At 41.1% G+C, this 122,707-nt stretch overlaps 2 protein-coding genes across 4 annotated transcripts; both read left to right on the top strand.

Annotated features, from left to right (window-relative positions):
* Positions 1 to 10,393: 10,393 nt before the first annotated feature.
* Positions 10,394 to 84,926, top strand: LOC137889175 (copine-9-like). Its single transcript, XM_068732865.1, has 20 exons — positions 10,394 to 10,840; positions 12,363 to 12,403; positions 30,588 to 30,634; positions 33,183 to 33,286; positions 35,314 to 35,353; positions 36,998 to 37,077; positions 59,069 to 59,132; positions 60,877 to 60,980; positions 61,900 to 62,004; positions 63,897 to 63,938; positions 64,174 to 64,249; positions 65,659 to 65,712; positions 65,994 to 66,055; positions 66,649 to 66,695; positions 68,883 to 69,064; positions 70,858 to 70,985; positions 75,431 to 75,533; positions 77,081 to 77,138; positions 82,436 to 82,509; positions 84,530 to 84,926. The coding sequence occupies exons 1-20, from the start codon at positions 10,761 to 10,763 to the stop codon at positions 84,710 to 84,712; spliced, it is 1,674 nt and encodes a 557-aa protein (XP_068588966.1). The 5' UTR covers positions 10,394 to 10,760; the 3' UTR covers positions 84,713 to 84,926.
* A 14,153-nt stretch (positions 84,927 to 99,079) lies between these two features.
* LOC137889211 (Krueppel-like factor 15) lies at positions 99,080 to 112,875 on the top strand. Of its 3 annotated transcripts, none has more exons than XM_068732943.1 (3): positions 99,080 to 99,388; positions 101,100 to 102,642; positions 109,811 to 112,875. In XM_068732943.1, the coding sequence occupies exons 2-3, from the start codon at positions 101,177 to 101,179 to the stop codon at positions 109,977 to 109,979; spliced, it is 1,635 nt and encodes a 544-aa protein (XP_068589044.1). In that variant the 5' UTR covers positions 99,080 to 99,388; positions 101,100 to 101,176; the 3' UTR covers positions 109,980 to 112,875. The 3 variants fall into 3 exon arrangements, with proteins under 3 accessions (XP_068589044.1, XP_068589046.1, XP_068589045.1); XM_068732945.1 differs by lacking the exon at positions 99,080 to 99,388 and adding an exon at positions 99,400 to 99,952; XM_068732944.1 differs by lacking the exon at positions 99,080 to 99,388 and adding an exon at positions 100,558 to 100,786.
* Positions 112,876 to 122,707: the final 9,832 nt, after the last annotated feature.

Below are 122,707 nucleotides of genomic sequence, written 5' to 3'. Positions count from 1 at the left end.
TCCACACGCATGCTTGACAATTCATACAGAAATCCGATTAATGATGCACAAGCTCAATTCTTCCTGTCGTACCTTCTGGCCGCGCTGTTCTCGCTCCGAACACACGTACATCTGGATGCTGTCCAAACAAACATGCATTTTTTTGCCCTCTTACTTTCACTGCACTCAGACTATCTTTCTTCAACCTCGGGGGCCTCCTGTCATCTGTTAGCAGCAGCAGCAGCAGCGGGGGAGTTGACAAGCTGCGTTAGTGTGTTCCTGTGTGCCTGTATTTTTCATGTGTGCATGTAGTAGCGCGTGGGGGATTCATGTGTGTGAGCCTGTGTGTATGTGTGTGTGTGTGTGTGGTAGTGTGTGCTAAAATTGGCAGAGGGAGGGCAAAAAGGTACAGCGTGGCCGCTGAAGTGAGGACGATGTCGGCGGAAGGAAATAGACTTGTACACAGCGAGGGGACGCCTCTCGGGGAATGAGAGGTGTTTTCAGAGAGAAAGAGAGAAAAAAAACAAGACTTGTGAATTGTGTGTGTGTGTGTGTGTGTGTGTGTGTGTGTGTGTGTGTGTGTGTGTGTGTGTGTGTGTGTGTGTGTGTGAACGTCTGCATGACTGACTGAATGCACTCGTGTGTGTAAAAAGTGTCAGAGGCAGGCCAGTCTTATATTATATCAAACGCTGTATATATTACACATATGTAGACAGTATGCAGTATGTATGTTTCACACAGTATTTCAGAGCATGTTTCCATCTCAGCACACAGTGCTGCATGGTCGTTCACATGAGCTTGTGTTAGGTTGCCACCTGTTGACATAGCAGTGAACTGCCAGTGTGTTATGGGGAAATAACAGTGCACAGTTGCTTCCCAGTAGTGATCCATCTTAAAGCATCTACAGTGCCGCTAAAGCTTTAAGCATCAGCTCATAAGATCCAGAAGATAAGGCTCACGATATCTTGTGCTTCCATTATTGTCAATAATTGGACAATAACAAATATTGTCCAATGAAAACACCTGAACCGACCACCTGAGTTGATGTGTCTCTCAATACTTCTACTCCCTGTCCTTTCATTCCTATTATAATAATAGATTCTATTATTTTTAAAGCCTCAGTAATTTCCTGAAACAGCTGAGCTCTCTAGTTTTTAGCAAACGTTACTCAAAGTGGGGGACTATGGGCACTATTTTCAGCGTGTATCCTTAAAATGTCATAAAAGGCATTGCATTCATGAATGTAAAAAGCCTTAAGTGCTATTAAAATGTCTTCAATTAATCTTTCAAAAGTCTTCAAAAATGCTAAGACGTGTTTTTCTGACAATGCAATATAAAAACTCAAAATAATTGCTGACATCTATTAGATTAATAATTTACCGAATGCCATTCGCATCAACGTGAGCAGATCAGGATAGTGGAAACAACAGCACTCATATTTAGTTTGCAGCTGGGATGCTCAGAGCAGATAGTCAGCTAGCTACTGCTACAGACGACATGGGGAAGTGTTTTACGTAACATAAACAAGTAACTGATCTCATTTATTTTTTTCTTCGACTTTGGTTATTGTAAAGTTGATCTGAAATATCAACGTGAGTAAAATGTAAAAAGGTCTTAAGTCTAACTTAAAAGTTACTACAGCAAACTATCATTTTGTGTTGATTTTGGCACCAGATTCTCTTGAGAAAACATCTCATTTTACTGCAGCAGGTGTTTGACAATCTGCTACGTGCGGTCCTGGTTTTGGTTCTCCCATGCCTCCCTTTCTTCCAGCGGGTCCAGTAATACCACCTGGTTCTCCAGCAGCGTGGTGTTGGTGTTATCTCCCAGTGGGTAGCCAGTCCAAGCTCTGCTCATGGCTGAAGGAGTAGACGTTGTTGTTGGGCACGGAGTTCTCCTCCTCCCACCAGAGCTTCCGACTGCATGTCGAAGGCAGCAGCGAAGCCCGATCTGGGTCAGTTCCCGGCAGGCTGGCTGTTTCCTGATCCAGGCAGCCCACTAAAAACTGACTGGATTGTCTTATTTCTCAGTTTGTGGGTTCGCAGGCAATCCAGAAACCCAAATGTATTTGCACAAGCACTGAAAAAGTGAGGTTTTTATGATACGTCCCCTTTAAGAGCACCCAACTGTCCACTGTCCGTGGCGCTGAAAAAGGATGATGAGTACACGTTTAAGGAACTTGGCAGATCTACTTGTCTATGTGTTGTAAAATCCCTGAGCTACACAGCAAAACCTCATTCTGTTGTTCATGTTTAAGAAAATCAACTTGGTGTAGTCTGATTGATTCAGATGCTCACAGCAGAAGATGTAGCCATGAAGAAAGAATATCCCTTGAATCAAACAGTGAGTTTTTATTTGCTTCCTTATTGTGTGCATCATCAACAGCTGTATGTGATGCCTTTCAGTCAGCCAATTAACTGTCTTTTATCAGGCGTCGGTCAGCAAGTGGAACATGCCACTGTTCGGGAAGCGGTGGGGCCCCCTCCCACTCTTTTTATTGTGTCACCTCAGGGTTCCCATTAAGTACAGTACACACAGCAGATTAAAGGCCGCCTGGCAGACTCATTAGCTGTGCTTCTAATCAATTGTCAAGAACATTTTAAGCGAACTCTTGAAATGTCACAAAAAAAAGAAGTGCAAATTAGGCGCCTTTTGGTTTTAAGCGAATAAACTCGGCTACAGTGAAGTTGACGCTATAAGATACGCATGGCTGTAATCCGCCAGTAAACAGAATAAAAAAGTAAAACAAGTCAGTATTGGTCATCTAACCCATGTTTGAGAGAAAATCGGAGAGAGGTCTTCACAGGAGTTTAAATTTCTGATGTGATACTCATTGTATATGTATGTATATATATATATATATATATATATATATATATATATATATATATATATATATATATTTGATACTTTGATATTAATAAATATATATACATACACGCAAACACACACACACACACACACACACACACACACACACACACACACACACACACACACATATATGGAAACAGCTACTGTTGAGAAGAAAAATAGTTTAAGTAGCAAAAATATACGTATACAGAAACAAAATATCAAAGTATCATGGGGGGGGACTCCCCATCAAAGTGTTGTCATTGATATAAGTGTAAATGTGTGTATCTATCTGGCATCAATCAACAATTTTATTTCCTTGAAGTGAAAACCACTCATTTCCAATAAAAGAGTAATGGCTTTGAATGAAACATGAAGTTTGCAGTGATTCCTGCAGGTAATTCCTTTCTTATGAAGCTTTTTTGAAAACTGCATGGACGTAAACACTTTTTAGCTGCCACAAACTACAACACAGCTTTACTTAAGTTTTCTTTCACGAATGAGAAATTTGATATACATTGTTCTGGTTAAAATGCTTGTATTGATATGCTCATGCTTACAGCCCATCATATAAAAAAAAATGCGTGTTCATTTCCCCCTCTATCTGGAAATGAAATGGATGTTGCATCCTGTGAGACGATGAAAACACTGGAACTGATCCAAAAATCAAGCGAATATCCTCGTGCATGAGAAGATGCACACAACAAAACATTCTAAATGCCAATAGCTGAGGTTGAACCAAATTCCATAGAAAATATCTGAGTTGCAGTGTGATGCACTGAACACTGGGAGGAAGCATTTCATCAAACCTGGCACAGTTAAAGCTCTGACTGCTCTTCATTTCAATGGACGTTTTTTTTCTTTTTATACAGTTCCAACCACTTTGTTATGGCTTTCTGCTCTTCATATTATGTCACACTCCTCTACAAAAACGGAATGCTAAAGGACTAAATTCAGCTCCAATGCTCATTTTCCATTAATCAATAAATAAATAACTCTTAGTCTTTCTGTTTGGGTGTTTTGACTCCTTTTTATTTTTCAATGGTGACATGTGGACACAATTGTGTACTAAGAGAACCATAAAACGCATGTCACACCCTGAAACAATAAGTTTCAGAGTATGGCAATGCTGTTGTTCCAGTTGTCTCTTGTGCTAAATGTCGGTCCAGCTGATCACAGGCATGGCACGTCGGCAGCGGTCATTCCAAGTTGGGGCCATTGGAACACACAAGCCTTGCGAATCAATTACTGTATGCTGTCACATGATCAAAGGGCGTTTCAAACTAGGATCTGAGGCGGAAATTTGCAAATGGCAATGTGTTGCAAGGCTAGACACACTCACTCAGTGAGCAACTTCAACTGAGACACAGCATAAGGGGCTAACGTTAACTACACAATACATAGACTATTTGGACCCCAAATTTGATGCTAATGCTAACTCTGGCTAACCCCGTTCCGTGACAAACATATAACCTAAGCAAATGTATATCAGCTACATTATCATCTTATCCCAGCTGCTGGGCGATCTCAAGCCATATAGTGTTCTTCATTTGGTTGTTGAGGTAATGGTCAGTGTATTATTTTTGTAAAATATTAGGTGTTGAGGGTCCAAATGGATAATACGCTCCGCAACTTATAATATAAGACTGGCAGCAAACTACCTGGAGCTATACATCAGATATGACATCACTTGGAAAAAATTATTTCATTGGTCAAACATATATTTAAGCAGCTCAAAATCTGCTGAAATTGTAGTCCGTTTGAATATTGTTTCCGACGCACAAATGTCCTGCAGGGGTGTGCAAGCTTAGAACCGCCAAAATCAGTTTTTATAAATATGCAAGACAAAATTTCAGCCGAAAATTTTTGCTTGAGAAACATATAAACTGTGGACCTAATCATAGAGATGTCATCCGTTGGTTTGTGGACTAAGGTTTTGAAACCTCGAGTTTGACATTCTGGCTGTCGCCATCTTATTTTTTTTGTAAGGTGGCGCTAAGTACAACCGAACGCTGAATAAGACATTTTAGGTGACAAAAATGTTACAATTATGAACTGAAAACACACTGTGAAAGGGTTAAAGTTGAAAGACAAAAACACAGACAACGCATTGGTAATGACCTGTCAATCCCAAGGTAGCCCCGCACTAAAGCATACTCTGCTTTATGGTCTATTTGACTCTAAATGGACCATAGTTTACTAAATGAACATCATGCTGTATTCAAGAAGACTTGAAACTAGAGATTGAGATCATAAACTCATGTTTACAATATTTACTGAGGTAATAAATCAAGAGAGAAGTAGACTCATTTTCTCATAGACTTCTATTCAATCAGACCTCTTTTTGCAACCAGAGGAGTCGCCCCCTGATGGACATTAGAGAGAATGCAAATTTTAAGGCACTTCAGCATTGGCTTTACAGCAGAGGCAAGTTTATTCACCTACCCTTTCAGAAAAGACATTTTTGAGGAGCACCACATGATTCTTACCCGGGCCTCTAGCACATTTCCTGAACATGTACTCATTTTATATTCAACAGCTACCTGCATCACCTCCTCAACTCCTTCTAGACTGAGTCACATAGTCAGACATTATGTGCTTGCCTAGCTATAATCAGCATGTGCTTGTGCTTATTTGTGGGTAGATATGTGCGTTTGAACCATGAGGCATCTCACTTGGCACACTCAGACTGGCTCATCATTTCCTAATCAGAGAGGATTGTGAATGTGGCAAAAAGGAGACGTCCTATATTCAGGTCTGTGCAGTCTGGAAAAAAATAATTGAAATTGCTTATTTAAAAGGCATCAAAATGTCGTTGCATTATTTATATACGTCTTAAGCAAGCTTGTGACAGATTGTTAAAAAAATTAAATAAAAAAATGCCTCTCTTTTCTTGTCATACTTATATTTCTTGCTTTTACTCGACCAATATATGGGAGCAAAACTCTTTTATTATTCTGACTGAGTATTGATCACGACATTTTCCCTGAGAAGGTTTAAAGCGCAGTGACCTGCAACGAGACGGCAGATGTAGTGAGGAATGGAACAAAGAAGTGAAAAAACCTCCTGAAGAACATCAACAAATTCATTTTTCCATATACTTTGTCTTTCTCTCCATTATTGCTGGAGGCCTTCTCTAATTGGATGGCTGCTGTTTTTCTGCTGTAAAATGGAAACTAAACAGGATTTCTTCCTCCTTGAATAATTAGCTGCCGCTCCACTCACACACACACACACACACACACACACAAAAAAACACACACACACACACACACACACACACACACACAAACACCAACACACTGACCGCTGCTCTCTCGTCCATCCGCTATATTTATAGATCGTCCAGAGACAGGAGAGAGGAAAATGTTTAAATAACTTGACTTTCTTCCCTTTTCTCTCTTTCATTCTCTCATTTCCTCTCTCTCTCTCTCTCTCTCTCTCTCTCTCTCTCTCTCTCAATCATTTTGCTGCTGTTTTTCCTCAGCCCATAAAACGAATTGATTTCTGTCTGATCAGCAGCAGGATTGAGTGGATCTGCACACACACACAAACACACGTGCGCACACACACACACACACACACACACACACACACACACACACACACACACACACACACACACACATTGAATGACATCTATTTGTCATTTTTGGTGTGTGACAAGGTCAAGGGTCAACTGTCACATTCACTGTCCATTATATCTGCACCAACACACAGATTTTAGTTATTTAAACTTTTATTTTATTTGTACTTTTTTGACAAACTGGAATAGTCCCTGACATAAGACCTCAAAAAACAAGGCGCATGATGAATAGTAATAGTAATAATAGTTTAGCAACTAGCAAATACATATCTAAACATATATACACCTACACAGACATCCTTACATATATATACATACGCTACAGCATACCTTCTACATGTACACAAAAAAATATATTTAATAATGTATGATATATAGAAATAAGTAAAATATAATTACTCCCTTCTCCCTGATGATTTCGCCAACTTCTTTGACAAGAAGGTAAACGATATCAGATCCTCCTTCTCTCAGCCCCCCTCTCCCTGTCCACCCTCTCCAGCTCTTCCCCCTCAGCTCTCCCTCCCATCTACATGCCCCATCTTACCCTATCTGGCTCCTCTCTCCCCTAACGAGGTCCTCAACCTTGTTACATCTAACCACCCCACCACGTGCTCCCTTGACCCGATCCCTTCCCCTCTTCTTCAGTCTATTGCGACTGAACTCCTTCCTTTCCTCACCCACCTCATCAACATTTCTTGTTTCAGGATGCTTTCCCACAGCCTTCAAGACTACCAGAGTCACCCCCCTTCTGAAGAAGTTGTCAAGAACTTCAGAAGGTTTTTCTTCTACCCTTTCTATCCAAAACACTTGAACGTGCTGTCTTTAACCAACTGTCTTCCTATCTCCACCAGAACACCCTCTTGGACCCCCACCAGTCTGGGTTCAAGGTGGGTCACTCGACAGAGACAGCCCTCCTTACGGTGACAGAGTCGCTTCACGCCGCAAGAGCGAACTGTCTGCTGCGTTTGACACGGTGAACCACCAGATCCTCCTCTCCACCCTTGAGGGGATGCACTCTCCCTGTTTGCATCCTACCTGACAATCCTACCATTACATTACAGTCATTTAGCAGACGCTTTTATTCAAAGCGACTTACAATTCAGTATCTATCTACACACCGTAGACACCAATTTTGGGGTAAAATGTCTTGCTCAAGGACACATTGACATGAGACTAGCAGAGCAGGAGCCAGGGATCAAACCGCGACCCTTTGATTGAAAGGCAGCCCTGCTCTCCACTTAGCCACGGTCACCCCACGGTAACATGGGGGGGCCGTGTCGGAACCACGCATGCTGACTATGGGGGTTCCACAAGGTTCAGTTCTGGGCCCCCTCACTCCATACAACATCTCTGGGTTCTGTTATTCGCTCGCATGACTTCTCCTACCATTGGTATGCCGACGACACCCAGCTGGTCTTGTCATTTCCCCCTGGTGACACCCAAGTGGAGGTACGCATCGCTGTGTGCTTGGCTGACATCTCAAAGTGGATGGCGACACACCACCTGAAGCTCAACCTGGACAAAACCGAGCTACTGTTCCTTCCGGGGAAGGGTTGCCCGCACCAAGACTTGTCCATCACCATTGATGATACCGTGGTGACGCCAACTCAAACTGCAAGGAATCTGGGTGTGACCCTGGATGACCAACTGTCACTCTCAGTAAACATTGCATCGGTTACATGCTCCTTGTCTCCTTGACGAGACGGCGCAGGTGCTCACCCAGGCTCTTGTCATCTCCCGCCTGGACTACTGCAACTCACTACTTGCCGGTGCCCCGGTGTCGGCCATCAGACTTCTGGAGCTTATCCAGAAAGCTGCAGCTCGCCTCGTGTTCAATCGCCCCAAGTTCTCCCACACAACTTCCCTTCTCCGTTCTCTACACTGTAAGAGCACGCATCCAGTTTAAGACTCTGGTGCTAGCCTTCCTATCTCCAGGCCATGGTCAAGCCCTACACCCCCGTCCGACCACTTCGCTCTGCTGCCTCGGGGCGATTGGTTGCCCCGTCGCTCAGAGGTCCCTGTGGCCGATCGACCCGGTCACGTTTTTTTTCTGTCCTGGCCCCACAGTGGTGGAATGAACTTCCCACTGACGTCAGGACAGCAGAGTCGCTGCCCATCTTTCGGCGGAGGCTGAAAACTCACGTTTTCAAGAAGTACTACTCTGAGCCTTCCACTTAGCACTTATTGTATTCGTATTCGTTTTTTGCACTCATTGTAATTGTATTGGTTTGTTTTTGCACTGTACTTTTGCACTGGTTTATGCTATGGTTTATGCTCTTAGATGCTAGTTTAAAAAAGGAGATGCACTTATGACTTCTGGTGAAATGATTTTGTAACTATGCACCATTTCCTCTAGAATCCCATCTGAAATTAGACAAATTGTTTCATGAATGTGATTTGAAGTTAGCTCATGCAATGCGATTTTGAAGGGCTTTAATTTTAAAATACTAAATCAGAATGTCCTGGATCTCTCTGAGTGACACCTTGAGATGGTCTGCTATCAACCTGAGGTGAAATGATTTTGTAACAATGCACCATAGTACATCACAATTTTGTTACAACAACCCATCTCAATTGTTTAAACCCCTAGGAAGTGTCCATCTTCAGTTGTTGATTTGCAGTCATTTTCTTCCACTGTATGAATCCGTTTCAGTCTCTGAAACCACTGACTGGTTTTTGGTTTTGCATCCTTCCAGTTCAAACTCATCATTTTCCTGTTAATCATTAATCTGCAGTATATACCTCAGAGCCAATACACAGATTGACTGATGAATCAATTTCTCATTAGAATATTACAGCTTTTGCTGCTTCTGTTAGGCTAATTGACCACGGGTGTGCGAGCCTCATTGTTTGATTACCTACTCCAGTGAATATATGCAGTACATGATGTAACCGATTGCTTTTACAACGTGAGCATGGAGTACAGCTCGGGTGTTAGAAGGGGAGAGGAGGGAAAGCGTGACGGTGTGTTCTGTTTGGGGTTCCCACAGGTGAATTTGTTGAACTTTTAGAGCTTTAGTTTCTACATGTGTGATACCCAGGTGGCAACGCTTTATTTGTTTTTAACTTATTCTAGAGAAAAGTGTTAACTAACGCATGTGACCATGAAACATCCCCAAGCTGATATTAACATTAAGACGATTATTTATTTGGTCACAAGTTTTCTGAAATTCTATGTTTAAATATGTAATGAGGCATTCTTATATTAAATATGTGCAAAGTTTAGATATTTCCAGAATGGAATTCTGAACATTGGATAAAGCCAGGTTCAAAACTCTTGTTTCAAAGGTTTTTACAAAGAGATTTTAGGATATCTCTTTGTATCACTCCAAACATTAGAAATACTATCTTTAAAATCCATTTTTAACCATGTTTTTAGTAATAAAATGTTGTATAAATATCTTCATAATATAGAGAGGAATGAAACTGGTAAGTTTGATGTATGTAAGAGTGAAGTGGAGAATTCTGGTTCAGTCTCATTTAGGGAAAACGGCCTTTGAAGACATAGCAGGTGAATAGAGTGAAACGTTGATTTCACCATGAAACTTCCGCAGTTCATTACTTACATTAGGACAATAATACAAGTTTTCTGAAATGTAATAATAATGTAATAATGCAAATTTGGCGTAGTTTAATAGTAACTTTTGGTGAATTTAGGAGAAATCTACAGACTCAAACAGACAACGTATTAAAATAATCACCTTTTGTATTTTTGTATGTTTTATTTTCACTACAGACTGGAAAAAATGTTATGTAAGATAAATAGCCAAAAATCATCATGGGGTGCCTCGACATGACGCATTATGATTGAATGCGTTTATTAAAATTGCAGAATGTATCATGGACTCCTGTTGCTCTAGCCATTGAAAAATGATCAATGGTCCTTCATTGGTGATCTCATTATCACCACCTGAGAGAGAGAGAGAGAGAGAGAGAGAGAGAGAGAGAGAGAGAGAGAGTGAGAGAGAGAGAGAGAGAGAGAGAGAGAGAGAGAGAGCACCGTGCCGTTGCCGTTGCCGGTGCCTCCGGTTGGCTGCGCTCCTCTTCCTCTTCCTCAGCGCCGGACAGAGACACCGGGGAGCGCACCGTAGACGCATGAATGATGAAGGAACTTTAAATCTGCCTCACAACTTTCACTGCCTCTCTCTCTCCCTTTCCTTTCTCTCTCTCTCTTCCTCCTCCGCTGCTCCACGAGCGAAACACCTCAGGAAGATTTCTTCGACAATGGATTTACCGCAATCACGATCCTATTGTGAATGATCATACCTTCATCCTCATCTTCTCCTTCTTCTTCTACTTCTTCTTCTCGCTCTGCGGATGCTCATTAGCGTCGCGAGCCGCGATGATGGCATCGATAGGGGAATTCGACCCTCTCAACACCAGAGTCCCTGCAACTAAGATAGAAGTTACCGTCTCGTGCCGGTAAGGTCAAACCCCCATGCAAATACACACACCTGTATGTAAACGTGTACAAGTGAGATTAAAAGTGGGCATTGCGTAAAAAAAATATATAAAAAATGTCCGATATGGAAATCAGATGAACGCGCGCGGCATCAAAGTGACAGAAGTTAATTACGTGTGTGTGGCAAATTTGATAGTGCTTTTCTTCTTCTCTAACTAATGTACACCCTTTAACATTATTTATTTTTTACATTCAAGATTAAAATTTTAAGACAAAAACATCTTATCCCATGCTGAGTAAGTCCCTGAAGCCCTTTGTTCTCAGGTAAAGGGTTAACTCTATCAGCTGCTCCCAGCATGCATCAAGGTCATTAAAAGCCTCTTGATTTCGGCACAATGTCCAGCCAATGGTGTTCACAGACACGCATGGTTGTGGATTGATGCTGAGCATCAGGTCACAGATTTAAGCATGATGCAATTTTATACATTTTCAAAACACTGTCAGTAAAATCATCATTTAAAAAAAAAATTGATTCCATCTCCCCTGTGACTAAACATCACACCTGGCTTCTCTGCTCGGGTGGCAGGCTGCCCTCCGCTGAACGCTCGCCGGCTGGCTGAACTGACCGGAGAAGTAGAAACTCAGTCATGGGTTTCCACAGACTGTCAACCTGCCCGCCTGGTCTTGGGTCCGCCTCTTGAATAATGAATGGCATGCTGGTCGTGTGTAGTCCCTCCTGAGATCCGCCAGACACCTGAGTCAGCCTCAACCTGGGAGAGGGAGTGGGCTTCCGGCTAATGGGGGTTCTTTGTGTTTTCATTACCCCCCTACCCCCCAAAACATAATCCAATAAAAGGCTAGAATTACATGTCAGACGTTTTACACTGTTGTGTAAAAACCAAGGTGGAGCCTAGTTGTTCAATTTATGGCATTTTTTCCACTTTGTTTGTCTTGAATTAATTTGTGAGATCGGTAACATGTCGTAGACTAGTGGACAGCAAACATCCAAAATACACATGTAGGTGTTTATTTTACTGCTTTTGTATTTTTGAGTCTGTAGATTTCTCCTAAATTCACCAAAAGCTACCATTAGAAAATGCCTCATTTGCATATCTAAAATACCTTTGACTCAAATATGTCAACAACATGAAATTTCTGTTCTGGTTCTGTCCAAAGGTATACAAAATCTGCCTACCAACACTAAATGAATTACTTCTTCATCGTTCTCTTCATCACACTTCGACTAGTGTACACTATGTTTCATGGCTTACTGTGGCTTGAATGTCAGAGAAAATGGTTTGGCAGCACAGTATTTTTAGATGTTAGTTCCACACAATTACTAAGGCAGCAATGTAAATCTGCCCATGACCTAACTATCGGGGGCTGAGCTGAGACTTTTAGAAACACTCGGGGGAGCGAAATACAAAAGGGATAAAAAAATGGAGTTTAGGAAATGTAAATGAATGAATACATTTTCTCAAAACTATTTTAAAAAAGGGCTGAACGGATCCATTGTTACCTGAACTTCTGCTGTCTCCACAGGAGTCTGCTGGATGTGGACACATTCTCCAAGTCAGATCCAGGTATGTATGAAGTCTTGCTGTCTGAGATGCTGGCATTAACAGAACACTGTTTGTTTTGTCAGTCAAGTTTGTTTTAGCAAATACATTATTTTATTTCCAATTTGGATATTGAACTGAATATCAACTCTATATTTACTGTCAAAAAACTGGGAGATGCATTTTTTTACACGTTATGTGTACACCAGTATTTTTTCTTACTGGAAGAATAGCAGTACGATAGAATGGATGGTGTTTTACTCTTGCACTGGTAAATAACCCAGAAGGCCAGAGCTATCGTTGGGCGACACGTCTGCGTGAGGAGGGAGAATAAAAAACGAGGACAGGACTAAGAAGGGATGGAAAAATCCAGGTTGAAGAAAGGTCAGGATGTCGTGAGGTTGGCTGAGTTTTGGTATGTTGGGTGAAAAAAAAAAAGATAGTAGAAGGAAAAAGAGTTGCCTCTGAAACTCTATATACCCATTCTATAACCCTTGGCTATTCACCCCTCGCATACTGTCTCAATACATACACAAGGCTGGTGGTTTTCTTTTGGTATTTAGTGTAAGGTTATTTCTCTTAAGCAGGACTCTGGAGCTGCAGATGTTAGCCAGGTATCAGGTATCTGAGCTATGTATGATCTAAAAATAATTACATTTGCATCATTCAACTTAAGACCCAGGAAACAAATGAAGACCAGAATGTCTTCATGGACACCAGTAACAAATCAAAATGTTTAAACCTTAATGGTTCTCTATACAACAATCAGAACATTCATATAGCAGCAAACAACTATTTGTAATGTAAAGATATAGAGTAGTGTGCAAAAAATGAAGTCACTCTCCCGCTGTGTGTATTGGTTACCGAGCTTCTCCTTGCTTTGTTAACATAGCTTTTAAACTTTTAGTGGATATTTGTGCAGGCTAGCTTACGGCCGTTGGTTCGGTTGCCTAAACCTTAAGTTGGTTTTGTTGCCTAAAGCGAATGTTGGTTACATGCCTCCACCACATAAATGTAATTTCTCTTATTTCTGTGAGATCACGTTCAAACACTGTCAGCACTGTTGCTGTTCTTTGCACTGTTCTTGGCTTTAATACTGTTAGTGTTGTGGAGGCAGAGTATTGAATTTACCACCTTTAACTAACACAATCAACAATTTCAGCAAAACGGGATAATCGTCAACATCATTACCCATTACAATCAAGGAACGTACCGATTGGACGGTATCAACCTGCTCACAAAATTACATAGATGGTCAAATATAAAATACCAATTGTTCATTTAGATTTGCTGTTATCAACACAACAAAATGTATTTTCTGGGCCTCAGAATTCCTGCTGCTTGTGTTGTGCTGTGTCTTTAAATCCTGACAAAGTTAAAAATAGGGAGAGAAAAAAACTATTTACTGAATGCTTTAAAGTCTTATATACACTTTAGAGCAGCATTCTCTCAGACACAATTTATATTAAAACTGTCTTTGCAGTGGATGTAAGGTTGTGTATATGACGCCTGCATGTCTACCTCCTATTAAGCAAAAGCCGAGGCTGGAAACAAATCCATTTTTTCTGGCATATCCAGATCGTATCCACATTTATTTTAGAAATCTGGAAAGGAAAAATATAAACAAATAAAATGCCATTTTTGCAAATAGGATCCAAACCACATTTTGAGGTGGTTTGAAATGTGATTATAACAGGATTTCAAAAGATGCGTCTCAGTGATGGCATTTTGGACAGACATGGATTGTAACATGACATGGAAGCGGAGGCATGCAACTGCTACACGGTTGCTCTATTCTTTTTTTTTAAATCCTTGATTCTGGGTTGTGAATTGCCGACTAATGCTATGGTGGCCAATGGACTCTCTGCAGGAAGCGGTCTGGTTGTCACTCTGCCAGCAACTCACGGAGAAGCTCTGAAATATTTATTTTATTTTCAAAGCACAACATCTTTTCAATCGAAGAAAATACGGGAATAAAACATGAAGAGAGAAAAAAGGGCTGAACGGCATTAAATAAACACAAAGAGCATGGCACATGCTGTGGAAGTGTTAGTTAGAGAGCGAAAGTAGGACGGAGGATCTAAGTGCGGTGCTTCACTTATTCGGTGCAACTGTAAAACACTACTAATCAAACTTGACTGTCTGTTACAAGGAATCAATTGATTCACTTTTCAAGAATCGTCGTGAGCAAGAACTGCCTTCATCTCCAGCTGTGTTTAAATCCATAATAAAATAATATTCATTTTTAGCTTCACAGATGTCTCGGAACAACAATGATTACAGCAAAACGTGTGGCAGACAAGGCTGTAGAAGAATGCCAAGAAAGTGCTTTGGTCAGAAAAGTAATGACAACAAGACTGAGTGCGTTTAGCCCTTGAAACGACCACAAAAAGCCGAAGAGCCGTTTCAAAGAAAATGACATCTTCTCTTCACCTGGCAATCCAAACTGCTCTTTTCCAAGTTCTAGGTGTTTATCCACTTTTGCCCTCCTGATCCTGAAGCTTTTTACCAATTGAAAGTCCGGCGGCAGCAGCAACAGAAAAGCAGTGCGTTACCTTTGAGAGCCCCTCGGGTTCAGCTTTCTCTGACAAATGTTACCCCAAATCAGCCAGACAGTCAGGCCTTTTTAATGAGTTACACAGGTCACAGCTGGAGAGCACAGCTGTCTTACTCCTCGCCCGATCTGGTCTCAAGGCTCAGGTCATATTGCCCCGTGACTGGCCGCACATGTGAGGGCAGCCTGAGGAGCTACTGGGCTCCAACCGGTACAGAACACATACATAAGCCAATGAGATGACCAGTTCTCAGAGCTGCCTGTATAGCTGCTACATTGATTGACAGGTCGCTCCCAAGGCTTTGGCCCGTCTGTGATTTTAATTTAACCCTTTCACAGTGTGTTGTCAGTTCATGAAAGTTAATTAGTAACAATTTCATAGCCTAGAAATGTCTTATTCAGCGTTCAGTTTTACTTAGCTCCAACCTCTCGTGTCACTTCTGGTTCCAAAAAACCAAGATGGCCACAGCTAAAAAACAAAATGCCAAACCCGAGACTTTCAAACGGCAGTCCATAAACCTGTTGGTGATGTCTTATATAGAGTCAATCATATGCATCTAGAACAAGTTGAATTATCAAATGAAAGGTCCCCTCCAATGAAAATTAAGTTTTTAACCTTGTGAACACGTACATATGGTGTTTTTTGTATATGCTTATACAATTATGACACCTGGCAGGATCATTAACGACTTGAAACAGCAGCGTACCAATGGCAGAAACACATGGTGAGACTGCCAGGTTTCATACATCACATACCTAAGGAACCAATCGTGAAAGTCAAGGTGACTTGACGTCTAACACATTCTAATGAATGCGATGTCTTAGAAACATCTGGAGGAAAATTACATTACACATTACTTTGCATATTCATAGATACACACATACTAAATGAAGCAAAGGTGAATTATGTTGAAGCCAATTCAAGGCATGGAGGGGGTCTTTTCATGATAAAAAAAAAAAATCAAAGTAATTCTAATGAACAGAGATGAGTTTTAAGGAGGTTAAATTAATGCCTGGAGAGGACCTTTAAATTCTCATGTTTTCTACCCTCTCTGGTTTAAATCCATTACAAAATAAAACTGCACATTTGCCGAGGTGTGCAACAGTATTACAATGTTTGTACAGTTAATTTACATGTGCTGAATTGATACAGTAAAAGCTGTGGAATAATAAGATAATCATGCACATAAGAGTGTAGAGGATAACGATCACGTCAGAATTATGTAAAGTCTATGTATTTTTTGCATTCATATTCACACTAATTAGGGTGATAATTGATTGTTTATTATTATTAGTATGGCAGTGGTTGCTAAAACAGCTCCACAAGGTGACCTGAGTAGCATAGATAATCTACAGTGAACAAACGACCAGTTTTCTGTACATAATGTCTGACTGTATATATTAGCAGTTGATGTAGTCATCGATACATCACCCATTGCTTTGTGGACTGCCGTTTTGAAGCCTCGAGTTTGGCAATTTTGCCATCGCCATCTTGGCTTTTTGCAATCAATGAACAAATTAAGTTCCCATATTTGGAATGCGAAGGAGTGACGTAGAGTGACAGCTTTGGTAGCGGTAGCGAGTTGTCAATCACAGTAAGCGCGCACTAAAGCATACTAAATGGACCATAATTTACTAAATGAACATCATGCTGTATTTAAGAAGACTTGAAACTAGAGATTGAGACCATAACTCATGTTTACAATGTTTACTGAGGAAATAAATCAAGTGAGAAGTAGAGTCATTTTCTCATAGGCTTCCATACAATCAGACTTCTTTATACAACCAGAGGAGTCGCCCCCTGCTGGTCAGTAGAGAGAATGCAAGTTTAAGACACTTGTCAGAACCGGAGGTTACCGCCTGGTCTTACTTAGCAATATGATATTGTAGCATGTCATGGACGATGACAATATGTTATTTGGCTTATCAATTCCTTAGGGAACAGTGTGGAACTGTAGCCCTGATCCTTGCCTCTTTTCTACAGCATGTTCACATAAGTGACAATGCAACAGCTACAAATCATTTTAATGGAAGCTGGTGACATGAAGCTACAAACTGATGCCCGACACTTGATGCTGCGTGACGGACGTGACTCACTACAAATCGTTAGTTTCAATACATTTTTCGGCGTTTCAATGACACGGTGAAGCATCAACCAATCAGATGTTTTTGTTACTTATTTTCCAGATCCCCTTCTCTCTCCCCACAATTCCTGTTTGCCTAAAATATGGAAGAAAAACATTCCTGCCGTTGGCCAGTTCATCAACAAGTGCTTCAGCAACACTTCAACGACAACTCAGTGACAATGTAACTGGCCACATTTGGCCATTTTGTAGCTTTGTCACTTGTAGTGTGAACTCACACATTAGCAATGTGTGAAAAAAAAAATGCACCCCAGCATAGGATGCTGTGGGGGCTCAGACACCCAAAGGTTAATGTGAACATAAACTGGGATGTTATACAAAGACCAATGGACAGCCCCCCCCCCGTAATGTGACCTAAAGTTACTTAACAATCTGCTATCTGATGACATGTTCACTTGTGTCCTGGAAATCGCAGGAGCTGCGCTGCAAAAGACTATTAATCCCTATCGGTTTAATCTGAACTAACTTTTCTGACGTGTCCATTACAATAGCACAGCATGCTGTTATTTTGACATTTTGACAGTGTTTCATGAGATGGACCACAAACTCTTAAACTCTTCAGTTACAGTGACAGCTGCTCCCTGCTGCTGGCGTCCAGCCTTTACGACCGTCGAGTCTCAGCTGTTGGTGATTTGGCAGCAAAGTATAACACGGGAGCAAAAATGCCATGGCAGTGCTGTGACTGCAGTTTATGACAGGAAGGAAGTAATTAACAGTGTGGGTGCCGTACAGGAGAGAGGAAATTGACCTACTCAATCAGTCACTCTTTTTCCACCTCTCATGTCAACGTTTTAATCAAATTGTACACGCTATTCAGAGCTTCTCGTATGGGAGGAACTACTGTAGACTGATGCTGATTGTGGAAATGCTAAATATAGTAACATCAAAGGACAGAGAGGACAAAAATACACAATATAAAATCAGGCTGAAAAAAGTTGCTTGACATCACACAGCTGAAGGTGAGTTAATCACTTCATTCTTATGTTAATAGTATTCAGCACTAATAGAGAGCACCCAGTAAATGGGTCAGCTGTCTATAACCACCCCAAGATGGCCTATGGGAAAGGGGGTGAGTCCATTTTATTTGAATCTTTTATTTCGAGGTATAGAAGCTTAAATGGAACCTCAGGGAGAGCCCTGACCGAAAAAACGAACCAACTCTGAACAGAAATAAAATCAGCGTACTAAAAAAAATCCCCCAAAAAGTAGGAGGAAAGTAATTAAAATGGCTGCTCTACTTTATGCGACTACTTGGCAAGGAGTCAAAGGTGGTAAGACACAACAGAAAGAAAAAGTATCTTCAGATAATGACCTGATAAACTGATATTGAAACTGCACACCTCAACACACACACCACATCCCGCTGTTTTCAATACCAAGGGACATTAAAGTGCCTTAATCAAGACACGATGGAGGACACATTCCCATTATTATCACTGTGACTCACTATTAGACATAGGTCACCTGAACGGACCTCAGATGTGGTTTTTTAGATATATAATTAGTGAAACATTCGATTGGATAAATCAGTCAGTCAAGTTTTACAGTTAGCCAAGTTTTTTCCAAATTTTAAAAAAAATTCTAGAATATTGGCAAAAAAGTTGGATGCCAAGGAACCATTGCAGACAATGAGTGTGCAACAAGATGGTGTAGTTTAAAGCTATTTTAATTTACTTATCTACTTGAAAATAATGACACAAACATACTTAACCAAACCATGATGCGTCGTTTTGTTGCGTTTTTATTTCGTTTCAATTCACAACATTAACCACGTGTTTAAAACTATGAATGTAATCTGGGAGAAAATATGTTTGTTCATGTTTTCAAATCATTTGAATCATCAGCGTTTGCTTGTACTTAGCTCCGCCTTCTCGTGTCACTTCTGGTTGCAAAAAAACAAGATGACAATGACCAAAAACTAAGATGTCAAAAATATGAACTCAAGGCTTCGAAAGCATAGTCCACAAACCAATGGGTGACTAACTCAACTTCTTATATATATATATATATATATATATATATATATCCTATAACACATAACAAATAACACACACGCACACACACACGCACACACAGGGTCACAATTGCAAAATAATAGAACCAAGCTCATCTTGGTAATTGTGAACAACGACTGTGGAGATATACAAAGAGGTGACTATACAACAGTGCATGGCAGAAAATTTGGCAAAGCAGAGCTTTAACTGTGAGCTAAACCTGTGTCCATTTCCAAATATTTCCGTTTCCAATATCACTGCATCAACTTTTCCACCTGAGAAAACACCCACTTGGTTTAAGTGACATCGTCACTTCAGTGACAGTCTAGGTTTTATTTCTGGAAAGAATTCATACTCAGTTTGTGTGAGGAAAAGTAAAGCTTCAGCAATATCTGAAAAAAAGGACAGGATAAATATTTACTCAAGGTCCACTTACTAACTTCTTTTTTTGGAGTGTTCAACCATTTGCCGTAGTCTTAATCTGACGAGTTCGGTTCCTAAACTCAATAATGAACTTTCGCACTCCAAAGACCAAATCACAGAGAAGTACGCTGCAAGCAAAGAGAGACAGAAATAGCCAGCGAGAGCCTCGGAGGCTACGCTGATGAGAGTGCAAATTACCAATGCGAGGCTCCGAGGGATCAAAGTTAGTGATCAATGACAGAATCCACAGTGCAGAGAGATAACAACACCGACATGAAAGACGGGAGCGCACGATTGCACATTTGGGACACGTTCAAAAACAGAAGGAGAGAGCAAATTGGAGACAGAACCAACCCTCCAAAAAAAGCTTCCACACTTTGATGGTACTCAGAAGATGCTCTGTGATACCCGGTTTGTGATATTCTCATTCCAGTGCAACGTCGAATCACTGTTTTGTGTCTTACACCTGAGGTAGTCAGAGCCTCGTTGGCCCTGATTTGATTTTCCTCAAGAATGCGATGGGGAAAATCATACAAGGTTGTTTTTTTCTCTGCGGCCTTGTGTTGCGGCTCGGTGCACGAATGCGCCGAGATACAAGAGCAAAGACTCTGAAGCACTTCTCCTTATCTAATTTATCGATGACTCAGTGTTTGCCCTTGGGGACGTTGTATCGCGTTGCCTGGTCATTGTGTAAATTAAATTTATTACTCTTACTTCGCCATCAAATTACCTGATGCCTCTCGGTATCTGCCCACACACTCCGGATGTATAACAATCAATGCGTGTCTGGAAGGAAGATCCAGGAGGCTGGCTGTCGTAATGGTGTTTCATGTTGGATGTTTGGCAAAGATGCTGAATAAGAGATGACATACTCTTCCTTCCTGCGAGCAAGAAAGCTTCCAGTTCTTTTCGCTTTTGTTATTTTTACTTAATTTGTTTTGTGTTGGGTCACACTGCAAGTGTTTTTACTTTTACTTTGATAGTTATTTAATCTAATATGCTTTACAAAGACCATGAACTCCAGGCATGCAGTGTTCAGGGTTGCAGTGCTGAAATTGCTTCTTGGTCTCGATTCTTTTTTTTCCCCTCTCATCTCAGACTGTCTCATTGTTTAGCCTTCGGTCTCGCCTACTTCGGTCTGTGATCTTGATCTTTGCCTCTCCTGCTCAACAATGTTGCTGGGGAATCTCTCATAGAAATGCAAATGTTTTTAATGCTGCAACAATCCATATTTTAGCATCAACATTGGCATGATTTACTTTGTGTAATGTAAAAGAGTTTTAGCTTCTTGTAGCTTTCGTTTTGTTTATTGGTTTTGGTTTGGCTTCACTATTTTTGGTTGAGTCTCACTGTTCTCACAACAAAAAAAGGGCTTAATATGTTACATAACATGCCACAACCATTTCAACAGTGTAACGTTAAGGCAACAAAACTATTTGGTTAGGTTTTGGAAAGAAAAAATGTTTTAGGTTTATATAAAGTTTGTTACGTAACTTCTTACAAATTCTACATACTTCCTTCCTTTTTTGTTAAAGAGATGGATATTTCCTTAAATTGAGACCAAAACAAAGCTAAAAGGAGGGGAAACAGAACTCATAACGAATGCTAAGAAAGGGGATGCTAACTCATTACACAGCTCAACTTAACAACATGACTAAACACATCTTGGCAACAGCCTCGATACCAACACGTGGCGTAATAATCAAATCAATCACTTGTTGATTTTTTTACACTGATATTTTGCTCACTGAGGATTAAAGTTATGTAAACCTTTTTTTTTGGAAAGCTTTCATGCATGCTGTGTACCAATTTACACTGTCAGTCAGAGTTTCAGAGTAGGTGTCACTTGTTTTTTAAATGATGGATGTTTTCATTTTGAAACAAAGCCCCTTTCATACACCATGCTCTGACTTGCCGTTAGTCAGCTGGATGTACTCACGCTGTCGTATTCCTTCCAGGCTCGGGTCGGGTTCTAACAGTGGTGGGCCGTCAGGGCCAACAAAGCCTTCTCTGCTGGCCTAAACAGAATCACAAAATTATAGCTATATTTCACAAATACACTACATGTGTTATAATTATTTTTCCCATTATGTTATTTTCTCATTGCACAGCTACTGTCTTCCTCAGTTGCTCTGCTTCCAGCCTGCAGCGCTGCTTCCAGTGCAGCTTGTTTTAATTAGAGCTTTTATCCAATCAGATTTCACCCCTATGTCTCTAGATAAGAAGAGAGGCCCGAGTCCTGCTGGATAGCCTTTGCAGTTTAAGTAAATGGAGACAATATTGTTGATTGTCATAGTCTTCAACCAATCAGATCTTTAGTTTGACATGTTGGGCGTATTCTTTGACGTGCCAGAGCTACCGAGGCTGTTGTAACGCTGAAGCAGCTAGCAGAAGTTAGTAGTAAGTTGAAAGATATGTAAGAAGTTATGACATTGACATGACATTTTTAGTGTTTTGCTTGGTGTAGATTCTTTTTTTCTTACCTAGCTTTGTTTTTTTAACACTCAATGGCTAAGCTAGTTTAGCGCGCCTCCCAGAACACACACGCCTCATCAGAGTACAATGTTTTGTTTCTGGGGTCAGAGTGTCTCTTACATGGTGGGTTGCCATGTTGAGCAAAGTCCACCGAAAAACATTATATTTCCCACAATTTAAGCTTCTGCATTTTCCAAATGCAATAGTATTATTCAAAGGTATTGTTTGGTTCGTAAGCCTCGTACCGAACGTTTAATATGAATACGTGTATTGTTACACCCCTAGAAACAAATAATAACCCGTAGCTGTGGCGTCATATTGAGGTTATTAGGAGGTGGTTCAACTGTAGAAGGACAGCACTGAAGGCCCAGGTATAAAATGCACGGCCCGCCACTGGGTTCTAACATATTCTAAGCATGCGTGACCTCAGAAACAATGATGTCGTCCTTGGAGAGACGCAAACGGCTCTGGTGCCAGTAAAAGTCCTCTCCATTTGAACTGAAGAATTGAGATTATGGGCTGGCAAGAGGGGGGCAAAAAGTTCTGTCATTCGGTCAGAGACAAACTCATCTGATTCATTCTTTGGGAGCCAGATTAAAATAATGGAATTCATGAGATATTTTCCTTCCCGTTTCCAACCCCTTATAGATGTACTTCTTCTTTTGTTTTCCTCTCACTGAATCCACCCTTTTGCACTTCAAAAGCGTCTTTTCCGGCTCCTATTACATCACATTGATGCCATTTCAGTTCTGAATTACTAATAAAAAAAAAAATAATATCACTGACATTGGCTCGTTAAAACTCGAAAGCGCAAGAGAGAACACTGAGGCGATCTTACAGCCGCTCCATGTGCAGCTCCCGGAGCTACGCACCACTTGTATTTCTATCCAACCACCATCTAAACCTCCATCAGGCTCCCATATGAAACATCCCACTTCTCTTATGTAACATCATTTGCCAGTGGAGTGCTGGCAGTTTTCATCCACATGCGTGAGCGTCTCACTCCATTAAAAATCTGTATCGGAGAAGACGGCCTCCCCGCTTCCACCGGTCTGGGAGTAGTTCAGATTAAATGCAATTAAAAGTGTATCAAATTATTAGTTAGGATTAGGATTATTAGTTTTCTCCCATTGCCGAGTCACGTTTGTTAAATTTACTATACTGCGTGACGCTTCCTGCACATTTCATTTCATCTGCTTTAGGATTGTGACTCACTAGCAGGTAGGAGTTATAGTATATTATTAGTTATAGCACAGCAGGTGTGGTTTTAGCTCTGAGTTTGTTCCCTGTCCTGCTGTGGTTTTACAATGACTCACCTTGGAAGACCACATTCTGATTCATGAACTACATGATTTATACTGCTTTTATGTGACACACGTCAACAAGTCTTTGTTATCACGTCTGCGGTTGTGCTTTTCTCTACGAGCTGTTAGGTATTTGAGTATGAAATTTATTAAAATTGCTTTTCAACAGTCGGTAAGGCAGAATTACTGTCACAGGCACCAGATGACAAACAGAAGAAATGATGAATATATTTTCCCTTCATAACACTTCCTCATGCATTGTATACACGTTATGTTGACAAGTTCCACTTCAACAAGCAAGGTCAATTGCAATTCGATAAAGGCTCAGTGGCGGAGGAGAATGAAGGCAAGGCTCGAGTCATACCGTCTCGATAAAGGTCACTGGTCTCTAATTACCCTCAAAGCCTCCTGATGAGATCTGAGGATAGAGTGAGCAGCCCCCCGTTGATTCAGACGTCCACGGTCGTCCGTCTCACACCCGAGGCATTTAGCAGCCATATTCATTTCAAAACATGTCCCTTATGGAATGTTTCCATATACACATGACAGTGATATGACAAAGCAACATTCAGCTGTTAAATGCATAGCTAGATTTGAATTTACTGTACCAGCCTGTTTCAGCTTGAACAAAGCCCCTTCACAAACAAATGATGATGAACAAGTGTGTGAAATAAAAGCGGGGGCTGCAGTTCGCTTTTTGCTGGTTGTTTCTTTCGATGCCCTTGTGTTAAACACTAAGATGGAACCAACTAGTTAAACGCTAGAAATAGTTACAAGAAACAGTTGCATTTTTGTGTTTTTACTGATTAAAACAGTAAAAAAAGGACAATGTGTTAATGAGCTTTAGAGGTAGATTCATGAACTTTGGAAAAAGATTAATGGTAAATGGACTTGTACTTGTAGTAGCACTTTTCTAGTCTTCAGACCACTCAAAGAGCTTTACCACTGCATGTCATCATTCACCCATTCACACCCAATCATATACTGATGACATGGTGCCTACCATGCAAGGTGCCACCTGCCCATCAGGACTCTAACTTCTAACTAACCGCTTACACAATTTGGTTCAGTGTCTTGTCCAAGTACACAACATCAACATGGAATAGCGGAGCCAGGGATTGGACCGCCGAACCTCTGATTGAAGGACGACCCTGCTTTACCAAGAGCCACAGTCACCACAGACAAAGAGCCAGGCTAGCTGTTTGCCCTGCTTCCAGTCTTTACGCTAAGCTAGACTAAGCGACTCCCAGTTCCAGCTCAGTACTTACTTCAAGGAACTTTTATTTTGTGTTGATTTTGGCGGTCCCTGTGGACGAAAGTGGTAGCGATTCCGAGCACCAGAGTCGCTTTTAGAAAACCTCTCATTTTAATGCAGCAGGCGTTCAACAGTCTGCGACCTCCCTTTCCTCCGGTGGGCCTGGCAGTAGGACCCGGGCCTCCAGCAGCAGTGGTGTCATGCGTCGACTCCCAGCAGAGCAGTGCGGTGAAGCTCCAGATCTGGGCTGGTCGCATGCAGGAGGCCTGAAGTCCTCCCTGAATCTGACCCGGTGGCACCAATGACAAGTATTAATGACAACAAATTATACAGTATAGAAATATACAGTCTCCTAGCTGATGGTCTTGTTTACTTGAGTTGGTCACATAGAGGCATCAGTATTCAATTGAGACTGTTTCATAACCAGTAACAAAGTTCCTCACAGTAACTTTAACAGAAACATAGAAGTGGTATGGCTCTCTTCTCTCGCTCTTGGAACAATAGCGAAAATGTTGCTCTCATCTTAGAGGTCGACTCCATCTGTGTTCTGTTCTGGGTTTTTCAAATGGAGAAGCCCAACTCAATCATTAGATTGCAAATAAGCTAAGCAATGTAGCCCACTGAAAAAAAATAAATTGAATTCTTCAGTTCAAGTGTACACTCTATTTAGAACATGTTCACCACTTTACCTGGCCATTTACGACGGGGAACTGAAGCGGTTATATCCCTCTCCTCTTCAAAGCCAGCAGACTCCTTACGACAAAAACAGTAATTTCACCTCGCAGGACAAGGGAGTTGCTGGTCTACCGCTGCCATTGTTTGACCGACTGATCCAAACTAACGTGGCGGCCACACAGCAGCACATTGCTAAGCTCCAATGCCAGTACTCCCGTCTGCTTCTCCAAATGGGGAAAGTGCCGTCACTGTATACACTGACTATGGATAATTAGGCTACCTGATGAGGGGGGCTAAGGGTTTCATGTGTAGAATATCCAGAAATGCTGTCAGGTCACGAAGGAAAAGGATTTGAGAAAGGGCTTGGGTAAAAAGAATTTTGATGCTAAAACATGCCAAAACCAAACCAAAATTGAAATGTATGAATTTCAAAACATAAGAAACTCTACTGGCTATACAATTATATAAAAACCTAAATACATACATACATTTTGGACCTGCCCTCTAACAATGGAACCACACAGAATAATGTTCCGACTGTAGTTCCTTTCGGCTCGACGGAGCTTTTACTGTTTTTTTTGTTTCGTTTTTTTCTGGCCTGAAACTGTACTATTTGAATTCATTATTTTTTTTTTATTATTTATTGATTTTATTATTCTTTTGGGTGATCCACAACAAGCATCAGAACTTTATTTTGAGAATCCGGATCTATGCACCATTGCTTGTTGATAAGAAGACTTGATTTTCACAGAAAGAAAAAAAAAACTAAACCCTTCTTGGTGCAGGTTCTCTCCATATATTTGCTTCCAGCTGAGCAGCTTTGCTATAGCTGCTCTACTGAGCTTTAAGAATTGGCCTCCACGGGGTTTGGGGCTGTCTGGCTTTATCCCTCTCTTGGCAGCAGATCAATAGATCAGTGGGGGTTTGTGTGCCCACTCCGCCTCACCTACAACTGCTGCGTGAGAGGTGTTTGTGTGAGGGATTTCTGACGGACGAGCCATTCTTCTCCATCTGAAATCTGCCACCGCCTGACAGTGGATTTCCCAAACATTTATCCATCTCATCGCATTACCTTCATGTCCTCTTCTTCTATGTACCACCCCCTCACCATTCTGTCCTCCTTTCAGTCCTCCCTTTCCATCCTGTCCCCTCTCTGTTTCACCTCACAGCGGGCAGCTTGTGCCCCCCTGCCTGTAAGTAAACCTGTGGTATCCTGTCTATGTCTGCCTACTCTCTGATTATATTATTCTCCTGCAGTGCAAATCCAAGAGGCAAGCTGCCAGAAATCCCCAGTCGAAAAAAAAAAAAAAAAACTCACACAGGTGACTATTGCGGTCAGCTCGTTCGGCATTAGCCCGATGAGTCCGGAAGTGCACTCTGCCATTTTCAGTCACCCTCAACACACTGATGACTGATTGAAATGCCTCTTGGTGTGCTTGCACATATGTGCATGCTGGAGATTACATTGTAGTCTGTTAATTAGATGTGAAAACTTGCACATTAGTAGTTAAAGTGGACCAAGTTCATTAATATAAATTATCAGATTATTGCCATTATAATCTCTGCCAGGAGAACTATGCGATTGCTCACGTGTGTGAGTGTGCATCTCCGTGTCTGTCCACGGCTAATCTGTCTAATCTGCTGCAGCAAAGTGCATAATGTTGGGCGCTCAGTTATAGGACAACTGTGGTTGTTGCAGAGTTCTGCGCTGTATTGAGTGTACCTTTTCTTATTATTAACAAAATGATTGTCGTTGTCTCTTCTGCAGCCCTTATTTCTGATTATTACCACACCGTTACACCAAATGCAATTCTGTTGTTCAGACGATAACGTCAGGTGACTGGGCATCCAACAGCTACATTAACAGAGGCAGTATCTTCTTGTGTGTTTGACAAGACAGGCCGAAGTAGGCAGAATAGAATCCTTGACATTTTCTTTTTCGATGCCTCCAAGCAACCACAAAAGTTGGTCGGACTCTTGTCACACCACAGTGAGAGGGAGACGGAACAGAACACAAACACACATCTGTCAGAAAGTATTTTCTTCTTTTGTGGTTTTATTTGTGGTTTTATGCAAAACTGTTGAATATTAGAATAGCATATGTTGCATTAAATTGCTGCCATTGCTGTCTTATATGAAAATGACAAATAGTCTCATAGTAATGCTTGCCTGGGAAATTCTTGCAAGCGCTAGCTTTAGGCAACCTGTCCTCACTCCCAACTCGTCAATGCCCAATTTGCTGCTTTGTCAGCAACCCTCATGTCGGCTACCCAGGCAACCTTTGGTATCTGTATGAGGCTTTCTACTACATCAAATACAAACCATCTGTATCTTTATTAGACAGCCAGAGCAACGGACGTAGTATAAAGAAAGGTCTACTAAGGGGTTGGTTGGAATTTTAGGTTGGACGGCTTGAATAAAAAAAGGACTTTCACCCAGTAGACTGCTATCCTTGTCCTGTGTGAAACCAAGTCAACATTGATTTATTCTAATTTTATAAACTTATATAAATTGCGTACTTTACTAACATGCAGTTACGTAACAAACATACTTTTCCGAAACCTAACCAAATACTTTTGTTGCCTAAACGTAACCAAGTAGTTGTTTTTCAAAAAGAGACCGTATTCATGTAGTGATTGGAAACTCTAGGTCTTTGATATTTGGATATTTACCTGGAAGCAAGTTAGCGTTTTTGCTAATCACATGTTTCCCATCACAGTGACAATGCCCCCTTTTAAAAGGTCACAGAGGTAGAAAGAGCCTCCATGTCTTTTATTCAAATTAGAAGTATGCAGTTATAGACAAGAGGTGCATTCAACAGGAGGCATAGGGACAATACAATGGATGTGGGGGAAAACCTTTTTTAAAACAAAATGCCCCAGTGCACCTCTTTTTGTGTTTTTGTCTTTTTTTCTGTGTCACCTCAGAACTTACTTATTTACTGTATGCTGTTACGCCGGTCCACGTGAGAACTTAATATAATTTGAGCTTACTTCCCATTCATTCGTGTTCAGAGTTGCCTGGGTGCCCGTCCGACTGCTGTCAGGAGTTGGAGTTGGAGTTGGAGTGGGAATCGGAGAGACAACGAATTGCCTTGTGATTCGGCCGCCCTGTGGCCGACCAGATGGGCTCTTTGCTTTCTCAGTCACTTCCCATGAAGCAGGCAATCAGTCAGGTTCTCAGGACACGGCAGACGCGGCAGATTAGTCTGAGCCGACTGTTGGGCTGTTACTCTGCAACCTTGGGGAAACATCAAGGTGCTGTGACTTTGATGTCTGATAAAGAGACATAGTCTCTGCATCAATTCAGCTGTTGGGCCAGAGAGAGCATTTGGGTGTGACTTTGAGGGAAGCAGATTTAATCCCTGGAGTGTGTTTGTCTTTATTGTTTCCTGTAGTTTAATCTAATTGAAAGGCTAACATGTTATTCACAAACTGATTAACTTGTAATACCCTTTTAAGCGGCACTGTAAGTCTTTCCCGTGTGGTTAACAATCTGACAAAGTGAAGATTGTTTTCCTCTAAAGATGCAATGCCCAAAAGGTTTGCTGCCCTTTCTCTGTTATCTCCCCCTCTGTTAATTGCTCATTAGGAGGGAAAATGCGCTTTTAATTGTCTGCTGGTCCACACAGTCTGAAGTTCGTTAGTGCTAATGTCCAAACTTCACAGAGGCGCACAGTGGCTGATGGTGCCTGTCTAGACACAAACGGCAACACTCGGCCAATTATTACCACATCCCATAAGAGCCTTTAGTGAGTGTTGTTTGCTTGCGTGTGCAAGAACTTATATATCCATACATGACAACATGATGAATTTGTGGGTTGTAATTGCACTACCTATTTATGTAGTTGTATTCAAATTTAAATTTGTCCTCAGAAGACAAATGTACGGTATGGTGAACAAACAACGGCAGGACTTTGTAAACAGTAAAGCACAATTAATGACTGGTCAGGGGACCCACACTTTAACTCTAACTTAGGCTTAGAGTGAGGTGATGTCCCATCCCCTTCTATTGTCCCCCTTGGAACTTTATTCCAGAAAAAAATATGTACTATAGTGAATGGCGAGAGACTTTTTTGATCACTTTTGAATTGTGCCATGAATTACACCAATGGTGTTTGTCAATTTAAAAAAAAATTGCAAGTCAAGAAAGTAGTATCATTTAGTTTTGTGGGAAACCGTTCAGTGAACTACATCAATCGTCTCGCACAATATCCGTCACCAACACTAGCTAGCTAGGTAACAAGAATCTGTATCTGTATCAAAATTTGGGGCCAGTCTATCTTGTAGATGTAGAGAAACGTTACTGGATATGTGAGAATTTAGACCTGTTGATGTCGCTAGATGAAAAGTCAGGGGGTCACCATTGTCATCATCTGCACACAAGGCAAAGAATCACCGAAGTCGGTAGAATTGATCCTCTGGGGACCATCAATGTCTGTAAAAACATTTTATGGCAGTCCAATGGTTGAGATATTTCCGTCAGACCGACATTGCCTCTGCAGAGCCACGCTATTCCAAAAGTCCATTTGTGACTGCCCTTAACAGCGAACTATGTGATTTATTTCGGATTGGACACCACCATCAACAGGATCATTTGTCCCTGTCTTCAAGAAATCTGTAAAACCGCAGTTGCAAAGTAAACCCGTTTTATTACGTGACAGCGCTGTGGTTACGGTCTGCTTAGGTTTAAGGAATGATCATGGTCTGGGTTAAGAGGCACCAAAGTTGACAGACGCTAGGAAACGGGCAATGAACAGTTCTCTCTTATGTTGACGGTGTTGTCCTCTGCCCCCAACAGACAGGAGTCATAATTACCTCGGTGGTTATGGGGCTTTGTCAGCTAATCGTGAACACGCCGTTTTGGGTCGTTTGCTGAAACGACTGATTCCGTCAATTGTCTTCGGAGGACAGTTAGCAGTGAGACACCCGGGATATCCTGAGAATAATGCCCTATAGTTCTGCCTATTTTTAATTATACATATTGATGGCCGGGGAGAGGCCCGGCAGAAGGTGGTGACAGCATATCTGCGAGGCAGGAAACGTAGAGATTGATTACTCCTGCATTGTTACGCAGGTATGGGAAGAAGAATGAGCCCAAGGACATATATTGTGTTCAATATTTTAAAATGTAACTGTACTTCTGTTTTGACATATTTAGGGTGACAGTGTTAATTATAGTAGCTATGCTTTTAGCTACGATAGATCTAATGAAAATAGATGTGGGTCTCATTGATTTTCTTCCCCAAGTGTTTGGATATCCGTCAGGTGCTGCAGGTGCTTAAAATGTACAAACCATCAGACCAATCACTAAAATTGAATGCCGTCATTTTTTTTCTTCCTATTTTCCTCAATATTCCCCTTCTTCCTTTTTCTTCCTTCCAGTGGTCGTGTTGTATTTGCAGGCCGTGGGAACCAAAGAATGGAGAGAGGTAAGTTGAATAACCTTTAGCAACCAATATATATATGTCAACCCGTCTGCCATATTTGTGTTGTTGTTTTTTTTCTATTAGGAATGCTAAATTATCAACTTTAAGAGTTTCCCTTGATGTTAGTTACCTTCAGTCAGGTATTAGAGAGGAGGGGGCGGGAGGTTATTAAGATAAAGTCCAGAGGCAACTCACTGCAAACTCCTGAGAACATTGTTGTAGAAAATTGAAAGTGTCAACCTCTTCGCTTGCCCACAGGAGTGTAACCACTGTCTGAAAAAAATGTAATATACCTGACCCAAACTGATTAATTAATAGTAAAGGTTAAGGAATAAATAAATAAAAAAGGATCTCATTAATTCATATTTCTGATGCTTGACAAAAGGAATTCATATCATTGAGATTTCTTTTTCGGTCTCATCAAATATGCACCGTCTGCACCTCACGACTTCTTTCCGTCTCGCTCCTCTGTCACTCTTTTCTCTTTTTTTTAAGATGGGGAAGGTGACTTTCCATTCAATGCTGCTTCTTTGAATTTCTTCCCTTTTTTTGTTACGTCTCCCCGGCACAGATTTCCACATCATCTCTTAGCCTCATTTCCCCTCTCATCTTATTTGCCTATGATATTCCGTCTTTAGCCGGTGTATTTACCCTTTTGCAAATTCAAAGTCAACACTGATGTGTCGGTGCGAGCTTTGTCGCCGCTGATCCCTTCACTTTGAGACACCTCACACCTTTTTGATTCCTCGTGGCGGGGCTTTGTCAAAAAGCATGGCATGAATTGAACAGCAATCAGCAGAGTAAACATGGCGCTGTCAGCCGTGCACGCCGTGAGCAGATAATTGTGCTTGAATGTTGTTGTTGTTTTTTAGCACCATGACAATACTCTGTATGTCATTTGTAAATTCAATTTTGTCCTTTGAGGGACAAATCGTGCATTTGCATTAAAAAAACGAATCAATCGGTGCAAGTAGCATTTGTTTTATCAAATTGCTCTGTCCCACCATGATGTCTCCAGCTAGTTCATCTTCCATCCTCCATTGTGGAGTGATTTTCTTTTGCGGGAGGTTTTTGTAATTTGTGTGCTTATGGCTGTCCCTGCTGCATCAGGTTGTGCACTAATTTGTTTCCTGATTACAGGATATTCTTTTCTTCCCAGCCAATGGATATGATCCTCCACTCACTGGCGCCCACAAACCATCCGTGGTGGCTCATGGGGGACTACAGACAACAACTTAGACATTTCAATTTGCGTTATCATTTGATAGCAAACCGATCGAACTCGATACTGCTGACCTTCGACCCCCTCTGTCAGAGTATGAAGTGCGCCAAGAAATCTAATGATTTGCGAACACTTCTGAGACAGGAGTCGATGGTTCAGACATGCTAACTGACTGTTAGCACCTTTTACTGAATCAAACAATTTACAATCCCCAGAACAAGATGCCATCAGTTACGTCGCAGTACGGAGAAAAAGTACTTTTAACTGTACAACCTCGTAAATAAGCTGTATGACACACCTAGTTGCCAGACCTGCAGATTTCCTCAGCAACTATTGTATTGTGGTCTGCATAAACTCCATTTTTTTTACCCGAACACAAAGAATGAAAGTCTTTTACCAGTCAACACACAACAACTGCGCACAAAAAACTTGAATCACAAATCCTCCTTTTGTGCACTGCTTCTGTTGTTATTTAAATGTTTCTCCTCAGAGGTTAGCTGAAGAACAGCAAATCAAAGGGGCAGATTAGAGATAGTTGAAAGAAATACAGGGTATTAACAGACTCATTTGATAGACCTATGTATATAGCCTTTGCTGAAACCAATGATTGCTTTTCCAGTTACAAAGTAATTCCCTAACCTTCACACACGCCCCAGAACCTATTAACCAATCAAGCCTGACTGGGATTATGACCCAAAGGTCCCCTGCCACGAAAATAGAAACACAAAGGGGAAATATCATGGGATTTTCCCGTCGGGTCGATACGCCTGGTTGGCTCGGCGGTCCCTTGCGCTCCCCTTGCGTGGCCTTGGTAATGGCTGGGGTCGCGGTTGATAGCCCGGATTATGTGCGCTGGGCACTAAAGATGTGAGTTGAGGTATTGGCAGCGCCAAGATCAATAGCTCATTACACAAGGCTGTCAAGGCCGGGCCGCGAAGGTGAGGCTGCCAGTCCACCGGGAGGGGGGGAGATTACCGGTGTGATTCTTTTGGGCGATGGAGAGACTGATCCAGAGGGAGGCTGGACCTGGGTCAAATGTAGCTATAATTTAGCTCTCTGACTTCTCTGGGGACAAAGGAGTTAGCACATAGCACAATGAAGCTCAGTGTGATACAGTGTGGTCGTGTTCTTACAAAAGGAAATTCATATTCATATTATTATAGATTCCAAATCCTGAAATGGTCTGATGGTAATATGGGTTGCTGCTGAATCTCATTAATTTTATTCACATCTTTCTCTTGTGTATTTTTCTTGATGGGAGCTTAATAACACGCATTGACTCGTGAATCAATGCTGCTATTACCACCAATTATCACTCTGCTTTTGTAGTTTGGCAGGACAGAGGTAATCGATAACACTAGGAATCCGGATTTCGTCAGAAAGTTTGTCCTGGATTTCTTCTTTGAAGAGAAACAAAATCTACGGTTTGATGTGTAAGTATTCTTGACAGCATTTCATTAACTCTTATCTGAATGAAGACTCATTTCATTTTAAATTTGGATACATTCTGCTGTGCTATGGATTCATAGTAACCACTCAAAAATAGCAACGCCTTTGATTGCATTTGAATGATTTCTCTCTCTGCAGGTCTTCCGTTTGGTGAAAAGCTAATTTTGCCCGATCAGGATAAGTGATCAGACCAATCACAGATTAGATTAAATGCTGGGATGTCCAATCATGAAAGGATATTTTAAAAAAAGGTCACATCCAAGGTTGCGTGATTGCCCCACTGATTAAATAAGTGTCTGCATACCCATTATCCTTAATCAATAACAGGGAGGTATCACTTAAATGCTCTGTAGCTGTAATCAAGGCTCTGAAATATGATTTTATTGATCAGGGGTCTGTGAGTCAGAAGCTTGTATAGAGTCTGTTCCAGGAACATTGTTTGTAGTGACACCATTATGCTGGTGTTGTATACATAATTTAGAACTGCTTTGCAGGGTAATTTCCTATATTTTGTTTATAAAACAGGCTCTATGAAATAACCCAGATACTACAGGAGAATTTCAAGATACTTTCAGATTTTCTTTTATTCTTGGGTCTTTTGAGATGAGACACACCAGGCCTCATCATTTATCATGCATTGGCCAATTTTTTTTTGATTTTGTGCCATATTTTCCTTCATAACTTGAAGAAAGAAAACATCAAAACTTCTTCCAAAGTCTGTAATGCCTACAGATTTTGCCTACATTTACCACAAGTTTGCATAAGATAATGCCTAATTTCCATATTTAAACATTGAAAACTTGTAATACAAAGGATAACTTTCTTAATGAATGAAATCGACAGGGGAAGTTTCATGGTGATATCGTTTAGTTAAAAGTGTTCACCCCACCTGTAGCGGAAAGTTGAAACAGAAATAAACTTTTGGAGAAACGCAACATCACGCTGCAGTGGCCAATCACGTGACAGGCGATCCAGATCTGTACAACACAGCTGTGAGGGAACTAAAGATGTTAATTAACGGGCCATAAGTGCCGCCCCCAATGCCGCCGCACAACCTTGCAATCAGAGGCCGAGTAGGGCAGGTTATAACTTAGCCATCATAGGAAAAATCACTAGCTAGATACATTTTATTTTTTGACTATGCACCAGTCTCTCCAACATAATGAGGGGTTATTTTTTTTCCCCTAGTCCCGCCCTACTGGGCTTTGATTGGCTAGTAGCCTACTCGTTAGCTCAGCAGACTGTTCCGCTCATTTTGCACATGGAAGAAATTTGATTTCAGGGCTTTTTGCCAGAAAAGGTTTATTTTAAACCGAACCATGATTTTTTTTTTCTTAAACTAACCAAGTGGCCTACCTCGGAGATTTCTGGAAGAAAGGGTTATGAAAGTGCAATTAGCAAATAGTAAGCTAACTAGCCAATTGATACAAAATCAAACAAATTAATGCTTTAGCCACCTCCTCTTCTCACAGTGTAGGAAAGCACTGTAACACCAGAACAACTATGTCTTGCTCATTTTCTGTGACCAATGTAGCATGAAAGCATGGTGGAGTAGCCAGCGGCATAAATGGATAAAATGTAATTTACTTCATCCACACATTATTGTCAATATGTATGTTTAAATACGCTCGTAGGAAAGCAAGTTGTTATTGCCAGATAATCCGTCAATCACAGCACAGTATTACCAGCCAGTACTAGCCAGTCACAGCACAGCAGGGCGGGACCAGGTGGAGCACTCCATACAGAGACGACATTAGCCCGCCCTTTAAACTAAGTCAGCAAATATACTGATCACCCATGTTGAGGTAATAGATACTTGAATTAGTAAGGGTAAAATAAATAAAACATTTTGACTATGTAATGTGTTGTTGCCCAACAAAAAAAATTAAGCAATGGAATTGTTGCTTTTGGAAAAGTTCAGTTTTTTTCAAGACTAATACCAGTGAATCTGTACTTTATAATGCAATGTCACAAGTTCTTCTAATCGTATCGTCCTATTTTCCCCCCCCAGATACAATGTGGACTCCAGAAGCTGCAACATATCCAAACACGTAAGGACAATTTGTCGAACTCAAATGACTCAGCGTTGAACTTCCATCAGCCCTCCAAATGTATCGCATTGTATTCAGCGTTACTCACACCGCTAAAGCTAATTTAAAGTGAATGAGGTCAGCGGCTGATGATGATTTGGCATGAATAAATCTATTTGGTGTTTAGAGGGCCTATAATGCAAATCCATCTTATGACTAAGCTGTTTTTTTTCCCCCTTCTCAACAAATCAACTCATGTGGGAGAGCAGAAGGTGAGTGGTGTATATGCAGAAAGCATTATCCTTATGAGTCCTGGTATTATAATTGCCTATCCTTCATTCATCTTCCTTTGTTATTTTCCAATACATTCCAGTGTCCCCAGAAGAGTCTTTTGTATCATTCACTTTAATTTCATCGTATTTTTTCTCCCATTCTTTCATTTCATCAAGGACAAAACACCAGCGGAAAGCTTCCCACGTAGTCTTGTTCTTCATTTTGTCTGTCTGCGTTTCATCGCTGGCTCAGGTACAGCAACTTTCAGAACTCAACTTCAAAGTGAAAGCAGCTGCTACCGTTGTTCGGGACCGCAGCAGATTGTGTACGTCGGGACATTAACAGCAGCCACAAACATATTCGGCTTTGTGGGACTCACGCCCACACCTGCTCTCTGCCCCCAAGCGAAATTGTGTTGTGTCATCTCTGCTTTTTTTTTTATGCTGCCATGTGTTTTTCCTCTGTAGCGTTGTGCGGTTGTCTTCAAACTCTGTTATTCAATGAAAAATGCTGGTTGAAGTTCTTTTTCGACCGTGAGGACTTGCCTTATGTGCAGTCTGGTGCTTTTTAAGAACAATCAGTCAACAAGCAACCTGAATAACAAACCCCACTAGGACTTCCTGGGCTTGACCTAGTTGGCTTAATGCATGCTTGTATAAAAGGCGGAATTAAACCCTAAATTGAAAGTGTAATTTAAAGTGACACTTAAGTAAAATGAAATTACACTTTGATGGAACTTTAATAACTCTAATATCTTTATTGCTATCCCCACAGATTGTATCTTCAGTTTATGAAAAGCACACCAGGCCCAGAAATGTGTAGAGTAATTAGTTTAATGTTCATGTATTTTAATGAGCTGGTTCCCCCATGCTAACAACTCATGAACTAATATGTTAAAAAGAAGTTTAAGAGCTCCAGAAATAGATAGGAATCTGTAACAAACTGAGCACATTGTGGTGTCTTAGAGATGTGAGGGATTAAGCATTGCACCATTGCTGCACCAAGATGTTATTAAAGGATAGGTTCACATTTTTTCAAGTTCATCGTAAAACAATAGTCAGGTGTGCATATGAAGATTGAGACAGGTTTTACTTGCTGCAATTGTTCGTTCTGTCCATACAGGCCATCAAGAAATTCCTTCTAAAAGGGATTTCAATGTAAGTGATGAGGGGACAAAATCCTTGTTCTTGAGCATAAACACATTCTAAAGTTTAGCTGAAGACTACGTTTGAGAAGTCTGAATTTAACAAGTTAAGTGGATATATTTTCCAAAGTTATGGTCTTTTTTGTACTAATTTTCTGTACTGTTAATGGCTGGACCACATCTTGGTCCTGTCATGCAATTAATTCTCTCTCTTCTCTCTTTCACCCCCCCACACCACCCCCACCTCCAAGGACTTTCTGGGCCAGACCTTCTGTACCCTCGGAGAGATCATCGGCTCCACAGGAGGGCGGATGGAGAGGACCCTCTCGTAAGTCCTCCCACAGCATCCTGTCTTTTGTGTCAGTGAGACATTTCTGCCCTCCTTCTTTTTTGGATCAGGTTGTTGAATCGTATTCATGAAAGAAATTATGCACATAAATAATTTCTCGAGACGGGCAAAGTGAGAATAATATGAATCCCCCTATCCGTCTTTCGTTCCACGTTTATTGATGGCTGCGGTGGAAAGCAACGCTGCATGAGTCATCCACTAATGCAGTGTGTGTAGACTCACCACGTTTAAATGGCCTCATCTATTATGTTGTTACACCAGAGTTTGAGAGGTCAGATCAGCATCACTGCACACTGAGCTCTCGTCACTTAAGTAGTAATGAGTTATCCATATGTCACACAAAGCCGACTAAAGCGCGCAATAGTATTTTGTTGTGCGGGAAGTCAACATAGCTTTGCTTGGTTACATGTAGATGGAAGAAAGCTCTTTTTTTTTCCATAATAAAAGGGGAGACTGCATTGTATTTTTTGTTGTATCTCTCTCTGCAGTGTTGGATAACACTGTATTCTGAGGAGTGAAAGGAATGCTGGGAGGCAGAGAGATGGGAGGTCAGAGAAGTCACGAGCAAAGTTTGAACCTGTTTAATTGCAAGGAGAGCATCACTAGTGGAGCTCACCAGACAGGCTGCAGGGAAGCGGTTCTTCACAGTAACGCATGCATCAGAAGCTGTAGCTGATACACAGCAGCACGTTTGTCTGCACGAGTAAACGGAACAACGAAGTGATTGGTTGTCGGTTTCTGTTTAGTTCGTAGCTTTAGAGCCGCGGCAGATAGCAGCTGATCTAAATCACTTCTGATCCCCCTTCTGTCGGAAGGAGGGATTTTTAAAGGTTCTGAGTATGGGATTCAGCCTTAATTTAGCAGCAAACACCTATTATCTATGTAAAGATATAGTGGAGTGAGATCTACCTGAGCAGAAAATGAAGTCTTCCTGTACGTTGTTGAGATAGCTTTTAGTGCTTTTAGTGCATTTTAGTGCATGTGAGTCTCTTTGTCACGCCCCACTGGCTAGCTAACAGCCGCTGCTTTGCACTGCGCTCAGTCTGCGGTTACCGCTGATAATGCCGTCCCATCGGCTTTTTTTTTAACACTTAACCAAACAACGGCTAATTGTAAGTTTATATTTGAGATAAAATGTGTGATTTTAGACGCCGGCATCACAGAAGCAGGAGAGGAGCGACGTTTTAAAGGACAGCGTTTAGAGGCATGTTGGGTACCGAGGATAAGGTTAATTGGGTTGAATAGTTTCATATGATAGCAGTATTTTCTCTCTAGCTTTAAGACTGATCTCCATGACAACTGACCAAACCACATCCACTAAGTAAGCTAAAAGCTCTGGAAAATGAAGTCTCATAAATTAAGAAAGAGTTTTTCAAACTCTAAATCATTTTCATTTTGTTTTCTATTAAAGTTTTTTTCTAGCTGCCGTCCAAGTTTGCCAGTCAGCTAATTTGCGAGGCCGAAAAGCTTCTTTGGCGTTTATTCACGGAGGTTCAGCTCAACAAACAGCAACAGCTCTGCTTGTAAACACATACTTGTAAAAAACTCCAATCTGTCAAAGTCAGTCTAAGTTTATAGAGTTTTCTAAGTTTTCTTTTTTGGGAATGGTAGCACAGCAAATGAATCACTGCCACTGACTTCAGCTGGACTCGGTGATGAGTCCGGTCGGCTAGGGGCCAGTTTGCGGTCCCCTGCAGCTGTCCCCTGCCAGCAGCACTATTGACACGTTTTAGAGAGCTTATCGTTCTCGGACAGACCAAACAACCGGCCGAGGTTATGGTCCGACGGCCCAAATGCCACAGAGCTGGGCGAGCAAAGGGGCGGAGAGAGACTAACAGAAGGGGGAGGGTAATAAAGTATTTTACATTTTGGCATCACTGGAATGCCAAAGTGAATGTGATGCCAGTGCCTGTAGACACATACACAACAGATGCAAAAAATATCCAAGCAGTCATTTCTGCAACTTTATGTCTCTTTATGTTGGCGTCATAGATTCATAGATTTACCCTCCTCCACCTCTTTTTGTCAAAAATTGAATGGAATTTTAATGACTGGGACAATTACTCACAATCATCACAAACCTGACAAAAGTTCCAGGCGATTAATCATCTTTGCACCGTATGCAGTAATGGCATTCACCTTGAGGGGAGAAATGAGAAAAGGGACAGGTTACATACAATGAGACCTCTGTCTGAAGGATTCTTATAATGACTCACTCTTTGATTAATGGGGGACAATGGAGCTTAAAGACACTGACAAGGGGGGATTCTCCAGCAGCAGCACAGACAACAGCCCGATCAATCTGTCCAAGTCAACGAATGCGTGCCGTTGGGAAAAAATACTTTTTTCTATGAAATTAAAAAGTATGTGCTTCTAAAATCAGCAGTTTCACACACACACTGTCTTCTACGAAGTCTGCTGCTCTCGTTGTTGGCATTGCAGGAAATAATTTGCAGATCTTATTGCACGACCATTAAACTAAATCTCAACTTCATAAATCTTTATGTTTCCCAACAATGGACTTGTTAAGCTCCTCCAAGTATTTGCCATCAGATATGTCGGTGGGATTTGCAAAGCTTACAAGTAGACATTTTATACTCAATGAGAAAACAAACACACCGACTCCTGCTTTTTAAAAACACAGCTCATTAGCTGCTGAATGCTCCGCCATGTCCCCCCCAGCTAACCAGATGACATTTGGTGCTGTGCAGGTAGCGTGCAGCGGGGTCTATCCGAGCTCTTTCACTGAAAAGCAGCTGCTGGAAGCAACTCCAACGACAGCAGTGAGAGGGTTCGTCTCCACCATTGACCCTCTTTAACATCGCATTCATTTGATCCCTAAAGTCATGTAGAAATATGAATAAAATTAAACCTGCACTCAAACAGTGAGACATAAGTCTTAACACACTGTGGTCTATTCTGAAAGTGTTGTACAATGTTGAAAGTGAGAAATATCAAACTGAAGCACTGATAATTAATTTCCCATAATAACCAACAAAATGCGTCTTTTTCTTTTTTTTTTTGTTGTTGTCTCAAGTGTTCTCTGCCATGCATATAAAAATAACCAAGACTAAAATACCTGGTGGCCTCAATTCTCTATAAAAGACAACATTCTGACTTTAATAAAACATCCAAAACAGTACAGCTGAGATGTGCAACCGTCCCTAATGATCCCTCAATACACACCTTGTGTCTGCTCCCCCCCCCCCCTTCCTACCACAAGCAGAGCAGCTTGTCTATCGCTGGCCTGTAACATTCATTGAGCAAAAATGAATGCAACCAAAAGGAACGGCTATACAAGAAGTGTTTCAGGGAAAATGTCCTAAAAAATGAAAAGGGGATACAAGACTGAGCACAATCGCTATTCCCCCCAACATACACTATATGGTCACCATCCCTGATGGCCCGCCTGCAGGGAATAGACAGCTGTCTGGAGCTTCTGATAGATCAGACGCAGCAAAGCCCCGGGGGGGAAGAAACAAGAGAGGATGAAGGGAGAATGGGGAGGTAAAGGGGTGACACACAGCTGCAGAGGGTGGGGTGGAGTGGGGGGGAGGGTGTACGTGAAGGGTGAGTGACATCTCAGCAGACAAAAGGAGAGAGGGAGGATGGAGACGGAGAACGAGAATGTAATTCAGCAAAGAAGGCAACGGAACATGTGAAGATGGAGGAGGAGACGGGAGGAGGGGGTGGGGAGAGGGAGTGATGAAGTTGGGAAAAGGGAGTTAGTGCGATAGACGGAGGAAGATAGATGCAGGGTAGGAGACATTTCCTGAGAGACAGAAGTAGACTTTGTGTTTACTTACCAAACTGCAGAGTCCGCGCTACGCAGTATGTGCTGTCATTTAAAAGATTCTGCACTTGTGGAGCAAACTGTGAGACACACACACACACACACACACAAAAGCTTGGACAAAGACAACACAACCTATATATATATAAACAGAAAGAAACGTGGATTATTGATTTCTTTTTCTGCTTTTGCTGTCTTCAAACACACACATAAGGAGTCAAAAACACATATGGCTGTGGTAGCCTCCTCGTGTTGGTGGGTGTATGCTTTTATAGGTCAACAGTTTTAGAAATGGGCTTCATGCTGCGTGGCGAACTGAGCACTCCTTTCCACTTACCTGCGTGTTGCCATGGCAACCGAGGGGGGTCTATTAGCCGAGGCGGTAAAAGTATAACAATGATCCAAAATACACTTTTGAAAAAAAATAAATGGGGAGCTCGGCGGGATGCATTATATGGACGCCTATACGACCACACAGCGAAGGTATTTATGAACATGAATTGATTTCTTCCTTAGAGAAGCATAACCGGTTAACAGACAGACACACACACACACACACACACACATATATATATATATAAAATATATGAATTAATATATACGCATGAGCGAAAACTATTTACCTTGGTCACCACTCGCAGTTGACAAGTGAGAAAAGAAAAGAAAAAAAACAACAGACAAATCACCCATTTGTAAATGCAATCTGAAAAAAAAAATGAGGCCGATCTACAGTATTAACAATCCCACATGCTGCCAGTCGCCCAGATATAGATTGATGAGGCGAATGGAGGGACGGTGGTGTTGCTGGGCGTATGATGGCAAACCAGCATGTGTCGTGAAATTACACCTGGATTTTCACTGTGAGACGTCGGTCAGTGTGTCAGAGGGCAGGGTGTGTAATTGGGGGCAGTTGCTAGGATGCCTTCTGCTCTGTGGCTTCATCACACACATATAGTCTCAAAAAACTTTTGGCAAAAAAAAAGAAGAAAAAATACAAAAAAGGAATTTTCAGCCCCACACAAAATAACAGATTTTCTGCTCTGTGAGTGGTAGCAAAACAGAGGCAGATTGCAGGCCAGTGTTGTGCTACTGAGCCGGAGGAGGCATCTGCAGATGTCATCTCATCATGTTGCAACACACTGTGATACAAACAGACAGGTAGGGACACATTATTAGAAAAGTGGCCCCTGCTGTATTTAGCTGTGCACGAAGTCCCAGATATTCTTTGGTCACCTCAGTGATTGAAGGGAGGTGTCCACTCGGTTGTATTTTAGAAATAACTGTGGTTGGGCGATATGGCGATGTGTACTATTGTCAGAAATGTTGTCATATCCCTTGGCTGAATGAGGCTATTGTTGGCAGTGTTGCAAATCAAGGACAGCATTGGATTTTTAGCCATGGCATGGTTCTAGGGATGTCTATCTGTCAGGAGGTCATCCACCACTATGGCCCAGACTATTGGTTGAATATCATTAAAATGTGGTACAGTTATTTGTGGTGGAGAGACGATGACTTTGGTGATCCCGACTTCCTTTAGTATCACTCGCAGGTCAAAGTTATCCAGCAAAAAATCTCAAAATCTGCTTAATTTATACCACTATTCAGACTCCCGAGAGGATGAATCCTCGTGACTTTCCCTCTCAGCGTCGCCACGAGGTCGACATTTGTCGATGTCAGTGAAATGTCTGGACAGCTGTTTGATGGATCTCCGTGGATTTTGGTGTGCACATTCATGTTCTCCTCAGGATGAATTGTAATAACTTTAGTAATACCGTAACCTCTTCCCCAGCACCATCATCAGGTCAAATTTATAATTCAGCCAATACTTTTGTTTGTGACCAAATACCTACGAATCTAATGACATCTCAATCATTCATAATTAATTAGCATATGGTAGCATACCAACACACTGAACTAAGATGTGTTAGCATTTACTTCAAAGCACTGCTGCGCCAGTCTTGTTCCATGAGTTTTGCATCAAGGCAGTACCTTGATTTTTCAGGTATTTAAGTTGCTGATGTAATGAAAAACAGACTTAGAGTTATTTAATCCATGAACAGTTTCTCAATTGTTTTACAGAAACTTTGCAAAGATGAACAGCAGTACAGTTGAAGAGTGTTTACAGATCTGTCCAGAAGTAAAGAAGTTCGTCAAAGTCTTCTCATCAAAAAAACTGTTGAGACAATTACTAAATCTTGGTGACAAATCACAAGTACTGGATCCATCCAAATCTGGAGTTCTAGTTAGTGTGGGGCAGCCCAAAATATCTTATCCCCAAGTGTTCCATTACAGCCGCCACTGCATAGCACCCTAATGTGTATAAGCCTTAGTAGTTCTTTTCTTTGCACACGTAGCATGTGTGGTTCCCTGTCTGCGATTGGTTCCAGGCAGGCACTGCATGTCCCATTTTCCCACTAGGATGTCTGGAGGTCCTGATTGGAGCAACACCCAGTTCAGCCTTCCAGTCCAGGAAAAGTAATCACGAACAAATGTGATAATTAGCTGGCCAGCTTGTTAGTCATGGCAGCTGTGATTGCCATTGCAGCGTTCACCCCAGTATCTCTCGTTTGTGTGTTAATCCTACTAGATATATTGAGGCTTTGTGCTGATCCAGAATCCAGGCTTGAGACTTATTAAATGGCTCGGGCCGGTATTTAAAAATCATCTCACAGGCTTATATTGGTTGGATTTGATTAAAATTCTGATCTGATCCAAAATTTGGTATTTCAAAGCAGATTCAAAGATTACTGATCCTGACAATGTTTTTTATTCTGGTCAGATCTAGAGGGGTCAAGATTTGGAAATCTAATAAGGTCACTAAGGTACCTTTTGGTTTTATTTGTTTATTTGATTTGAACAGCATTCACCTTTTTTCCTTTTGTAGAGTTCCTTGACAATAAATAACTTTAATTTAACCAATTCCAACTGGTTTTATATTACTTCCCCTTAACCAAGGGAGCTGGTTGGTAAAAGGCCATTTAAAAGACGCTGGCCTAGTATACCATCCTTTGGGCCAAGAGACATCCCTATAGGTGACAAAAAACCTCATTTGTCTTCTCACAAGGTGTGGCTGTATTGGATAGCCACACTGCTGAGAAACCTCATCTCAGCAGCTTCTATCCACGGTATTGTTCCTTTGGTCACTAGCCAATGTTTTGAACGAATATAATAAATACAGGCCGACAGGCATGCTCAAGATTATCCAAATGTGTGAGCAGTTATCCTCATTTGAATGATCATGTCTCGCCCGTCTCAACAGCTGGCTTTTTCGCCCTTTTTTCAAGTTTGCAACTCTAAACACTTACACATGGTAGGACAACACTTTGTACAAACTGGACGCATGTCAGGCCTTCAACAACAAACATCAGAGGTCATGGTTGAATTAGTCCAAAATCCCTGAATAACATCTCAGGGAACACGGTAGCAGATTCTCCAGATATCTCAAACACACATATAATTAAGATTTCCAGGACCCCTTGATTTATATATAAATATTGTGAGGCATGGTTATTACAAACTGACATAACACAATCTGGTCAAAATAAACCTATTAGGTCAGGGGTACTTAAATACAAGTCCTAGAGGTCCACTTTCCAGTGTCACAGGTCCAAAAATGATGGATTCATTGACTGATATCTATTTCTTAAAAGCCCCAGAACTATGTTCACAAAACCAAGACATTATCACTCCCAATCCGTCAAATACTTCGCTTATTCAGTAGTGTTACATCAAAACATAACACTTCAAAATAAGGTTTACTTAATTTATAAGTTTTACAAATAAATATACTTTGTGAGGTTTAGCAACAAAGGCACTTGGTTAGGCTTGGGAAAAGATATGTAACTGGCGTTACTTAAATGTGGAAGTTATTTAACAAGACTTGGTAAGTCCACGTTGACCCTGTTTTGCAAGGGACACAAACAGCGGTCTCCTGGGTGATCGACCATCCAACCTCCCCTACTACGAAGACTTTGCTGCTCTTTATACTACATCAGTTACTGTCTAATAATTACATGGATGGGTTTACATTGGGTTTACACCTATGTTCATGAACTTTGTGACCGAAAGAACGAGGTCGCGGCTACAAGCGGCCAAAATGAGTTTCCTACGTCGGGTGGCCGGGCTCAGCCTTAGAGATAGGGTAGGGAGCTCAGACATCAGGAGGAAACTTGGAGTTGATGTGCTACTCCTTCACATCGAAAGGAGTCTGCTGAGGTGGTTCGGGCATCTAATCAGGATGCCTCCTGGGCGCCTCACACTGAAGGTTTCCCGGGCACGCCCAACTGGTAGAAGACCCCGGGGAAGATCCAGAACACACTGGAGGGATTACATCTACCAGCTGGCCTGGGAACGCCTCGGGATCCCCCAGAATGAGTTGGAGGGGAGAGGGAAGTCTGGGTCAGCCTGCTTGGCCTGCAGCCACCACGATCCGACCCCGGATAAGCAGAAGACAATGGATGGATGGTTTACTTTGGAGTTAGTTGAAAGCCTGGTCTGTCTCATACAGGTGCTAAAGGTTGCCACGGTGTGTCGGTGCCAGATGCCGACTGACCAACTGATGGTATTGGAAGAGTTGGGAGTGAAAACGGGTGGACAATACACATTTCTTTATTATTGAGACAAGGGACACCTAAATTGCGTAACCAAGTCTTTACACATTGGCAAAAAAGCTGTAACGGCCAAGCAGAGATGCTGATCAAAGGGTTCATTAATGAGTTCCCTGCGGAAACGTTTTCACTGTATTTTTACAGTATATTTCTATTTCTTTGCCAGCTGCTGTTGTGTTGATTGTACAATTATGTGAAGTTGTCAAAGGTTATTGAGTTAGCTGAGCTGGAAGTCAAGCTTAAAAAAACTTGCCTATAGCTATCTACTATAGAAGCTATTTGGCCGACCTACTGATTTCATGGTCACCAATTAACATTTACCGTATATTTGATTTGGAATGAAGTTGTTTTCAGTTGCCAGTAGGTTTGCCAGATACCTAGCAAAAGACTGAATGGGGTTTATTTTGTGACATTGGTGGAGTTTGAAGTTTATATTTTGGACCAAAATTCAAATCTCTACAAGAAAAGTCATGTTAAATCTCTTTCTATTCCTCTCTAACTTTATCTGTCTCTCTGCATCACACAGACACACACACAAACCAGTGATGTCATTGTCTGTCCCCTGTGGTCTGCGTCCCACAGAAGCGTCACCTGCCATCTGGTATGGCGGTTCAGGTCTCATCTGGATTATTCTGCTGTGACAGGCACGATAGCGAAACACTTCTGCCGCTGCTGCTGTTCTTCTTCTGTAGGGAACGTTAAACTTTATCAGGCTGAAAGTCAAATACATGACATTTAATCTTGCCACTCCTGCGAATGTGATTAAAATATAGGTATCCTTGGCACCTGTCGGAGTTGAGTCTCAGCAAATACCACCAATAACCAGTTCTTGCAGTGTATTAAAATGTGTAAAGAATATGTCTGCAAAAGTAAACTATTCTTCTTTTTTTTTTATTAGTTCCAATGTCCCCATTGAAAAAGAAATCAACCTCCACTACACAGCAGATGAATCAGCACAGAGATTTACAGCCGTGTCTCTTCCAACTGGCAATAATTAGCTGTTACTTTATCTTGCAAACCAAAGATATGTTTGCAATTGGCTCTGTTTGAGCATGCAGAAATAAGCTCAGAGCTAGTTTCATGCTTGCCAGCTTCGAGCATCTTGGCAAATCACCCCACAATGTTGTTCTGCAACAGTCACGAATACATCAATCTGTTAGCAACACCACTTGTTGCGACAACAAAGGATATGGACTAGAAAGACAGAGTTTTTGATAAGATCATTAGGAAGGATTGGGGAGAGAGCTTTTGCAAAGAGAGCGTAATACATTTGGCCGTTGGGTTTTAATTATTTGTTCATGTGCTGTTGTTTTATTTATTTGGTAATGCCATTATTTGCCCAGGTATGTGTCGAACTACAATATTACTTTGTATTGTTGTATTTTTCCTTATCTGCAACTAACGGTGTCAAATCAAAATACAAATCAAGTCAAAGCCAGAAATAAAATAAATATCAAAATAATGGTGACGATACAAAGCTCTTGAAGCGCTTCTCTCTGGCTCCCACAATGTCCACTGCATATATTTCAGAAGCTGGGCTGTTTTTCAGCAGCCACTTTTATACATTTCTTTTGAGTTTTACATGCTTAAACACACACTTGCAGCTCATTTAAATGTTGTATCCAATGCCTTCTTGCCTTAATTAATTGACAACCTTTTGTTTCTTCTAACCTTCTCGGTTATTATGAAATGTAATGAAAGCCGTTCCCAGCTGCAGTCATTGACTTTTATTTGTCCGTATTTTGCCTGACGGTGTCGTGACAGTTAAATAACGACTTTATCATCAGCTCAGCAGCTTGATAATGACTACTGGTAAGCATGGTATTTAAATGCCACAATCAAATTCCATACTTGTTCTGTTGTCTGACAACAGACACAGAAAAATATGTCAACGTGTTTCCATTGGTGCACATTTACAGCAAGGACCCCACGAGTTGTCTCTGGCATGGGGCAGCTCAGCACCACTACCCTTTATCTAGTAAAATGAAACATTGAATTCCACATGGTCTCACTCTTGGAAGAGGTGAGAATAATTTTCTCTGGAGATTAGCAATCTTCATTTCGAGGTCGGCATCATCTCTGACTGCTGTGATTCTTGGCAGCTTGACAGATGTTTCAGTTTTCCATCTGTTGCCGAAAGACAAGGGGAGACAGACACACTTTTAGTGCTGACTCATTCCAACAGATACACTTTAGACAGACTTTTAAAAACTTGGTAGCCTTGCAACATATACAATATAATGAGACTCTCTGCGGGAGTTGCTGTTACACAGTCTAGAAGGTAATCCACTAGTTGAGGTGAGGTATTGAACTCAAATGGTTAAGATTAGGCATTGACCTGGAATGCTCAAGGTTATGCATTGACCTGGAATATGTAAGGTGGCGTATTGAACTGGAATGGTTAAGGTTAAGCATTGACCTCAAATGGTTATGGTTGGGAATTGAACTGGTATGGTTAAGGTTAGACATTGTTCTGAAATTGCTTAGGTTAGGCATTGGTTTTGAAAAGTTAAGGTTGGGCATTGATATTGAATAGTTAAGGTTAAGATTGGTTAAGCATCATGAAATGCATGGCATTGTTTGCAGTTCAACTTGACCACTCGGGAAAGGGAGCAAAGCATCCCTGTTAGCTTGCATTTCGGATTTTGTGTATTCCAAGGCTTGTGTCAGAAGTGCTGTGCACAGCTGTGTGTCTGTCTGTGCCAGCTGCACACACAGAAAAGGAGAACAAGGGCCAGCGAAACCACATAGTCAATCCCATTGTGTCAATCCAAAGTATCCCTCAGTCCTGCATTGAGATTTACGGACCCTTTGCGTGTGCTATGCAAGTCCCATTCAAAAAGCCTCTCTCGGGATGTAAAACACATCTCAAACATGTCTCTGTTTGTCCATGCAGATGTCCAGCATGACATGCACAAGGTAACAAGGTCCTGCGTACCGATGTCAGATTCTGGTTACGGTGATGTTTTGGTCACGTCAAGGGATGTAGCGCTACACTGCTTATTGAACAGAGCTCCATGTGTGGTGACTGGTGTGAGTTGCACACTGGCTGTCTCGGTGGACACACCTGATCTCATTTAATTCACATGTGTGGAACACATTTTGGCTTTTGCTGTAGGTAATAGTATTAGTGGCCTAATAGTGGTAGCTATAGTTGCAGGGCTGTCATTTTCATGAAGGTCACAGAATTTGTTTCATGACCATTTGAATTATGGCTGTGAAGAAAAAGACACTAGCTTAACACAATCTCATCCATATTTGTTGCTACAATGATGTAGGGGGCAGTCTTTTGTGTTGTATCTTGACAGAGAAGGTTTGCCCATGGTTAACATTTTGAAACTGTAGCAGTTAACATTGTAAGAAATGGTCAATGTTGCGAAACAGTGGCGATCAATGTTATAACACAGGGTTAACTGTCAAACTGTGGTGATTCACGTTGTAACACAGGGTTAAAATTGTGAAACAGGTGGCGGTCAACGTTGTCATACATGGTAAACGTTTTGAACCAGTAGCTATAAACATTATCACATATGGTCAAAGTGGCCAAACTGTGGTGGTTAATGTTGTAACACATGATTAACGTTGTGACACGGTGGTGGCTAATGTTGTAACACATGATTAACGTTGTGAATCAGTGGTGGTTAATGTTGTAACACATGATTAACGTTGTGAACCGGTGGTGGTTAATGTTGTAACACATGGTTAACGTTGTAAATCAGTAGTGGTTAATGTTATAACACATGATTAACGTTGTGAAACGGTGGTGGTTAATGTTGTAACATGATTAACGTTGTGAAACGGTGGTGGTTAATGTTGTAACATGATTACCGTTGTGAAACGGTGGTGGTTAATGTTGTAACACATGGTTAACGTTGTGAATCAGTGGCGGTTAGGTTTCGTCAACAAAACGACTAAGTTAAGGTTATAAAAAACATTACAGTTTGGCTTAAAATAAGTACACTTGTCACGTAACTTAAGATACAGACAACTCAGTGGCGTAGCATCACATGACATTACGGTGTCAGTAAAAATCCCTCAATATTAGGACATGGACGCCAGTCCCCTAAGTAAAAGTCCTGTGTTTATTTGTCCCATCCATCAGGTCTCACCAGCCCTTAGCGGACATTCTCGCTTTATATACTACATCAGTTGCTCTGAGCGCCTAATAATAACACAGATGTGTTAACATTGGAGATAGTTGAAAGCCCAGTGTGTCTCAAAGGATGCCTCGTGCATTGTATTTGATGCCCCAGGAGTGGGACCAGGCTGACTTGCTGGTAAACAATGCAGGATTCAAAATATATCAACAATCGTCTTTGCAAATATTTATTGAGGAAGGTCATATAGGAAACCTAATCAGTGAGTAACACTTAATGAAGACATGCTTGTTTACAAGAAAACTCCATAGGGAACTTTAAAGGTTTCAGTGGTGGTGTGGTGGAGGGGGAGCATTGCAGCACATTTAAAGATCTGATAATGAGGGTATAGTGCTTATACTTGTTGGCAAGGAGTTCATAATTGGTTCAAGAGGGGCCTTGGAAAAAGAGCTACAAACAGATAACTGATTTGGGAGTAACAGAGATAAGAGGGGAGTTGCACTTAGTGGTTAGGGGCTAAGCACAGGGAGAATGTGGAATAAGCAGTTTTAAAGACGAAATCCAAGGTGAGCTGACCTTCCCGGTTGATCTTTTGCTATAGATTCATTAGTGAGACTGGTAGTAGCAGTAAAGTCATCCAACCATACATTTTTGCAACTTGATGCCAGAGATGATCACTGAATATAGAGGGGAAGAAATTAGCTTTCTTTTAGCTTCTAGAGCAGGGGTGCCCATACTTTTCCGGCTTGCGAGTTACTTTTAAAAATAACCAAGTCAAAATGATCTAAAAAATCCTACTTCTCTAATCCCTATAAGTATTTTTTGAAATGTTTATCGTAGTATTTTTTTCCCATCCTTGAAATTTGAGAAATCATTCTGGTATTCTTTTCCCCGTAACGTGCTTTGTAACTTTGTCAAAAATGTGTTATTTTAACTGTATGTAGTTATTGTAAGTACAACCATAATGTTTCTCCAAAACCTAACTAAGTGGTTTTGTAGCCTAAACCTAACTTTCGTTTTTAATGTTATGTCGTCCTGAAGAAAAACAGTTGTTCCGAGCGACACGAAAAATAAGGACAATTCGTGTCCTCTGTACACAAAACAAATAGATTGCATTTCGTGACTATTTCATGTATAATATCATTTAATTTTTTGTGTATTCTCCTACACAAGCGATCAGTGCATTAAGCGAGGTTCTTCAGGGCGGAACCTGTTCATGCAACAGAAATACTTGGTTGGGTTTAGGAAATGATTGTAGTTTGGAGGAAGTCTGATTCTTACGTAAAATAACTATGTTTGGTACTTAACTGATGTAGGTGGCGTTAGTTAAGTACTTACGATTTGTAACAAAAGTGAGGTATAACAACAGGAACAGGCTGTTTTTAACTCCAGGTCAGGAGATTTTTATTGCTGCCATACCTGCATCCACAAACAAGCCGAGGAAATAATCTCTCACTGCACCGAGCTAATCAGTGAAATCACATTCTGCATTGTTTGGTCAGAATGAAATATTTACACACTGAGCCTTCCATGTTTGATCACGCCTGAGTCACAGATCCTGGCCTGAGAAATTACTGTTGGGTAGCTTCCCAGAAAGAAAAGAAAAAAGAGGCCAATACGCCCATGCATGGCACTCCGTGAACCTTTCAAATGGTAGCTGGGACCCCGAGGTTAACCAGTGCTATGTCAAGAGACTACACTTCATTTCACTTCATTAATAGCAGATGGCGACTCAGCCTGTTGTGTTTCCCGTGTGCTGTACAGCTCATGAAATAGCTCACAGCTGCTCCACTTTGATGGTATTTTGCATATGTAGCCCATGGTAGCTAAATTAGCAGTAAAAACTAAAATCTATTCATATAGACAGAATAATATAATACACATATTTATGTTCTAGATAGTTTAACGAATGCAAAGATGATGTTTTGTTAACAAGCTTAACAAATAAGTCCACGTTTACTTTTACTTCAGCCAATAAAATGCCCACCTCCCGACTGTCCACTGACTGGTCACATCAGTAAAGGTCAAAGGGCACAGTGTCAGTCGTAGCTGAATCTTTGATGAGAGCAGAGTGTTGGACAATGGAGAACCTCATTTTAAGTTAATGTTGTGTTAATTCATACTTAATGTTGGTCATTATAAAACCACAGGGTGGAGTTGGTGCACAGCAGCCTGACGCCATTTTCCAAGCTAATTTACCACGTCATGATAGCTAGCTAAAGAATAAGTCCGCTAGCGGTGATGCTAATTTTCGCTATGGTCAACTCCATTGACTTATGCTAGAAACATTAGCTATCAAAAAGTCCGCTAGCTGCAGCGCTATTAAGTGTCATGTAAAATCACATTTGATAATGCTAAAAGTGTTAGCAACATAAATACAAGATGAAAGGGTTTACGTTTTTTTTAAAACTTCTGATAAGCAGACCTCCGTCAAGTGCGGTAGGATTGAACTGCACACACACATACAGCTCTGGAGACAGATATGTATGCCTTTGTTCAAACCGGTCCAACACCAGGGTTGGAGTAAGAACTGTGACCCTTAGCAAGTCTTTAAAAAATATACCTGGGTCTTTATTGTTAGTTATTTTAGTTTGTTATTTTCTAATTGAGTCTGTGTAGAATCCTACATTGTTACTTGAACTTACCTTGGGTCCCACCTGCTTATTATCGGTAAACTGTGCGGTCAAAAATCTACAGTCGTGTCTACTGTGTTCTGTTTCATTATAGTCACCCATCTCTTTGGCTCCAGCCGTTCCTAAATTCTTCTGAGTCTGGTCCAATTTATACAGTTACCTTTATTATAATATTTCACACTGTATGTAGTGGTAACGCATACTAGTTACACATACGTAGGTATTGTGGAAGATTTTGCAAAAAGTATTCAAAAGCAATACCCAAAGACTGGGTGTTCGTGATCGTAAAATTCCAGTTCACAGCGATGTAAGAACCTCTTGAAAATCGAGCTCTAACAAGTCTCCGTGGCCCCTGTACACATTTCATGATGAGAAACAGAACACTCTAAATACTTTCAATATTTATCAGAGTAGCGTTATGTCATTATTATTCTGTAGTCAGTGTCCAGGCATGATATGTGGGGAGGCTGGCGGGCCTGCGGTTGGACACACTGTGCAGATAAAGTCAAAAATAATTCTCCCACTGTAGCGGCTCTGCCACAGCTGGCAGGAAGCGTGAGCGAGAGGATCCATTGATTTTTAAAAACTATGTCATGGAAGATGAGGTGAGAGCGTCTGACAGACGTTCTTGTCACCCCTCTCTCTCTCTCTGAGTCCTTGAATCAATTTTACATACATGGTGGCTTCGTTTTTGCTTTTTTTCTCTCACCCTCTGTCACTGGTCTTGCTCCTTCTGCTCTTTCTCTTGTGTCAAAGCTAAATAAGTTGGTGTCAATAGTCCCTCGGTGGGGCTGTGATTCTGCATTCTATTTCATTGTGACTGAGACGCGGCTGAAATATTCTGGGTTAGTGGACGGAGGCTCTGCCTCCTGGTTTTGCCTCTGCCCCCCCCCCCCCCCCCCCCCCCCCACCACCACCACCTTTTCCAAAAACTTGAATTTGGATACCGCTGCGACACAAGGCAGCAGATGAAAATGAGACAAAATTACTTCTCAAAAAGCACAAAGAGGGCCGCTATGAAAGAGAATAATTACTTATAATGACAATTGCAAAAGCGGAGGACATTTATTCAGTCTTGCTCTCATACTCTTGAGCTTATTGAAATCAAGCTGAACTGAATTACAAATCAGCATTGAGATGGTGATGGTGTTGTTTAATGCCGTAACGTGTGCTGTGTCCATGAATTCAAAGCAAATATTACTATTTTACAAAAATGTGCACATGTGCATTCATGTGTGATGTGTTTATGTGTGTTTTAGAAGGAAGAGGAGTCTGGATATCAAGGACGAGACATATTGTGACTGTGCATAGCAATTTGACCATTTGACTGTCAATGGAGCTGTCAGCTGTGGAAACGAATGGATGTCTCACAATTTCCTTTTGAAAAGCACACATGGTTGTAGTTTTTCTCTGTTCTTTGAGCTTAGGTTTTGATGGCAGATGTTGTGCCCGCTGAGTAACAAGCAATGGTGATGGAAAGCACAACAGTTCAGGGACACAAACGACTCGTTTATGATGACAAGACGCTGTTGTCGTGCCGTTACATGAAACTGCTTTAGATCAGTGCCAACTGAAAGACCTCATCCACACTGTCGAAATCATCCAACTATTCAGCGATGACATTGAGAATCCTTTAGATAACACTGAGCTACACTTTCTCGACTATTAACACAACAAACTCTGCCCGGCTGGCAGTTGCATTTCCACTGTTGTCTCAGCTAGGCTCTATCCATAATGTTGTCAGACACTAAGCCTATAATAAAAATCTGAGCCTGTCAGTGGCAAAAACAAGCACTTCACATGGACATACATTGACGGTGCTAAATTCTGATTACCGATATGATTACATTCTGTTGCTGTCTACAGCTCTGGTGAGCTTTAGATTAGGGTGCATATATTACAGTGTGCTTATTTACTGGGTATCAATAAAAAAATAAAAAAAATAAAAACAATGTAAATCCCAGAAAATGGAAGCATCAGATGGTAACATTACCGCAAAGTTAGGATTCAATGAAAGAATAGCCACTGAAATGAATATGTACAGCTGTTAGTGCTGTATTTATTGCTGCACTGTCCAGTTTGAACTATAATCTTACAATAATACTGCAGTTAGCACAGAGAGAGTGGAACGTAATAGTACAAGAATCTGCACAGTGTAATACGATCCAATTGGAACTGCATAAAAACTAGTGCTGGGCAACGATTACAATTTTTAATCGCGATTTATCGCATGATTTTTTTGAGCAAAATTCAATAATGAATTCAAAGTAGTGTATTGCACACTTTTATTTTAAAAGTACTGCTGTATGAACAAAAGTGCAATAACATTTGGTTTGCAAACACTTTAAACAAATAAGGTGCTTTTTAACAGCAGTATTCCCTTTAAACAGTAGTTAAAATACAGTTATAATGATTCTGATAATAGATATTTAGCCGGTGTTCATAACTTTATTTTCATGTGTAATAGATGCAATTTGAAATGTACACCTTGAAAACTGCAAACCTCTCTACTTCATGTTTTTATGTTTGTTAAATTCTCAGTAGCGATAACTAAATGATATGCTTATTATACATATTCTAAAAAAAACTTTTAAATCTGTAATATGTGTGGTATTTGTTATAAATGTACATTGGTACATAGAGGGTGATAAGAAGCTGTACGAGGAGGGATTTAGGACCCAGGGGAATGTAGGTGAAGGATTGGAACCTGGAGGGAGTCTGTACCGTGGTAGTAACGTGCATGTGGAAGTTATGCTAATAAAGACTTGCAGTTAAGAGCAGTTTGTTCTCACGTGCTTCTATGTTTATTTCAAAACACGACAATATGTGTTTTGATATTGTTACGTTTGATCCTGTAACAAGACGATCGCGTGTGTGTGTGTGTGAGACAGGAGGGTCGGACCGACAGTGACGGAGTGAAGGGGGGGTTCACCGCTCGCTGCCTGGTTCTTGTGTTAAAAATGTCCGCTTAATAATAAAAAATAAAAAAAATTAGTTAATACGCGATAAAATAATTGTCGGCATTAATTAGTTAATGCGATATTAACGCATTAACTTGCCCAGCCCTAATAAAAACATTACATTACTCATTAAAATTCAGTTAAATTTGATTTCAAAATTATGTTTTCAGTTGTTAGACTTTTGCTCAGGTAGATGGTGGTCCGGAGCTTTGATAGGAATTTATAACTCACAAATCTTTATTGACCACTAACAATTATAAAGGTGTCATTTGTCCCACCCTATTAGGTTCAACAAAGCAAACTGGAGACTTAAGAGGCTGTCAGTCAATTGGCCCTGTGGCTAAACCCCGCCCACCACTGCTACTCCGTCAAGCTGGTCAGAGCTACGTTACCATGTAGCCCACACTATCACTAACTGCACTTCCTGAAGAATGATTTTGACATTTTTGGAAATAAATAAAAAGCGATTCCTAGAGACAAGCAGATAGAAAGGTCTACAATATTTGTATTAAGGATATATCCAGGATGTCAAACTGATTCAGCAGTGAAAACAGGCTAAAAAGATGAAAGCTAAAGCTACAGATCACAATGTAAAAGTGAACCACCACATCACCTGGAGATCAAGACGGACGACAATGAAATTAAGGAACAACACTGTTCCTGTAAATGTGTAGGTCTTTAGTGACTGTTACAATCATAAAAATACATTCAGTCAACCTTCAGTAGCTAGCGTAGCATAGAAGTGCTACCGCTAGTTAATGATGTGCTAACTTACTCTGCTAATGTTAGCTCATCAGGTTTTTTACGTGACACTTTAGAAACCTAGTATCACTATCACACAACGTTTCAACATGACAATGGCTCCAAATCCAAAAAACAAAGCTGGTCAATGCTACGCTATGATTGACCAGTCTGCGTTTGAGTCTAAGCACGCCCACGCAGTCCTGACAAGTTGTCTGATCAGTCAGATTAACTGAAAACACCTTTGTGGGTGTTCAGAGGCTTGAAGATAAGCTAATGCGTGGGGCCGTGAGTCTGTCAATCACTAGTCTTAGAGGCATCAAAGATATCTTGTCTTAGATACTCAGTGCTCAGATGTCGGAGCCTGGCACCAGCACATGAAAGCACCACGTGACAACAAGCGTTCTTGTGCTAAGTTTCTATTTTCGTTCCAGCCCATCTTATGGAAACCCACCTAATATGTATGTTACTGTGACGTAGCAAACGTTTAAGTAACCTGTGTTTTGTTTGAGTGTGCAACTGTTGCTAAGATGTCAAAGGCTGCATTTCCCATTACTCATCTGTCTGTCAAGCCTCTTTTTCATTATTGTGTTATTTATTTTTCTTCCTCCCTCTCACCCCCCTTCTCCTCCTCCTAGTCCTTCATCTCTTTAACCTCATCTTTCATTTTAGGAAAGTATGATGAGGCAGCAGCGAAGCTCGACCCTTTTGTGCCCCAACTGTCACAAAGTCGCCCCCCGTTTCTCTTCTCTCGCTCCCAATCTGTTCCTCCTTTCCTTTTCCGCTCAGTCTACTCTTTAAGACATCCATTCCATATTTTCTGTTCAATTCCTCCCACTTTTCACGGTTCAGTGAATTCTTCTTTCACCGCAGTGAGTTTCCGACTCAGGACTTGAAATTAATTTGAGTTTAAATGGGAGGGAAACAAAAGAAAAGGGGGGGGGGAAACACAACCTCTACAAGCTTTAACCTTGAACTCATCATAGAAAAAAAGACTGAGGGTGTGATGGAAGGGATGCAGACATTTTTATTATTGTGTGTGAGTCATTCCTCTGATTTGCAACATTAGAAATATTGAATATTGCATACCAAAACAATATGGTCTAATAAGATTAAATGCAGTTCTACATATACAATTTCAAATCACACCAACTGCTACTTTTGAAAGGATTCCAGCTTTAACATGTCCCTCTATTACATCACTCATTTTATTAGATTGCATCCTGCTCAATAAAGCCACTTGATTTGATTAAAACCAAATCCTTTCCTTTGTTTTTCATTAAACCTCCAATAGAGGTGAAACTCTGAATCACTTCAGAGACCTTATTTGTTTCCTTTATTTATCATTAAAACTACCTGGAGTGTTTGTATGTCGTACACAAGCACGTCCATGAGCATGCAGGCCACACATTCCTGCTTCCCTAATGCAATAGGCCCTTTTACAGCAGACATTTGACCTTGTTCTAGTGCTGTGTTCACACCAAATGCACAGCCTCCAGCGAGTGACGCAAATAAATGCAAACGACACCGCGGTCGTCGAAACTCACTCCAGAGAGAAGGAGGGGCTTACCTCCATGTAGATATGGACAACAGACGGTTCAGAGCATCTTTGATACTTCCGGCCATTTCCTTCCATTATGTATCATGGCTGAAATAACCACTATTGCTGCTTTGCACATGTTGTGGAAGTCGGAAAAAACAAAACAACGAACGCCGTCGTGCAACTGGCCAAATTGATCGACACATGAACTGGTTATGATTGGAGACTTTGTCAAATGAAATGATATTCGCTCTGATTGCTTTATTGTTTGGAAAGTCTCATACATGTCATTGACTAAAAAAAGAAATCAACGAGTTAACATTAACTAGTAGCTCACATATTAAGTGAACCATTCAGACCGTTTCAATAGAATTGCAACAGCTTGGGTCCATGTTTACTTCCTGTCAACTGAAGTCAACAGGAAACAAACTGGGACACATTTAGAATGTGTAGGTTTACAACTGTGAATGGTCTAGACTCTACAGCAATGAAGTGTGCCACATTCTAAGTTAAGAATTTAAGCCAATTCAGTTAGCACCTTTGGCGATTTAACAGGCTAACACTAAGGCTAGTTAATGTTACATTATATTCCGATGGGACCTAAGATAAAATGTTTACTGCACAGACGACTGCTTTCAGCCGGTGGCACCTCTGCCCTCTTAATTGCTGCAAACAATTTCTGACGTCCGTTTACTTATTTAGGTAGTCTACAATGAAATATGAAATATTTGGCTCTCCTTTTTTGTTGTCACATCCCACTGCACAGCATAAAAAAGGCATGTTCAATTCTGACAGTGGGCTTTGACCCAGAACCCAATATGGCGGTGGCAAACAGTAAACAAACGCCAGCTGCACAGCTATCTAATCTACATTACATAGGGTTGCTTTAAAATGCATTACTTTAGGTCGGAAATATCCTATTTCTAACACCACTCAGCACACCGTCTGTCTCAGCTGTTGGTTTGATATGCTGGACTGGAAGGATTCAAATCTGTACGCGGGGTACCCCTCCATTGTTACCACCTCCGAGGTGCCCTTAAGCAAGGCACTATACCTCCATCTGCTCCAGTGGAGCTCCTCAGTGGCCAAATTCGACTGTTGTCATGGGTAGCTGCCAGCATTTGTGTACAGAGCAAGTGCCCTGGTAGAAAGTGAGTCATTTTATGAGGTAACTACTGCTCTACGGGCTGTTTTGAGGAGATGTTTAGTTTTTGCTAACATGGTAGCCGTTTAAACACGTTGTGAGAGGCAACAGGCCTGCTATGTGTTTGGAAGGGTGTGTCCAAAATATGCTTAAGATCGACAGGATTAATGCGAGTTGAGTTGGGCTTTTACTTTTTTTAGTTAAATGTGAATGTTAAAAACAAGTTAGGAAATGAATGCTTCGAAATTGAACAGGCCTCAATTTCGCCATTTTCAGAAAAGTAAGTGCAGGGCTGCAAATTGAAAATATGACAATCTGCATGCTGGGCTGTCAGCTATCTCAATAACAGCTTGTAGCAATGAATCTGCTTGGCAATTGTATTATTCATGACATGCCACAATTACCTGCTTTCTCAGTCTTTCTCTCTGTCTTTCTCTCGCTACTCTCGCCCTCAGTGGGATTCCAGGGAAGAAGTGTGGAGTCATTATCTTTGCTGCAGAGGAGCTCAGTAACTGCAGGGTCAGTACACACACACACACACACACATACACAAACTCACTGTCTCGAACATGCACACAACACAAGTGTTGTAGGAGCATTTTCATGTAGTCTGCAAGTTTGATTTGCCCTGATACTGTTGTTACATGGCTTGCAATCCTCTCCCCCCCACACACACAAACACACCCACGCACCAATACATGATGGGCCAATCTTTCAACAGATCATGAAATGTAACAAAAAAAGTCCCTTCATTGGGACTCCCACCTTCAAGTTAAGCTTGTCAGGCTTGTTCAGCGCTGATAAATGCTGTATATTGAGTTTCCCAGACTCTCTAAATATGATTAAAATGAACTGTCAAGATGGTTTCTAGCTATAAACAAAGTGATTTTTCTCTTCCAATTTTTCCATATCCCCTGCCGCAATAATATATTACTACAAATCAGGCAGTCAGATACAGACAGATTTTTTAATATTGATAACTGGTAAATTATGGAGGTCCTCTTTTTGATAGGTAGACAAGGATTTTAGTCACTTTCTTTAAAGCAAATTAAAAAGCACATTTGCAAGTAGCTTCTTGTTAAAGGTTTTTTATAAAATGACCAAAAACAGTGGTCCCTACATGGATGGAGTAGCACCTGTCCACCGATGTGGATGTTGGAAAGTATGTTAGAGTGTGTGTGTGTGTGTGTGTGTGTGTGTGTGTGTGTGTGTGTGTGTGTGTGTGTGAAAGAGAGGGTACCAATTGGAGGCTTAGACAATGAGAACATTTTTGGGAAGTGAGGACATCTTGGCTGGAGACAGACCCCTCAAAACCATGTTTGAGGGTTCAGACCTTGTTTTAAAGTTCAGGTTACAATTAGGCTGAAGGGTGTGGTTAGGGTAAGGGTTGGGGTCAGGCATTTAGTTGTGGTGGTTGATGTTAGGGTAATGTGCTACGAAATGCATTGTGTAAATGATTGTCCTCATAAAGTTAGAAGTACAAGGTTGTGTGTGTGTGTGTGTGTGTGTGTGTGTGTGTGTGTGTGTGTGTGTGTGTGTGTGTGTGCTCCAGAGACCATTATGTGAACAGGCTTATCGTGGTTGTGTTCATCATCATTTCTCTGGGAGGTTTTGCTCTTGACAAGATCCAAATGCTCTTCAGAAATTTTGATAAGTGTGCTGTGTATGTGTGTGTGTGTGTGAGTGCGTGTGCGTGTGCATGCCTAGGCTGACAAACCCTATCTGTCAATGACGAGCATCGGTTTCCCAGGATGCCTTCTTACTGGAGGCAATGACTAAAGTGCCTCATTAAGAGCAATCAATCAATCCATCCACCCATCCATCCGTCCATATACCCTTCAATCCTTAGTTCCTTGCTTTCTTATCCCAGGCATTTTAATACAGAAGCAGGAATAAAATAGTTTCTCATTAACTGCTGTGACCATGCATCCATATGTATGAAGCCATTCCCTTTGACTATATTACAGACAGCCCATAATAAAATCTGATTCTCCCACTCGTAAAATGTGTGATTTAAAAGAAACTTATTGAAATCACTGCAGTCTATGTATGCATCGGTTATTAAGCCTATCCGAACGCTGGTGCATTGTCATTAAGCGTGAGCTTTCACCAATCACTTTGCATTCTGAAGGGGTCTCAGTTCCACTAATGACCTGTGCTTTTAACGGCAGGAATTTCTTTGGCAAAGACAACAAACTGCAGACTTAGACATGATTTTTTTTTTCTTGATGTTTCACTAAAAACGGCTTGTCTTTTCTCTCAGGATATTGCTACCATGCAGTTGTGTGCCAACAAGCTGGACAAAAAAGACTTTTTTGGCAAGTCGGACCCCTTCCTTGTTTTCTACCGGAGTAATGAGGACGGAACGTGAGTCTGAGCACTATTCAGATATGACCAGATAAGGCACTCTGAACAGACGGGAACAGATTTGATGTTTAAATAAATATGACATTGAAGCCTGATTTAAGGGCCGTCTAAAAGGTGCATGCAACATTAGAGAGCTTTTCCCATTTTTGTCAAGAGAGCCTCCTTCAATTGCATACACACCCTCCAGTTTTAAGAAGAAAAATGCGAAATGGCCAAATGTGATTCTGATTTATAATTCTTAAATGCCAAGACTGCTTGTTCTGTAACTTACTTTAAATTTGACTATATTTACTTTTTCATCTTTTAAAGGTGGGTTTCAGATACAAAGCATGCTTCAGATAGACAGATAGTACTTTATTGATCCCAAAAGGGAACTACAGGAAGCTGAAACCTTTTAAAAAATATGCAGTCTCCTTATCTTCAAAGCAACCTGGCAGTCCAACAATGTCATTTATCCATGACATTTTTATGCAAGCCGTGTTGATGTTGCTGAACATCAAGAACAACTTACAAACAATGTATTGTACAATGAATGAAAAGTGTTTTCTCAGCATTTCGGAGGTGATAAATACATATGTTCATGCCAGTAATATCAAATGTCTTACCTGGTTTCCTATACAAATCATTTTGTGTGTGATTTGAGTCATACGACCCCATTGAGGCTTATCTCAACCCTGAAGATTATTACCTCCTTCTGCCGCTCTGCCTTGGAGAGTTTTTATTTTTGTAGTAGTAATAAATCTGCACTTCTGTCATGTCCGCCAGATATACTTAAACAGAGTATAGAGAAAAAAAGAGAAAGAAAAATTACAACAAACTGCAAAGGAAGCTGCAGATAAGTAATGTGGGATTAGCTTCACAGGCAATGTGAATGTGCTTTCACTTTAGTGGCCTTGTGTGTGTGTTATTTTGCTGGCAGGTTCACCATCTGCCACAAGACGGAGGTGATCAAGAACACACTGAACCCGGTGTGGCAGCCCTTCACCATCCCCGTTAGAGCTCTCTGCAATGGTGACTACGACAGGTCAGAGATTTTATTGCACAACTCTATTATATATATATACAAATGGATAGTGAATGAAATGTCATCATGAGATATTCAATTTCTATTTTGAAAATGAAGAAACTTGACTGTACTGACTTGAGGGTTGTTTTCACATGTCTTTACTGACAGCCTGGTCTCATAAACATGACATCCCCATGCAACAAAACTGCATCAATTACGTTTCAAGGGAATGTATTTTCCCCCTAATTAGGTCTGTATCTGCGTACAACAAAAATGTTAATGAAAACTTGCATATGTCCGCATAGGGACAAAGTTCGAGTGGATGGATGGGTCAAACATGGGACTTTCACCCAGGAGACCGGTGTTTGTGTCTCGTGTACAACCAAAAGTAACATGTTTTAACTCAACACATGATGTTTTACTGAACCTAAACAAGTACTTTTGTTGGCTAAACTATTCATAATACAGTTTCTAAGCAGCCAAAACACCACAAGCGGTATAACACGTATGTAAAAATATTGATATGAAGCATATTTTGGGTTCAGAAACATGTATCTAGAGATGATATTATAAAGTGTTTTTGTTTCGGAAACATGTATGTAGAAACGTTGATTTAAAACTTATTTTTGGTTCAGAAACGTCAAGATTAAACGTGTCTGTGTTTTGCAGAAACATATAATTGCAACATTTAATTCTGGCGACTGGGTTGAAGGGGAGATGTCTGTGAACTTCTCGAAAAGCAAAGATTCAAACGTAGCCTTGCAAGCTGGATCTGGTACTAGATTCATTTGAAAGGCAATCGCTGTTTAACACGCAAAACCCACGACATATAACTGTATGTTTCACAACCACTAACCCTGTGTCAGCCAGTTATAAGCTAACAAACAGCATGAACAGATAAAGTATGCTAACTTCATTTATCAGTTACAAGCTAACAAGCTGACACACCAGTTACACCCTACAACAAACAGTTAGACGGTAACTTCACTTACCAGGTACAAGCTAACAAACAACATAAACAAAAAAAAGACGCTAACTACACTTACAATTCTGATACGTCTGCTAGTCGCTGATTTTGATGCTCATTCGAGTCAAACATGTATTATTGAATACCTCCGATATTGCCTCTAACTGAAAAAACAGACCCGAGGCCAAAAGCATCACTGCAGAGTGTGAGCCGGTCGTGCAGCTCTGTCTGCATCTTGATGCGCGCTGCTCAACCTAGCATGAACAGTCGTGGTGGGCGGGGCGAGGCCAGATCCAGAATTTCTCAATAAGGGAGAAAGAGTAGAGGTCTCTTTTTTTTTTTTTTACATTTTCTGTGTGAAAAACCATCATCTTAATAAAAGCAGAATATTTTAACATACAAAAACATGTCTGGAGGGGAACTTTAAGGCACAAGCAGACTCTTATGTGGATGACATCACCTTTTGCTGGGGCGGTCAGAATAATGCCAGCAGTCGGTCATGGTGTCCCAGGGACCAGCACTGGTGTTATTGAGACTGACTCAGTTTTCACACAGCACTCTGTTATCTAAGTCAGGTTAGACTGTGCTGAGCGGCTGTGCCAGTCATTCTCTGCCAGATACACACTCCATACAGAAGTGCAGATAGTGCCACTTTTGTAAAAACTAGGGAGTTATTATCCTCTACTTCTCCTTGATTTTTGTTAATTATCGTAGGGACTCGCTATTCAAAATGGCATCCATGACCAGTGAGGCGTTAGCAGGATGTTCCATCTAAAAGGTTGGAAAGTTTGAGTTAGAATGGTTTGCAAGAGCTTCAGTATAAACACAAACATACACACATTTTTTTTTAATAGAATATAATTACAGGTTCTCGTTTTATTGACAGGATGTGATCTGATATAGAGCAGACCTTCGTAATTAAAATATTCTCTGTCTATTTCAGGACTGTAAAGATAGATGTCTATGACTGGGATCGAGATGGAAGGTAAAATCATCTATGGGTAACCACTCACTGTGGCCCCGTGATTCATATTGATGTTTTTCAAATGTTCGAGAACAATGAAAACGCTGTGTGTAAATATATTAGAATGTACTGAGAAATTGACCGAAACAAAGAATCCAGAAAAGACACGTGGATAGAGACAAAGACGTGATAATTTCTCTCCAATTATGAAATCTGCGTTCATGCTCGCCTGTCTTTGTGGGTGTTTTGTCTGCAGCCATGACTTCATTGGCGAGTTCACCACCAGCTACAGAGAGCTGTCTCGGGGGCAGAACCAGTTCAATGTCTATGAGGTGAGACGTGACATGGGGGTGGTTTGTTGTTTCTCACTGCTTTTGTTACTTCTTTTTTTTAGGACACAAGGTGAGACATTTAAATGTTGAATTACTGAATATAATGGAAGTCTACAATTACGGCCAAACACTCAGTCAAACATTTTCAGTTGAAACCAAAAATTCATCACAGAAATGAAAACAGTTTTGACCAAATATGCACATAAGTCAATACAAACACCAAGAAAATATAAATGGTCAGGCTGCTCTCACTGTTTGTGGCTAAAACCTATGGAAGGTAATACAGTATAATTGTTATATGACCCACATAATCAATTTGTAGGAAATACACATAATCGTGAGGCAGGACAGTTGACGTAATATAAAAAGCGACAGAGTCGGAGAAGTGTGGAGGTCGTGGTGGAAGGTACGGGCACAAAAACACAGGACTTTCACTCAGGACACCGATGTGTGAAAGTAGCTGCCACTACCAGGGCCGAATACGGCGTCTCTACATCACTCATCCGCATTTCAAATATGGTAACTTCCCCTCATCTGTTGCAAAAAAGCCCAGATGGCGAAGACAAACTTGCTGAACTCAAGGATTCAAAACAGCAGTCCACAAACCAATAGGTGACGTTATGATAACTACGTCCACTCCTTATATACAGTCTATGATTATAACCCAAAACCCCAATCTTTTCCGAAACCTAACCTGATAGTTTTGTTGCCTAAACAGGTTCTGCACTGTAAAGGGCTTGTGCGGGCGCACTGATGGCTCGCGGTGCTGGACATAACACCAGAAGAAAATACAGCAAAACTTTTCTTAAGATATCGAAACGATATACGAAACGTTGTATGAGGATATTCAAATGCAATGTATCCTTTCACACTGTAAAATACACTTAGTACTTACCAGAAATTTTATTTGACTTCAATGAGGCGAGGCAATTAGGACCAAGAACTTTTCTGAAGCTTAATGTTGAGTTTTGAATATGTGGTAATTTTGAATAAAACTGTCCAAACAAAACCATTACTTGACAAGAACTATTTATTAGTTGTGCTGGGAATAAAAGCCCATCAATGCCCACAGCTTATTAAAACCGGCTCAAACAAAGAATACTTAAATTTGCTCCAAGCTAACCAATTAATAATAGTACTGCAGCATAATGAATGAAGAAACATTATTGAATTCTCTATTCTGAAGGAGAAGAGAAAGTTAAGTCGGATTTGTAAAGGATGGATGGTTTAATCTTTTCACCTCTCCCTTTTTACCGTCTCTACTCTCTATATAAACACAGTTAAACATAACATCAGTCTCATTCGTGGCCTCTCAGTATCAGGAATCTGTTGAATTATTCATGTGAACATCGTTCCAGGGTATGAAGTACCCGCTCAGTCACTAACTCGCTTTCCATCATCGCCGGCAGGTTTTGAATCCCAAGAAGAAAGGCAAAAAGAAGAAATACGTCAATTCTGGAACTGTGAGTACGCCCACATCTCTAATGTCCCATTTCATGTTTTGCATATTTATATAGGTACCATCACCTCTTACATCTGCTTCTCTCTTGCTGACTCCGCTGCTGTCTGGCCACCTGTTTGTCTTATTCCTCCCCGTCTACCTGGCCCCGGTCCCTTCTCCGCCCCTCCTTCTCTGTTCATCACTTGGTATGTGTGTGTGTGTGTGTGTGTGTGTGTGTGTGTGTGTGTGTGTGTGTGTGTGTGTGTGTGTGTGTGTGTGTGTGTGTGTGTGTTCGCTCGCCAGGTTACTCTGCTGTCCTTCAAAGTGGAGTCCGAGTATACCTTTGTGGATTTCATCCGAGGAGGGTGAGTGGAATAGTAATAAGTCTGCTCTCACGGTGAGTGTTTGTTGCGGGGACATGAATCTGTTTACAACATCACATTGTGGGGACTCGGAGTGCTTATGGGGGCAAAATGCAGGTATGCATAACGTAAATCATTACATTAAAGGGCGAGGACTTGGTTTAAGGTTAGGGTTAGGGTTAGGGTTAGGCTAATAGCGGTTAGGGGTGGTGTAAGTCATCAGGCAATGAATGTAAGTAATGTCCTCTAAAGTGATTTGTGTTTGTGTTGTGTGTGGAGATACTTGATTGAATTTCCCAATATACTCTCTGTAAGCATCACTCTGAATTCATATTGGCTATGAGTTTTGGGGGAAATTTGCATTTGTTGATACCTGATTTATTCAGTTCAATCCCATTTGACTACTGGTTACATTTTTTAGGCCTTCGAGATGGTGGAGGGAATATTGTCCTGTGTTACTAATTAGCCAGGAAACCAATTACTGTGCTGTTATTTGCATCAATGTGTATGCATTGGAGATAAAGTGTGTATTAAGTGTAATGAAGTGTGTGATCTTTGTTGTTTTTTCTCTTTGATTCCCATTGTCTATACAACAGAACACAACTCAACTTCACAGTGGCTATAGACTTCACAGCATCCAATGGTACGTCCCGTACTGTTGTGTTATAGATAAATGCCTTTGTCTTGCATGTATTTTCATTCATTATGGTTTTATAATGCTGCATTCACACTTAGCGTGACACAGCAACAGGCTCAGGCTCAGAACAATTCATTTTCAGTGGAAGCCGGTGTTGTGAAGTTACAAGCTGACAGTTGTCGAGCTCATTCTGGCCAATCAAAGTGTAGCACTAGCCCGATCTGACCAGGGTCTGACGAGTATCCTGCTCTGCTTTTATGCAATTGTTTCATATTATTATGGTTAAACGTTGTGTAATGGTGATACCTGTTACCCGGAGAGGTTAGAAGGAGATATATGTTTCTAAAACGTTAACGTTAACACTGAGTACGTAGCACATCATTAACTAGCATTTGCACCCTGTGCCACGCTAGCTACTGCTTTTTAATGATTGTAACTGAATAAAAACCTACCTGGCTTTATAGCAACAGTGATCCTTAATTGTATTGTCTGTCTCAATCGGCAGGTAATGCGGTGGTTCATTTCTACACTGTGATCTGTAGGCTTTAGTTATCTTTATTGATTTCTCTGCCAGGAGAATCATTCAATCGCCCGTTTGTGCGTGTTGCCGTGATTGAGTGTGCACCTTGGTGTCCGTCCATGGCTAATCTTGCATTCTACATTCTGCTAGCAAACTGCGTAATATCTTGGTTGCCCATTTATGGCTGTCGCTCAAGGACCTCTCGTGTTCGCCATGGATCACACTTTTCTGTGCACCTTTTCTAGTCTTTTGAATCGGTTTTCTCTGCTGAATCAGTTTGACATCCTAGATATACTGTATCTTTAAAACGCATATTGTAGACCCTTCTGTCTGCTTATCTCTGACTTCTTCAGGAAGTGCCGTTAGTGACAGTGTGGGCTCCAAGGATCTCTGACAGCTTGACGTAGTAGTAGCAGAGGGCGGGGCTTAGCATGGGGTCAATTGTCGTTTTTTACATTTCTGTTTGTGGACAGGTTAAACAAACAAGATGCAACGCCCTAATTTGTAAGCTTTAGAGGTTTTTAGGAGTGTATTTGTTAACTTTGGGCACCACTAGGTTAGAGATTTCCCCTGCTTTCAGTCTATATAATGCTAAGCTACTCATCTAGCTAGAGTCATGCATTAAGAAAAACAACCAGTTATTTTAGATCAAGAGATAGGGACCTCCAACATGACTGCCAGGCAGTGTGTAATGCACCTTCACTCAACTTTGAACCGTGTGCCCTCCATATACATCACTGGCTGTATAAAAGTACAAAGTTTCTCTGAAACTACAGTGACACAACTTAAGTTTTGTGTTTTTAGTTGTTACAGAGAGCGTTAACTTTTAAAATATAACACATCAGTGTGAAAAGCACTTCGTCCCTTTTCCCCTCTGTAATGTAACATGGCCTTTCTTAATTTTTAATGGCAGACACTCCTGCGTTTCGTGATGGTGGGCACTCCGCTGTTTTGGAATAGATTGTTACATTTAGGCTCCTACTTTCACATGATGGAAAGTGCAGTCGACCGTGCAACGTGCACGGCGCGTGGCGAATGTGTTTGGTATTTTCGTGACCAGAGGTGCGCGGTACACCTGCGGAGCACTTTGGAAGCTAGATGGGAGGAATACATCACCGGTAGGTGTGTTAGGATCTGGCAGCGATCGTGGCTAATCAAATCATCCCCCCTCCTTTCATTCCCTTAATAGCAGGGAGATTGTTTCATCTTGGAGGATGCACTCGAGACAAGGGGAGAAGTTAGAGTTGGTATTTGGTCTGATTCGGCTATGCTTCCCTGCGTGTAATACAGTATTTACACTGCTTAAAATGTTATGTTAATGCAAGACGTTTACATGATGAGGTAAATCGATAACTCCCTACAATAATCCTGTTAACATGACTCTTTGATTAATTTTTTTCTATCCTGAAAGTATCACGTTATTCATGCCAAGATTCTGCATGCAGTTCATCGCACACACAACCTGTCTCTTATTCAAAAATACAAACGCTAGGCGCTACTTTTGTGGAAACCAGTTATATAAGTAGGAGATGAAACACTCGGTTAGCATGAATCATCTCCTGGGTGACATTTTGTAATTTGTAGGTGAAAACCACACACAGAGAAGAGGGAAGACATATTATCATTCACTTCATTGTGTTGTGTGTGTGTGTGTGTGTGTGTCTTCCTCCAAGGTAACCCCTCCCAGCCCACTTCCCTCCATTATATGAGTCCCTACCAGATGAATGCCTATGCCATGGCCCTGAAAGCGGTAGGTGAGATTATCCAGGACTACGACAGTGACAAGCTCTTTCCTGCCTATGGTTTCGGAGCTAAGCTGCCCCCCGACGGCAAAATCTCCCACGGCTTCCCGCTGGTAAGACACGCATGTGACCGCACGCACAAACACATGAATTGACACATACAAGGCACACACGCGGTCCGCCCATATAGCAGGGCGTGGCTTGGACCAGCAGTTGTCGCTGCGACGACAGCTGGTCACAGAAGTTGAGGAGTCGGCTCATCTGGCTGCCAGCAGGAATCTCCCAGCATTCCCCCTCGACTTCCTCCTCGCATCCTCCTGAGGGATCAGGGCAACCATTTAGGAACCGCTGGATGCTAAGCTGAAGGGAAGCCAAGTCTGGTTCTTAAGATGCTAGCATGGCCTCTGCCTCTTTGCTCTTGATTTTCTTTTTCTTATTTCCTTTTTATGAAACTCTTGTGAGTCCCTGTACTTTATGGAGAGGCAATACTACATCACAGAAGTGTCTCTTAAAACTTTATGACTGTAACATTATGGATTCACTGAGTCTTAAATCCCTGTCAGCATGCCTGGACGCAGGGTTTTAGAAATACCAAGGTCAAAACATATCTCTGTGTTAATTTCATTGTGTGAATTGGATCAGTTTTTGTTTGTGCTGAACAGCACCGGGACAAGACGCTGTCCTGGGCTCGGTGGATAGTACGTGCCCTTCCTCTCTCACCTCCATCACCTTCTCTCTTTCTTTTTCTCTCAGCCTCCTCGTTTTGTCCCGGTATCTCTTCCCTTTCCCAAAGCTGAGTTTTGATTGACAGAATCTTTTAATTTCTTTCTCTCTCAGTGAAAAAAAGTGAACGGAGAATCAATTGATATCTTTATATAACTAGAGTTGTTCCGATACCAATTCTGGAAATGTGTAACGCCACCGATACAGCCTAAAATGTAGGATTGGGTATTGGCAAGTACACTCAAAATGTCAACTTTCATCGAAACTTTGCAGTCTTCCATTGGATGTATGTAATTATTGATTGCTGGCTAGCAAGCTAGCTAGTTAATTCCCCTCAAGTGAAACTAACAAGGCGGGATCATGATGGGTGGTCCCTCTAACAAGCCGGCATGGGAGCTATGCGTCGGATGATGTCGGTCCGGGGATGAATGGCATTGAACTATAGAAGCAGTCTACTCGTAAAATGAATTATCTGAATCACGCCCAGCAGGGATTTAGCTGCCCATCCGGTTTCCTCGAGTTGTTGGCATAATCAAAGAACCACTGTGTTGAGTAAACACACACACACACACACACACACGCAATGGCGGCAATCAGATGAGCAAGTCAGTAATCTTGGCATTGTATCTTTACCGCACCAAAGTATTTGTAGTCAATTATTTCACAATTTTGAATATATACACCTAATAACAAATAGTGGATCCCAGTGATCTCACTGTTTGGGCACAGCCATGTCTGTACTTGTGTGAACTTGACAGTTAAAGTGAGAAATTTACCAGTATTGCCCTCCGCCGAATTGCAAGTTCACAGACTTTTTCATTAGATGCGGGTCCTACTGTTTGATGAAGACAGACACATTTATTTGTAGCTAGCCTCTTGTGTTTTCTGGATGTGTTCTCTTTAATGGTGTGGGCCACCTGTTTTCCCCTATTTCCTTGTATACGGTGTATCAGTTAAATGTAGATAGATTGCGTATCATTACGGCTAATAGCAGCTTATATAAGATATGTTTGATTATCTTTAATTGGAAGAACTATGTAAATAAGCCTATGAGAGTTATGTACTCTGGAGGGATTGATGCCCATTGCTTATTGCACCGCCCTGTTAATTATACTGTCTGTACACTGAATGTGTGAATGTACACTGTGCGCTTCATTAGTGTCCTTTATGCTGTCTGTTGCAGAGCGGTGATGCTGAGAATCCAAACTGTGTGGGAATAGAGGGGGTTCTGGAGGCTTATTTCCAGAGCCTGAGGACGGTGCAGCTGTACGGACCCACAAACTTTGCACCTGTTGTCAACAAAGTGGCAAAGTAGGTTTGAAAGTGTGTGTGTGTGTGTGTGTGTGTGTGTGTGTGTGTGTGTGTGTGTGTGTGTGTGTGTGTGTGTGTGTATTGGGTGCAATTACACTTTTTTAGATTAAGGGGATAATTATGGTATTTTATTTTCTGTCAGCCAGAACTGAGGGATTTTTTAATTAAATTTTTTGTATTTAGAAACCTTGATCAAAGCTTATTAGTGACATGACTTATAAGAAGCTTTTACGCCAGATTAGAGATTTTTTTATTTTATTCGTGAACAGTGGGGGAACGTCAACATGTTCAAGGTTAAGCAGGTTACAGCATCCCGTCAGCCAATAATCCGTTTTTTATGCCTCAAAGTGGGGCATTAGGGAAAAAAAATTATTTTAGGGAAAAGGGGCTTGATTATGGACTGGTTTTAATATCACATGTAGAATCCAGAAGCTTGTTTAACATAGCAGAGAAACTGTCCAAATACATCTGACTCTCAATTCAGTATTGTTTGGAAATTCTTAAAACACAGAACAATTTCTGAGAGACTTGTTGCAAAAAACAGTTGAGGTTGTGGGGCTTACACATATATCTCACATATATCTCATTTATGTCTTTGGACCTTAAAATACATTTTTCTAAAACATATTTTAAAACTTTGAATTATATATCCAGTATTTACAGTGGCACACATAAACTTTCAATGGAAAAGCCCCCAAATGGGTGGCGGAATCCCTTTACGTCTAAATAGAAAGCATTTTGTTTCCCCTTAAATTGTTTTCAACAGAGTTTCATAGGTACCTGTGGCATTTTTCTTGCATTTTAGGTTTCCAAGAGCTTTATACTTTGTTAAATTGGCAAAATGATATATCAGACTTATAGTTTTAAGACACTTAAGCCTGGGCTTAACATGTAACTCCCATCCTGCAAACCAGTCTTTGATTAGCACCACGGACAGCAGCCAAAGTGCCAAACGTATCAACGCTAATTTAACATCCTGCCCTGGACACTGCTCAAGAACCGCCGCGTCCTCTTCTATCAGAAATACCTGGCTGCTAGCAACGCGGCCCGTTTGAGCGGAACTTTTATCAGTCGCCCTGTTTCTATTTAGCACTGTCCTTTGCATATAAAGCATTGCAATGGAAAAGGAACAGCTGATTTGTCAAGTTTTTGAGGAGTTAGCTATAGCAGTTATCTTTAGAACCCGTAAATAAGGTGGCGTCTGGCTGAAGGGAGATCGCCAGGAGGCTGAAAGTTTCCTAATTGCTTTTGGCTGTATTGTATGTAATTTTCAGTAAATATTATAATATGATTAATATGACACCCTTGCTTGCAGTTAGGACACAGTGTAGGAAGGCAATTTATGGGTCTCTCACAGCTCCTGAGCACCTGTGCAGTTGTACTATCAATACTTAAGCCATTAGTCGCCGATCCAAGTCGCTTCACACACACATACACCAAACCCGTAGCTGCCTTAAACTCCCCACAGGATGCTGATTGGGTCTGGACACTGGCTGGGCACACACAAACGCATTGAATCCCGGGACCTTTAGCATTCACCATACTGCTGGTATTGTAGGCAACTGTATCCTGAATTAAAACTATAGTGTGCATCATTGAGAGCGTTGTTTTCTTTCAGAAAGTGTTGCATTTCTGATTTCTGATTCAAATACTTTGGTCAGAACTGATCATTTTGAAATAGTGTGATGGTTCCTGACTTTTGTTGGTGATTGGCCTCCATGGAAACAAAATAGACCTGCTGAGTTATGGTTGAAAACGAGATTAGAAAAAAAGCTAGTCCTCCTCATCCTCCTCTGTTATTCTATGGGTATTAAGCATAGGGGCAAATTGCCAGTTAAAGGAATAAGCTTGATGTCTTTGTCTATTTTTGCACCTTAAAACTAAGACCTACAATAAATAAAAGGTCTAGAGATCTGACTCAAAGGGCAATTCCATGTTTTTGCTGTGAAAACAAACACACCTGGGTCTCTACACACACACACACACACACACACACACACACACACACACACACAGAAATATGGAGTCACAGATCAATGTCATGTTCAGCCAGGTGGAACAGCTAAGTCGCTTTTATAAGATACCGTCTCCTTGCAATAAAGACACAAACAGCAGGTGAAGGACACACACACACACACACACACACACACACACACACACACACACACACACACACACACACACCTACGTGTTGAAACACTCAACCAACACTCAGCTGCCAAATTTCAGCTCAAGCTTGAAATGATGCCAGATGAGTTTGGAGATGTGGATATTTCCGTTTGTTTTTCTCATCGAGCCCCATGTTGGAAAGGGAATGAAGAGCGGTGGGAAAACAAGAAGCAGGGTCACACGGTTTCCTTCATGCCGTGTTTTTCGGTGCTTGTTATTTTTTGAAGGGTCTCTCTTGTTGCTGAAGGTTGTGGTTTATAGGCAGTAAACAACTCTGTGAACAAAGGGGTTGCTATGGTGTTTGGAAGGAGATCAAATCCATTTGAATTGAAATCAAAATGTACTTAAACCCAGAGATCCTAAAGTTAAATGCAAATTTTTTGGGGTATAATAATAATAATGGTTTTCATGTAATTCTTTTTAACCAATTGTTGTGGATTATTTTTTGACTCTCTGTTCTTGTACAGTTTTGTGTTTTTGGTTTAGTTTAGAAAAGACACAAACCTCCAGTTCACTCTTGCTTGAGCCCCGTGCTTAACTTCATTCAGCCCGTGAGGAAATCCTAAGCTTGATAGATCTGCCTAGATTAGACTAGGCTGTGAATGGACAAGCACACATGGCTATAATTGCTCTTTAGGGCAGGAGTCACTAACAGTCGGATTGCGGTCCAAACGCCATTGCATCCGGACCTGGACCTATAACTGATTGATAATTGATAATTATTACATTTTGAAGGAGCGCTTCTATTTTAACTGGCGCAGCTTTTCTAGCCTTAGCAGCACTCGTTCAGCGGTCCAGGAAACACAGCGACCAACTGCATGCTTTGTAAACCATCTCACGTGACGCTACTCGGCCAATCAAATATGTGTATTATATATATAATCAGCGCTACTCAAGTGAGATACACACACATAGGAGAGAAAACCAACATGAGTCAGAGAAGCTATTTCACATGACGTGGTCGAAAAAGGGAAATGTGGAGAGCTTGTACAGAGTCCTTAACCAAGAATGGACAGACTCTTAAATGTTCATTCTTCCCACCTGCAGTTCAGAACCAGTATGTCTCAAATCTTTTGAGCAAACGTTCCCACTCAAATCTGAAATGAATGCACAGAAAATAAACAATCTAAGGGACTAATGTAATAAGAATTCACAAGAAAGAACCCTGCACACAATTCTCTCTTTTTAGAAGATGAGAATAATATGGATATTGTGACTTTTTGGATTAACATCACTTCACCCTGAATTAAATTAATTTAAAGCTGCAGGGCATGGACAATTTGGTTAAATACATTTTTCTAAAATTGAGTACTTTATTTTCAAAGCTTTCTATTGTGTATTTTATTTTTATATTGTGCAAAAAAGAGAGAGATTTATTTAGTATTCGAGTATGCATTATTTATGATTCACCCAGTTCAATTTGAGAACTGATAATAAATATTGTAGAGATATTATTAAATTGAACTTTCTCTATTTAATTTGACACTCAGTTGTTGACTACGTACAGAAGTTAATACAACTGCTAGACTATTTCAATATGGCACAAGATCATATTGGAAGTTAGACGTTATTGTGATGTACCGGAGGAAATTCTCTCTAACTGGACCTTAATGTTAATTGAATACCCCTGCTCTAGGGTTCTTTCCCCTTCCCCTCCAGTGGAGAAAACATGACAAAAAGCCATTCTGGATGCCCTTCCAGTGAAAAAAAACATGATTAAGTGTCCTCTATTGGGCCATTCCAGTGGAGAAAACTTAAGATTGTCTCTGCGCTGGTGCCCCCCTGTCCCTCAGACAGCCTGAGTCTGCCACTGTAGTTGCTCAGCGCAGACAGTTATTTTGGTGACATATAGTTTGGTAAAATAAAAAAAATAAAAAAACGAAGACAGTGATGTCATCATGGGACCAGAGTATTCTCCTTAAGTCATTTATAATTCAACATCTAGAGCAGAATGGAGAATAATAAAAGACTATTGATTCGGTATGGCAAACATAACTTCAGGAAGGTCAAAGGATCGGACAAATAACTCGAACGTTGCTGTATGTTGTGAGCTTGATTCAACTCTGCGCATGTCTTGAGCCACCGCGGACTGTGGAATGATGTTTGAGATCATCAGGCAGGTGTCCTTTTGGTTTTCACTAGTAGTCTACAAGTGCTCAGGCAGAATGTTAGCTCTAACCTGGGTTCATGTGTGTGTGTGTGTGTGTGTGTGTGTGTGTGTGTGTGTGTGTGTGTGTGTGTGTGTGTGTGTGTGTGTGTGTGTGCACGTTCCCCAGCTGCGCAGCAGAGATTACAGATGGCTCTCAGTACTTTGTTCTACTGATGATCACAGATGGAGTGATATCCGACATGGTCCAGACCAAAGAGGCTGTGGTCAATGTGAGTAAACGAAACACACACATACAGCGCTCCCACACACACACACACACACACACACACACACACACACACACACACACTGATGGATGTTTTTCCCTCAGTTCTCTTGTATTTAGTGTGGAGGGAAAAAGCTCCATTACATTTCTAAAGAATAATTCTTTGTATAATGTTTGGATTAAAGCAGCTTCTTAGTATTCCGTGATAAGTAAAATACCAAACTCCAATTCAGGGAGAGGAAAATATAGCTTTGCTCTAATTGTGACTGATCTCACTTCCGTGGAGAGATCAATAGTTGTTTCAATAGCATAGTTTGAGAGGTGCCTGATCCAATTAGTGGGGTTTTAAGTGTTTTCTTTCATGGCAGGCGATGTAGAATATTAAAAGCAAGTTATTTGTTATTTTTTCCCTCCTAATTAAAAAGCTGAAGTGTCTGATATTTGCTTTAAATCCCACTAATGCTACAACTCTTCTTCCCTGGGGTTTTCTCCAGGCGCTCGACTTTTGATTTTGTGACAAACAGAGTTACGGTTTGGAAAATCGAGGTAATTTCTGTAAGTTTAGGATATTGGGTCAGGTAAACAACCTCACCTTTCAGATTCTAAAAAATAATGAATCAACACTTCAAGACCATACTCACGACACCAAAACGATTTAAAGGTGCAATGCGTATTATATACTTTCAGAGGTGATAGAGAGTCTCTTTAGTATCCAGTCTGCCCTCAGTCCAACATGAGAGGATGAAGAAGTGGAGCTGCTCTTCATTACAGATTTTTTTTTTTTTTGCAATTGCCAAAACACAAAAGCTTTTGGGATAATTATTGAAAGCAATAACTCATCTATATATTGACCAGGTCTGCTGAACCATAAGCACATTGTCTGCTTCCCACTAAGTTTGAAATTCTGAAACACAAGTTTATCTACATTAGACTTATCATTCAAAACTAAAAGCCTGTACTCAATTATCAATCGCCTGCACCCAGAATACACCTGTGAAAACACCTGTGACCAACTGGATCACTTAGAAACCAGAGCTCGTACAATATAAGTAGGATTCAGGTTTGCATTCGTATTCATGGTCAATATTTACAGCATGCTACAAATGAAAATGATGATTGTGTTTTTATACTTGACTGAATTTGTGAGTCCATTTCATTTCTTCTATTTAGGATTTAGTCCAATAGACAAACTATTAAAAGGGTACAGGAGTCCCTACAGTTAGTGTCACAAACACACAGATGGGCTAACTTAAACTAAAGGCCGAGTTCAGCAGTTTGGTTTAACTTAGCTTATCCTCAACCTGCTGTTGGATAGTAGTTGGATATTTCTTTTTTTTTATATTTGATGACTGTGAATTTAGATTGTATGGACCCAGTAGAAGAGGTGAAATACCGCCACATATTTCTTTAAAGCATGTGGCTTCATTACACATTGCACCTTTAAAGCTCTTTTGTTCATCCAAAGCTAATAAGATACCTGCATGCATTCTAAGGATCTAATGACTCAGCTGGACTAAATGTTCATTGTCTTTGCTTTTGTCTCCTGCACAGGCATCAGGACTCCCCCTGTCCATAATTATCGTAGGCGTTGGACCCGCTGAGTTTGATGGTGAGTGTTTCATTATAGTAACATGTAACATTACAGTAACAGGTCCGTCACGTCAACATGAGTTAACGTGACAGAGGAGAGGACAAAAAGTCACTTCATCTCCAGAGGAGGAAATTGTTGAATCATCATCACACTCTCGCCGTAAAGATGTCTCTTCAATCACAATAACACACGTGATCCACGTTAAGGTGACTGGCTTCACACCCGGTTGAAGCAGTCGGCTGCAAAACAACGAATGAGCATCCAACATGCACACATTGTCATCATAAACAAACACACTATCGACAAACTGTTACAGCAGTATCTTTAAGTGGCTTCATTTGAATATGAAAAAGGATGGACAAGTGAGGATATCTGTAATGTCAAAGGCTAAGAATTACAGAAAGATCACTGGATTGTATTATTCATTCAGGCTATAAAGATTTCACGGTGTACATTCAGAAAAATTCACTTTCTGGTAAATATTTATAGATAAATATAGATATGTTTTCTGATTCCCCATCTGGTTTAAATATATGTTCATTGTAGACTGAACAACAAAAGGACCAGAAACAACTTTCTTCATTTATTAGAAAGATCTGATATTTCCTCAATAACTTTTATGATGGAAACAATTAAAGTCAGAGAGAGCTGGAGAGACAAAACACTTTTTACATAATTTATCATCGTTTCATTCAATCATGTGAGGCTGATCATTCCTGAGTGTCGGGTTTGATGAGTTTTATCATTTAAGAGAAACCATAATCGATATTCTGGGTTCTTTAATAATGATGTCACAGTCACAATTTCAAAACATACAGACGCAAATAAGTCAGAAATAAGTCAAACGCATTCCGTCGGTAGAAATAGGTCCTGTGCTTATAAACAGAATACAGTTTATTAAAGAAGTAACAGAGAAAACACCTCTACAGTGATGATTACTGTGTGTCTTTATTAGTTATTAGTATTATTAGTTACTATTATTAAGTACAGTGATCATCTTATCTTATCAAAAGTCTCTCCAGCTGTTAAAGCTGACTGACAGATGATCCAGTTGTGATCAGCTGTGATCAGCTGTGATCAGTGGCCGCCGAAACAGACGTCGCTTCAAGTGACGCAACTCAGGATATTGCAATACGTCCATCAGTGGGCCAGAGCCTCAATCATAATTAGTGTTACCTCCCTCAGCGAAAGAGACAGTGACTTCTAGTTTTACATGACAGAAGTGAAGTCCTTAGTTTAAAGCAGGGGTCTCATTTATATAATAGTGCATAGGATCCACACTAAATGTTTGTGTACGTACAAATGAGGAAACTTGCGTATGGCAAAAACAATTTATATAACCTATAGTCCCCTGCCAGTTTGAAATTTCCTTTTATAAATCCCAAATCAACTTGGAAATGTACGCATGTGGATCAGCCTGATATCCCATCCCCACCAAGAATTATGTGCATCCATCATGCAGCATTACGAGCGTCACAGCAGTATGTATATGTTTACAGCAATCAGAGTGATTGCTTTCAAAGCGATTGTGTCAATCATTGATTGTATCCCCCATCTTGAATATCATTTGAAACAGCCCCATGCTCCACCTTTTGTCCAGGTCACTGGATATGTTGAATCTTGTCACACATTCAAAAGGCTTCATTCATTTGATGAAAATGTCCGCTAGACCAAACAGACAAAGTCCAGTTGCTTTAATTCAAGGACTCCACTTTTCTAATGTAAAACTACAAGTGTTGAAATAATTAAATAAACTGCTGTATTAGAGTTTTTTTCAACATATTATACACTCAAAAACTATGCACACAATTGTGAAAACAGCATGTTAGGACCTGTTTCCACATCAGACGGCAACCTCTGGTTCTCAGAATCAGAATCAGCTTTATTGGCCATATATGCTTACGCATACAAGGAATTTGACTCATTTGGCCAAGAGTAATTCACAAACAAACATCAGCACGATCAACAACGCTTTCACCTGAAACTTCAAATGTTATTTTGGCTGGGGGGCCAACCTACAAGCCAAAAGGCTAACGTAACTAATACAAAGGATCTTAAACATCTTGAACCTTGAATACAAAAGAATCTTGTGGTGTATTTAGTATAGTAGCTTTATATGTTTCCATGTCCAAAACCACGACTTCTGAATCTAGTCATGCATTAACGATTTACAAAGTAGAGTCGAGTGCAGAGGTTTCCAAAGTAGGGGGTGGGCCTCTCCAATGGGGGCTCAGTAATAGAAAATGAGACATTGGTTATTACATTATTAATCAATAGAAGATCACATATGTATTTGATGTAGGCTTGTCTGAAGGCAGATCAAACAGCAATATCTGGCAATCTTGGCTCAATTGTTGACGGAGATCAAAACATAACCATGATCCCGCAGGGATCCAGAAACTATGCAAAACCAAACAACTAAATCAAGGAGGTTGTGAGGGGGAGGGGTTTTGGAGGCCCACAGTCTCAAGCTATGAAAACCCCAACAGTGCAAAGGCTTCAGACTCAAAGATAAGGGGTTTTACTTGGCAAAAATGTTGAATTGGATATGTGTTGAGTGTTTTCTTTGCCGTGTGTAGTGTGCATGTATGCGTGCACGCTCAGCGAGCATGGGTTTCCTTCAAGTTTGAGTAAGTAGGTATGGGAACGTGTAGAAGTATCACATCCAGATAACCCTTCTCTTTACAAATTTAAAAAGAAGGTTTCGCGCTCATTTCCAGGTTCACACTTGTATTTTGTTTTTCTACTACAACATGTTTACAGGCTTTTATGTTAAAAAATCTCTTTACTTTTCTCATCGTCTGTCTAAAAACACCTGTGTTCACCCTCTGTCTGAAATGGAATTGCGTCGCTAGGTAACAGCTCGGATCCATGTTTACTTCCTGTCAGCTGACAATGCAGAAATGAACTGGCATTTGGAATGTTTACGTTCAAAACTGCAAGGTGGTCTTGTAAATTTGTGACATTACAGATATCCTGAGGGCTAATTTAAAGGCACAGTTTCTGAATACTTATGTGTATTTCTACATGGATTGAGTGTCTCAACACATTCACACTATTTATAAAGCACCTAGACCTGCCTAATAATAAAGACATGAAAACCTCACTTTTTACAAGAAATACCGCCTAATCATTGTAGTTGTTATCCTTAAAACAATATACAATAAATACAATAAATTGGTGGATTAGAAAATATTTGTTGGCCTACTTTTATGTTTGCTGTGGTGATAATGAGTTATGGAAGGAAACCTTCTTACCACTTATAATTAGTTTTTATATCTAGTTTTTGTCAGCTATCCTTCCTGCATTTGGCAGTTTCAACTGTGTTACTTTCAGCCTGAATAATGTGTTTAACTTCTTTGTATTTGTCTACTATTGTAGTCTTGTAGTGCCCAAGACAGGCAGCAATAACAGTGGGTTTCCTGTTCACATTTAAATGGTCCTCACTAATATGCATCACATGCACCCTTCCTCTTTTTTTATTCCATATACAATATGGTGACCTACTCTGCACTGTGCCACCACTGGCGATCAAAATCTCTGCTGTATCTGAGAAACGTAGCTTAGCAGAATTGAATTTCCGGCCCCACAAGGCAGCGGCTTACACCGAATATGTCTGAAATCTTAAGGTGATGAAGGAGACGCAAATGTGCAGCGTTCGACTTTGACCTCGGCTTTTACCTGACCCAATGGGACTCCTTTGAGCAAACAGGAAACCACTTTGGCAGCTGTATCATACTTGGTTCTTCATATACACCAGTCCAGTAGGCTCCTCCACCTCCTGGGAGAGTTTTACAGTCCACAGATCAATGACTTTTTCAGTGGGAACTACTTGAGTGCGAGTGCAGTCTGTTGCTGCTCAGCAGGCTGTGACGACTTAATGTCCCATCATTGGCTCTTTGCATTCTACTTGTTTAAGCGATCGAATGGTGGGATTGGTGGTGAAAGCAAGGTCAAACTGACTTAATAACACCTCGGAGTGTGTGTGTGTGTGTGTGTGTGTGTGTGTGTGTGTGTGTGTGTGTCCACACCGTATTGCCTCTATTTGTTATTTGCTCTGTCTTCCGTCTGTGTCCTCCATTTCTGATCGTGAGTGTGTTTAATCTCTTTAGGCTAGGATTCATTTAATCTAAGATTCATTCTCATTAGAGTTTAGTAAATCTTAATTTAGAGAGCTCCGTCTCACAATTTAACAAAAATAACCTCTGATTAGTGAATCAAAGTAAAATAAAATAGAGTTTAATCAATATGGAGATACTTGCTCACCCAAATTTAGATTTGTGTGCTGTCAGGAGCAGGTAAGTAGGTTATAAAAGGGGGGCATAAACTTGTGGATGGTCTGTGTACCATAACACTGTGTTTCTCTAAGTGGTGTCTGGGGACCCCAAAGGGGTCGGTGAAATAATTTGCTATAAATCATAAAATTGTGCTGCATCATTAAAAAGAGCATATCTACAGAGCCACAAAACAACCATATTGAGTCCATTACCTCCACCCATGCTAGCTGTGGACCAATAGAAACTCTGATATGCTTGCGACACATCATTTCAATCTGACATGAATCAGTCACTTTCACTCAGCGCAACGAATCGTTCCAGCTGCTGCTTAGCTTGGCTTATTAGCCATCTAGCTAGGTGGCTCCGTAACAGTTTGATGAGAAATTCAGCAGCATCATAAAACTCTGCCTAAGATTGAAGTTAATACTGCATCATACTGCAGGTTGAAGTTTTGGTGCGACAGATTTAAGTTCAATCTGCATTTAGAGTTAAAACTAAACCGGCATTTCAATTTCACACAGAGGTTGAAATTCAAGCTAGTTTTAAAGTTTGGTGTGTTTTCTGATTCTGTGAGTACCTTGTTTGCTAATTTGACCTTTCCTTGTACTCACCTTTCCACGCAGGCTGTTAGTTTTCTCTGCCAGGGTGACTCCAGTTGCAGGATGTATACTGTTGCAGGTGCTCTTTTTGAAGTCCTCTCAGAATGACATCTCCATCAGAGCGCCAACTCTTCCTGCCTTTGGCCACAGTTGAAAATGGCTGTCTGAAAGCCTGCAGAGCTTTCTCCATGAGTGCCGGAATTATTTTCATTCTCTGCCCTGAAGTGTAATTGTGCTTCATTTTTGCTTATGAAATAGTATTCTCGTTCTAACCATTCTCCTCTGAATACCTGTTCTTACTCCGCATGCTGTGCTCCACATCAGCAAATTACATTATGAAAATAAAACAGAACATCCTGTACTTCCTCTAAATTCTCTCGCTGTGGTTCCAATATTGAGTCACGCTCTGTCTGTTGCTTTCTCTCCTTTTTTTTTTAAGCTATGGAAGAGCTGGATGGAGATGAAGTGAGGGTGTCCTCCAGGGGACGTCTTGCCGAGAGAGACATTGTACAGGTACTCACCATAATACTGTTTAACGTTAAGGTTAAACTTGAGCTTGTTTCTGTCAACAGCAGCTGCATGTGGGAGTTTTTCCAGGAGGAGGACTGCTTAAATTCACAACACACACTCAAACACACACTGGGGACTGCCTCATACAATATACATCACAATACCCGTCTATGGTGGGCCACTGAACAAGCTCTGTGTCTTGCTCAAGGGCACAATACAATGATTCTGGTTTCACTTGCCCGCACAACTGAAAAGTCCACTTGTCCAAGGATCCCATTTATCCCATTTAATCCTACATTTCTCTCCGGCAGCACAAGCCCACGCGTAATGCAGCCTCCATATTCAGCAACCCCTGTAAATGGACAGCGACTAACAGTAGATTGCCGTGATGGCTGCGTAGGACTGTGATCCAACTCGTGTGATCCAAACATTACAAATAACTCTAGAGCGTTGTAAAGACCTGCTTTATTATATTGAACATTTGACTTATCAGTATCTAAAACTGGTAAGACATTTCCTTAACGAGTTTGCCCAAAAAGCCACTTCCTCGTCCATTGTTATTTTCAAAGTCGGCAAGAGAGAGCAGCTCATTCGTGAAATTGTTTTGCAGTGAGTTTTCTAAAGAGTGCAGTAACCCCGTCAGGGACTGATAAAATCCAGAACTGGCAACAGTAAATAGTAATTTCAGAAAGCCCAATAGGAAAACACAAATAGGAAGCTTAATACAATGGCCTCTGATAACAATGCACCTTTTGAATTTTTGTATGGTACTAGCCAGTCAGCTAGCAGAGCATAGGGTACAATGAAAAACAAGCAGTCACAATGATAAATGTATACTGTCTAGATGTTAAGGGGAGCCATGCGATTATATAAGATTACACAAATGTAGTTCTAGCAAAGTGGCAGTAGCTATTTACTGCAAAACATGAATATCCTATTTTATGGCCTAAAGTACCTATGAATAGTACCCGCTGGAAAGCTTTGAATGTACACTTTATTTACCTGCGAGCAGTTTGGGGAGGTGGAGACTTGCGGAGTGCAGAGGTGTGTTAATTATAAGTTATTGCAATGGCAAAATACATACAGTATGTTATTACTTTTCAAATATGTCCTGATTGCAATTGCAGTATCCATATCTAAATTTACACAGATTTATATCCTCACAGCTGCGTAATGGACAGGGTGCACGAGGGATGGTTTGATATACAGCTTCGTGCATGGATGCAAGGACAGTTACTTTCTACTCCACTCTGAATATTTAATTCCCTTGAGAAGTGCGTATGCTGAGGAGGAGCACATTTCTGTAGGAGGCTTTAAATCCCCATGACCTGCCTGAAACTTTAAGAAGTGCACTTCCCTCTTTAAAATGTCTTTGTGGTGCGGCAACCCAGGGGACATGGAGGCAAGATTCAGAATAAAACAGGAGACTCAGAGACAGTAACCACGTAACAAAAAGTGTCCTTTAATAAACAGGTTGGGGTAAAGGGGGATGGGGGTCAAACTTAACAAAGGGTTCCTCCCGGTCGGGGTCTTTGGCCTTCAGTCTTCTCCCAGTCCAAGGCAGTTCCTCTGTCCTGTGTGGTAGAGCAGAGGAGAGAGAGGAGTCTGCTTGATTACCTCCCGTCTGATGCAGCTCCTCTCAAGTGGTTCAGGAGATCCTCGTAGTCTTCTGCCCAGTCTGTCTGCTTCCCAGCCCTGTGAACATATGCTCACTCTAATTACCTGATGGGCTGCATGTGACCAATGCCACGTGTCTAGTGGCTGCAGCACCTGCACTGGATAGTAGACTAGTCCCTCTATCACCTCCCCCAACCTGAGCTTGGGGATCCGTCCCCTGTGCAGTGTCTGCTCAGCTTTTCCCCCTGGTTTACCACAGTGGGTATTTTTACCTGCTGTAATGTTAGTCCATTCTAGAGAGGGGAATGTTAACTTGTTTCTTTACTTCACTAACAAAATGTTAGTTTTGTTTTTAGGCTACAAATGCTATGAAAACATCTAAACTATTGTTCACCCCCGCTTCCAGTTTGTCCCGTTCAGAGACTACATTGACAGATCCGGCAACCAGGTCCTCAGCATGGCCCGGCTGGCTAAGGACGTCCTCGCCGAGATCCCCGACCAGCTGCTGTCTTTCATGAAGAGCCGGGGAGTCGAACCGCGACCGGCTCTCTCCTCCTCACCGCTACCGGAGCTGCACCGACACATCTGACCCCGGACCCCCCAATGCCCGTCTCTGCCTCCCCATCACCGACTCACTCTGTCTCCGCTCACCTCCCATGCAGCCATTTGTCACTTTGAAACAGGAGCAGAAGGATCGACCCGGCGACTTGACCTCTTCTTGTCTTGTCGCCGGTGAAGCCAAACTGGCACATCACAGCAAGACAGCGGGCGCTCATCCGTGACTGATCTTTTCTTCTCTAACTCACACCGTTTTTTATATATATATATACATATATATATATATATATATATGTATATATATATATATATATATATGTATATATATATATATATATATATGTATATATATATATGTATATATATATATATATATATGTATATATATATATATACACGTATATATATACATATATATATATATATACGTGTATATATATATATATATATATATATATATATGTGTGTGTGTATATATATATATATATATATATATATACACACACATATATATATATATATATATATATATATATGTGTGTGTGTATATATATATATATATATATATATATATATATAGCATAGCATGAGAGAGCGGCGAGAGAATTTGTCTGTTAATTCCCCCTCACCGGACACGTTTGTGCACAAAAAGTTTTCACATTTGTCGTCAGCAAAGTGTTTACTTTAGCCACATCTGGCAGCAGTCCCAGGAAGTGCGAGACACTAAATTCAATTCAAGCCAGTCCCCAAATGAAAGCAGAGCTGTTGATTGGCAATATACGCCAGCTTGTATCGGGTGATCCAGGGTGGGGTGGGGTGGGGGGGGGGATTTTTGGCCGTGCTTTGACTGTAATCTGTTTGAGGTACTTTGTCGCCATGAGGACAGGTGTGTTATTTTACCATCGTCGTTGTGATTGAGCTGTGCCAAATCTCTTTAAAACTGAAATAGAGGCTGACAAACAATTAGTTCAGTCCAAAAGGGTTTTCAAACTGTGAGGTGTGCCTCCCACGGGGGAGTTAAAGGGGGGAGAGACACGAGGCATTGGTGGATGTCGGCGTTCTAAAAGCAAAGTTATTGCAGTTGGGCCCGTTGACTTGGTCTGCTTCTCCTCACAGTCACCAGTTTGATCCGCTATAGTGGCTGTGACTCGCAGCTCATGAAGGCAACTAAGGCTCTTTTAACGCACGATTGCTGCAATTTGCATCCAACAACACGCTCCACTCTCGGAGTCACTCAAATCTAAACACGCAGACATGACGTACATACTTTTAGAGTCCTTGTTACTTAGTTGTCTGATAGTTGTCTGTACATCCATGAGTACGAACAGGAGCTGCTGATTTATTCGGCGAATGTTGTCAACTTGTCGTACAGGCAAAGAAAAGTTGTAACTGACTCCATGACAATCTTGTTTACAGCCCCCAAATTATAGGAACTGCTTTATTCCAAACATTAGAGCCTGTTTATCCCCAAAATGACAGTCAGACAAAGAATATTAACAGGAGCGACAAGATCAATTAATATTTTGGGGGCGTTGCAGTTGTCTTGATTCGGTTGGAGGAACCCACAGCATCCGACTTTGAAAACCCCCTGGTTTCATTCAGCCAGATGATTTAGTGACAAGAGGAGAGACTTTCAGATGTGGGGCGTCATACAGAGGTGTTGGCGGGTGTAGTGTGGGGGTTCCGGTCACATGTTCATTATTGCCAGTGACAGACCTTCACGCACACACACACACACACACACACACACTCACACACACACACACACACACACACCACACACACACACACACACACACCTGTGTCTGCCACGCCACACCCATCCTCCCTTTGCTCAGCGTGGGCCGAGGCCGGGTGCAGATTCCCCCTCCTGCTGTTAGAGAAATGCCAGTCCCTCCGGCTGCCCCGCAGAGAGGAGGAGGGGGAAGGAAGAAAAGAAGAAGGTGGGAGTGAAGGGAAGGAAAGGTTTAGAGAGGGAGAAACGGAAAGAAATAGAATTGACAAAGGCCATGAGCATGAGGACGAAAGAGACGTATATGGACGAGGAAGAAGGGAGGAGGAGAGGATTGGTTTGATGATGCCAGCGGGGAAAGACAAATGGGAGAAACAGGCGGTGGCAGTTGGAGATGGTAACAGTGAGGAAGTCTGTACTGTGAGTTGTTGTGTATGCATATGTTTTTGGGAAAGAAACCTCAAAAGAAGGATAAATGCACATTCTCCAAAAAGCAATATAGCCGACCCCCAGTGTGATGTTCTCCCTATGCATGTCCCTCCCTCTCACCCTCTCCCCCTGCCATGACATTTTATTCCCAGGCAGACCGGAGCCGTGTGCAAAGTGGACAAAGTCTGCCACCCAGTGTTCACCGTTTGTATAGCAGGGTACCTTTTATTATGCATGACTACTGTACATTCCTATACTAACTCAGCACAGTACAAACACATGAACTGCAAGCTCCAACACACGTGTGTGTTCTCATGTGAAATGTAACGGGTCCCTTTTTGAGGACGTCTAGTTATTGTCAGTGTGAGGATGATGATGATGATGATGATGGCGGCGGCGGCTAAGAGGGTTGTTTATGCAGTTTAATGTGTTGTGTTAGTGTTTTGGTTTTTTATAAACTTGTACAAAGTTTAATCGTCAAGGCGTTGCATGTCGAGGAATAAATGCCTTCCAGTGTTCAAGTAGTTGTTGTCATTGCAACTTGATTGTCAAAAAAGAAAAGAAAAAAGAGAGGTATATCTCGAAGTAATATGCATTCTTCTTGTGTGAATGTACATTTTCATTTGTAGATTTCAGAGCAACCCAGAAGAAAATGTTGCCACTGTACTGTTTGTGCCACAGGCTACGTTGAATGTTGATGTAATTGATCCCAAAATACGTTTCATATCAGCCTCGTATCATGCTTGCTGAAACGCACAATGAAACGTGGTTAACGTTGTGAAATAATTAGTTATTATTGTTTAGTCAACAAAACTACTTGGTTATTGTTAAAAAAAAGATCATGGTTTGAGTTCAAATAATAACTTATCAAATGTAGCGTATAAACCGTAACTACCATGAATAAATACAAACGTCCTCAGCAAACTTTCTCACGTTAAGGTCTGTAAGAAGCGTGACAACTGTAACTACCGTTTATAAATACAACAGCCCTTAGAGGACCTTCTTTCACAATATCACGTATCAAACTCAACAATTGTAACTCTAATGAATAAATAACAACCGCCCTAATCTGTCTGTCTTACATAATGCTACGTAAGAAGAGTAATAACCATGAATAAAGAACAACCACTTACTTGCATATCGTCACGTAACAAGCTTAACAACTTTAACCTTCCTCACACGTTCATCCAAAATTTACAGGGATATGACTCATATTCCGCTACGACACAGCATCGCCGAGTTTGAGCCATCAGACACCAGCAATACCAAACTCAATATCTTATATATACTTTTTGATGTTTTGCAGCAAAAGGAGAAATATGTCCGTTCAGTTTCGCCGTCCATGTGCTCACCGGGCGCCCCTGACCTCTCTGTACTAAAACCTCTCTAACTTTTGTGTGCTTCACTTTATCAAAGTAAAAATGTGCCCAGATACTGTTCATATATTGTGCTATGATCTGGGAGAGTTTAAACCTTGAAGCTACATCATTCCTAAAAATACATATCCTGAAAGTGCTTTTTTTTTTTTTAGACGAAAAATTTTATTTTAAATTTGTGCTATGTGCCATCCTAATTTACTGTTAACCAGTAACATATATACTGATAATTACACACCTGGACAAATCTCACAAGTGTTCCCTTTATTATAACACCAAAATTGTTAAAATACAGCTTGTAGTTGCAGAAAAATACTCATTCTAGTGTGGCTATGCAATTTTCCAGGGTTAACTACCGTGGAAAAAATAAAAACCGCCCTAATCCGTCTTTCTTACGTAACTTTACGTAAGAAGCGTAATAACTGCCCATAAATATCAACCACACATAGCAGACTTTTTTGCACATCATTACGTAATAATCTTAACAACTTTGACTACCATGAATGAATAACCCTTAGCCGACTTCCTTACGTAGCATTACGTAATGAGCGTAACTTCAGCCTGCCTTTACTGGACTTTCTTTATACGCAACTTTCAAAATAACGGTCGCTGGGTTATTTACATCTTCTGCTGCCTGAATGCAAAAACATCAACATTTAACATATCCCTGGTTTGCAAAAACGTTCAATTGTAACATTTTTCTTCTCGGCGACTGGGCTGTTTAACTAACTAGCGTTACGTCTTGCAGAAACCGTGGTATATTCAGTAAGCGGAACTTGTGAATTTCCCCATCGAGAAACATGTATTTTTGATATTCTGCAATGATATGGAATGTTCCCGGGGTCATAAAGAAATAGACATAGAAGGTCTCTGCAAGACACGGACGATATCAAAAAGTATTCTGATTTTTGTACAACAAGAGCATTTTTGTCTGTCTCTTATCTTTGTCTTAATATATGTATATTCAGCCCACTGTGTTTAAGAAATGATTATTTTCATTGTATATACAGCAAAGTACACAATGGAAAATGTTTTCTGCCTCGTTTGCTTAGAGTAGAGCTACAAACGCCTTTTACATTTCTGTCTCTAATAATAAATCTATATTGTAGGTTGATGTTTTTATGAATGTCCAATAAGAAGAATGTAGACGTTTGAACTATAAACCCTGTTTTGACTAATATGTTGTGTTTTGATATTGCGTGATGCCTTCTGTAACACTGCACAGGGTGATGAGCCTCCTCCCATGAAAATGAGTTGATTCAGTTAACAGATTAAAGCACTTGAATGCACACAACTATCCATAACGTTTGCCTGATTTACAGAACTCATGGATTCATCACTGTCCCCTGTATGTTTCTATCTTGGGTTTTTAACAGTTGTCATAATGTCCATACTCACACTACTGTGATAACTACATGGTAACTACAGTATTGACATTGGCAAAACTGACAGTGATGGATTGACACTTTTTGCGGAGTGCAGAGAAACACCATGGCTGTCCAGAGGGTAGGAAACCAATGTAACAACTTATGTTTAATTTGGAAAATGTGATTCAGTATTTATATGTGCATGTGATTAAAATCAGTCCCTGCGCAGGGAAACATAAAATAGGCTGTTTATTATGATTTCAGTATGTAGACACGAGCGAAGGGGAGAGAAAAGTGACCAAACAGATCACTGCGGTTGCACAAAGGAACAGTCTGTGCCGGGTCCGAATGTGACCGCCTTTTATGACTAAAAGAGGAGTAGCTCTGCCTGGATGTAAACATGTTGATAAAAAAGGTGCTTTCGGAGCGGCCAGGAGTCAAGGAGGCTTCGCTCAGAGAGACGGAGAAGCAGCTCAGGAAGTGAAGGAGCTCATTGTAGAAACTCTCAAACATGGTGGAATGACACGGCAGAAAGACTGAACCGCTTCTGTGAATCTGTTTCCATAAACTCACTAGCACATCACTCTCCTGCAGCTCTGCACAACAACAAGCAAGTTCTGATGTCATTGCAGAGTTCACACACACATTTTTTATTTTTATTTTTTTACGAGTATGTGGAAAGGAGCAAGGAACAACATCTGGCAAAAACGTGGTTTAAAGGGACTTGAACAAACACGGTTTTGTAGGACTTTGGGTAATAGGTCAGAGAGGCTGAGCTCAGGGAAACTTTGGGCACACTGAAATGAAAAAAAAGGGGAAGAAAAAGGAGGCACACTTGAAATTTTAAGCGGGTCGCTTAATGGCTTTGGGCTGGCTACTGTAGGATTGTGCACAACATTTGTCTAGGAAATTGCTTGAAGTCATTGTTTCAAATTAAGGCTAGTTGTTGTCAAAAGTCCAAAGTGATTTCCTCAAACATTAACTGGAAACAAGTGTAAGGCTAAACGATCAGTTACGAGAGTATAGACTGTGCGCGCTGCAAATTAATGCAGAGTAAATAATCAAGGAGTCGTAATCGTGTCGAATTTTAAAAGGCCCAATAAAAGTAGCAGCGGCGGCACCAATAACAACGATGTAGCCTTTCTGTTTTTCCACTTACGTCACTACAGAGCTGCTTTATAAAACAGCTTTTTGTTGTTGTTATGCTGTCACAGCTGAGAGGTGACAGAGTTATAAACCGAAGACGGCACAATCACATGCTGTGTAAATCCGTGTGATGTCTCTCTCTGAGTCAATTCTTTTTTTTTTAAGATTTATAAATACACAAATTTGCTTTTTTGCAGAGACGAGCACATGGATGACACTCTTGTGTCTATATGACAAACGATCTAGAAAATGACATTCCCATACAACTAAACTGCATTCTACGGCCGCAGATTTAAACACGTTTTAACATTGTATATAGAAACAAAACAAACAATACACAACTGCTTGTTTATTTTGAGGCAACATTACTAATTGGTTAGCAAAACATTATGTTTTGACCTAAATAAGTTTGTTTCGTTAAGTTATTTACATTACGGAAGTAAATCCAAAATATAGTCAACATTGACTTTTGGTTTCACACAGGACATGATCGATGGTCTCCTGGGTGAAAGTCCTGTGTTGAGGCACCCATTAATTCCAACATCCTTCCTATGCGAACATCTGCAGACTTTGATTAAGAATTTCAAAAACAAACGTAATTTGGGAGAAAGTACGTTTCCCTCGAGATGTAATAGGCAGTGCAGTACAGCCGAGCATTTTCTACCGACACTTTGTCACAGCTTTTGGGGTTCGATACCGTCGCACGAGGCACCGCAGCGGAGCGTCATAGTTTGATGCGTAGGGCTACCCAGTCCATTAAAAATGTGATGACAAGTGGTCCAGATGACCAAACGGCCTTATGTGACGAGTTGCGAATAAGAACAGATTGCTGTATACTAAATATGAAGCTACTGCTGGCAACCAGTTAGCTTAGCTTAGCATAAATACTGGAAGCCGTACTTAATAAATAAATGCACATCCTAAAAATTTGAACTTTTAATTGAATACATTCAAATGACAAACATAGATTTGGCGGCATTTGTTAACAATTTGACACTGGATGACAAATGCAGCTGCACATTCTCGCTATAACGCTATTCACTCACTGTAACGTGAGCTGGTAGATTGGATAAAACATCCACTAAAAGGGTGCTATGCTCTGCCACCAGGGCAGCTACAATTATGCTAACAGCATAGTTGGATGACATTGCATCTTACATATTGTACTTTTTATCATTTCCCTTAATTCCCTTGAAACTCCCCATGACTGATTATCTCAATGTGAGCAGGCAGTCCAGTGTTTGACAATACATGTATGCCTCATCGCTCGGTCTCTCCCCATCACTGGGATCTGTGAATAAGCAGAGACGTGACTTAAAGCCATTCAGTTACGAGCTGGCCACCATCATGTACATACTGAAGCAAACCATTTTTAGCTCGGAACAGAGAGGAGCAAGGGGATATATAATACCCCTGTTTTGGAGTTTGAATAAAGGCAAAGCTTTGTTCTGTCTGTAAACGGTTTGGATTAGGACTACAGATTCAGGACTTGGAGGCATATTATTCTCTGTGGAGCACAGCAGTAGCCATGACAGCAACGTCCAAACACTGCAGCCTCTGTCCTTTTGAAAAACAGCAGTATTTGGGACCTGGGACTTTTGGGAAACAATAGTGGTGATGACTGAATTTTTTAAATAACTTTTTACAACATAAGAGATCCAGCAGCAAAAGGTCATGTCTTTTATTAAAGGAACAAAAGTTCAAGACAAACAAGCCAGAAACAATATATATATATATTATATATATAATTGGTGGACGAAAAGAGAGTGGTATCAAATATTTTTATTTAACGCTCAACAAGACAATGGAATGAGCAAATTTCCCAAAATCATGAACTTCTGCTGCAATAAAAGGTCTGTGGAGCTGAAGGGAATTGCGGAGTCAGGGGAAATGATGTGGTTTTTATTGAATGCAACATTTCACTTATTTAAAGAAGCTTTAAATGAGAACTGGAGTCCTGCTTAATACTCTAAACTAGTGTTTCCCAAACCCACACTTTGATATTTCCAGCAGCTTAGTTAAGATCAAGCCAGGTGGAGCAGTGGTTATCATGCATCATTTCATGCGCCATTTCCACATTACCTTATATTATCTTGAATAAATAAAGCCGTTTAGAAGAGATATGTACGTTTAATGAATCACAATTTTGTGCATGTGTTATTGAAGACGTATAAACATGTTAAATACTTTGTAAATGAGACCAAATAAATGCATTTTGGCGGAAATAACAGGGTATTTTCTTTTTTTTCATTTCCTCTCAACAGTTAAGCAAAATGACAGCCTTTTATATTAGATAAAAAAAATGTAAGCATCGACTGTACATAAGAAGTGGACGTAGTCCTCGTTGTTTGTGGACTATTGTTTTGAAGCCTTGATTATCGGCATTTTGGCTGTCGCCATTTATTTCTTTTTGCAACCAGTGAACAGAAGTGACCATATTTGGACTGCGGTGGAGTGACGTAGAGACACCGTATACGGCTCTGGTAGAGACCTGCCAATGACAAGGTAGCCCCGCCCTAAAGCATACTCTGCTTTATGGTCTATTTGACTCTAAATGGACCATAATTTACTAAATGAACATCATGCTGTATTGAAGAAGACTTGAAACTAGAGATTGAGACCATAAACTCATGTTTACAATGTTTACTGAGGTAATAAATCAAGAGAGAAGTAGAGTCATTTTCTCATAGACTTCTATACAATCAGACTTCTTTTTGCAACCAGAGGAGTCGCCCCCTGCTGGTTAATAGAGACAATGCAAGTTTAAGGCACTTCCATATTGGCTTTACCTTTTCTGGTATATATAGGTAGCTACAATTCTCAGAACATTATGAACATTCAGGCTCTCTCATGGCTCGTTGCTCAATGGCGTATTGCAGATATGACTGTTCAATAAAAGACTTTCTGCAAATTTATAAAATCTCCTACAACCCACCTGTGGGTCCCGACCCAGTATTTGGGACTGCCTGATCTGAACGACTGAAATGTTTTCTACCTATAGTGCTTCACTCCACTTCGTTAATGGGAAACTGAGAAACACAGTCAAATGAAAGCCAAACAACAGCATCTTTTATGCACCTGATCCACTTGGCCACCAGCCAGCAGAAGGCATTAGCAGAGACAACAAAGCAAGGACATTAATCTCCCAGCAGGCATTCGGGGGATTTTGCATATTTTTGGCGCCATCCGTGAGGTTTGCGTCGGAGTTTTAAACACCCACTCACATTGAGAGATAACACTGCCCCATTAGTTCCTTTTGACGGAATATCTGCTTCAGATATCAGGGTGGATTGTTACTAACCTACTTACGCAGGCCTCGTGTCGTTAAATATTCACGAAAAAAATCCACAATGAGAGAGAAGTCTGTTGTGAGAGATGAAAGATAATTGAGGAGTTATAAAAAAATGACAATATCAGAAATGTTTTCAGAACACTACCTCCCACATGCAAGTGTGTGTGGGCATTTGCCAATAAAAGCTCTGCCCCTGAGGTTTGTTGACGACAGAGCTGGTTCACAACCTTGAGAGGCAGGTTTTGGACTTTGGCCTGGACGTGTTTTTATGGGTTGAACAAATGACAAAAGATGAAAGAGAAGTCAACAAGTGCCGGACATATGGACACAGAGTTACGGCGCAGGGGGGGCAGCTACGCTTAAAGGCAACAGTTAATACTACGTCATGAACGCGGCGCAAAGCGGTGAACTCTGGTACATGTCGTGTGCGTCATTGTGTCTGAAGCCACAGTTCATTAACCTGCTGCTCTAGCTTTCTCTCTCACTCTCTAACCTTGACACATACCTGGACTCACTTCTGACCAAAGTGCCATGTGTTGCTTCACTCTACATCCACTGCAGCAAGAGCCCCATGTAACTGTAGCACCCACTCGTAACAACTATTGTCTATTTAACTCAATGATAAAAATCACTTGACATCTGGTTTCATTGAAGGAAACTAGAAGATGAAATCCTGTCAAAAAGTTGAGCTCAATAGAGAATTTTTTTGGGGTCTGGTAGCAATAGCTTGCAGCGCTGGTTAGGTTAAAATGGAAGCGGGGTGATGTTACATTTCTCCATACAATGCTGCACTGTAACGTTTAAGCCATAGACTGTATATTAGAAGTGAACGTAAACAATTTGATTTGGCTCCAAAATATAAACTCAAATAATTTAAGAGCTCCTGTTTCTAAAGCATTTCAAACTGAATTGTTCTTCAAAAGGAGCCAAGAAGGCCAATCTTGCCAGATTGTCAATTTCGGGGTGACCTGGGATCAGGCAGAGGTTTTTGGTTACAAAGTGCTTAAAGAGAGGCAGGGCAGATTGCTGTTCATCTAGTCGACACTTCCCCGTTTTCCCCCACACAGATTTCATCCTCCGCTCATATCAACAGTCAGCTCGTTGAATACGTGAGGAGGTCCTGCTATCTTGTTCAGGCTCGGCTCTACGCGAGTTATCTGTGTGACCCGTTTCAGCTCCAGAGACACCGTGTAAGTTTTAGGTCTGATCTGAAGTCACATTCGAGGAAATGCAGGGCTCGTAGTAATTACTCACCCACACGGTCTAATGAAGTCCACAGAGATTATTTTTCTCTGCCACGCAAACTAATTGGTTTCGGCTGCTCCATTCCAACTCACAAACACCTATACTCATGCATATTATGTAAGCCTCCAGATGGACCTAATGAGTCAAATTGATTTATTTCACGTGGTAATGCTTGCAATGGGCCAAAAGAGAAATGGGGAAAATGTGTGCTTCTTGGGCACATTTTTGTAAGGTTGTAATGATCACAGACGATACCTTTTAACAAAGACAGCAAAAAGTACTGGACGGGGAAAATAGGTAAATGCTTTCTGGGCAGCATAAGGTTCCGGTCGAATAGTCCAAAAAGTGACCATAGACTTTATATAAGAAATGGACGTAGTCATCGTGACGTCACCCATTGGTTTGTGGACTGCTGTTTTGAAGCTTCGAGTTCATTTCACCGGCGCCATCTTGGATTACAGCTGTAGCTATGTGGTTTTTTTCGCAACCAATTAACGGAAGTTACCATATTTGGAATGCGGAGGAGTGACGTAGAGACGCTGTATACGTCCCTGGTAGTGGCAGGGACCTGTCAATCACAGGAAGCCCGCCCAAAAGCATATCTGCTTTATTGTCTCTTTGACTCTAAATGGACCATAATTTACTAAATGAACATCATGCTGTATTGAAGAAGACTTGAAACTAGAGATTGAGACCAAAAACTCATGTTTACAATGTTTACTGAGGTAATAAATCAAGTTAGAAGTAGGGTAATTTTCTCATAGACTTCTATACAATCAGACGTATTATTTCAACCAGAGGAGTCGCCCCCTGTTGGTCAGTAGAGGATGCAAGTTTTAAAACACTTACTCATAGGCTTCACTCAGCAGAGCCGGAGGTTGCGGCCTGCATTCTACGTCTTTTCCAAAATACTTTTCCTTGACCTTGATGGGAATTGTCATGAGATCAAGGAGAGAAGTTAAGGGAAATTCATAAGGACTTAGGAGTACAGTGACAAACTCACTGCTGTGCAATTCAATTAAGGATTCCTGTCCAAAACAGAATCAAACCTCCGAAGAAGGACGTTTTTTTTAACATTTACCCACAGTGTTCAATCAATCGACGGCAGCGGATGGTGCCTTGCTTTCAATGTTGATGCCGCAAGGAATTGTGGGAAGGCATTATCTATTCTTTGAATAGACTGGTCCAGTGTTCCCTACCCTAAAGGAGATTACAAAGGAAGCATTTAAGCACCTTTCTTTTGCATTTAGAGGATTCAAATAGCTCTAATCATGGCTGCCACTTTGATACTTCCGGGTCACGTCACTTAAGGAAACACTTCCTGAGCCATAAACACTATTCGACAGCAGCTTTGTTCATTTTTGAAAGGTGGTTATCAAGAACATGGAAATCAATCCAATGGAATAAAGAAAATGGTTACATATCATAGTGAAGAGTTAGTGATTTTGGCCATTGTGACAGCGGCGTCTCCTTTTGGAGATATATAGATGAAGCACAGTTTTGTTTACTCCCTTCTAAGCCCCTAACCAGCTTTGGCATCACCGGCTGACCCTGGACCCCCCGCCGTGTAAACAGAACGTACATGGCCGGTGTCAGAGCGGATTATTCACGTCAGGTGAGGGGATGCAAATGGGATCCAGGGGTTTATCACGCGTTGATGGCTGTGAGATGACCGTGGCAGTGGAGAAAACATTGATCCAGCTGTGGCCTGTAACGTTTTGTTGGCCCCCCCTTGAGACGTTAAAAATACATTTTCAAGAAAAGTGTCTACGTGGGAGATAACATTTATTACAGGACACTTCACCCTTTCGCCTAAAGTTGCAGTTTGTCCCCCACTACCCAGAACACTATCTATTTTCAGACACTCCCCTGAGACTCACAGTACCAACAGCAATGTAACATATTTGTTAAAAACCCAGCTTGTTGTTGGGAACAAATATTTCCCCCAAGAGTTACACAATGAGTTTGTAATAAAGCTGCAAAGGACCACAACCCTTCCACCCCCAACCAAACACCACAGCTATTGACACAAAACCCTCCTGTGTCTAATGCACTTCTTAGACAGCTTAGTTGGCTTTTAGTTACACTTGCAAGTCTCATCCTATTTGATGGATTAAGTGTCTATGGCTTGCATACTGCTGCAACCTTTGTAGACTCTTACTAACTCTGAGTTGTGTCTCTGCATAATGATGTTTGAGTGTACATGTGCTCCTTTTTTGATTAGAGCCTGATTACAAGGCTGTTTTTTAGCTTACATATCACTATCGGCATACAATATATGTTGGTCAGAGCAGCAATGATGTCCATCTGCTATCATGCTGAAGCTATATGTCCCAGTCAAAATACATGGAAATCACACAGCATTGTTACTGTATTGCAGGGTAGCTAGTTAGCCTAGTTTTAAGCAGGAGCAACCTCCTGTTCTGCCGATTGAAGCCAATGCGGGAGTGTCTTAAAACTTGCATTCTCTAATTCAAGGCTTCAAAACGGCAGTCCACAAACCAAAGGATGACCATGATCACCATGACAAAGTTGACAAAGTAGTCTATAAATATGAGATATGAATTTACAGAAAATCCCTCCTCGACATTGTGGAGTTTGGTTTATGGCTTTTTGCTGGTTACACACATAGACTTCTATGGGACAGTCTCTGGGTTACACTTGTTGTCTTTTTGATTCCTCACAGTTCATTTTGTTTTTACGCCTTCTGGCATCTTCGGAGAATAATGCGCAAACAGAGTATAAACGCTTCTGTTCGTACTCGGGAGTATAGAGCGCAAGTATAAACAAAGCTTTAGCAGATTGTTGTTGCTTTCACCAAACTTCATCAAAACTCCATACATGTAGCGAGCCGTGCCCTTGATGTGCCGTCCCTGACACGTTCAAACCTGACGCCAAAGAATAGAGGTCATAGTTTGATGCTAAACTGCGGTATTTATTGCATCGGGGTGAGAATGTGTTGCAATGGCAGCACTTACAGCAGCAGCAGCAGCAACATCAGTAGCAGTATTAGAATCCTATGCAAAACAAACCCCCTCAGTGTGACATATAGTGTATCCTTTTACACAGCGGCGTAACAGACACTGACTCTGTACCGTGCTCAAGCGCACACTGAAACACTCTTATGGTGTTTACAAGCAGGCTGAGAGTGGATCATTTATCCGAACGCGGTGAACGGTAATCTAACCCTACGCAGGCAAATCTAATTAGGTCGGAGCCGGTGAAACTACTTCGGTCCGGGCGGACGTGTTTATAAGACGCCCGCTCAACTGGAGTGAAGGCAAAACTTCTATTGCTGACGTTATTAGGCATCATGTAAACACACTGGATGTGTCCCTCAGTCACTGCCAGAGCACAGTGTGCTTTCTAAGCAAATACAAATCTGATTTGGTTTTTTTCTGTCGCGACTTTTAAAACAGACTTATTAAGGTCATATTAAATGGAAATGAGTTATTCCTAAAGACAATTTTACATTATATCAATAATTAATTAATGAACGATAGGAATTTAGAAAAACAATGTAAGTCCTTTTGTAAATACACAGAAATAACGCAATGTAAAAAAACAACTCTGCTTGATCTATTCAAGTCATGTAGTTATAATAAGGGTATGATGAAAGTGATTTTATGATCTGCTCTCACTAGTGCGCGCACACACACTTACACAAAAGCACACACACGCCAGACCTGAGGCCCAGCCTCCCTCTTCCGCGAGAGCCAATTGCAGCGCCCCGAGCAGGCGAGCCTTCATGAGCCCCCCCCCCCTCCTAATTTGACTGGTATAACTTCCTCAGATCCGATCATGTGACGGCTAAGCGAACAACCAGCCTCTCTGGAGAGAGAGGAGAGAGAGAGAGAGAGGTTTAAAGTGCAGTGTATGTGTGTGTGTGTGTGTGTGTGTGTGTGTGTGTGTGAGAGAGAGAGAGAGAGAGAGAGAGAGAGAGAGAGAGAGAGAGAGAGAGAGAGAGAATGTGGAGGCGTAGAGCAATGCAAGGACCGTGTCGCAGAGTTACATTGCCATTACGCGCTATTACGCACTGACAGCTGCTTTCAAGAGAGGGGAGCGCACATCGCAGGAGGAGCGGATTATTTTGCGGGATTTTCCCCTCACACACATACGAGTGAGTCTAAGCAGGGAAGGCTGGTATTTTGTCTGTTTGTGCCTGCGCGTGCTTGTCCGTCTCTCTGTTGTGGAGCACAGCGGGGACGCGTGGCTCCGCAGAGCTGTGATTAGAGAGGTGTTTGGTGTCTTGTACATATGCGCGCTCCGAAGCGACGCCTGATGTTTCATGCACCATGCTTGCTGCTGCACTCACACTATCTATAATCATGTAAATCTAATATTGGGGCTTTTTTCTCGGTGATGTGACTAGTCACGGTGTTAAACACGTCATAGATCCCGTATTGATTACGCATGCATGCCTGGTGAAGACCAGGAGCGCGTGCTGTCAAAGCCTCTCCGATGTTACCGCAGTAAGGAAAGTGACTTGGAGCCGAGCCAAGGTGTTCCCAAACTTTTTTTTCCCACGAGGGCTTAGCCAAGACCCCCCCCCCCCCCATACCATAAGCGTATATGAGTGGAATGTTGACATTAGATTCACTAATTGCATAATTCACCGAAGGTGGTGGTATGGTGGAGGAGGACCGCACAAGAACTTTGATGCAATTCTAGCGCCTAACTCAAGGTAAATTAAGTAATAATAATAATCAAATGAATTTGTTTATTTTGTGAGGAATTTCTTTGTGAGGACCTTATGGAGGTCTCCAGGCTCCACATGGGGAAACGGCAGCTTTTCAGCTTTACAGAAGAGGGCGCACAGTCATTTTTTTATATTTGTCGGTTCATGCAATACACATGTGGCAATTTAGGTTGATTTTTTCGTCATGTTTAATCATCATAAGATGCTCATGGCAGCTAAGGCCATTTGATAATGTCTGGCGTTTTTTTTTAATCCATGTTAAATGTAGATGCATTGTGTGCGGGCTGTTTGCTAGGGTAAAAATAGACACTAAATCCTTCACTCATCATCCCATTGAAATCTGTTGATCTCAGACTGAATAGCTGTGATGAAATATAACGCTTATGACCACTGTTGTAACCACACCCATGGAAGTCTGCAGGAGGCTTTCAGATTGAACTTTACAGTTTTATTCTAATTTCTGAGAGCACATCGCTGTGTATTTCTCCAAAGATTACTAGCATTGCAATTGTTTTTTGTTGTCGTTGGGTTGTTTGTTTTTTTTTTGGGGGGGGGGGGGGCTAAGAGCCACAGGGAAAGGGATAGAAACACACTATTAAATGACAGTAAAACCATGCGGCTTTAATTTGGAAGCAGTGAGAAATGGGAACCCCTGATCCCACATGGTCAGCTTGAAGTCTGAACCAGCAGTTGCAGCGTCTACACATACACACACACACGCACGCACACACACACAGTCTTCAAATTACACTTCCGTCAGATGTGGTTGGCTCTCCTTTTGAAGTGCCATCAGCTGCAGACCTCTTGAACCAGCAGCAGGTATAGTGTTTAGAGAGCAAAACATAATGACACATGTTCCGTCTTCCTGCAGGTTTACTTATTGCGATACAGTATAATCTTGAGGGGACTGTCTTGTAGAACTTTAACCTCGCTTCTCAGACTAACCTGACTTCACTGTTGCTGGATTTCCATACTGTTTTTGTTGGGAAAGATGATCACCCCAGTGCACAAACCTGCTAACGGGGAAGTTAGATATAATTAAAATGTACACAATGTAGTTTTGGTACGCAGTCAAATTCAAAGACACATTTCTGTCATAGCCATGATGATCAACTCATTTCTTTTTTTGCAGAAAGAAGACAGAAGTTTTTTGTCGACGCTAAGCCGATCTCCAGCAGAACAGATTGATCTTCAGAGCAGAGCAAAGGAATGGTGGATCACCTGCCGCTTGGTGAGGAGACCTTCGTGTATTACACCGGCTCCCCGGGGTCGGACTACAACTGCCTCTGTCACCACGCTGGTGGTGCACTGCCGGGCATCATGGTGACCGACGCGTGCATCTACGACCACCATCGCCCCTACCAAGGGGAGACGCTCTCCTCCTCCCCTCGCCCCTCTGAGGATGACCTCAGCGACTCCTCCAGCCCTCGGTCCTCCCTCTGTTCTAGCCCTGAGGCCTCGTCGCCAACGTTACGGCACGTCCTTGGTGCCAACTACGAATGCAGGGGCAGCAGGAGCAGCGGGAGCTGTAGCTCCTCGGGAGGAGAGAGTCAAGACAGCCTGCTGGACCTCCTCCTCTCGCAGGCCTCCCTCCCTCGCAGCAGCTCTCACTCTTCTTCTCTATCTTCCTCCCTATCCATATCCCCCCCCTCCTCTTCTTCATCCTCATCTACCCCTCTTTTACCCATGGGCCTGGCCTGGGAATCCAAGAGGGAGCAGCGGCTGACTCTCCTCCAGCAGCACGCCAAAGACGACTGCTACGAGTTCCCCGTGTTCTTGGACGGGATGCAGGATCCAGCGGCGCTCCTCTTTCAGCCCACTCTGGAGGAGATTGAGGAGTTCCTGGAAGAGAACATGGCAGTGGCATTGGAGAAAGAAGAGGAGGGAAGCGATGAGGCAGTGTCGCCAATGCCAGAGGATGCTGAGGCGAAAGATTCAAGGACTATAGCAGGAGAACTCGTATCAGTGTCACGGAATTCGGATCAGACTGTGCCTGTAGCACATTCGCCGCTCTCCTCCTACACAGAGACCAAACACACACCATGTGCATCGGACATGGACAGCTCGCCATCGGCAGTAGATTTTAGTTCTCCTCGTGGCGTTGACGAGATCAAACATGAGGATTGTGGTTCACCACCGGTCTCATCAGAAGGTTCCAGCGTGCCTGTCATCCTACAAATCCAGCCTATCCAGATCAAACAAGAGCCCAACCCCAGTACCATCTCAGATACTGTCACACAGCAAACCCAACTCCCAAAAACCCAAACCCAGCCAGCCCAGGCCCCGTCGGACATCAAAATTGCCCAACTCCTGGTCAACATCCAGGGGCAGACCTTTGCCTTGGTGCCTCAGCTGCTTTCGGCGACAAACATTACCAGCTCAAGCAAAAACGGGATCACTGTGTTGCCCAAATTTGTCCGGATCGCACCGGTGCCCATCGCCGCCAAACCCACTGGGCTCGGGGAAGGGGGGTTAGGTGGGGGCTCAACTGCGGGGGTCCTCGTCGGAGGTCAGAGGTACCAGAAGAGCACAGTAGCGGACCTCATTAAAATGCACAAGTGCTCTTTTCCAGGCTGTAATAAGATGTACACCAAGAGCAGCCACCTTAAAGCCCACCTGAGGAGGCACACGGGGGAGAAGCCCTTCGCCTGTACGTGGCCCGGCTGTGGATGGAGGTGAGCAGAACCAAGTGTCCTTTTTTTTTATCAAATCAAATGATGCCGATGAGATTGCAACCTTGCACTGATCAAAGTCTGGTGAATGGAGATGAATGGATAGATTGGTCGGTGGATAGAATATACAGTACATAGAAGGTGCAGCTAAATGAGTGATGTAATTGTCGGGTGAAGTGTTCTATCTATACTACAGAGATTACAGCAACCAGGGCTATCAACTTCCGCTGCGGACACATATACAGATAGCTGTTGATAATCTAATACATCACTCTTCCGATGTGAGTAGACTTTGAAGAGATGCACACAAGGAAATTAGTTTTCCATGACAAGAACAGTGATGAAGGAAAGGACAGATCTTAATCCACCATTAATGCAGTTGGATGGAAAAGTGTTATTGTTTTCGTTAAACTCCTCTCCGAGACACGTTGGAAGGTTTTCATACATTTTCATCAAACAGGAAATGGGCAGGTCTTTCATGTCGCCACTTTTAGTTTCATGGGGACATGAAAGTGTTCAGGGACACTTCGGGAGAAGACATCGTTTTTCATGCACTGGTCAATTTTGAGAGTTTGGGCTATTTTGCTTCCACATTTTCTTTCAGACTAGAGGAAAGAAAACATTCAAAACACACATCTAGGAGTTTATTTTACTACTTTGTCTGCTTGCGTCTGTAGAGTTCTCCTAAATTCAGTAAGTTACCATCAGATAATGTCTCATTTGCATCTTCAAACAAAACATTTCATACTTTTAATAATAGTAAACAAGTAAGTAATGAAGTGGGGAAGTTTTTTTATCTGTAGTGTCTTCAAAATGTATGGAATTTTAAAGGCCATTTTTTTCTCAGACTCTGAGCCAGAAATCTCCCCTTCAGCAGCACTTACATACACCAAACTTTCCAGTTTCATTCCTATCTATATTCTTAATTTTACAAAGGGATTTAGTCATACATCATTCAGAGCCTGATTTATACAACATTCTATTCTTGTGCGCATGGTGCCTTTTCCCTGATTTATGGAGTGATACAAAGAGATATCAGATATTCAGATATATGTTCTGGAAATGTATGTAAATTAGCACATATTTAACAAGATAATGACTCATATGCATATTTATAATTTCAGAAAACGTGACACAAAATATAATTGACTTACTGGAAGCAATCAATTGGGGTGGTATATTAGGTCAAAACATTTACACTATTCATCTGTAGTGTCTCCCCTTCGATGAAGGCTTAGTTTATGGATGGGAGGGGGTGGTGACAGGGTCCATCTTAAGGAAAACTACATTTAATCTGTTTGATTCTACATGCTGGCTGTGTGTCTCCACTATCTGTGTTTTTGTACCATGGTTCAAGTTTTAGATTAGATAGAATGCCTTTTGAAGTTTTCTGCATGCAGACTTTGCCCCCTGCTAGTTATTCCACTTGTTTGCTTACTGTCTGCGCCCACTTCACACACACACACACACACACACACACACACACACACACACGTACATTCACGCAGCAGAGGATCAAGTTCATAGTTTTCTACTTCATACGTGTACTTTTCTGTCCGGCAATCATTGCTTTTCATCTAGAATCCTGATCTGAACTCGTCCATCCAAAGTACAAATTCGACTTTTGGATTTGATATCTATACATGGAGCTATTGCCCGAGAGTGCATGTGTTTGGATGGAGGCAGGGTTGTGTTAGGCCAAGCAACGTGATTAAGTTTGAATTGAGCCTAAGGGTGAGGTTAGAATTTGTATTAGCTTTAGGTAAGGACAATAACGCAAATGTGCCTGTGAGAGACCTGAGACAGATAAGTTAGTCCAACTGTGAGGATGCTGCTCTGAAAACCTGCAGCCACTTAAAACCCTCCGGATGTGACACTTCTTTTCACAATGTGCGTTATGTCTGGGTTTACATCCAAGTGTTTGTAAACATATTATGTTATGTTATTCTAGACCAAAGAAATAAATCATTAGACCCTTTAAGCATTCTTTAAAGATGGCTTATGACAAACGTGTGTTTTGTTTACATAAAGACATAATGTATTAAATGCATTTTGTAGCATATGCTTTTTTCCCCTGTAATGCAATTAAGATGATGTTTGTTGTGGTGCATTTAAAGGGAACAAATTTACATTTTGGGAAACACGTTTAGCCATCTTATGCTAAGCTAAACTAATTGGCTCAAGGTCCATAGCAACAGAGTATCCATCGTCTCTCCAATAAAACAACAAACTATTTATTTTTTGGGCTAACACCCAGTCACCCAGAAAAAATGTTGGTATCGTACGTTTCTGCACACCATGGAAACCTTGAATGTGGACGTTTTTATGTGTGTGACATTAAAGGTTGTTTAAAAAAGTTGTTAAAGGTTCCGGGTATAATAACAACTATGAGAAGCAAGAAAGTCCACAAAAAGGCAGGCAGAAGGGATGTCGCTCAAACGCAGGACAGGACAGAACAAGATTAGGGTTGTTTGTAGTCGCTTGTTGGTTTAGCTTGTTACTTAACATAAGAAAGTCCCCTACGGGCGGTTGTTATTTATTTGCAGTAGTTGTTTTGCTGTAACCTAACCAATTGTTTCCGAATGTTGGCATTGACATTGTGCGTTTCTGTAAGCCTGCTACGAAATGTATTTTTGAAACGTTTCCATGGTTTGCAGGAACATACTGTGTCGACATTTGTTCTGGCAACTGGGTTGCATTTCCGTCCTCCCCAAGCTACACTTCTGCAGTCTCCACATGACAGCAGTAATATACTGTACTATACAGTTGCCCTTTTCTTGCTCCTCTCTCCAGGAAATGGAGGTGAGCTTGGGAGTAAGGCACCTCTTACCCTCTGTAAGTGTAGAATAGATCCATGTGTTTGCCCCTCTGGGGTAGAAAGGAGTGGTATTTCATTGGCTCCATATAACTCAGTGGAAGTTATGTTTCTTCCTTCTTTCTTTCCAAAGCTTTAAGGTCTCCCCCTCTTTCTCTCTGGCTGTAGTTAGTTTATGGTTATGTAAAGATCTGGATGCACGGACAAAGTCACATGTCAACACTTAAAAGGAACACATGCCGGCAACAGTATTTTCAGCTCAGACCCGCGTGAGTTTTTTGAGTCGTTCTGGGCTGGAACCAAAACAGTTTGCTGTAATAACACGGCAGCTGTCATCGGGGCTCTGGCGTGTTGTCCTTGTCAGCCGATGCATCCGTCGTTACAACAAGACAATGTTGTTGGGTGGTGACGGAGCTGTCACTTTTTGATTTAGCGCCACACTTGGGCACTTTGAGCTCAGCTGACTATCAGTTAGTTATCGACGTTATCGACGTTATCGACGTTATCGACGCTCCTAGGTCCCTCCAAGCATCCAGTGTCTTCAGGAATTCAGGAATTCAGCTCCTCTGGTTTATTAAAGAAATCCATCTTTGGGAAACCAATGAGAAGATGTTTTATGGCTACTTGTACGTAGCTTTGCTCTGTCATTGATTAGTGCTGTCACACATTAATGCGATTCAACTTACACACAGTTGAAATTGAGCCGCACATAAACACGGTGACGGGAGACGTAAATGTCTTCGAGCTGACGGGACACACAAGAACAATAAAAGACGACAGATAAAACTCCGGTACAGTACGTACGCTTGCCAACATCTCTTGTTACTGTAATTTGCCAGGTGTGCTAACCAACCTGACAGCCCCACCCTTACGCGACTGTTTTCACGATGCTCTGTTTGGCTGCAGAGCCGAGAGCTCAGTTTAGGAACAAGCCAGAACAGAGCCTGTGCATGTGTTTCCCACGGCGCCCACGCTAAAATGTATACTATGTGTTGCGCTGCAGCCCCGCCAAGACGCCCCAAGGACTCAAGGTGCAAGTGAAAAACTATGAGAACTGGCACATGATCAATTCCATCCCCCACCCCCAAAAAAAATTGTGGATTTGAAGACCAATCAGTGTATTTGCACAAGTCCTAAACGCATGTTGTGTTGAAAGATCTTCCCCAGTGCAGTATGTTGTAGTTGGGCTCAAGCCCAGTTTGAAGTCAGTAGAATAGCTGCATGGTTTCTATCATGCCCTGGCTTGAAGCTAATACAGTACAGCTTTAGGGTGTAATGTGTGCATGCGCGACACACGCAGATTACCATAACGAACAAATATAGAGTGCAGAGCATAAAGAGACTGATGTGGTTTCAGATTTTTACTTTAACAACGACATGCCTCTTGGTGTAGATTAAGTAACCCTGCTAATCCGTAGCATCTGTAGAGACACGCATCTGACAGACATGTCAACACAAAGTCATTTTGCCCGAAGGGCACTTGTTGTAGAAAGTATTTGTTCACGCCAAGGCTGCATACATACAAAGGAGAAATTTCAGTCAGTTGTAAGATGACAACAAATACTACACGCTGGCCCTTTAAAACGTCATTCAGCTTGTTGTTTTTACCCCGCAACCTGATTGGTTCGGTTCACTCCCATCTCTCCCACCAATGTTTCCAGCAGCAGCAGGCCGCAGATTTTTGCCACCTGCCCAGCACCAAAGAGGCAAAGTTAGCAGCTAACTGGTGAACAAAGTAGAACATTTAGCTGCTAAAAACATACAGATAATAAAGGTTTTGGTGGGGACCAAAACCCCACCAAACTGGTTCAGGAACAAATTCCTGAACTGGATACGTACAAAGTCAGCGATTTTGATTATAAAAATGCTTGAAATGATTGGAATCATACAGAAATTACATTTATAACACAGAACAGTAGAGAAATATAATTTATTATTTTATTATTATTTTTTTACTTTTCATGATGACAGGTGAGGCTCTGCCTCCCCTGACCGCACATCCCTGCTACAAACAGATTAAAATGAGCAATATATCCCTCCAGCTTGACTGTATAGAAAACATGCGTATTTGTAATAGATCTAGACTGTCACTCAGAACAGACTGCATTGCTGCTGTCAGGAGAAAAAACATTGCTTTGCATTAGTGCTTGTATATAGGCATCAATGGCTATACCTTTGCCACTTTACACAGTGTTAATATATCAGTGTTGTGTTTTCTGCCTTCATAAGTGTGTTTCCAGAAAAGTCAGAGTAGTGTGGCGTCCTTGAAGCAGCTACAGGACGTATTTTAAAAAACAAGAAAATCCTTCATTCTTTTAGAAGTGAACAGCATTGATGTCAATACACGTAACATATCTACGTTGCATGCATTTAAGTTAATGGTGACATGTTGGCAATGCTGGTGATGTGGCTTTAGGGAGGGCTATGGCGGTCAGAATATCTTTCCAGCTGTTGGATGGACTTTTGTACTGACATTCATGGTCCTAAAGACTTTCTGATGCCCTGACCTTTCTTGTAGCTCCGCCATGTGGTTCCAATTTGTGGCTTTCAGTGACGTGTCTCAAAAACAATTTTGATGGATTGCCAAGAAATTTGGTACAACATTAACATCCCATCAGGATAAATTGGAATAAGTTTGGCGACATCTTCACTTATCCTCTAGCTCCATAATCAGGTTGTAATTTGTCCAATGTTTTGGTTTATGAGCAGATACAGCCTCAGCTGTGTTTTCGGGCTAATTAGCAACGGTTGCAAACTAACACACAAAACAATGATGGTGAACACAATAAATAGAGCTGCGTCGCTTCAGAATGGTAGCATTGTCATCAGGGACGTACAGAGTCAGAACTTTAGCCAGAGACTTTGAGATGGTCAGGCCTTTCATGGGGCGAGTTTAAACTATTTTGGCAATGAATGATAACCGTATTATTATTGAAAGTATTAGACAGGCCCAGTCTGACAGGCACCCCGTCCGCTCTGTGCTGTCTGTCTTGCATGCCACGGCAGAGGACCATGCAGTAGCTACTGTAATCAGAATGTAAAAAAATACAAACTCTATGACCACCTGCTGATCCGACCTGGAATGGATCACTCGTTCCGGAGTCTTCCTGAACTTCCCGATGGCCAGTCCACTCTTGATTGTCATTGTGAGCATGTCGGCATGCTGACATTAGCATTTAACTCATCTAATGCAAGGACAGTCTCACAATTTTGTCCGTAGACTCTTATGCTGCATCAACATGGAACCAGACGGTAGATGGCAGACGGACAACACCTTTTGGGCAACATGGGAAAAACAGTCCAACGGGATGGCAGGACAAAACGTTACAATCGTGCTTAATATTTTTTCCTTCACGATAGCAATATATATCATTGTGTGTCTTTTTTGTCTGTTATTTCACGTAATTAGTCTCGTAATGCATTAAAATGCAGCATTCTCTTTAAAAATTCAATCGCAAATGCTGGTACTCTCTTTACCCTAATTTTACAGTCTTGCTGTCATTCACCAAAATGATTCACTGACTGATTCTATGTGAACGCATTATTAGTCTGGTCACAATGTTGACTAGTTATATACTACTCAGTTATAAGAACATATCCTGAACATGTAATAGGCTACAGGCCAAATAAAAATTATTCAATACCAAACAATGAACCAAAGGAATTTTAAAGACTGTTTGTTTTTTGAGGTTCCTTGCTTTTCAGATTCTACACTTGGGCTTTATAAGCTCTGTCAGTTATCTTTTTTTTTATTGGGCCATTAAAATTATGAATAGGCAGGTTGTGGAATCCACTTCTAGAGTGGAAATGCTTTGAAATAACTGTGAGCGACATCTTTATATCTCTATGAGTTATCGCCTTCAAGACTTCAGCCGCCGCTGCTACTGGAAATGTGCCGGGAAATGAATCTGTTACAGATTAATCTGATTTTAAAAGCTTTACTTATACATACAGACACACACACACTCACACACAAGGCCCACAGGCACTATGCTATCAACCACTTAACCCTTCACTGTCATGATATCCAAAGCTGGCCTGAGCCCATAGAGACTGGAGCAGAGCAGGCCAGGAATAGATTCCTGAGTTAAATATGGGATGGCTCTTTAACTTGCTTGACATGGATTTGACTTTATTTGGCTGTTTGAAGCATGACTATAGGAAGTGCAGTATAATTTAAGCATAGAATTTGCAGTATTTCAAATGAAAGCGCAACAGTCTAGCTCCTCTGTGAAATTCCGTGAGGTTTGATCGGCTGCGATTAGGGAATAAAACACAAAAATTTGAATTATTGATTAAAAAAAAAAATTGTTTAATAAATCTGATAAATCACATCCTGGGTTTTCCTTCTGGCAGGTTCTCCCGGTCCGACGAGCTCTCCCGACACCGGCGCTCCCACTCGGGAGTGAAACCATACCAGTGCATCGTCTGCGAAAAGAAGTTCGCCCGCAGCGATCACCTGTCGAAACACCTCAAAGTCCACCGCTTTCCACGAAGCAGCAGGACAGGGCGCTCTGCAAACTGACTCTTCTGACCCCACTCTGACAGACTGACGCAGAGTGGGGATGGGGGGAGGGGTATGTGTGTGTGGATTTGTGTGTGATGAAAGACTGCGGAGGGGGGGGTTGAAAGTCCAAACACCTTTTTAAAGGGGTCTGTGTAGGACTCTTGAGCTGGTGTGTGTTTATGTTCAAACGTGTACGCGTGACGTACATCCATGGTACTGTTATAATTTATTGGGTGGCGAGGAAAAGACTGTAAAAAAAACAAAACTAAAGTGAAACAGAAAACTGTTACTTGACACAACACCCTCACAGGTGGAATAAGCTTCTTGTATATAACTTTTTTTTGTCTCACTCAAATCTTTTAGCTGATCTAATTTGACGAAATATTTGCTACTCAGAGTATTTTTACACTTTGAGATCCGTGTTATTGTTATTGCTGGAGTCAAAAGCCTTATACGAATAAAAAAAAAAATGCATCGCTAAGGGGTCTGCTACTATTTAAAACCCCAAGTTTTTTTGTTTTTTTTTTATCTTCCTGGAGCCAAATGTTGTTTAGCAAAAACGCATCGCTTGATGGCTTGAAATTGAATTTGTTGCCCAGCAACAAGAGTTAACTGGACATAGGGAACTGTTGGGGTCTTGGTTTAATTCTTCCCCGATTGACGGCAGAGTGATTGATGCATCAACATTCCTGTAGCTTTGAATACGTGTCTTTGTTGCCTTTGAGTCTCATTACAGGAAAAAAACAAAACACTGAAGTAACCTCAAACACAAGAAGAATGCTCATGTTCATGTTGAATTACAGCTCAGCAAACATCATGTCATTATGTATTTTGCACTGGCACACGAGAAAAGTTTGTACTTCTGGCAAGTCCTTTTTTTGTGTCTCATCTGGTCCAGAGAGTGTTTCTTCAGAACAATGGTATCTTTTTTGGGGATCAAAACTAAATTGGGGTGCAGCCACATCCAATGATTATCTGCGAATTATTTCAATCCAATGATAAAAACAAGTTTGTTCTTCTCTCTTCAACTCGTGATAAATAACATTTGTTTTCTGGTTTTGTGATGCCATAATCATTATCTTACTTACTTCATGTCACTGCTATCACAAGTGGCTCAAGCAAAGGCTGATGGTCTTGAACGTATCAAATCTCTTGCCTCCTCTTCTGCCAAATCAATTTTGTTTTCTCCCTCTTCTGTTTAATGTGAATACAGAATCATTTTTTTGTATCAAATGAAATGAAATCATTTACATATCAAATCTAAGTGGATTCTTTTTTGCACTTGCTGATGCTGGAAATATGTGCCGTTACAACATCAAATAACAAATTCACCCCAGATCAGCTTTATGTTTAATGCCTATGTAACTGTAGCTGAACAGCAGCCCCCATTGCCACAAATGACAATTACAGGATATTTACAGTACAAGTGAAGAAGAAACAAAATATTAGCAAGCATTCGGCACCCTAAGCTAATGGTCATACCAGACCAAGTAGAGCCTCGATTATACTCTCGATGCAATCTGCTTGGAGGAGGCGTTCCACGCATGCACGGTGGATTGCTACGCTAACGCTTGTAGCTTTTTGGAGGTGCGGACGTCCAGGCTGCTGTGTACACGCTCTGATGACGACATTTGCACCACGCTGACCCAACAGACCGCCGTACGTAGAAAGTATAACTTTGGCTTGAGGCCTTATCAGCAAAACGCCTAACTTTATTGAATTTAGAAAGGGAGTGCTTTATGGCCTATAAATTCAACTTTTCTTTTGTAAAAAAATCAATGTGCTTGGTTTGTTTCAAAAGTTCCATAGACTCGCTTTAATATCAGTGTTTTGTACTTTTGTAAGAGGCAAGTAAAATATGGCTCTCCCATTGAAGCCTCTTCTCTTTTTAAATTCAATTTCAAAGTCAATTAGTCAACAAATTCAATTAATAAAATAACATGTTATTACTTGTTACAGCATATTCGCCAAAGGTATATAGAAAATTGGAGATCATATAAAAAAACAATTTCATCCATCCCTGGTCTTGAACAAAATGGATCTCTTTCCATGAAATGAGATGCCTTGGTCTCGTACTGTATGGGAATAGTGACTGTTTTTCTTTTTTTTGTCATATTACATTTCCCCGTATACGTTGCTTTAGCGTGTTATTGTGCATCTCAGTTGAATTAAACCAAATGTGTTGCGGGAGGGACGCAAAATGCCTGCTGCACAGAGCTCAGACTTGTTTTTCATGTACTATGAAGTTGAGAATCAGCTGATGATAATCCGTGCCGATATTTTTTTTAAGAGAGGAATGTTGAAGTTTTGAACTGGAATCCAGTTGTTTTTGGAAGCGTTTGATTCGCTGAAACTTACATCGATTGACGAACCCCTTGAGTGATTGGTACGTGGCGGATGAACGAGACGCTGTATGGAAGAAGTGTAACATCGATGTCAAGCATTCCTTCCGTACAATCAGGAGAAACACTTTTCTGAATGGGTGTCACGTGTGAGCCCGTGAATGTATGTAAATACTGTATATGCATCTGAAAAGGAGATCTGGTGATTTCTGTGATTGTGAAAGATTCTTTTAAAGAATATGTAAAGAAAGCGTACATAACGTGATAATTCAAATATATAGTGAAAAATGTGGTAACATGCTTTTTCTTGTCAGGTTTTTACACATGACACATGATTATGAAATGCTCATGAAACTTTACATAACACATCCATGGCTCAGAATTGATCCAATATGCAAATCTCTAACTTGGTCAGGTGCAAATTGCAATACAGCATAATGTATTATGAAACACGTGATGAGTAAGGTGTGTGTGCTCTGTAAATACATTACAAGCGAAGAGTTGCTTAAAATGTTATATTTTTGCTTTTGTTCCTACGTAAAACACATTTACAATAAAAATCCCAAAACTAAGTACATGTTTTCTGTTGTTGTCTTGGAACTATTCACAGTCATGATCAGCATTTATCACTCAAGCGCCCCAGACCACCAAAATAAGTTCTTTAACACAAACATAACTTAAGCTGAACAGCAGCCACCGTTGCCACAAGTGATAATTCTGGGATAAAATTAGCCATCATAAGATGTTCACACCAGACCAAGTAAGGCGAAGTGTGTTGAGTTGAACAAAGGAGGGTCTCGTGGTTTATGTGTTCAACTTTTTATGTGGAAGATAATGAATTTAAGGTCTATTTTCAAACATTGCATAGACTGGCCAATCATAGCGTAGTATCGGGACAGCTCCATAGACTCTAATGCAATGGTTTCTGATTTTCTACATTTTCAGGCTGGTTTAGTGGGTTTGGATTTAGACATGGTTAAACCTTTTGTAAAAGTGATACTCATTGCCTGGAGAGGTAGGAAGAAGATAAAAAAATTTTAAAACTTTTCTACCTACAAACCTGTGGAGCTAACATCAGCAGAGTAGCTATGCTACACTAGCTACTAAAGGTATACTGAATGTATACACATGCTTCTTTTGCTTTTTTAATGATTGTAACAGTGAATAAAGTAAAGGATGCCTACAGAGATAACCTTTTTTTGTTGAGGAGTGAAATCCTTATCATTTGACCAGAAACGACTGCTACAGTATATAAATTCACCCGAATCCATTGAAAAAAACTAATTTGAAGGCGTCGCAAAACACTTAATTGCAACTCGATGGAAACAAATCAAATTCACCAAAACCGCCTTGGTTCATCCTTTGGAATTAGGTAACACAAAATGTTTTGATTATTATGTTAATGCACCACTGATAAGATGACAATATATGAACCAGAAACATATAGGCCTTTACAAGCGTACTGAGAGTACAGCCCTGACCATTCAATAAATGATATGATGTAACACATGTGATTCTTGGTTGTCCAGTTCTAGCTCAATATGCAACTGCTGCTAATGATGTGTCGGAAATCATTGCCTGTTTAGTAAAAGTGCACTTTATTGACCCTCCTCCATTTGTGTTTACGTAATATATAGTGCTGTCACAAAATGAAAAAAAATGAAAGTTTACATGGCACATACTCTTTGCTCACAATGCCACAATGCAGTGTTTTGCATTTCTTAGATGCTTGTATTACTGTTGTGTGACTCTACACCTGCCGGTGATGACGCAAAACGACAGTTATAAGGTTCCATGAAACTTGTAAAAAGTAGAGTTTTGTTTTTTTCATGATCTTTTCTGGTATGTATTCTAAAGGTCAAAATAAAAATCCCATATATAAAAGTAAGGTTAGGTGACTCATATGAACATATTGCCCTTGTGCCTATTATCCACATATATTTCAGAGAGTGAGAGAAAAAAATAACTGTTTTCCGTAGGGTTGCATAAGGAACATAAAGCTTGGAAATGTTAGAAATGTCAAGATCTGTACCACATGGCAAATTTGCATGGAAATTATACCCCCCACCCCACCCTACCCCCTTTTTTGCACTCCCTTCATCCAGACTTGTCCTTGTTCACTCCACTTACCCCTCCTCCCTCACAACATGTTTAAATAATGGCTTTGGATGTTTTTTTGCCTCTTAGAAGGTTTGCTGAGTCATTGTGAACAAAAAGAGTAGCGGCTAAGTGTCTGTGTGCGCGGTGTCTGTTATGGATATAGATCATGTCGATTTGTGAGCCAGTGCCGTCTCAGAGGCATTCTGGGAGGCAACAGAAGGATTTCATTCAACACATCTGGATCTGAACGACACTCTGCTGATTTTTGCTCATCTCAGGTTCAGCAGCGGGGCTCCTTTTCTTCAGATGTCCGTGGGTCTAAAATTTTCTGAAAGAAGAAAAAAGGTTACTTATATCTACTAGACGCCGATAACATAGGCGTACTTAAACACTGATCGCTTTGCAATGCTGCGCTGAGCATGTTTGAACATGCAACAGCAGAATCAAATACAGTTTAATTACAGTTTAATACCATAAAAGTAAAACAAAGTCTGCTGGCAATCAAGCACTTTGATGTATTATTCATTTTTATTTTAGTAAGTGACAGTCACATTCTCCAGGGGGTTCACATTAGGCATGTTTGTGCATTCCCACATGTATTGACTGGTCATAATCAGAGTCAGTGTAGTGCAGGAACTGTCAAGGAAGAATCTTTCGAGTGATTCCTCATTGAATCACTGAAGGACCGTTCCAATGTCGAGGACCCTTTGCATTCTGAGTCCTTTGTTCTCGGGATTTTCCAGTGTATCCTCTTAGCTCATGAAACACCCACAACCCTGTTCCCACGATGCAATTCCTGATCTCCGATTTGAAAACAAGGAAAAAACGTGAACAAATTGTCAGTTGTTTCACCTCCACAGTCCATGAAAGTCATCCAGTTAAACCATTAAGGTTCAAGTATGAAAGTATTACAGTAAAAGCACAAAGAGGCCAGCAATGGCATGGCAGAGAGAGACGTAAAACGTGTAAAACCAGCATATTTTTACATCTAGCGCCGTGAATTAAGGTTTTATTTCGACCAAACTCGTGTGTGTTACCTTCACAGCTGCCTCTACTGTACTTTCTCACATGACAAGACTAGAGTTTTAAAATTAAAATTTTGATGGAGATGTTTTCTTTACTACTATCAGCATTTGAAAGCATCACGATATATACACTGACGAACTATCGCCTCTCGAAGTACAAGTGATATTACAAGACAGGACGAGCCAGCACTTGCTGGTTAGCATGCTAATTTCGTCATTCATTTTTTGAATGTCTTTAACTAAAATTGTGGCCATATCTTTCATATTGCACCTCAAATTTCCATCTAGCACTGCTATCACGGTTGTGATTTTTCTTATTCTTTACATTACCAAAGCTGTACTTTCTGTTGTGTGTTTACCGACAATTAGCGTAAATGTTAGCATGCTAACACGTTAAACTACATTTATGAACATGGTAAACATTGTACCTGCCTAACATCAGCATGTTAGCATTGTCGTTGTGAGCATGTTAGCATGCAGATGTTAGCATTGAGCTCAAACCACAAGCTAAGATTGTCTGTAACTCTATATAATACATCTTAAACCTCACTTTCTACATAATTCCCAATGTTAATTAACTGAGGTTGCCACCCTTTTATTATATTTTACATTGATAGAATTATACTTACTGCAACTGCAGCTGCAATGAGTAAATAAAACCAACAACAAGAAGCAATTAGGAGCCTAGAAACATACAATCACAGAAAATGTAACATTGTTAATATCATTTTATTTTACATTGGCTTTGTTCCCCTAAGGCATGTTATTATAAATATACAAAATCAAAGCAGCAGAAACAGGTGTCTTACATATGGTGGCTCAATGTCAGGCACACAGTGTTCTTTACATAACCATACAGCATGCTGAGATGGGTCTCCTAGGTCCAGTGAAATGCCAACACATTTCATTTAGACTGCAACGATGGGAGTGTTACTTCATTTGCACACAGGCACACAAGCAGGATAAACCCGACTTGCACACGTTGTGCAGCAGGCATACAAAATGGACTGATCAGTAAGAGTATACATGCTGTACACATACTCACGTGGAGCAGGGAGGAATTCTCTATCATGTCGACAATGGCAAGCTATGGCAAGCTAACCTGAGAGCCAAATTTATGACAGCAGGAGGGTATGGAGTCCACTCTCCAGCAATTTGACTTCCCATGTGTTCCAAGGAGCCCACGTCTTACATCATCCCCACAGGACACCAGACAATGGCTGGACACACAGAACCTTCCCGAGGATGGAATCGCCTAAGCTGACAGGAAACTGGCATTTTCATGTCTTCTGATCTCTGCAGTTCCTTGTGTGTCTGTGCTCGGCACATGCATTGTCTTATGTGTTACAGCGTCTTACACATGCAAAGAAGTCACTCCATTGATCAAATGCACCAAAGAAAAAAAGCTCCTTTAAACAAGAGTTCAGGCTCCGATCCCAAGTGAGTATCAAAAACGATGTGCTTGTTTATGTGCAAAATCAAAAACTTGCCTCTGCATTAGGAAATTGCACTTAGTTAAGACATGGAAAATTGCCCAAGGCATAAACCATCAGCCCACAGTTAAAGTTTCGGCTTGCTTGTTACAAAACAGTTTCCATTGAGGCAATTACACTTCAGTAGAAAGTAGTCCCCAATGAAAACTGTTCACAGCGAGGTCCCTGGATTCATTGGTGTCATCAGCGGTGGAATAAGTATCTAGATCCTTTACAATATTGCAATACTGCAAAATGAAAATACTGCATTAGCCTACAAGTAAAAGTTTTGCATTGAAAAAGTTACCAGAGTAAAAGTAGAGTAATAGCAGAATCCCTCATATAATTGTTGTTATTGTAGTATTATTATTATTATTAAGATGATGCATTAACAGGCTGCGATGGAGCTGACTTAAATTCAGTTGGGTAGTTTAACCAAACTTAACACTTTAAACGTGTAATCAATGAAATAAATACATGGCAACGTTGTATTTGTACAACCAGAACGTGTCTGAAATATCAGTAGCCCAAAATACATTGCCTTAATGCATTTTATAGTATGCTATATAGCATTATGAACTGCCCAGCCCGCTTTCACCAATTGGGGTGGGAAATACCAACCAGGAGATCAAAAGACTCCATATATTTTTTTCTGAACTTACATTTGTGATGTTTGTGACACATTTTCCTGTTCCATTGTTTCTGTATGAATTTTATGCATTTTATGTACTTATTTTAAGCCCGACCATGATGGTTTTCCTAAATCTAACGAAATGGTTTTCATTACATAAACTTAACTGCGGCTTTAGCCGTAGTTTTGTTGCCTAAATGGAAGGAGCATAACAAATACTCTATAAAAATGTATATTTCTTTTCCATTTTTCTTCCTTTCATTCCCGCTCATTCATTTTTCATGAGACAATTCTTTGAAGGGGTGAGCCAACATAAACTCCACATCAAGTAGCAGAGCACAGTGACAATTTGTCACTGAGATGATTGACAACCACCGACTGGGAGGGAGGTGAAGTCAATGGAACCCGCAGTTCAAAGGAGTAGAAAAGGAGTGTGGTATGCACAAGGAGTGGGCTGTCACTTTAAGCACCCTTCTCCCTGGGGCAACAAGCTCTCAACTCACCTTGTAGACAAGCCCTCCTCCCTCACTTTCTACGGCTTGCTTTCGTTTAACATTGAACCTCTCTAAACCAGTATGTCACACACACACACACACACACACACACACACACACACACACACACACACACATACCTGAACGCCAATGCAGAGTAAGAAAGTTAAAAGCTCTTTTAGGCAGAGCGACCCCCACACGTACAAAACACCCACCACTGAACGGAAAACTCTTGGATACATCACTGCCTATACATCCACATTATAGTAACACATCTGTCACCATTATCTAGATCTTTTTTTTACTATCCATCCACATTAACACATGTTTTACATTTCAGGCATCTGAAGAGTGACTTACAACGAAGGCAAAGTGGAGAGGAGGCTATCAATCCATTTTTTCTTCTCCCATTTCTCTTGCTCTGAGTCAGCCGACCGACTCTTTGACAGCCAGAGGTGATTTTAATGAGGCAGAACAAACTGGCAGATGGCCAGAGAGGCCGCGGCACTCATGAGGTTGGGATTGGGAGCGTGACCGCCAGACCTGAGCTGAAGATGTTCAAAGCATTTACTAACCGGTGTGACATACTGTGGCGACAGCACAGGGGAGCATTGATTGCAGTTTTACTTAAAACCAGTGCTGTGGGTCACCACCAATTACCTGCTTGGTAGCTGTGAATGTGGAATCACGTAAGATGTTTTAACTTAAACCTGCAATAATTGTTTGGGTACTTGGATACAGCGCAAACAAGCCTCAAAAACAAGTCAAATAATGAGTTTATATGGCAAAATAAATTCACTCTCTATTCACTTTTGTGGTCTCCATCAACTCCTCTGTTGGCAGGTTGTGGATTTCTAAAGCTTTTCCTCTGAAAAGTCCCCCTTTCACATAAAAAGTTTCCAGAATGTTGTTGCTGGACCCTATTCACAATACAACAGCGGTTAGTTTGTGTGAATATAAGGTGTTTATCTACGAATTACAGCACATTATTTTGTGTTGGTATTGCTATGAATGCTGGATGAGACTCAGAGTCATGATGGAAGTACCTTTCATAGAAACATATTCGTGCCAAAATACTGTACGGCTAAATGTGGAGCTCCTGGTCTTCGCTATTAACCCGCTTTGCACACTACTCTTTTTTTATTGAGCATTGAGCTAGCATCAAGTAGACGCTTATTTACATATGTTTTTATGGAAAGACTGTTTTCGCTGCAAAAACGCAAAATCTTAACAAGTATATTGGCTAGCCAAAATACCTCATAGCAATTAATATAAGTGATCACCGAACAAGTTACATTTCAGTGAAATACAAGGACTTGTTTTTGTTGAATATCTTGTTAAGTGAAAAAATGTAAACGTTTGAGCATTAAGTCAAGTGCAGGAGATTAATAGAAAACAGGAAAAAAACTAAAATGAAAACGATCAAGAAAAACAAAAAGGTGCAAAAATGTTTCCTAAACATGTATATATATATATATATATATATATATATATATATATATATATATATATACACAGAATATAGAAGGCAACAATCTGCATACAGATGGACAGAAGAGAAGCAGACCTTTTGAACAGTTATTGTAGGAAAAGCACAGGTGTTTAATTTAACGATGGGTTTATTCTATTCAAATGTTCGTCAACGGTTAGCCAGCATGCACAAAAAAACATGACCCCGAAACCAAAGCAGCGAAATGGAATTCACATTTTTATTATTACTGTTTCTACTGTGACATGTCAAAATGTCTTCTGTGAAAGAAAGGCCCATTAAGCTGCAGGAGTGCATTGAGAAGTTTATGTTAAGAGTTTTTTTAACTTTTTCATGGCCACGATTGAAAATCCATTGTTCCTAAACTAGCAGCGGCTGCTAAGCAAATCATGAGCTATTTACACTAAGTTTGCTGTATTCTCAGTGAATGTGATGTGTCAAAAATGATTAATAGCCTTGTGCTGTATAAATGTCAAAAACATTCTCTTGCTAACGTCAACTCACTTTTTTGAGATTACGCTTTTGTTTGGTGGGATTAAACAGGCACATTTTACTCCTTTAGACATTCTTGTTTGTCATTCCACATTTACGGAAAGTTGTATTGTGCGGTATCAGAGATAATTTGGCACACCGAGCAAGTAAAGCAGCCCCCGAAAAAAGGACTTTTGGAGGAGTTTGGTCCGTTAGTCAAAGGACGTCATGATCTGTCTCCAGTCCATAGCGGTGTCCGGTGTTCTGGCGAACACTTAGCAGGCTGTGATGTAAATGTGAGCGCTGGCTTCATCGTGTGTTTATTTAATGAGTCATACCCCACTGAGGGAAGGCCATGATGACTTAATCTGTCGTCGACTGAAAAGACACACAGTCTGTTTGTGCATTAGTGTGTGAGGTGGTTGGTGTATTTCGGTCCGTGAAAGCTTCCGCGTGTCTGCAAGCACGGACATGTTTGCCAACAGGCCTGTACAGTATTATCAGTTCTGGTGTCACTGGCTGAGCAGAAACCCTCACCCTCAGTGTGAGCCCACCTTATTTTATCCTTTTCTTTTATAAACATTGTGTATTTGTTTGCCATAATCAACCTTTAATTAGCACTTTAACGCTGACACCTTCTTCACATGTTTCAGATCCAGCGTGTGACTTGGTTTACTCTCTGGTGCATTTCCAATTTGTATTTGTATTATTTATTTACAGCGTCTATTACGAATGAATAATTTCATCTTGCATAGCAATGCACATAAAAGACGTTTCTTGTTCAGTAGTTTCAGACGTTTTTGACGTGTGGGTTTCATAGTCAATGTGGGACGCAAGAGTGGCAATAGTGAGAAAATGATGAAGAAGATAAAGGAGAAGAGAAAACGGAAGAATTATTCTGCAGCTTTCAAGTCCAATGCCACCCGGGCCTTTATTTACTGAAGCCAAACTCAAGGTATTGAGTTTGGGGTGGTGGATGTCATAGCTTGTCCAACCTTCTCTCAAGAGACTGGAGTTGGGTTACCCTAAGTAACCTTTAATCACAGCATAGTTACGAAATGCAGATTGGCATATTGTAGAAATAAACGTTTTTGGTATTGGGAGTGAGTGAATTCTCTCTAATGACCAGCAGGGGGCGACTCCTGCAGTCACAAAAAGAAGTCCAATTGTATAGAAGTCTATGAGAAAATGACTCTACTTCTCACTTGATTTATTACCTCAGTAAACAGTGTAAACATGAGTTTATGGTCTCAATCTCTAGTTTCAAGTATTCTTCAATACAGCATTTAGTAAATTATGGTTCATTTAGAGGGTATAGACCATAAAGCAGAGTATGCTTTAGGACGGGCTTACTGTGATTGACAGGTCGCTGCTGCTACCAGAGCCGTGTATGGCGTCACTACGTCACTCCTCTGCATTCCAAATATGGTAACTTTTGTTCATAGGTTGTGAAAAAAAACATGGTGACGGTATAATCCATACATTACATTCATATCAGCTGATTCCGCATCTCACAATTTCACGTCCAAGACTTATACACCTCTTACGTCGTCAGTATGCTAGCTTGTCTACTTGTACCGTTGAAGAAGGTAAAGAGTGAAAAAGTGCATAAAAAATATGCATTGAAGTGCACATCAACTGTGTTTCTTTATTCTTTCACCTCAGTTCTATTAAGTGCTTAATGTGTCAATAGTACAAACCTACAGTCTGTGTATTCTAACAGATAACATTGTAATAGCTTGCGCAGCTGATCAAACATGCTAGCAGATTAGGGCTCTATGAGAGGTGCTAGCTCGGCTATCACCGGTAATATCCTTCTTCTGATATGTAATTTCAATGTCTTTTCATAACCACGCCAAAATGAAAATCCTCATCCCTTTCATCAATCATTTGGAGAAACCAACAAGAATGTTTTGGACTGCTGAGTCTGGCCTGAGGGCCATCGATGCGGAAGCCTAATTAACCCAATGACGCATGAAAAGGAATCTTGCGCATCACCTAAGTTGAAGCCTGGACTTGTTGCCTGAGGTCATGCCATTAAATTAGAATGTCCATGAAAAAGAAAGAAGCAGAGAGTAAGAGCAAAATACATTGCTGTGTTTCAGTAACACCCACTAAAACTCAGTGGCGGGCCGTGCATTTTATACCTGGGCCTTCACTGCTGTCTTGCAGCTGAAACACAGCTACGGTTATTTGTTTCGTGTAAAAATGAAGCTCAGCACCTGTAAATACACTAGCTGCAGAGTGCAAATACATGAATACGCCGAGAGTGCGTCTCCTCTCCGCTCTGACTGCAGCTGGGACTGCTGCGTGAGGCTGCTGTTAGAGTACCGCCTGCGATTGCTGAAGTCGCCAAATTGGCAACACTGGCACCGGCTAAATATATCCCCAGCGCAACATTGGACGTAACAAGAGTTCCTATCACATATAAAACCAAACAAAAATCCATCTTCATAAAAACAAGTTGTACAAATAATAATATATAAACAAGCATATTAAAGCTACTGCAGATGTATGCAATTGATTTACCGAATGCTGATCACAGACAAACTCTATCCTCCTTTCTTTGTTGAAGAGTTTAATCCCTGGTTAAATCCCAACTCACAAATCCGTTTCTCCTCCTTCAGCCATTGAGTGTTAAAAAAACAAAGCCAGGTAAAAAAAAATCTACACCAAGCAAAATGCAAAAAAAAAATCATAATTTCTTCCATATCTTTCAATT

Source organism: Cebidichthys violaceus, unplaced genomic scaffold (genome assembly GCF_023349555.1).
Source record: "Cebidichthys violaceus isolate CVI_PGR_0920_01 unplaced genomic scaffold, fCebVio1.0.p SCAF_6, whole genome shotgun sequence".
Lineage (NCBI taxonomy): Eukaryota > Metazoa > Chordata > Actinopteri > Perciformes > Stichaeidae > Cebidichthys > Cebidichthys violaceus.
This window is presented reverse-complemented; position numbering and strand designations above follow the sequence as displayed.

Coding starts and splice junctions, on each gene's coding strand:
- LOC137889175 (XM_068732865.1), top strand. CDS start 10,761: ATGATGGCATCGATAGGGGAATTCGACCCTCTCAACACCAGAGTCCCT. Junction 62,005..63,896: donor TGCAATGGTGACTACGACAG/GTCAGAGATTTT, acceptor TGTCTATTTCAG/GACTGTAAAGATAGATGTCT. Junction 77,139..82,435: donor TGGACCCGCTGAGTTTGATG/GTGAGTGTTTCA, acceptor TTTTTTTTTAAG/CTATGGAAGAGCTGGATGGA.
- LOC137889211 (XM_068732943.1), top strand. CDS start 101,177: ATGGTGGATCACCTGCCGCTTGGTGAGGAGACCTTCGTGTATTACACC. Junction 102,643..109,810: donor TGGCCCGGCTGTGGATGGAG/GTGAGCAGAACC, acceptor TCCTTCTGGCAG/GTTCTCCCGGTCCGACGAGC.